The 144179-nt window shown below is 39.3% G+C and overlaps 2 pseudogenes; one reads left to right on the plus strand and one right to left on the minus strand.

Annotated features, from left to right (window-relative positions):
* Nucleotides 1-29823: 29823 nt before the first annotated feature.
* On the plus strand, nucleotides 29824-94690 carry LOC139706373 (chondroitin sulfate synthase 1-like; annotated as a pseudogene).
* Nucleotides 94691-123623: 28933 nt separating this feature from the next.
* LOC114092811 (uncharacterized protein KIAA2013 pseudogene) lies at nucleotides 123624-125627 on the minus strand (annotated as a pseudogene).
* Nucleotides 125628-144179: the final 18552 nt, after the last annotated feature.

The following is a 144179-nucleotide window of genomic DNA, read 5'->3' on the forward strand; positions in this document are numbered from 1 at the left end:
GTGAGGTGAATAGGGAGCCTACATCATGGGAGCAAATTTTTACCCCTCACACATCAGATAGAGCTCTAATCTCTAGGCAATATAAAGAGCTGAACAAGATAAGCAACAAAAAATACCCCCAACTAATCCAATCAACATATGGGCCAAGAACCTGAACAGACACTTCTCAGAAGAGGATATACATTCAATCAACAAATATACAAAAAAAAAAATGCTCATCATCTCTAGCAATCAGAGAAATAGAAATTAAAACTACTTTAAGATACCATCTCACTCCAGTAAGAGTGGCAGCCATTATGAAGACAAACAACAACAAGTGCTGGCAAGGATGCGGAGAAAAAGGTATACTCATACCCTGCTGGTGGGACTGCAAATTGGTGCAGCAAATTTGGAAAGCAATATGGAGATTCCTTGGAAAAATTGGAATGAAACCACCAATTGACCCAGCTATTTCTCTTCTCAGACTATACCCAAAGGACCTAAAAAAAAGCTATTACAGGGACACAGCCACATCAATGTTTATAGCAGCACAATTCATAACAGCTAAACTGTGGAGCCAACCTAGATGTCCTTCAGTGGATGAACGAATAAAAAAATGTGGCATTTATACACAATTGAATACTACTCAGCAATAAAAAAGAATAAGATCATGGCATCTGCAGGGAAATGGATGGCATTATAGCAGTTTAAGCTAAGTGACCTTGGGACTGAGAACCACGAATTGGGGAGAGGACAGGGTCCTATCCTGGGGTCTGGCCTGTCCTAGCTAGTGTCACAGAGGTAAGTGACCATCTTAACTTGGGCCTCCAAGCCTAGTGCAGCAGACCCTGCTGCATAGCACCAATTGGTTAGACAACAATCCCACCCCCAGAAAAAAAAAAAAAAAACAAATGCCAAATGTCTTCTCTGATATAAGGGAGGTGACTCAAAATGGGGTACGGAGGGAGAGCAAGGTAGGAAGATTACCTCTAGAAAGGGAATAGGGGTGGGAGGGAAAGGGAGGGAGACGGGGAATAGCATGGATGGTGAAAGGAGACCCTCAACATACAAAATACATGTATTAAGATGTGAATTTGGTGTCAACATACCTTATATAGAATCAGAGATATGATAAATTATTGTATAATGGTGTATTAAGAATTGTAATGCAAAATCAATAAATAAAAACTCAATAGAAAGCATAACCAACAGAGTAGATCACTTGGAAGAAAGAATGTCAGATAATGAATACAAAGTATACAACCTGGAAAATAAAGTTGATCACACAGTGAAGAAAGTTAGAAACCATAAACAGAACATCCAAAAATTATGGGACAGCATCAAAAGACCAAATCTAATGTTGTTGGGATAGAGAAAGGCACAGAGTTTCAATCCAAAGGAATGCACAATATCTTCAATGAGATAACATCAGAAAATTTCCCAAGCATGAAGAAGAAATTGCAAAACCAAATGCAAGGGGCTTATAGGACACCAAATGTACAAATGCACAAAATTAAAACAGATCTATACCAAGGCACATTATAATGAAAATGCTTAGCCTACAGAATAAGGATAAAATCTTAAAAGCTGCAAGAGAGAGGAATCAGATAATATTTCAGGGGAGACCATTTCATATCTCAGCAGATTTTCAACCTAGACCCTCAAAGCCAGGAGGTTGTGACTTCTATTTAACATAGTTCTTGGGACACTGGTCATAGCAATTAGACAGATTAAAGAAATTAAAGGGATTCATATAGGAAAAGAAGAACTTAAATTAGCACTATTTGCTGATGATATAATTCTATACCTAGAAGACCGAAAAAGCTCCACCAGAGAACTTGTACAACTAGTAAATTAATTCAGCAATGTAGCACGGTATAAAATCAACACCCATAAATCAAAGGAATTTCTGTATATCAGTGACAAATCCTCTGAAAGGGAAATGAGAAAAAAACTGCACAATTTACAATAGTCTCAAAGAAAATAAAATATGTGGGAATTAACTTAATGAAAGAAGTAAAAAATCTGTACAATGAAAACTAAAGAAAGAAATCAAAGAAGACCTTAGAAGATGGAAAGATCTACCTTGCTCTTAGATAGGACGAATAATATTATCAAAATGACCATACTACCAAAAGCACTATACAGATTTAATGCAATTTGATCAAAATCCCAATGACATTCCTCACAGAAATAGAAAAAGCAATCATGAAAATTCATCTTGAAAAATAAGAGACCCAGAATAGCTAAAACAACCCTTAGTAGGAAGAGTGAAGCAGGTGGCATCACTATACCAGAACTATACAACAGAGCAATAGTAACCAAAAATTGGCACCAAAACAGACTGGCAGACCAATGGTACAGAATAGAGGACACAGAGACTAATCCACAAAACTACAAGCATCTTAGATAAAGTTGTGAAAAACATATAAGGGAGAAAAGGTAGCCTCTCCAATAAATGGTGCTGGGAAAACTGAAAATCCATATGCAACAAAATGAAATTAAAACCCTATCTCTCACCATGCACAAACTCAATTGAAAATGGATCAAGGATCTAGGAATGAAACCGGAGACCCTATGACTAACAGAAGAAAAAGTAGTCCTTAATCTCCATCATGAGGGATTAGGCCCCAAATTCCTTAATAAGACTCCTATAATGTAAGAATTAAAACCAAGAATCAATAAATGGTATGGAATCAAAATTCTTTTTCTTCTCAGCAAAAGAAACAATCTGGGAAGTAAATAGAGAGCCTACATATTGGGAGCAAATATTTATGCCCCACACATCAGATAGAGCACAAATCTCTGGGGTATATAAAGAACTCAAAAAAACTGAACATCAAAAAACCCAATAACCCAAACAATAAAGGAGACAACGACCTGAAAAGAAACTTCTCAGAAGATAATACACAATCAATCAACAAATATATTGAAAAATGTTCATCATCACTACCAATTAGAGAAATGCAAATCAAAACCACTATAAAATTTCAAGTCACTCAAGTCAGAATGGCAGCTATTAAACATACAAACAATAATAAATGTTGGCAAGGATGTAGGGGAAAAGGTACACTCATACACTGCTGGTGGGACTGCAAATTGATGCAGCCAATATGGAAAGCATTATGGAGATTTCTTGGAAAATTGGGAATGGAATAACCATTTGACCCAGCAATCTCTCTCCTTGGTCTATACCCAAAGAACTTAAAAAAAAGCAAACTATAGCCACATCAATGTTTATAGCAGCACAATTCACAATTACTAAACTATGGAACCAACCTAGATGCCCTTCAATAGATGAATGGATAAAAAAATGTGGCATATATACACAATGGAATATTATTCAGCAATACAAGAGAAGAAAATCATGGCATTTGCAGGTAAATGGATTGCATTGGGGAAGATAATGCTAAGTGAAGTTAGCCAATCCCAAAAAAGCAAATGCCAAATGTTTTGTAAGCTATAAGGAGGCTGATTCATAGTGGGATAAGGAGAGGGAGCATGGGAGGAATAGATGAAGCCTAGATAGGGCAGAGGGTTTGGAGGGGAAGGGGGTGGCACAGGGTTAGAAATCATGGTGGAATGGGATAGCCATTATTATCCAAATTACATGTATCAACACAAAAATTATTGTGAATATACCTTGTATACAACAAGAGATATGAAAAATTGTGTTCTATATATGTAATAAGAATTGTAATGCATTCGCTGTCATATATAAATGAAATAAATAAATAAATAAATAAATAATGTCATTCTTAAATATTTGAGGAAAGAGGTATGTTTAGTCTCATGCAAAAATTGCAAAATGTTTTCAATTATTGAAACATGATACAGTACACCATTAATATATATAAATTAATATCTATGCATTTTGTATTTATTAGTAAAAAATAAATTTAAAGAATTACAGAATTTCATCAATTAGCACATAAAGGAGTATCATTTTTTGAGGTTCATATTTATAAGTAGATATTTTTTAAAATAGTTGAAACTTATTTTCTAATAGTATACTTTAATGTTCTTTATATCCATATAGAATTATCCTCATATTTCTAAATTTTACTTTTAATAACCAGATAAATAATTGAGCTTTGATTCATTTCATGTTTCACTTTAATAAAAAGACTGAACAGTCTCTGAAGATAAATATTCACTTTGTTTTGAAAAACTCATACTTTAGTTGACAAATGTTATTCATGGACAGACATATCTGTTAGTGGGCATAATAATAATAATAATAATAATAATAATATTGGCAACTCATAAATTTTATATTTTCCTGTTAACTGGTTCATAGTCCACTGTTTCTTTATCCATCTCTCAGCTTAGATCCTCTCAATTCAACAAATGGTGCTGGGAAAACTGAAAATCCATATGCAACAAAATGAAATTAAAACCCTATCTCTCACCATGCACCATGCACTGTTTCTTTACCCATCTCTGAGCTTAGATCCTCTCAATTTGTACAGGAATAAATTCTAACAATAACACTTTTGTTGCAAGCATTATATTGGTTGCTTATATTTTATCCTGTTCCAAGTTATTATTATTTTTTGGAGGAGGTACCAGAAATTGAGGGACACTCAACCACTGAGCCACATCCCCAGCCCTATTTTGTATTTATTTAGAGACAGGGTTTTACTGAGTTGCTTATCACCTTCTTTTGCCTCAGCCTCCTGAGCTGCTGGGATTACAGGCATATGGAACCTCACCCTGCTCTAAATTACTCTTAAATAGTAAGTTATTTTGTTTTCCATAATGTACTTTTAAGAGTGCTCTTATTACAGTATACTTTTTTGAGAAGGGAAGATAAACACTGTATTTTCAAAACTAGAAATACTTTTGCTTTCATTGGGCAGCTGGCTGGAAAGTTGTACTTATGGAGCTGATAGGTTTTTTTTTTTTTTTTTCCTTCCATAAATGGTTTCTGAAACATTTTGCTGTGGCTTAGTATACTATTTGACTCTAATAAAATTTCCTCAGGGGGCTGGGGTTGTGGTCAGAGGTAGCATGATCGCATTGCATGTACGAGACCTGGGTTCGATCCTCAGCACCACATAAAAATAAATGAGTAAAAGAAAGGTATTGTGTCCAACTACAACTAAAAAAATAAATATTTTAAAAATGTCTTCAATATTTGTAAGAAAACTTGCAGTCTCTGAGGGACATGAAACATCTTGGTTTTTGAGAAGAGACCTTTGGAGTTTAATTATAGTATATTGGAAGAACAGTCATTTTTAATAATCATTTTAACTGGAAACTGCTATTTTAATTTTGCTATCAAAATATTTTTCTCAAATTTAAGCTTCAATTTTGAAAAATTGCAAGTGATCACTTTAGGTTACAAAGCTACTTATTGGCCTTAGACAAAGTGTAAACCTGATCCTTCTGTTCACAACAGTGACCCTCTTGATCCAAAAATCTATGAAAATGGACAAAATATATGTTGAGGAACTGTTTTTCAGCACTGGAAAAAGGTAGACTGAGAATGTGATCCTTAAGAAAGAGAACACAGAAGTTTGTCCTTTTCTCTCAGATCTTCTGTCAGGGTAATTTGTAAAATTCAGAACTTTGCTTTTAAGCCCAAGTGAAGCATGATTGTCTCTTATTTAAAAAACATACAATTTGAGGTTGCTAAAATGTCCAGGTAACAGAAAAGAAATAGCTTCATGAAAATGGAGAAGAAGAAGAACTAAGTTTTCACAGTTCTAAGACAAATGCTTGGCAGTGTACTCACAGTGACATTCCAAGGGGTTGAGTATACAGTAGCTTCTGAGAAATAGTGGCTCCTTAAGTAAGAGTTTGATAATAGACCTGGAACAGAGAAAATACATATGAGCCCAGAATATTTTATGATGAAGAATAATAATCAAGTGCTCAGTAGAATTTTGGGCAGTTTGAGAAACAAAATGAAAACAATATTGAATTATCCCATAGAATAAAATAAATACCAAAAACTTTTTTACTTCTCATTGTTCTGTGAGTGTATATATATATATATATCTGTGTATAGAGAAAGCAGGGGAAAGAGGAAAGAGAGGATGCACAGAAATGGAATTCCATTTCTCCTAAATGAAGAAATGATATTAAGGGAAACTGCTTAGTGAATTGTAATAATGTTTGTATTTTATTAACAATACTATATTAACTGCAATTACCTGGTTTTGACAATTGAATTATAGTGTTCCAATTCATGTCATTTAGAAAAGCTGGAGGGCTGGGGATATAGCTCAGTTGGTAGAGTGCTTCCCTGGCATGCACAAAGCCCTGGGTTTAATCCCCAAGGCACAAAAAAAAGCTAGATAAAAGGTGTATAGGAATTTTCTATAATAATTGGCAGCATGTTTATAGATATAATAACACTATTTCAATATACAAAGTTTTAAAAACAAATGGATACTACGTACACTATAAAATAATATCAAGCAGTTTAAAATTTTTGTATTTAAAGTCCCTGAAGAAGAGAGGATAGAGAATAGATCATAAAATCATGCCCCCCACCCCCTAAAAAAAAGTCACTAAGTTGATGGAAAACATTCCGTACTAATCTAAAACATCTGGCAAGTATTATCAAAAAAAGCTATGCATAGACTAGTCACCCCATGGAGGTACACCACAGTTAATCTTTTGTATCCAAAATTCCGTAGTACAGGATTAATTTATGTTAATCTTCCCAGATATTTTCTTGTCACTAATATTAATTATATGTTAGAAAATTGAAAATAGCCTACTCTTGAAAGAAATTCAGAAAGACTCTCTGATGATTCCCTGTGATGGTTTATGGCACAGATTGCCAACCTCCTGTCACTTAGGGTTCCCTTTTAAAATCTCATTAATGGCTTAAATTTCACTGAAGCTACATGACAGACAACATAAAAGATTCTTCTCTGTGTACTCTACACTGTGCTTCATCAATGCTTCCTGTAGAAATTCTTGTTTTCATTCCCTTTCTTAGCGTTACTGGGTATAATCAGAATTTTTCACGACATATAAAACAAAACTGTGTCCAAATCACAGTTCCTGTTTTTCTGTATGAGTGCTTTTTAAAATCATCTTCTTGCTGTCCATGTCTCTCATTTCATGTAATTCCTTGGACCACTTTGTGATATTTACTTTCATCCTACATTACTTTATTAAACATCTTTTATTTCTCTATTTCCAAGAAATTTTAAAAATATTTCTGACAATTAAAATGAAAAGAGCAATACTAGAACCCTAAGAAATCAATTGTTCACTGATAGGAGATTAATTATCTCTGTTCCAAGGAAGAGATGTGAACCATATCCCTATTGGTGTTAAACTTCCTGAACATTAGTACTCATATATTGCCTCCCCAAAGTCTATAGATATGCCTTATAAACCTAAAATAGTTTTAATTTATGACCTTTTTTCAAAGACACATTTGAGAATTTGCCTCTCAGTATTTTATAATCTATGTGATCCATTTGTCTCCTTGAGTTGACTCCTGCTTGTACACAAGTTGTTCTGCCCCATTTTTGCTCTATGATTAAGTTTCTTAAGAGGGGACAGTATTCATCACTTTCTTTCTGAGATTATGTCAAAAATTTCTTAAGTCTGAATCCCTTTCCATAATACAAGAAGTTGGTGAAGAGATTCCCTATCTTTAAACAGGCAAATTTCATATTATAGTACAAAATGCACAGTACATATATGAAAAATTTTAAGGAGAACATTGTGTGACTCAGCATTATGGCAAGTGCTATCAACCAAAGTACTACTAACAGGTAAATGAGATCCCTGAGTTCCTCATACTACATCATTTCATTTTTTAACTAGGTTTGCTTGCTAACAGATGATAATCTAGACCATGGTAGTCAGTTGGCCACTTGCATAGTACATACTATTCTGAACAAAATTATATAATTATGCAACTGCTCTCTTTTAATTTCAGCACTGGTTCCCAGAAACATCTTTTTTCTTTCCAAACTTATAATTTTGTTTTTTTTTTATGACTGTATGATTTTTGCCCACATGTTGTATATTATGGATCATCATATTCCTAAAGGTTTTCCTTTAATTATGACATTATTCTTGACATCATTTTCTCACCTCAGATTAATCTACTTGTGATAAAACAATTTACTTCCAAAGTTAGTCCAAGTAGAAGACTCCCACATTGTGAATAATTTACCACTTCTCATTCTAAATATGAGGTTGATGATTTTTTACTCAACGGTTTTTACTCTTCTATGATTCATTTCAAGATGTGTCTTGAAATGAAAATTTCTGAGGACAAAGGATATATTTCTCAATGTACTTTGGTCAAAACTGGTGTACATGTACTTTTGATAAATAAATATATTTTGGTTCATGATATACTTTATCCATCTTGTTCCAATCCCAGTGTATTCTAGAAATATCATAATAAGCTTCTTTTCCTTTTTCAGTTGCTTAATATATCAATATTTTAACAAATTCCATTATATATCTAGGCACTACTTTTTTTATCATTGAAATTGGCTTACAAATGGACTCTGCATTGTTTTTCTACAATCTTAAAACTAAGCTTATTCTTTAGAAACATGCTCAATATTTTAATTATCCAGGATAAGAAATTATATGCATAAGACATGCAGCAACTGTAGGTTGGGTAAATGTACTTCAAAGCAAATAAAGGTGCTAGTTTTTTGGAAACCACTAATATTTCATCCAGAAAACATTAATTTGTGAAGGACTGCAATGAGAACATTTTATATCCAATATACCTGTTGAATTATGTCAGTTTTGTTTATTTCTCAGAAGTGTTTCAGTTGTGCACATCTTTTATGCATGTTATGTATTCCACTGAACGTTAAAAGTAGTTATTTTGTTCTTGGGTAGTGTAAGTTAGTTCATGTACTTGCCAGATGGATGATACACAGGCACCTCTTCAAGTGGCTATCTATAGAGAGCTCTCTGCCTATGTGTGATTTTTCACATCTTGGTTCACACTTCAAAAGGCAAATACAATATTAAGGGACATTGTGAATTTGTAACAGACTGGAAATATGTTATTTCTGTGGACAAGTATTAAGCTTCTTCATATATTCATCTTTTTAATGAGGAAATGTGGTAATTAACAAAAATTTGAATATATAACTTAATGAATTTGTATTTGTTTCAGTTTAATCTTTAATAAAATACATATTTTATTTCAATTTTTTCTCTCTACATTTGAATGGTATCTATAAATAAATTTTCTTCATCTTATGTCAACACATGAATTTCTTCTTTTGTGAGCAGGATGGTAATAACTAAAGTACTAATGGTGCTAAAGCCAATTACAGAATTACCTTCTTTTTAATATTTATTTTTAGTTGTAGTTGAACACTAACTCTACTTACTTATTCTTATGTGGTGCTGAGGATCTCACCTGGGGCCTCACACATGCTAGATGAGCGCCCTAATGCTGAGCCACAACCCCAGCCCTATAATTACCTTCTGAAAAATAGATCAATTAAAAAGCAGTGCCTCTCTTTATTCACTTTGACCCACAGTTTTGGAAGTATGGAAATCTTAGTTTGGTAATTAAATAGAATTCCATTAGGTTAAGTAGAAAAAAATGGAAATGGAGCAAATTTTTCTAATTCAATTAAGTACAAGGAAAAAGTTTCATTTATAGACATAGCATTCTTTTATTAAATAAAACATTTTTCCAGTGTGTGGCAAAACAGTATCTTCTTGTATGTTTTGTGATTTGCACCATAACTATGGTCTGAGTGATTGTGTTCTATTTAAATGTTAAAATCCTAACCCCCAAAATGATGGTATATGAGCTAAGACCTTTGGGATGATTACATCAGGAAGGCAGAGCCTTTGTGAAGAGAGAGGGAGACCTCTCACCACTTCCACTATGTGAAGTTGAGGTGAGAAGATGTCTATGTTTGAAGAAGTGGGCTCTCCCAAAATATTAAATCTGCTGATACCTTAGTCTTAGACTTCTGAGCTTCCAAAATTGAAAGAAATAGATTCCTATTGTTTATAAGCCATCCAGTATTTGTTATTTTCTTATAGGAACTCAAATGGACTAAGATAATCCTTTTCTTGAATTTAATGGGAAGGTAATTTAGAGGAAGAGTTGGTTACTTGTTTTATTATTGAGATACAGTACCTCATCCATCCAGTGACAGACAAAGCTAATATTCAAAATGAAGCTCTTTTCCTTAATCTCTGTGACTGTCAAGAGCCCCCAAATCCTACATGGGATGGGGGGCTCTGTGACCATTCTGTTTCAAGTTTCCCTATTAACCAGTCTTTCACATGAGAAATATTTCAACGTGTCTGAAAATTTACAGTTATAGAAAAAGAACTGAAATATTTTAGTAAACTTTCTTAATAGCTATTCATTGTGACAATATCAAGAACAGTTCTTTAAAATAATAGTTTATATGTGAAAGTGTTACTAAGACAGCATTACTTAAGCCAGGCATGATGGCACACTGCTGTAATCCCAGCAACTCAGAAGTCTGAGACAGAAGGATCACGAATTCAAAGCTAGCCTCAGCAACTAAGTAAGGCCTTAAGCAACCTAGTGAGAACCTTTCCTGAAATAAAAATAAATAAATAAATAAATAAATTTAAAAAGGGATGGTAATGAGGCTCAGTGGTTATGTGCCCCTGATTTCCATCTCTGGTTAAAAAAATAGTATTACTTAAAATCCATATTAAATTATAATCCTTTGTGATGTTACTATCTTCTTATTTCTCACATAAACTAATGAATCATCAGCAAGTTAACTATATAAGAAATATGACAGGGATTCTGGATCTCAGACACTCATGAGCTTGTGGATTTTATAAACTCTTACTTCATAATGCTTACAGATGTACATGATTTTTAAAATCAGTTTAACAAAACTTGTTTTGTGAGTGACTAGATGATTTTGGTGATTCAAAAATTCAACTCCCATTGCTACATGGGTTCCTCCACCTTGAAATAAAATTGGTCCTTAGATAACTTGAAGTCGTTCAGCTCTGCTTAACCTAATATAAAATGCCAATTTTTTAACTATTAAAACTCAAATTACCATGCATGATAAAGACTTACTGTGATGTCAGAGCAAACAAAAAAAGAAACATTACCCCAAATCTACAAATCAGAAATGTACTAGTATACATGTTTTGAATTCATTCCTTTTCTTAACATCCTAATGATACATGACTTTACTTTCTCTTCTAAATGTCCCTTCATTTATTTATTAATTCTGCTCTTATTTCCATTCAGTTTATTGCAGATATGTGCTTCTCAAATGATATTATACCCATAAGCAATATTTTCATAAAGATGGTTAAAAGCTCTGTAGTTTAAGCTGCTATGAATTTTGACAATTAGTAGAATTATGCACTCAGTAGGGTGAACAGTGACTAGATGTCTTTTTATTAATCACCTCTGCCTGCTTTACATATTCACAGAAGCTTAAATCATTTCAAAGAATCTATGCATCAACTATCCTTACCCAAGAAGTTTGCTAATTGCCATGGCCCACCTCTCTCAGTTTATAATTGATAGCACTGACTTGTTTTCTATTTTAATTTGTTTTCTGCTGTGACAACAAAATAATTGAGACTGGGGAATTCATAAGGGAAAGAACTTTATTTTGGCTCATGTATCTGGAAGATCAAGAGCATGGCTCCAGCATCTGTTCATCTCAGGTAAGGGCTTCATGGCAAAAAACAGAAGGGCAGTTGGGTGTGTGCAGAGAAAATGGGGGTGGTATCTTGTGGTAGCCTCTGAAGGAAAGGCATTAATGTATTCATAAGGCTCCATGCCATCACTAAACACCTCGTATTAGGCCCACACCATCACTAAACACCTCCTATTAGGCCCAACCTCTAAATAGCACTATGGTGGCAATAAAATTTCAACCAACCATTAGCATTCTCTTTTGCATGTCTTAATGCTGTCATTTTTAGTAGATAAACACTTTGCATGCAAAGTTGAGGAAATGAAAATGAGTGTCCTTGTCTTGATTCATAGGACTTGATCGAGTAGAGTACAAAGAAGCAAACAGATACAAAATACTGAATATGGAGTTATGGGTGAAAGACAATTCCCAAGATGCCAGCCAAGAACTTGAGCCAACAGAGTCTACATTAGCCTGGGTTGATCAAGGAGACAAAATCTGAATGGGATCTTGAAGAAGTCAAAATTTCCACTAAGATTTAGAAGTACATATGCAATAAGAGTGTTTGGGGCAGAAATAAGGAGGCTGTGAGAATATTTATTTTCAATGATGTGCAATAAACTATACCTTAAGATACAGATACAAGAGATGATCAGTTATTCAAGACATATATAATGAGAACAAATTCAGTTTTGCTAAATACAAAGAACTTGTAGGATGGCAAAAAATAAATAATAAATAGGTCTGAGTCTACATTGTATCTTGTGTCCAAGATAGAGTAAGTTGAATTTTATTTAGTAGGAATTGGGAGTTTTCAAATACATTTGAGCATTCAGCAGTACTGCAGGAGTATCTGTGGCAGTGCCAAAAATACATAAGGAAGAGGCCAGCCATGAGAGCACTGCAGTCATAGACACAGGAGGCAGCATCATATGAGGAAGGGAAATTGTTAGTTACAGAGAAGGCTGAAAAAATGTTAGCTGCAGGGTGGGCTGAACACTCAACCCCCATCTATTAATTAATTGCCTCTCAGCCAAGTTAATTAGTATCAACTGCTCCTTGAGGTAAGGCTCAATCTACTTCTGCTTTTTGTTTTCTTTGCTAGACCTGGGCATTTATGAACCTATGAAATTCTTAAAGACAGTGTCTGGTGTTTTAACATATTCCTATTTTTCCTAACAGGCACATTTTGAATTAAGCTGTCAATCACATTAGTGCTACAACTGAAAAAATTAAGTAAAGGAGATAAATACCCTGCGAAAAATCAACAAAAAAGTAAATAAAAATTGTTTCTTGGATTTTAAATGAGTGAAAGGAACTGCAGTTACAAACTTTGAATAATATAAGATACAGATAAAAGAGATGATCAATTATTCAAGACATATTTAATGAGAACAAATTCAATATAAAATTTGAATAATCCATAATAAGCTATTTTAACTGTCAATATATCCCATGAGAAAAATACTTCAAGTGTTGTTTAAGATCAAGTTTAGGAAGTTCATTAATGAAAAATTGGTCACAAGTACAAAGTAATGCCTCAAATCAAACAGCACTTTTATTTTACCATATTGTTTGTGCTAACTTGAAAATAAAACAAGAACCTTGTATATTAATATAAAAATTATAAACTTTCTTCTAATTGGTAATGACTATAAAAACTTAAATATATTATATATCTAAAACAAATTTAAAAAGAATTGTGGAAACAAGCTTCCTAGAGAAAAGATAACAATTACACATACACATAACACATTAACATTTATATAAACCTTAAACTGAGAGTTTTTAACTCGTAGTTGAAGATATTCAGAAATGCCTAAGCCTGTGTATAATAATATTTACAAAGGCAATTTAGAAAATTATGTTTCATTAGGATGTATTAGTAAGATCTTAGGGAAAATGACTAGAATACTTCAATTCCAAGAATGATATAATTTAATATAAAATAAATTTATCACATAAATGTATTTCTAATTTGTAATGTTACAACAACAAAAGAAAATTAAGTTTCTTTGTGGATAAGCAAAATCAAAATTCATGAATAATTCAAATAAAATAGTATTCATTTTCAGGTGTATTACATCTTCAGATACTAAAAGCAAGTAAAATATCATTATAAAACCATTATGGTGAATGTATAAAGTGAGCAAGACAATTCAGGAGATTAATATAGATAAATATGTATCATAAAAGTCATCTAAAGGAGATTATAAAGAATACAGATAGACTTCTCATTTGAAATTTTCTATGCTCATATATGAATACACAATCAGTGAAGTTGTACATCATATACAACCATAAGAATGGGATTCTAATTAGAATAAGTTATACTCCATGTATGTATAATATGTCAAAATACACTGTACTGCCATGGATATCTAAAAACAACTTAAAAAGCCCATAAACAGTCAAGCCTATATTTTAAAGAAAAATATTGATTTTTTTTATCCCTTAATAAGTACTCTTTTTAATTAACATGTGTGGTGAGCCGCTTCTGCCGTTTCTGCAGACTATGGTCGCCATTATGAGATGGCGCTGGCTCCGCTGTGGTATGTGACAAACAACTCCTTATCTGAGAGAGTTGGCACATGATTTTTCACCACCCTGTATACCACCCTGTGAGAAAGCTCCACGCGGCAGCTTTGCATTGGGGCTTGGGATGCTTTATTAAGGCTGGGAGGGGCATCCGGAAGGGGAGAAGAGGAGAAGAAGAAAGAATAAGAAATATCAAGGGACCTGAATAAACTGCTGAGAGAAGATTCCCGAGTGTTGCGTCTTCCTTGCGGGCAAGGGGTCGCGACAAACATGTGTTAGTTATACACACATTGGTATTTGAAAATAACTTATTTGCATTCCAATTTCCACATTCTAAAGCATATCTACAAAATATTATTACAATAGTATTTTATACTCATTCATGGATCAAGATGCTGATCAGTTAAAGCATTTTGAGTTACTCCAAAATGCCAACATTCAAGGAACAGAAATAAAACTAGATAGAATTCAAGTATTTCAACTCCATGATCAAGGTAATTTATACTGAGCCAGATGCTCTGTGTATGTATTCACAATTTTTTGATAACCTATGAGATGAGCCAAGTCCATATTTTATATATTCAAGGCATAGAAAACAAACACATTACATTTGTAGTGAAAATTATCAAAATATATTAATGTTAAAATTATAGAGAATAAAATACATTAACAAGTTTGGCAAGAAATAAACCAGTTTATTTTTATCTTTATTGTTATTACAGAATTTTAATTTCTATATTAATCCATTTTCAGATAATTCCATAGAAAAGACCAACTTTATAATTAATTTAAATTATATTGTGTTAATTTACTGCATATGAAACTAAACAACATAAAGTCATAACAGGACACCATGTTCTTAATATGTACATGTGGGGACTAGAATTTTAAATTTAGAAACTAGAATTTTAGAATTTAATCAAGGAGGTTATGATATATTGTTGTCTGGAATGTAGTATTTAGTTTTGTGTATTGTTAATATCTTTAAAAAATTTATAAAGTTTTATTATGATATTAATATATACTAGACCATAAGTTATTATTAGGTGAGCAAAAAAAAAAACTCAGAATCCTTGTTCTCAATTTTCCCTTAATTGCTAAATTGAAATATACATCTTTATTTGTAAAGTGATGTGAAATTTTACTTTCTATAATTTTAAGAAGTATTTAATCCATGAATATTATTAGAATGTATTTGAATACTTCCAAGCAATTATTAGAGAGTGTGAAAATAGTTAACATGATTTGTTCAAACTGGCAATTGCCTTACAATTTAAGTTTTTTTAACATGAAAACAAAGTGATACAACATAACTCTAATAGTTAGAAAATTCCACAAGTTTTTGGCATTAAGTATAGAGAGATTTAGGGTAATCTATAAGGTCTTTATAAAATAGAAGATATTTTAAAAAAAATCAAAATGTTTCCCAAATTGAATATATTACAATTCAAGAAAGTAAGCTTTCTGACTTTCAGAGTGTTGAAACAGAAGCTGAATCAACTTCTGCTAGAGAATTATACAAGACATGATTTGTATTTGGCTAGTGCTTAGCCTGAATTATACTGAAAAACCATTGTAAATTATAAATTCTATAATTATGACAGATCTGCATGAAGGAACCACTACATGATTTATTATAATAAGCCTAAAACTGAATTATTAAATGTATGTCATTAAATTTATCATATCCTATAAGGAATGACAACAATGTACTTCAGTCTTGATAAGGGGCAATTAATAGTTTGCTCTTCCCTTCATTCCCTCTTTCCTTTCTTTCCTCTTCTCTATTCTATAAGATAGGTAGAAAACAAAATGCAGCATATCTTTTGGATGTGTCTGACATCATGGAAGCTTAAAGACCTTAAGTTATGTTGCCAGTGGATTGAAGAGCTAGTTTAGAGGTCCTAGCAAGGGAGTATGTTACTCCTACACCATTGCCAGGAAAATGGTTCTTGACAGGGATGGTCCCCTCTTTAGTAACATTTCAGCTTCAGGAGGAAACACCTAGGAAGGAAATTTACATTCTACAGACATTCAGATCAGCCTAAGCAACCCTGGCAAATCTAATGAGTGAAAGCTGTCTATAGCCTGATTACCCTCACATCCCAATAGCATTAATTAATAGCATCCCCCCTTCCTTATTTCAAAGTACTTTGGAAAAGAAAATGCATGATTTACACAAAATAACATCTTGGAAAGAGTTTAATGAATCAAGAAAAACTTTTGAGAAATATATAAAGATTTTGAGATGTGCCCAAGACAAGATTGGGCCCTCTGTTTTTCTGGAGTTTGTTGACCTGCTCGGGAGTACACTTCTAGGGTTGTTATCCATTAGAACTATTTTTCTTTTATTTTGTATTATTCAATAGACTAATAATGTCCTATATGCAGCAGTGTCCCAATGAACTCCATTGAATTATTTAAAAAATTATCATTTGCCCTTAGCTAGTAAGCTCTCATTAAAAACTGCCAGTTTATTATGGACTTGACTAGACTGTTTCGACTAATTGTTTCTTGGTATTAAGTTTATAAACTATGAGATTTTTTTTTTATGTTAGAGTGCTAATATGATTCATAAAATCTTTTCGTTTGTCTTACCTTTGTTTTTTTATGTAAAACATAAGTAATATTTTTAAAAGGGTATAATTTTATTTTCTTTATAAAACTACCATGTTTTCATTGCACAAAAAATACAATTCTGAAACTATAATTTGGAAAAGAATTTAAATTTATTACAGTTCTCCTTCATTTTAGTCTTTTGTCACTGAAGATATTTAGGTAATGGCAAATTTTCTAAATGCATCAATAGGAAGGAATTATGATGACCATCTGTGTTAGATTGTTTTTGCTATGACCAAAACACCTGATAAGAACAACTTAGAGGAGGCAAATTTTATTTTGGCTCTTTGTTTCAGAGGTTTTAATTCATGGTTGGCCTACTCCATTGCTTTGAGTTGGAGGTGAGACACAACATCATGGCAGAAGGGCATGGTGGGGGAAAGCTGGTCAGCTCAGGGTTGCTGGGAATGTCGGAAGTGAAGAGAGGGAGAGAGACAGCCAAGGCAGGAGGAAAGTGGTGGAGGGGGAGGGAGGGGGAGGGGAGGGGAATGCAGGAGTATAAGATATAATCCTTAAGAACATGCCCTCAGTGACTCACCTCCTCCAGCCATGCTCCACTTGTCTACAGTTACCATCCAGTACAACTGTCTTTCTGAATTATTAATTCATCAAACAGATTAATGCACTGATTAGGATACAGCTCTCATTGTCTAATCATTTCACCTCTGATCATTTCTGCATTAATAAAGGAGCTTTGGTGAGACACTGCGTATCTCAACCACAATACCACTTTAATAAGTACATTTTTGTATTTAAAACAGCAGAGAATTAACACTTTATTATCTCTAACAGAAATATGTTAAACCAAACAGATAACAGTCATTAAAAAGCAGGTTTTGATATTTGTTGATTAGTAGCTGAGAAAGTGGTGACCAGCCCATTACCTAGGTTTGTTTTACCACTGATAATGAAATCTATAATTCCAAGTTCATAGCCACAGAGAAATGAATTTCTAGAATTGAGATGCTGTATCTATACATAAGTGTATCTGCATGAAAATTATTGCTAAGAGATGTATGACCTAAAGCAAATTTTCTGTGATAATTTTTCTCAGTTTGATTCTGGGAATGCCGTAGACCATTATATTTATTTTATTTAAATAAAATTTATTTATATTTATTTTTAAAAAGCCATTTTATTTAAAATGCCATTTTCTAAAATAGACCTAGACCAATTAAGCTTCCTTGAAAAGCAGGCATAATTATAATTTATATAGAAACATTATGAACTAAAACTTTTCAGAAGCTAAAATATTATATTCTGCACATCTGTTGGAACCCAAAAGCTTGCAGGTGCTTCTATAGACAATGACATTTCCATCATTTTCCTGACAAGCACAGCTGAAATATCAAAGTTATAAACATTCTGTTTTTGTGTGCCAGCTGCTATTTCCATGGGAAATAACCTAATTTTCAAAAGTTAGGTAAGTGTACTTACCTTAAAATCATAAGGTTTTTGAATATTTTACAAAATATTAAAATACTTTGAATATTTTAAAAAATATAGTATTTATTTTTGGTATAACCTAGCAATAGCTATAAAAAGAGGGGAATTATTTAACCAGTCTGAAAAGAAAATCTGTTGTTTATCTAGATCATTTTTATTCTTAAAAAATCTAAGAAATTGGGGCCAGAGTTGTAGCTCAGTGATAGAGGGCTTGCCTAGCATGTGTTATGCAGTGGGTTTGATCCTCAGTACCACATAAAAATAAATAAAGGCATTGTGTCCTAAGTAATTGCTGCATTTATATTAATGGAGTCTAACAATTTTATCTTCTCTTATCTTTCTCTAGCATTTACAACACACAGTGTGGTATATGCCAAGAAGTTATAGAATGATCTCTGATGCAAAAAGTCCTTAAAGATGGAGTGACCTTCATATTTTCTTGACACAGATAAATTTGTTATATACAATACAGTTTGTGAAAAAACTTTCTTCTTTCATACTTTTTATACATAAAATAATAGTAATATTTATAGCCAGATAAGATTAAAATATAATTGTTTGATGCTCTTTTAATGTGGAAGAGCCAGAAAGACTAAAATCAAACACGCTTTAGACCCTAAGAAAACATCCCTGAGTTATATTGCTAGTGGATATACTGTGCCCTGTTATAAAAAAAAATAATTTTTAGATATTGCTTTCATCTTTCAATTACTTGGGAGATATTTTTTTTAGTAGTGACCACAGTTATTTCAAGAGTTTCCTCAAGTCGATATGGACTAACTTGAATTCTAAAAAATATACAATGGAGGACAGATTGTACCTTTGGAAGTATCTACAAACTCAACTTTTACTTATACCAAATATTAAATTTACACATATTCTTAGCTTATTTTGTTATAACTGAAGACATTTCTAACTAGAAATGGCACTAAAAGTATCCATATTATATTTCTGAAAGGGAATTTCTATAATTTCATTTTACATTATAAACTAAACAGAAGATACACTGACCTTGAATTAAACCAAAGTTTCTTAAACCTATGCATACTGATATTTTTATACTATTAAAACAAAAGTTATACATAATACAAGAGAGTTATACTAGAGTTGATACACATAAGCATTTAAATTCCATTGGTTGATTTTTAGTGACTATGTTAAGAATACATTTTAATACTATGCTATTTAAAATAAGAAGTAAATATAAACTTCAGAAGTTTAGCAATGAGTTCTCTTATTATTCAGATTGGCAGTCATTCCATCTAATTGTGAAAGTTCCTGAAGATAATTCTTTTGTGGCAGTCTTGATTCTTTTCTTCAGAGTATTAGCAAGGTGAACTTGCTGTGACCAGTTGTCTGTCCTTTCCTACTTTGGATGTACCCCAGTAGGAGAAGGACTAGAATGTCAGCCAGATTCTATAATCTAAATGGGCTATTACTTTTAAAAATTAAGTTTTTTTATAATAAATAAATGTCATGTTGTATCTATCTTTTTTGACCTTTCCTAGATTTTATTTTTTGCTAAGATCTATTTCTTCTTTTTCCATATATATCTCCACTTCAATTCTCAGAACAGTGATTTGGTACCTTCACTTAAAAAATATATTTTTACCCATCTCCAGTTCAATTTTATTTCATATTACTGATTAGAACATTTGTAAATCATGAACTTAGTAGAAAATATAGAGGCTTTTAATTCCCATGCAATGTTACTATGAACTAACTCTCATGGATCAGTGAATATCACCTAGGTCAGTGCTATCACCTCTCTTCTGCTATCACTCTGCATCACCATAGAATAAAACTAGATGTGCTAAAGTGCAGGTCCTGAGCAGCTAACTCCTGAAACATAACTAACTAGCTGCTTAGAGTTGATACACAAACCTAGTTTTATCCATGGATATGATTATATGAGATCCTTTCATGATCAATATTTTCCAGTACTATGTTCCTGCCTTTCTTGCTCAGGACTATGTGACAACTCCTTTTCTTCTTCACAGTGCTGCCTAGATGAATATTTTGCAGTAGGAAATTCAATAGATATTAACCAAAATGACACACATAAATTGTTATGCTGAGAATTACGACTAATAAAACATAATCTCTTTGTATATGGTTTTGTATTAAAAATTTGTATGTCATCCTATTTACTGATCAAAATAACCTGTTGAGATTTCGTGACAGAGGTCAAAATGAGGGTTCCAGAATTTTAATAATTTTCTCTAAAATAGACAAAAAGTGGGGAAATAATTTCTATGAAGTCACATCTAATAGTTTTTCATTGCTAAAAATATTTAATTTGCTTTCTATTAGTATGAAGTCGAATAAAAATGTAAATGTTGTTAGCAATCGTAAGTAACAGAATGATCTATATTTTAGTAATCATCTAAATTCACTTTAGACTTAATGTTTACCTTAATTCTAAGTTAATGATTTATTCTATCATCTACATAGTTCACAAAATTGGAAATAGCTAAAAGGTTTGTATTTTAATATTAACAGCTAGAGAAAACCCAAGGAGTTTACCATAATAGTGCTTGAATATGAACTCAGGATTGTTTTGCGAATTGTGTATTACATTAGGAATTTTAATAAGTTAATTACTCTTACAAAAAGAAAGAAAATACTAAAAAAAAATCTCAATAAGTATTTGTTGAATGGAATAGAAAAGTCTGCAGTTTTCAAATTATTATGTGAATTATACTTTGATGTTTGAAAGAATATGATGTGCAATGAAAATACTGTATATATATATATATATATATATATATATATATATATATATATATATTCTTGTTCTATGTATACCTTGCACATGTACACTATCTTCTCTACCTTTGGGAAATGAAACAACAAATTATAGGATTAAAGGTATGATCTAGGAAACTAAACTCCAAAAATCATATTTTATTGACCAGAAAAGTATTAGTGGGCAGTCTCTTTCTAAACCAATTTAAAGTCCTATGAAGTAATTCACTAATGTGATTGAAAAAGTGTCTTAAATTGTCATTCTGTACTTAGTGGTAGCAATACTAGCATCTAACTGAACGACCCAATTCTGTAGCATGCAGTTCAATTTTCATAATCAATTATGTTTTAATCATTAGAACATAAAAAATTAATTTGGAAAACATAGGCAAAATGAATTAATTTGTAAATATATAGGAAAGAATAATATTTCCACGTATATTATATGCCTAACTTTTTACAAATAGTTGTACCAACTACCATGGATATCTAATCTCTGACAGAATTTGAGTGTCTTATTTGATACACAGAGTCTCACAGATATCAATTAAGACTACCAATTAACTTGGGGAATAAAAATATACAATGTAGAAAAAGTGACAGCAGGTATGAAAGTATTCAAGTCCATGGACTCTTTATCCAGTAAAACTAATCAAAATCATTTTAAAAAGAAAGCAAATATAAAGCTATGGCAATAGTCTTAAGGATAAATAGAAAATGCAGAAATATTCAGGAAAAGCTGAGAATGTTTAGTACCCAGACCCCTCAATTGCCTAAATTCATGGTGGGCTAGATACCATCCCCAGATCCAGGGAAGTTGAAATGAGCCCAGAGTTAATACTGCTCAACTCAAAAACACATGTTTCCAGTCTGCCAATGATAGGGGTTTTTTCCCTTATGTAAATTTGAGCTAGAAGAAACTCAATGACCTAAGTCCTAGCTACTTAAGGGCAAGGAGTAACACATTGGGCCTAAAGGGTCACTATTCTAATTTCATGAATGTCTGGAATATCTTGTGATGCAATGGATAGTCTCCACCCAATTTGTTTTTGGTGTACTATTACATTTGGACAGAGAAAAAAATATGATTAGTAATTTGAAGCTGTGAGGAGGATCTCAATGAGTGCCTCACTCAGGTGTGGCAAGTGCTTTAACACTGAATAACAGATGCAGCCCATTCAAGCAAATTTCTAAAGTTCTTCTCCTGAGGCTTCACCAAAGAGAGCCCTGAGGCAAAGAACTTCTTCACCTGAGGAGAGCAGAACAATAGCAGATAAAAAAAGCTCTGGACAGAGTTTTATTACAGGACCAACACTAGGACAGTGAATTTCTTCTATTGCTCAACCTGCTTGGATATCTATGTATCCAGCTAGGGTTCTCCTCTGAAAATCTTACCTTCCACAGTGATTTCTGAGTCACACAGTGACGTTCATGAGTCTCTTCATGAAGCCCATCGATGGCCATTTCAGAGGGCTTGGAGCTGGTAAACCTCTTTGATGCAAATCCACCATCATCTACTCTGTGGTGGCTGAATTTCAGGAGGAATACTTGAACAAATAAAAGTAGTGAGTCTTCCACATCCACAAGGCAATCAGCTGTCCATTCACTAATTTGCAGGGATAAACACTGGGAAGATTTTCACTGGACATACACCTCCACTGTTGCATGCTTTTTTCTTCTTCCTAGGGCATGTTCTTTATCCTAGACAGATAGATCAACACCAAAATTGTAGCCTCCAGGAAAAGGAAACATTATTATACAGGAAAATAACAATGGAACAAATGCTTTCCCCTCCATATTCTCAGGCAATGAAAGATAATGTCAGAAATCAAAAACACGCACATCACACACACACACACACACACACACACACACACACACACCTGAAAAGGGCCTGTGTCCATGCACAGTGTCATCTGACTTGTATGTTAAACCACGTTCACATGTAATAGCCTCTATATGCTCAGCTCTACTGTCCTTGGGCAAATTCATCAGAGTTTTCAGGACTCTGTCATGATCCTGTACCTTCATTGTCAGCAAAGCCCCCTCCTCAGTGCTTTAATTACATTTGGCCATCCATGGAGCAATAGATACCAAGAAAGTAGGATTCTGTACTTGGTGAGGCCAAACAAGTGAGCAGACTGGGACTCTGTCTGCCTCTGAGTTCCTAGCTACCTTTATTCTCAGTTCAGAGAGTTCCATCACTAAGGAAGTGAGGTGAGGTCACTCAACTGAAGAAAGTGAGATGAGGTCACTTCCTTGGCAACCACTTTCTCCTACCAAGTGTTTTCAAGTGCCTTATGAGGAGGAGGCTGCACCCACCTTCCCATGACTTTTTTAAAAGTTGAAAGAGTCAGAAAAACATACCCAAGTTCAGGTATCCATACAGGCCTGGTTCTGTCCATCTTTCCTGGGTTGAGAAGACAGAGCTTGATTCAGAGTCATCCTCTCATTCTGGCCATGTTCTTTATCCTAGAAGATGTCCTCTTGGGGCCTACAGAGCTGCCTTCATATACCCTAGGGATCAGTCTGGCATCTACCTTGGAGCCTCTCAACAGGACCATAATCCCCTATACACCTCTACCACAACATCAACTCTATATATGCTCTTCTGTGAAATTCAACTGAGGTAATTGAATAATCTTAGGGTTACCATGACATTTTTATTTGAGTCAGGAGTCATTGTAGAGGAAGAATATCAGAATGGGGAAACATGAATATTCAGAAGATACAATCATTCAAACAGTGGAACCAACATAAAACTATGTATCATCTAAATCATAGAAGGACAATAAACCAAAAGAGTAAAGCTTACCTAATTATTAAAATCAAAGTTAGATCTTTATTATGATCTAGATGTCTGGCTACACATAGATTTCAACATTCTAAGAATTACATGTGTATATTATACTTGTATATGAAACTTACAATATGTAACTTATTAAAAGTCAGATTGTCCTTATCACATAAGGTCTTTTTTTACTTGAGAAGTAAAATGAAAAATGATGAGTATTGGGGAATGAACTTAATATTTGGCACATTAAAAGCTAAATAAGTATAGATTAATATGACCTTAAAATGCCATCTTTTCTCTTTCTTATTTTACTTCTCATGTAAAATAAATAAGTAAATGAGTTTGGAAGACAGATAGCCACCTAGGAAAACATCACTCTTGAATGCCCAAATGTAGCATAAAGAAATAGGATGTTAGTTGGAGCTTACAGAAATCTCAGAAAATCTTTCTATGTATTGGCTTAGTCATAAGTTGGAGAAGAATCTTGTTTGTCCTCAGCTTTCAAAAATCATAAAAGATATTTAAAATATTTTTAAAAATTTTAATGGATGACAATTTTTTTAAACTCCAACTGTGGTTCACTTTTTGTATTGTTTCCTTTTTGTGGTAACATTACAAAAATAAGTGTAAGCTTTATAACTGTAAGTTTTCATAGCAATTTAATATTCCTTCCATAATTGCATTCATTATATCTATTAAATTGCATTTGAGAGTTATCAGAAGAGTTATATTTTATGGGGCTAGGTTTGTGACTCAGCAGTAGAGTGCTCGCCTAGCATGTGCAAGGTGCTGCATTCGAGCCTCAGCACCACATAAAAATATATCAAATAAAGGTATTGTGTCCAACTAAATTGAAAAAATATATTTTAACAAAGAAGTGCTATATTTTAGATATTTTAGTTAAGCTTTAGATACCTTATCAAAATTATTTCACATTTCGATGGTGGTAGTCTGTGTGAAATTAAAGCTGTTGTTATTTTAAGAATTTTCAAAATTAACTCTACTTTATAAATATCAAGACTACTCTGCATAATGTGCTATACAATTGTATTTTGTTGAGATGCATTGAATTAGGGTGTATGCAAAAACTAGTTTACTAAAAATTAAATCTACACTTAGAATGTTTTCATGTTGTCTTAGAATTTGTAATCTTGATCAATGTTCTTATCAGATCTTAATATGAAATATTTTCTTAATGTTTACAATATCCAGGAATTATATTAATGTGTTGGCTTTCAATTATTTTTTATATTCAATTTAAATTCCATGTGACCTGTAAAAATTTAACTCCTCTTAACATGCTTTATTGACTAATCAAATTATCTAAATAGCCATTAATACAATTTAGTTTTCTACCCTTGTTATCTCTATTAGCTTTACACATAAATGGTACTTTTCCATTGTATATACACGAAGTATAAATAAAACTCATATGAATCGATATTATTAATTTTTAAACAAAATTGGGACTTCCTATGTGTTCTGGGATTCTGTTTGCACATTAATGTAAAAATCCTAAAATCCTGTTGGGGTGAATCTCTTTAAATAACAGCTCTGTTAGACTTCACCTGTTAACTAATCAAACAAGTTTACTAGAATTACTTCTATAAGGAAAAATACCAGCTTCCAATGTTGTTGTGTATTTCTTTAACTGGAGAAATCAGGTTACAATATTTATAAGATTGATTTTAGGTCCTGGCATTTCCACACTAATACAGCAAGGCTGGCAATTATATGGCATTAGCTTGAATTATCACATAATATCCTTGGACTTTTGGGCAAGTATTCAGGTTAATTTTTGAACTACATATTGTAGAATAATTTTTTAGTCGGGTAATCTCTTCAATTGATTCATGCCTTAAATTAAAAGAACCACTGGTTTTTTTAAGTAAAGCAGCTAGGATATTTTTAAAATTAGTCACAGAATTATTTAACATAGGGACAAGGAATTATGTTACTGTCAGTTATTAGGTCACTTCCCTTTTACCTTTCCCTTGCCTAAGCTGGAAGGTACAGCAGTGTTGTGATGAAACATGACTTTTGATTACTTTCACCACTGTACAGTGTTCACAGCAGACACGTGATAATTTTCTGAAGGTAGTTTCTAAAAATCTGTGCTGGTTTTCCATTACTATTTTTCTGCAGCATCAATAGTTGAATCCTGTAATAGGACTGAAATATTGAAATACTCTATTGAACAGAAATATTGAATTCTCCTGAAATCCTTGTTTGGCCACTTCATCATAATCTCACATTTCTCTTGCAAGGCAGAAGCAAAGAGAGCTTAAATAAAATAAGAACATATTCTATTCACCAACCAAAAACCCAGAAGAGTAAGTTGAGAATTCTTAAAAAAATATTTAATTTTATAATTTTTGTATTCTAAAATTTTATTAATATCCTATATAAAACTAAATCTACAGGGAAGTAAATAAAGTTGCCTTCTCCTAAGACATCATATACTTTACCTCAAGTGACACTATTATTTCTTCAATAGCTCTGTTTTTACTGCTTACCCAATTTCAAGAACTTATATGATGATGAGTTTGACACTTTTACTGATTTTCTCTAGTTCATATATTCTCTGAATTGTGGCAGGATATATTTGCTTACTTTCATGCCTGTTATAATACATTTAAAAAGTAATTGGGGAGCAGAAGTAGATGTTGCAAAAATTCTCTTTGGTAATTTTTTTTTTCTTTTTAACTCAGAAAGATGCTACTTTAGTCCTTTTAAAAATTAAATTATCTAAGGAAATCCTAACCTCTCTCTCTCCACTCTCCCTGTTTCTCTCTCTCTCTCTCTCTCTCTCTCTCTCTCTCTCTCTCTCTCTCTCTCTCTCTCTCCTGAAACAGAGGTCAAAAATGATTATCACGTTACAGTTACAACTAAGTCCTGCTGAATTATTAAACATCAACCAACAGACTTGTTCCACGAAGTCAGTGCCAGTCATTAGGGGCACCCAGTAATATGGTTTTAATCAAGACCACTACAGCAAACACAAAGATAGATAGATCTTAATAACAGGACTTTAGTAAAACAAAATCAAGGGGTTTCAGAGAAAGAAGCCATAAAAACAAAGGGAAAATAGTTACAGACAATGTATTTAAAACAAGTATTAGTAATATATATATATTTTTTTTTTTGGTAAGTAACTTTTTAAAGGTACTTTGCTCAAAATAACCTAGTAATGTGTCAAAAGTTCAAGTAGTTAACAGTTAGGTAATAAAATAGACTCTCATACTTAGGTACAGGGTAACTTAAGACAGTTTACAGAAAAACACCTAAATTCAACTTTCCAAAAAAATCCAAGTGAGTTTTTAGTTGACTTAATCATATAACTTTATGAAGAGAATCATTCTATTTTTCAATACAATTTAATGATTCATTATTTAAAGTAATGTGTGTATGATGAATTTAAGCAAGAAAGAATCACATTTCCTGAGCTTCAAAAAAATTACACTATGTCTCAAATTTTCTATTTATTGTCATTTTTAGCAATTATAAACTTTTGAATTAAAATTCAAGTATGTCTGTATTTAAATATGTGAAATGTGCAAATATGTATATAGTATAACCTTATCACTGCATTAAACAATATAGGCATTTTATTATTTCATCTTTATGAATAGTAGAAAAAAGATATTCACTATTATATATATTCTAATTTCTTTATGATGAAATATGTGAATTATTATATTTAATCAAGGTAATAGTGTGTTATTTTTCCAGACATCACAGATCTAGATGAAAGAAAACCAAAACAATTTAAATATTTTTTTTCTTATGAGCATTTACTTCATATTGCTCTGGCTATTTTTAAGGTATTAAAATAAAATTATCCTGAATGGAATTAAATAGGCAGGGAGACACTAACAGATTGAACATAACTGCCCTAAGATATGCTGAAGTGCACTAAGGTGGTACAAGAGGAAAAAAGTACAAGATACAAGAGGAAAAAATGAAAAAAAAAAAAGAGAAAAAAATGTTCAGAGCACATAGGCTGATGTGATAAAGTCATCTCATCTGTGTGTGCCACTTGGTGTTTATGGATGTGAGGTTTCTACTCTCATATGCCAAGTTCACAGTTAAACATTTCCTTCTGACCTACTGTTTTAAATGTATAAAACTTTTTTCTGTCTTTTGGAAATTCTTCAGTATTGATTAGGTTGAATATCCCTTCAGTGCACATAACACAACAAGGTTTCCTAAGGAAAGGACAAAAAGGAATAAAAATTTCTAAAAATTGAGAAAGAGGTCTTTGAACGGATTTGGAATACTTTCTGTAAACGTACTATTTTATTTATTCTTGAAGTTGGGAAGAAAGTTTAAGTTCAGGGAAATTCCATTTATGAACAAAACAGTGTTTGTATGTCTGATTTAAGCAATAATTCAAATCCATGGCAACCCCATCAAATTATATGTTAAAATACTACAGTTTATTCCTATAACAAGAAAACAAAATAGAAGGGTTATACCTATTAATGAGATTCTTACAAAGTTAGAAGAATGCAGATGGAAAAGGGATGGAAAGAATAAAGGGTAGTTGGAACAATGTCTACATATGTGAATAATTTATCATTTGTTTATTACTAGTGTTTTATTAGTGTCTTAGATGAATAATCATATTCATAGGAATTTGTTTTTCTTATGAATAGGAATTTTGCTTTCTTATCAATAGGAATTCATAGGAAAAGTTCCCCAATGTAGTCACTAGAATTTCAGATATTCCTTGGTGGATTTATGCTAAATAGGGTCATATCCATGTGAATTGAGAAACCATTTTTTTTACCTGAGAAAATATAATGAGGATAACAATACCCAGCAGGAAAAGAGCCCTTACCTGCATTTCTTCCAGCTACAACTCCTAACCTTCACATGTATTCAATACTTTAGCCCCATGAACCAATTTAGAGACCTCAAACACATACACTGTCATCCCATGCTTTAATCATGTTCTTGCCAGGTGACATTCTCATGCATAACCTTTTCCATAATTAACCATTAATAACAGTAAATGTACTAACATTTACAAATTCACATTGATTAACACTTTCTCCCTAAAATCCCTTTTGAGATTTTTCAAAATATATACCTTACTATATGCAAACCTTAGGGTTTGTATTGGCACATTTTTAGTAGTACTTCCTTATCTCCTCTTTACATTCTAATCACTTTATAATAGTTATATATATATAACTATATATATATATATATATATATAGTTATATATATAGTTATAATACTAATGCTGGTCTTTGGGAGTAGAATCTCTTATTCATTTTCATAATCATCAATAGGGATTACACAATTTTGTAATTTTATGTATTTGATTACAAATTTTTAATACTGAATTTAGCCCAAGATTTCTCCAGTATCCTGACTTGGAAATGATACATCTCCTTTTTAAGTACAACATTAACAATAAATTTTATTTCACACTTTTAAAATTAAAGGATGCTTCAGGTAAAGGATGGTAATTTTTTAAACAGACACCAGTCCTCGGTGCTTCCAATAAAATCACTGATATAATGTTTGTAGCTTTATAAATGAACTAGCAAGAATTTAAGAGAAGAAATACCATTAGAGAAATTTTGAAGATTGTTCAGATGCACCAAGTATCGAAAGGACCTGAAAAATCTTAAAATCTAAATCTAGGACTAGCTAAATATATATGTGTGTGTATGTGTATGTATGTGTGTATGTGTGTGTGTTTAAATCCATTATATTTTATAATTCTCAACTCCATGCTCTCTTCCTGGTCAAGAATGAGGACTAAAGCTTTATGCTTTGTACATGATCCTTTAGATACTGTGAATTATAGAAAACCAGATAGATTTGAGGATAACTGTGCAAAATTAAGCAAGGAAAAAAGAATAAAAATGTACACACAACAACAGTCCATTTAAAGTTCATTACATAGCCCAAACAAAGAGGTATGAAAGTATAAGAGTATCCATAAACAGAGTTTTCAATTACAATTTGGACCAATTCTTACACAGAAAGAAATGGAAAACTGACATGACAGTCAATATCTGAATACTAAGACAATAAATAATGGAATATAGGAGGATGCCCAGCAAGAGGAGAGGGGTAAGGCGGCCAAGGCCTTGCGCGAAGAGGCAGGAGCCTGAGGAGCTGTGGCCTAGTGAGCTTGGGGCCACCTTCCCAGGGTGGCCAGGAGCCCAGCCACCATGCATTCTCCTCTCCCTACCGCTCCCCACACCTGTCCTCCTGTTGTCTTCCTTCCCTTTGGCCTGCCTCCCACACCCTCTACAGGGCCACAGAGATCTGGCTGAGATCCTGGAGCTCCATAAAGATAAAGGTGGAGACCATGGAAACTACCGTGTTGAAGAGAACGAGGATGAAGGTGGCTACAGCAGCAGCCTTGACCACAGTGGCGGGGCTGCCAGGGGCAAGCCACCACCATCACCAACAACAAGCCAGCCCGTGATCACGCTGCAGTCCCTGGTCACCGAGGACTTGACCCTGGTGCAGCAACACCAGATGGTAATTCTGGTGCAGATGCATGAGGTTGGCAGCATAAGGACTACGTAGAGGAGAGACACCGGTCACCTTGGCAGCATGAGCAGCCGCTAGAAGAGTCACCTAGGTGGCGGGAACAGTGCACCTGCTGGCAGCCTGTACACCTGGCAACCAAAAGTAGAAGTAGAAGCAGGTGAAGATCAAGACCCTGGAGGGCCAGTGCAGGGGTCACTGTGTGGACCTCAGCGCACATTTGATGGCTGGGGAAAATGCTTTTCACTGGACTTCAACTTGCTGACACATGTATGAATCCATACAAAGATGGGCCCTATGGTTGCCCCTTCCATGGTTTTCATAAGAAGTTTGCTCAGTCACCTAACCCTAAATCTCACGTTTTAGCATATGAGAAGGACAATCACAACCAGTGAAAGAAGAGAGAAGACCTTCTCAACTGCGGGCAGCATCTTCCAGGAGTGTAATTGGAATGAATATGCCTCTCCTTTGTATATTATTTCTAGTAAGAATTTTAATAATGAATCCTACACACATAACAGAATGGTTTTGATAATGTAAAAAAAAATTAAAAGGAAAAATAAACTTTAAACAGTGTTTTTGTACAGTGTGGTTCCAGCAGGACAATTCATGAACTCTGCATCAGAAGACAGTTCTTTAAACAACAGTGCTAAAATGGGACTTCTTTTCACATTCTTCTAAACATGAAGCTCGGGTTTATAGCTCAGTTGGTAGAGCTCTTTCCTAGCACATGTGAGGCATTGGTTCGAACCTCAGCACCACATTAAAAAATAAAGGTATTGTGTTCCTCTACTATAAAAATATTTTTTAAATAAAATAAATATGAATTTCACCTGTTGCTTACAATTTTTAAAAATTTGCACTTTACAAGTGTGCATATTATACACTTTTGGAGGATATGCTTAGTAATGCTATATGTGATTTTTCTGGAGGTTGATAACTGCTCATTCTTTTTAAAGAAAATCTACCTCAAACAAAGTTATGTGCATACTTCAAAGTATTCTCCTGTACCTAAATAGATAGATAGATATATAGATTAGATAGATAGATAGATAGATAGATAGATAGATAGATAGAAAAAGTTGTGTAGGTTTTAATTGCTATCTTAATTTCGGTTGTATTCTTTGATTTTAACACATTTTGTATGATTGTGTTTTATAGATGTATTGAATCATGTAGTATCAAATATTAGATGCAATTTAATAGTTTTAATCTATTTAAACCCATCTTAGTCATTTTTCCCAACAGAGTACTGCCAGATTCTGATGCTTAGTGTAATTTCTTTGCCTGTTCAGTTACAGAAAGTGGTGCTCACTTGTACAATGTATTGTTACCTTTTAACACCTGATTTATACATCCTATGTAACAGAAAAGGCAAAAATAAAATATCAATCCTGAAAAAGAGAATATGGCAGGAAAAAATAATGGAAAGTAGAGAAACTGTACAGAAATAAAACATTAATGAAAAAAACAGACATAAATAAAATGTGCCAAGACAATGTGAATTTCCATGTTAGAAAAGGTCACTAAATGTACCAAAGGATGAAAATAGAATAAAACAAAAGATAAATTTGTGCTCTTTTCATTAACATTCTATCATTGGGATTTAAAATTATTTTCTAAAATATAGTAATATTCAAATTTTGATATATCCAAAGTAAAATGTTCACAGATCAAAAGTATGACTTGTAATTGACTATAGCTTGGTATTTAGAGATATACTTAATATTTTCAATACTCTGAGTGATGAGCATAAAAAGTACATTTTTATTCCAATTAAATTTTAATGAGCATATATAAGAATGACACTTCCCCAAAGAGAAAGGAAGAATAGATTTGAATTATGACCAATTACATAAATTTTTATTCTCTTGTATTAATATCAATTGCCTTTATTTCTATTCAAATGAACATTATCATAATTTGTCTTTTTTATTATCATAGAGAAAAAAAGAGAAATTCAGTATAATATCCTCCAACATTTCTTACATAATGCCTTCTTGAATCTCATTTACATGCTATGTTTTCAAAGGTGTTCAAAGCAGTAAGCTAAAATTTTTCTGTAAGCATATTCATTTTAAGAGTTAAGAGAATTTTTGATTACTAATTACTCTGTTTACATAAAAATGAGCATTTGCTCATTTATATATACTTATTACAAACATTTTCAAAATTACAGAGCAATTGCATGAATTACTAAAACAGTAAGAAATTGCAAATTTAGTTTAAAATGACACAACTATGTCATTATACAGATTCCACAAAAATAGACATTATTGTTTGAAATATAATTAACTCCTAGTTGTAAAAATGCATGTAGTTCTAAAATATAAGCTAACACACTATCTATTCAACTAAGCCGAATCACGTTTAAATTCCTGTTTACCTGCAACTCCAAATGTCTTAAATGATATATTTTTTCTTCATGCATGTCAAACATTCTGACCTAAACTGGAATCTTTGATGAACCTGTAACTCTATTAGTCTTTCCTTTTAACTAATTCTAAATTTATCCTATAATTTGCTCTCCAAACCATATCTATACTCTATATTGAAAATACAAATGTCATTTTGTCTTGTCATAACTTAAAATGCATTAATTTTTTTTCAAGTTTCCAAAGATAATGTACAAAAGCCTTATAATCTTCATAAGATTCCTTAATACACTCCTGTCAACATACTCAAATTCACTTTTTATACTCTTTCCCCATGTTCTTTGTTTTAATCAAAACCTTCCTTTTAATAGAAAATATTTGAAGGTACCTTGATTTTCTAGTAATAAGTACTTTCTATTTAACATTTTGTCTTTTATATGTGCAATTGCTTCTGAAAACCAGCTAATTTGCATAATGAAGAGAACACAGATATGCCATTTAAAAAGATTAATATTCACACAGATTAACTAATATACTAACAAAAGCCATGTTCAAAATATTAACAAGGTAAAGATACTTAATTTTGTTTGGTTAATTTTTTTTAAAAAAGATGAAGAATTAGACAGGAACATATGCAAGAACCAGGGAAAACTTACTAGCCTGTTTGAAAAATAGCATTTTGAATTATATTACTCACCTATCTGAGCAGTAAAAGTTTTCTTGTTTTATATTTCAGAAATAGAATTATGTATTACTTACTTTAATTATTTTATGTGTGACTGACTATATTATTTACAAAAAAATATACTAAAATCAATATAATATTGCTTTATTAACTTTTGATATTTATTTGTACAACCACAGGAAGCATGTGTGTACATTTGAAAATTTGTCTACTGTATTAAAGAACTATTTTCATTACATATCTGAGTTCAACAGTTCATCAAATATTTCAATTCTGTTCCCGAATTGTCACCTAGGGGAAATAAAAGTACACTTATTAAGTTATCTGGCAATTAATATAAAGCTTTTAGAGAAAATTTCATCCTGCAAAAAAATTGCTTTCTTATTGTTAACTGTACTCTGACCTGTATTGTTATGCTTTACTTCCAATCATTTGCCTATTCATAATTCTATCCTATTCCTTTTATACATCTCCTTTCCAAATGCTTTCCTACACCTTACAAACAGAAGTGTATCCTATTTGTGTATCTATGTTGTGCTTAATTTTGCACTCCTAATCTTTTTCCAGTTATTTTCTTTTCAGATTATTTTCTGTTGATGACAGAGCAAGGCAGGTTGTCTAGCACCTGGTCAAATTCTTCCTTTACACATAGTCCACTAGTTTATGGTTATCATACTTAGTTTTTAATCTAATTCTTCATGCATCAAAGTTTCCTATTGAACTTATTTTTAAATTATCTCTCTGGCATCTTCTTCTTCCTATCCCAAATTGCTGAAAGAAAGGGCTTAGTCAGAATTATATCAATTAGAACACTAGGTGCCCAGAGCAAAGGTGATGGAGAAAGGTGAAGGAAAAGCAAATGGAAAGATAAAATATGATTTCAAGTGTATAAAAATGAAAAGCAAAATAAAATGAACCTATGAGCAACAAACAGCTTGATAGTTCCTTTTTAATTGTTCTGTAGAAGTAGTTTATTTTAAACAACTTCTGAAAAACACAAAACTAAACCAAAACAAAGCAAAAGAAGCAAACTCACACAAGCTACACAACTGGCATTATTCTGTGCAGTTTATGAAATACCAAACTCAGGTTTAGAATTGTGTTTGTGTTAGCACCTTGCACTAAGTGACCCAAACAGTATACAGCATAATTGAAGTTAGGATCAAGGTCTTAGTAGAGGGCTACCTAATATTCATTAAATAGCACAGAAAAAATTTTCACACTAATTGCTTTTGAATTCATATTCTCTATTTAAACTATGACACTGATGGTAGTGTGGAGATAAGATTACCTTCCTGATGCATTTGTCTTATCCATTCATTTATCTATTCTCTCACCTATGCATCTCACAATCAGGTAATAAAATCCACTGGTTGCCTGCAAACAAACAAATAACTGTGGACAAAAATATAAGTTAATTCATGTGCTGGAATCTCAAAATGAGAGATTTCATTACTGGTCAAATTATAGAAGAATAAACTTTACTCAATTTTCAATCCAGAAGATTCTTATGAATATGGCAGACATCAGGGAAAGAGGGTATCTATCTATCTATCCATCTATCCCTTATCTTCTGTCTAATATTTGTCTATCAAAGTATATATGAATATTTTCTCAATAAGTAGAATTAGCATTATGAACTAAAAATAGACACTGGATATTTGTTCAATTAATCTAAAATTGTAATGCCCACTTCTTTTATTCATCTTCTTTTAACTAATACAATGATTTCTACTAATATTTTCTGTTTTTATTGTTTTGTTTGTTTTCCATTTGGCGCTGACAAATTAAAATTAAATAGCAAGATAATAATGTTGAAGTAGTTTCCTTGTCAAGGAAAATGTTCAAAGATAATAAATACAAGGAAGCTATGAAATGTTTGTAGATCAATTAATTTTGAAATCAAAGCTATGTTAGATTTAAATAAAAACAAAACTTTGCTCTATGGATATTTGATTTATCTGGCTAGTTAAACTTTTCTACTTTAAGATCCATAGACCTTTAATCAATTTTACTCCTGTTGTAATTTTAATTAATATCCATTTCTCATATACTTACTTTTTAATTTAAATCATTTGCTTAAAAACTATAATCTCTTTAAAAGTTGACAACAATATTTAATTTATCTTTTGTAAGCCAGGAGCTGAGCATGTGGAATTCATTTAATAATACCACTTAATGAATGCCTTTCACTGTCAAAATTGATTTCTAATTATTGGAAAAACTAGAGATTAATCCATTGATAGCTTAATGGACTAGTGTGTGGTACCTGGAGGTATGTGGGATTTGGCTGGAGGAAGAAGATCACTGGGGGTATGGTCTTAGACTATAACCGTCCCTGGCCTCTTCCTTTCTCCCCACCCCTTCTCTCTTACTTTCATGAGCTATGCAACTTTTATCCATTATATTCCTTCACCATGATGTTCTGCCTCAATTCAGACCCACAGCAATACAATTCACTGATCAGGAAATGAGGGCTCCAAAGCCATCAACCAAAATAAACTTTTCCTTCTCTAATTGTTCTTGTCAGGTACTTTGGTCATAGGTACAAAAAGTAGACCAACAAATTTTGAATCTGAAGTTCTTGTTTCACTGAAGGATTATTCAAATACTACATATAAGTTTAATCAAGAGTTTCTGTTATTGTAAAATCCCTCTGCTTATGAAGGACATGTACCCTTGAGGAAAAGAAGAAGCTTATTATTTGAAGATAGTTTTAGTGAAAGAGAATAGCCATGTGAAAGCATTTTTAAAATATTTTTTTTAGTTATACATCGACACAGTATCTTTGTTTTTATTTTTACATGGTGCTGAGGATTGAACCCAGTGCCTCGCATGTGCAAAGCAAGCACTCTGCCACTGAGCCAAAATCCTAGCCCATGAAAGCATTTTTTAAAGGAACAAAAATTTATTCCTCATCATTTTTACCATATGAATTATAGTATTTCCATATAATAAGTCAATTGGCATATAATTTAATGGTTGTTTGTATTCCATAAGTTCAAGAGACTAACTGCCATTTAAAGACCAAAGCATTTGAAAAGAATATATACACATTTGTAAAACCATATGCTGATAATGAACATCTGCATTTCTCCATTTAATTCACATTGTTAAACCTTACAAAGTTGCAAAGATATCATCATAATTAATTTATGAACTTGGTTAAGGGTTACATCTTGTTTATTTTACTTTGATTTTCAATTATGTCCTCACAGTCTCTAAAATTTTCCCTTTGAAGTCATGTTAAATTTCTACATTATGATTAATAAGTTATTTAAATATATTTAGGGCAAAAACATAAATATATTGAAATTTTTGTGAATGATATTTTTATATAAATTAGCAGCTGTTTTATGATTGTAATTTTGTAAACCATCCTCTGTATACCTATGATTTATCAAATCAATATACATGGACAATGATAAATTTATTTTTTGGTTTTGGGAAGTACTATATAATAATCTTCCCCAACAATAAAAAAAAAATGTGTAAGAAAATCACATATTTAGTGAAGTTCTATATACACCTTTTCTATAATACTTTTGTTCCCTTTAAAAATTTCAGATGGATTCAGTAGTTCTATACCCATAAGTCCTGGACAAAATGATACAACATTTGAATCGGAACATCATAGAGTGTTCTGTTTATTAACTTATGTGTGGACTCATTTAATTTATACACTGTTGTTGAAATATACATATGCATAACAACCAGACAGTTCATAAAAAGTTAAACATGGAGCCAAAAGAAAAATACCAAGATTCAAAGTGCTAATTTTTCCATTAGCATTTTCTAAAATAAACTAACTATATACCCACTGATGTGGAGATTAAGAAAACAATTTGTGTACCATTGCACAGAATTATTAATATTGTTTAGATTTTCAATGCATCTTATCGGTAAAGGAAGATATATATTTAACAATATTGATCATATATTCAAAGCTAATATTTAGTGAAATGTTAAATACCAAATGGAAATGCTTCTGAATTTTCATAAGGTAAGAAATTTTTGAGAGAAAATATAAATTTTTAAATATTAACTTTCATTATGACAAAGTTGCTCTTATAAGTCAACCTTGTCTTCTACACATTCTACCATACTATTTTATCTTTGCCATATGTCACATGTTGAAATACAAAGAATATGAGTTTTTGTATTTGTTTCATACCTGAAGAAATCCATGTATTGACTTTCACCTATTAATAATAAACATAATTTTAAATGCTTACTAATTTATATATACCTATTGGGAATGGAACATATTCTTATATAAATCAAATTATTTTACTTGAGCTAATATGAAAATAGTCTTTTTTTATTATAAAACCCTGATGTTTATACTGATGGTTATAAAATAATGATTTTTCAGAGTTCCCATCCTGCATTTAGTGGAGGACACTTTTGTCTGAAGTCGTGTTTCTTTCTTTTTTTTATCCCCATGTGGAAAGACATGATTTTATTAATCTTTTTCACTCCATATCACATTCTTACATGCACAGTGCTTGGCACATAATTATGTATATAAAAAATCTGATAGATTCACATATATTTCACCCCCAAAGAGTTGATTGATATTACCTTTGTATCAGAATATATGTATTAAGTGTTGTTTGTTAGAAAAATACTAAGAAATTTTAAGAAACAAACATAATAGAGAAAAAGTAACTAGTACATTAAGGATAACAGCAGGCTAGCAATGCAGTATTTAGCCTTGGGTAAGAGAAAAGATACAGAGGTATTATGAAGGGAAAAGTAATTTTTGAATCTGAGATAAAATTGAAAATTTGTATTATGAATATATTAGACCAACAATATCTCTATAACATATAAAATTTGTTATGCATGGAATAAAATATAAAACCACAAGTGATGACTTTGATGAGATTGTAAGACTCTGAGAAAATCTCTCATTGATTTCTGTTGTTATTTAAACTTTACTAGTAATCCATCACTTTTAAATTCAGCCTCACACAAAGATTTAGAACATGGGGAAATATAATCAAGTTTTTTTTTTGTTTGTTTGTTTTTTCCAGAATATAACTTGAGTGTCTTATAGTCCAATTCCCAACAAAGGCCTTATTTCCTTCTGAAAAGTCATAAGCACAGTCCTCATCTCCATCATCATTCTGGTTTTTTGAGCTCCCACTAACTAGAATTACCCACTCAGCTCCACTTTTGAGTTTTCTAAAGCTTTTCCAGCTTGCATCTCTAAACTATTAATTTTTCCCCACAAACAAGCTCCAAAGATTTCTGAATCACATGGTCATGTTAATTATAGCAATGACCCCACTTCTCAATACCAATTTCTGTTAGTCAACTTTTGTGTCACTGTGACTCAATTTCCCCAAAGGAACACATTTAAGGAGGAAAACTTTATTTGGGGATCATGCTTTCAGAGGTCTCAGATGGCCAACTTCATTGCTTTTAGCTCAAGGTGAAGCAGTACATTATGGGTAAAAGGCCCAGAAGAGAGAAGCTGCTCAGCTCATGGTGGAGTCAGGAAACAGACAAGGAGGAGAGGAGAGGAGAGGAGGGGAGGGGAGGGGAGGGGAGGGGAGGGGAGGGGAGGGGGAGAAAGAGGTCAAGATAGAGAAATTTTCAGAAAGAATCAGTGGACGTTTGATGAGTTCCTTTCTTTTAACAAATCACAATGCTAATATTTTATAGAATAATTTTCATGTATTTAAAATACTAATATTTGGGAAAGAAATTATATAAGGAGAACAACTTTTAGACTATGTAATTTTTTAATATGTTAGTTTCAAACTAGTTGTCAACTGCCTACCTAAATGGAACATAAGCAAAAACTAGAAATCAGAAATAATTGGCAGTAGCTATAAGAAGAAATGATTGTGCCTCTCATGGGAATACCCAGATTGATGAATTTTCTAATTCTGCTGATTTTTCCTATTTCTTCCATGCTCACTTTTGGCTTGTGAGTAATAAATATTTTATTAGTTTTTCTTTTTGAAGGGAGAAATAACACAATATCTCTACCTACTTATTTACACAATGAAATATTATTTAGAGAGAATCTGTTTTTCAGGTACAAAAATGCAATTAGGTAGGTGGAATAAGGTCTAGTGTTCTACAGTGTAGTAGGGTCAATGTGGTTACCATTATTTTTCAGCTCTGGAGATTGAACTCTGGACGTTGCTCATACTAGTTAAGCATTCTAACACTGAGCAACATCCCCAGCCCTGGTTGACAACAATTCATTATATTTCAAAATAGTTGGGAAAAAAGAAGTTTTAATGTTCCAAATACATGAAATATTAAATATTTGAGGTTATGGGTATGTAATTATCCTAATTTGATTATTGCATATTATATACATGTATTGAAATATCACAGTATTGCACTCCATAAATACGTATGATTATTACATATCAATTACAAAAAAACTAATATATTTTCATATTAAAAGATACTGAAAGACACTATAAAGAATATTTTTAAGTAACAGCATAGGTTGATAACATGACATAATGTAGAGTTTTATTAAAAAAATCAATGGTTTACTTTTTAATTGCTTTCAAGGCTATTCCTAGGTGACACTTTTTGTTCACTAAAGGCAAGCTATGTTCTTATTTCCAATGCTGTGAAAGTACATTAATATAAGAACCTTATTACTGTATAATGACATCCCCTTTGAACAATAAATTACCCACACAAAGGAGGATATATAACTAATCTTATTTCTACTTAGAAATGCAATTTTTTTTAAAATAATGACACTCATTAAGATGTCCAAGTGAGGCAGTCATTGAAAACCATTTACCACAATGAAATTAATCATAGTAAAAGTGAATGTCCCAATATAAAACATAATTATTTTATAGATTTATATGGCCATGAAATCAGCATGGTACATGAATTAATTATGGACATTTAGACTGAGACAGCTATAGTGTGTGTACCAGTTCTTGAGACTCATATGGTTTCAGTGAATTCAGTTAAGTTTTCAGTGCTTCAGCCTCCCCTTTTATATAATGGTGATGCTATTCACCATGGTGACAAGACTAAAGGAAATACTGCAAGTGACCATGGTTTGGAAATAATTAACTATTACATAAATGACATTTGTTGATTTTGCTTAAGAATTTAGACTATAGTGGACAGGGTAAAAACTTTGAAATACCTTCCATTTCCATTAAGCATCTATAAGCATCTACATTTCATTTTATATTTTAAAATATTTTCCCCAGTGCAATTTATTTCAAATGGCTGCCTTAGAACTGACTCTCATCTGTACCATGGAATATGTTATAGTACTCCTCCAGCATTTTGATAGCCTTCCTTCCTGGCCTATCTTCTCATATGGTCTACAAATCCCTTTCCCACTCTAATGTTCACATCTAGGCTCCTCAAGCAGCAGCTTTGCTTAGTTCCAGATCCAATGCAAGACAATCCTGTCCTGATTTTGAGTATTTTTTACCTTATGTGTGACTTGCAAAGTAGTCTGCTATCTTCTATTTAGGTTTTTAAATATCAATGGGATAAGTGTTAACTTCTAGAAACTACTGGCTATAAATTTTCCTTCCAACCATTGGTTGTGATGATGGTGTACTTAGAGGGGATGTGGGTGGATGGAGGTGGCAAGATGCAACTGATGCCATTTCAGCACACATCCCTTCAGTCCTTTGAACAACAAGAGCTGCTTCTTAATCTCTACTTTGTGTTGATTATAAGCCATGGGATAAGGTTTTAGTATTTGCAAATTTTCCACTATTCACATTCGGATTTATTGGTTCTGTCTCCTTTCAATAAATTCTGTATGTTATATGGGTTTTTCCATGGTTTTAATTTCACACAATCTATATTATCATACATGAAGTGAAATTACTAAGGACAACAATATAATTATATTATATTTTAAGTTCATTCTGTCTCTCTCTATCTTCAATTTAGTTGACATACTAAGTATATTTTTATATCATTGATTTATTTATTCGGGCTGCCATTTTATCTTTTTCTGGTGTGCAATCATTGGTTTTGATTCTGTTTCTTGCTTTATGATGTATTACATGAATATTGGTTCGAATTCCATTTTGGTATTTTTGTACCATCTTTAAGTGTTTCTCTAGATGTAACTTTAATATTTCTTGTCCTTAACTTTATATTATATATGCATAATATTAAATTCAACTGGTATGACATTTTTTTTAATTGTATTTTTTTTTAATTAATTTATTTTAGTTTTTCGGTGGACACAACATCTTTTGTTTGTATGTGGTGCTGAGGATCGAACCTGGGCCGCACGCATGCCAGGCGAGCACGCTACCGCTTGAGCCACATCCCCAGCCCTGGTATGACATTTTATCTCTTCAAATGAAGTGCACAAATCTTACCTTCTTTAATGTACATTTACTTCCACTGTTAATAACATATTTTAATTAATATCTATATATTAATATGTCAGATAATATTGTTATTTTTGTTTCAATCATCAAATATAATTTAGAATGCTAATTAAGAGAAGGTGATGTAATGTGTTTACACATACATGTTTTCTATTGTTTGTTCTTAATGTTCTGAGATTGTTTCTGTCATTTCTTTTCTCATTTGAAATCTGCTTTGAACCATTCATTTAGAATAGCTCTGTTGCTGACAATTTTATTACTGTTATAATTATTAGTTTTCATTCAAGTAGATTGACTTGACATTTCTTTAGTTTCTGAGATATATTTTATTTTAAATAGAATTCTGGGATGGTAATTCTTTTCTCTTACTCTTTAAAAAATATACTTAAACTTTCTTTTGACTTTTATGGTTTCTGATGGGAAACCTACTTGGCATTCTTAATGGTTTTCCCACATGCATGTGGTATCATTTTTCTATTGCTACATTGAAATCTTTTCTTTGTCTTTATTTTTTAGAAACTTGACTATGGTATGTTTTCTTGTGGATTTATTTAAATTGATCCCTCTTGGAGTTCAACCAGCTTAGTGGGTTTGTGTCCTTTATCAATTTTGGAAGTTTTTACCTGCTATTCTTCTGAGTGCTTTCTTCTTTCTGAGTATCTGCTGACATGTTTTTGAGATCTTTTGTTACAGACCTACAGGATCCTGAGGCTCTGTTCATTATTTTTAAAATCTACATTCTCTTTATTTCTCAGATTTTTAAATTGTTATTATGTATTCCAATTTAGTGTTCTGTACACTCTGCTAGCTATATTTGATTTTACTTTATATTTTTTATCTTTTTCCAAGGACAGTTTCTTTGTTGAATATCATATTTTCATGTCTTTTATATGTATACATAATTGCTTGCTGGAAATTTTTATAATGGCTAAATTTAAATCTTTTTCAGATAATTCTATCATCTTTTTATAGTGTGGGTATGTGCATGTATTTTTTTATTTTTTTAATTCAAGTGGAGATTTTTCTGTTTGGGGGTGTTGCATATAATTTTAGCTTATTTTCTTTGGCCATTGTATAATGCGAGATGCCAGAGTTACCCCCACTGACACAATGGAAGAACTGTCTTTATTATTCGCAGACACACTTGTGAGTTCCAGTTTGCCAACAGAGTTCTCCTGATCTCTCTCCTTGGTCAGGAGATGGAGAATACTTCATCCCTGACCACTATGTGTTTTTCAGGAATGGGATGGTGATTGTGTTGGACATGACCTTTCATGGCAGTGGTAACAGTCCTGACTGTTTCTTAGGCCTCCTCTGACATCACTCAACAGAAAATTATGACTGTTATCTCATTGTTCTTAATGAAGTAGAAGCCATGACACTGTGAGTAGGATGGACCTGGATTTAGGACAATGAACTGCTGGCTCTTTCGATGGCTATTCCTGCCATAACCCTGTCAGGATTGTAGGACATCTTGTCAAGTCTGGTAAGTATAGAAGTCCAGAGCCCCACTCACCCTTTCCTGACATTGGGGGGATGAGACAACAGCTTGGTTTTACTCTCTTTGTTTTGCTGGAGAATTATCTGGAAAATTTTGATCTGCTAGACTGAGCTTTTCCTGCTCTTTTGCATAAAGATTATGTAATTTAATCAGGGCTATTTTTTGTACCAACTGGTTTTTCCAGGACACTAACTTTTTCAGCTCCATGTACAGCACACAAAGCAAAAATAAAACTTACTGAACATACCATTGAGTGTTTTATTGGTTTCTGAAAAGGCTTATCTGCCTCATTTTTCCTCCATCTTTCAGAGTCTTCTAACATTATCTTATATATAAAGCCCAGGAAGATATAAGAAGAATAAGGAAATTCACATTTACTTCATTATTTTTGGAATCAGACATCTGCTTGAGTCATTTAAATATATAAAAATTAATATAAAATGTAATAAATGTGACAACATATTTTATCAAACCCAAAGCAGTGAAATTGATTGCCTTCTCTACATCTCAGGAGCAAGTAATAACAGAGAGCTTCAAAAAATAGTAAAGATTATTTTTCCCTGTAACTATCCCAATTTAACATTTAAGATTAAGAGGATTACAGATGACTGTGGACTTCTGGTAAAGCCAGTTATCATTACACAGATTCCAATACAACACAGGAAATTCCTTTTTCTATTTTGTCTTTTTGTTCTTCTCACATTCTTTTTTATATAATATGAATACCTGATTAATCAACACTTTAAGAAAGCTATTTATCTTGCAATCCTGGGTCCAGATAAGAAGGCATATAAAACTAACCTCTGCTGTCTCTTACTCTATAGATATGGGCATTCCCAGACAGAGGGATTTATGTTCCGTTGGTAAACTCCAGCCAAGCTGGTTTGTTTGGTCAGACTCTGGAAGCACAACACACAGGGTAATGCTGTTAGAGCAATGTTAGTTCTAGACAGCTGTTAGCTCTCCTTCTGTGGTTTAATCAGTGTTGTTATGCAAACTAGCCTAATTTGCAAGTTGCCTAAAGTGAGCATATTTAAGATTATTATAATAATAAATAAAAGTATGTCTGTTTGGACCACATAGCAAGTTACATGCTCAGTAAATTGTAGATATTACATATTAAAAACATTTTCAAAGATTTTTAAGTTGGGACTTGATTGTGTGTGTGGGTGTGTGTGGCTGTGGTAAATGAAGGACATGATACTCTTTGGCACTCTTTAAAAATAGAAAATATAACAGATTAGAAAGTAACATCTCTCCATACTGAAAGTTTATTTAGATACATGGGTTAAATATTTTCCAATGTTAATCTTAAAGATTTAAGAGTAAAATAGTGTTACCAGAGACTGGAGAGAATAGGGGTGGGGTGGGGGAAACTTAATTAAAGGGTTCTTAGTTAGAAGCAAGAGGTTCTGATGTGTCATGGTACAATAGGGTGACTGTAGATAAAATAACATACTGCATATTTCAAGAAACCCGGAAAAAGTAATTTTCAATGTTTCTACCAAAAAACTCACTTAAAGAGTGCACAATGTGGGGCTGGGGTTGTGGCTCAGTGGTAGAGCGCTCACCTAGCACATTCAAGACCCTGGGTTTGATCCTCAGCACCACATAAAAATAAATAAATAGAGATATTTTATTTTGTCCAACTAAAAAATAAATGTATATTTTTTTTATAAAACAGTGCACAATGTATTGTATTGAAATATCACATAATATCCAATCAATATGCAGCAATTTTTTGTGTAAATTATATTTTTAAATGAAAGCCTAATTCATTTTGATGTAATATTTTTATGATTATATATAACACTTATTTATTTAATTATCACCTAAGTGTTCAACAAAGAGATAATCTGCTTTACTTTTAATTCTCATAATACTGTGAAGCAATTATTTACTTTACACTTTCAGATAAAAAGTGAGGCTCAATATAGTCTTTACAAAACCATGTTGAATAAATCAATTACTTACAAGAATCATGTAATTAAACTATTGAGAAAATATACATCTAGATTTCTAATAATGCATACACATACACACTTATATACATGAAATACTGAGGTTGAGCAGAAACAAAGGACAAACCTACTCAGTTTACAAAGCTTTAATTTTTATGTTTTGAAGAAGTATATCAATCTTCTAACTATGAACTAGTGTTTTTTGAAAAACAACTGCTTTTCAAAAATTTAAATTGTACATGTGATAAGCATAAAATATACCAAATTTTCTTTATTAAATAATCAAGTAGAGAAAGTCTTATCCAATAAAAAATAATAGTCCTTGTTTCCTCTACCATTTTGAGTGAAGATGAATTCATGTTTTAATGGCATTATTCCATGGCCTTATAATATAACCTCTTTTCAATGCATGCTCTTTCAACCTCCATTATAAACTTGAAAATTTAATAATTTGGTTTTGTTTCACTTAACCTTTAAATATGCTTTCTACCATTCATTTTATTTTTTCTCTCTCTTTCCCTACATTTTCCTCCTTTGTCTTTATTCTTTTCATCTAATCTTCTCAATCTGCCCCTCTTGTTCTGCTTTTCCAAGCCCTCTTATTTTTTCAACAAATCCTACCCCAGGCACACACACCCTGGTTGGACCCTTCTCCTGTGAGGAGGGCTTAGTAAAAAGACTTGTAGACAATCACCAATAGTATCCATCAGACACTGTTGAATGTAGTTCATAACCAGGTCACATAAGTTTCTCACTTAAATTTGCATGCAGACTATCACCTATTTGGTTTGAGTACTTTGATGAAGCAAACTACCTTGTTATTTATTATTGGTCTATTCAAGTTTTTTATTTCTTTATAATTAATCTTGGTAGGGAGTAAGCACCCACTAATTTGTCCATTTATACTAATTATCAAATTTGGGGACATATGGTTGTTCATGATAATCTCTAGTATATCCTTTCTATTCCTGTCATGTCAATAGTAATTATTTCTTCTAAAACGTCTCAACAGCAATCCCCCAAAATAACTTAAAGATAGATAAAAGTTCTTTAAGAGTCTTTACCCAAAAGCAGACATGAAAATGGCCAACAGATATATGAAAAAATGCTCAGTACCATTAACCATCAGATATATGCAATTTAATAGCACAGTGGGAGATCAAATCATACTTGTTAAAATGGCTATTACAAAAGATAGATGACAAGTATTATCAAGGATGTGGAAAAAGGGAGCCACTTTATTCTGTTTGTTGGGATATAAATTAGTACAATCACTATGAAAAATTTTTGTTCCATTTTCCGTGCTGCATTATCAATTCTATGGCTGAGGACAGACACATTTTTTTGAGTTTTATTTTTACCAATGTCTTTATTAATACAAAGAAATTGAGTGGTTATTTTTCATTATGTTTAATTTATTGATGTCAGATGACTTGTTGTCTTAAAATGTAATCAAACAAAAATGAGTGAAGATTTACATTATATAATAAATGACAAAACCCTATAGAAAGCATATGATATATTTTTTTAAATTCTTCTGTTTAATTTATACTGGTTTTCACATGGTATCTACATTGATATTGAACCATTTTTCTACACTTATCTTGATTAATCAATGATTTAATCTATTTCCACTGAACACTACCAACAGTCAGCCTAGCTACTTGATATATGTAGAAATTTCTGCTTGGATTGCAAGATAACTATCTATAGGTGTGTCATATATCTGCCTATCAATTTTGTAGACCAAAGGGAGTATATACCTAAGGGTACTTTAATTTGTTGTGTTCTTTTTGGTGTCTTTTAAGCAGATTTGGGTGACTTGTGTCTTGTCATTTGTGTAATTCAGAATTTCCGAAGGTGGGAGAATTAGATACTCATTTTAACCCTGTATACATTGTCTCATTTTTTTGCTTCATTTTTCTATTCTTCTGGCTCACACAAGTTCCTACTTAGGCCAGGTCGTAGAGCCAACAAATCTTCAATAGAATGTAAAGTGTTGGCAAAATTTAAAAAAATAAATAAAAACCCTCAAATTTTAAATGCTACATGAACATTTTCATGGGCCTTTTTTACTCTGCTTTATTGAATTAAAGGAGAAGTTACTTGGGTATGCATTACTGACTTTATGATTATCTATTTGTTTTTAGCTACAACATATTTAATGTTTACTTCTTTTAGTGAGAAATATAATGTTTCCATCATTTTTGTTTCACAAAGAAATCAGTAAGTAGTCTTTATTTTCATTCATTTATAAATAAGTGGAAGTTCCCTCTTCCCAGAATATGGTATTCCATTTCCCACAAGCTAATCACTGAAAGAAAGATTTGTACTTCTGAAAAGTGAAGGGTGGACTACCCACTGATCCTGGTGTACTACTTACTATGTCCAAGATGGGGAGCCATTTTCAAATTGCATCATCCTTAATTGAGTATTTGATTACAATATATGTCTTTGATAAATGGCATTGGCCTAGGCAGAGTAACACCAGGGATCTTGGGTAAAGAAAGGAAAAAAAAATCTCTGGGAAGAGTGATGTGTCTCAATTCCTCCATCTTCCCAGTATATGTTCAGTGATGTAAGATTTCTCCAAAAAAGCCAGAAATCTCAGAGTCCAGACTATTTTAGGAGCTCCTGTTGGTAAAGGTTCTTGAATCTGGTACCTGAATGGTAGGTGACAGAAGAATACTAGCTAAGGTGAAGATAATTTGCCTGTCATTGAGAGTATTCTAGGCAAAACTATACTAGTTATTACATGGAAGCAGAGCAGCTTTGGTAGAGCTATCTGGCAAGGCCTGTTGGTGATGATCAGGAAGCAGGTTTCAAAATTAATTGCCCAATTTGTTGTTATTGGTGCAGTCTAAGTAAAAATGCTTAAGACTGAAGAAACACAGAATCTTCAGTAAGATTTACAAACACCATCTGACTTTTTGAGTTCAAATTCTGCCTGCAGAACTTAGTTTCTGAAACTCAGGTAAGTGACTTAATCTTTTGTTTGCTTCTATTTTCCCATCTGTAAAATGGTCTAAATGTTTTTAACCTATCTAACAGGATTGTTGGAATAGTTAAATAATTTGTTGAAATAAAATGCTTAAAATAGAAATTTATACATCATAATTATTAAGTATTTATACTTATTAATATTTTGACTGAGATATAAGACTTCTTGGTTATAATCGATGGTGGAATGTGATTATCATTATTATCCAAAGTACATGTTGAAAACATGAATTGGTGTGAATATACTTTGTATACAACCAGAGATATGAAAAATTGTGCTGTATATGTGTAATAAGAATTATAATGCATTCCATTGTCATACATAAATAAAAATAAAAATAAAGACTACTGTTAAGTTTCATTGGTGAAGTGAATGATTCTCTCTACTTACTATGAGTGATAAATTCTTTCAATTAATATCATACACAAAGTGCATTTGAAATTATAAATCTTAGTTAAGAGGATGGGTTGTTAAATGTGGCCTCTCTTGACACTGACATTCATTTATAGTAGGTTAGCTATGTCACTACATTCAATGTATTAGTGGGCACACATTGAGTTTGAAAAGCACATCTTATGACTGCTTTATTTTGACTAATTTATCTTTAATCTTACACAATACTAACTTTTTTCATATTCAGATTTAAGTTTGCTTTAGAGATTTCTTTTATTCATCTCCTCAGAATACTTTCTTTGAATAAATGGAACTGTTCAAATATCAGCCAGGAAGTAAAATGAATTCTCTGAAATTACTCAACTTTAGAACACTCAATTGTGGGGCTAGGGATATAGCAGTTAGTAGAGTGCTTGCCTCACTTGCACAAGGCCCTGGGTTCAATCCCAACCACTACAAAGGAAAAAAAAAAAGAAGAAAGAGAAGAACTCATTGTAAATACACTTATTATTTTATTGCTAATGTAATTGTTTTGTACTGTTTTCATAGCATGCCAGAGCTTGCTAACAAAGTGGTTTCTTAGGTTAAAACAAACTGCAAGTGGAAATTTAGCTGTGGTGTGTTTAAATTGCAGACTTTACTCAAGGGAGGTGTTATTGTAAACCTCTACAGGACATTAGAATTCAGAAGTTGGTGCATATTTCATAATCTCAAATTTTATTTTTATGCTGAATTTAAAAAGATACTTAATGGATTTTTTACTTGGTATATCATACAGTGAACTATAAAATAAAAATTTAGCTATTTGTTTTATATCAAAACTTATTTTCAAAAGGCATCTGAAATTTTGCCAACAATTGAAAATCATACATGCTTAAAACTTTTTAAATGTTCCTTGGAATTTTACTGCAATTTATCAGGCAATTTATTTTTGAGTAGTAAGAAGATGAAATCTGCCTCTATTTTCCCTATGGTCAAAAAAGGTACACTCATACATTGCTGGTAGGACTACAAATTGGTGCAGCAAATATGGAAACATTGCGGAGATTCCTTGGAAATCTGGGAATGGAATCACCATTTGACCCAGTTATCCCTATCTTCGGTCTATACCCAAAGGTCTTAAAATCAGCATACTACAGGAACACAGCCACATCAATGTTTATAGCAATACAATTCATGATAGCTAAACTGTGAAGCCAACCTAGATGCCCTTCTGTGGATGAATGGATTAAAAATGTGGCATATATACACAATGGAATTTTACTCACCAATAAAAGAGAATAAAATCATGGCATTTGCAGGTAAATGGATGGTACTGAAGAAGATAATGCTTAGTGAAGTTAGCCAATCCCCCCCAAAACAAATGTCAAATGTTTTCTCTGATATAAGGAGGCTGATTTATAGTGGGGTAGGGACGGGAGCATGTGAGGAATAGAGGAACTCTAGATAGGGCAGAGGCGTAGGAGAGAAAGGGAGGAGTATGGGGTTAGCAAGGATGGTGGAATGTGATAGACATCATTATCCAAAGTACATATATGAAGACACAAATTGGTGTCAACATACTTTATATACAACCAGAGATATGAAAAAATGTGCTATATATGTTTAATAAGAATTTTAATGCATTCCGGTGTCATGTACTTTTAAAAAAATAATTGAAAAAGACTCTAACTAGAGTGTCCAATATAATTCACTGTACAGATACATATAGTTTCTGTGTACCTTATGCACTTACTTTGATATATAACATGTAGCATGAATGTGTAGATAATAAAGATGTGTGCCACAGAGTTACTAAAAATAACCCTGAAACATAAAAATTAACATAAACTCATGTGTATATATTAATATATTTGCTTGCCTATAATATGAACTTTTCAAAATTTGATTTTCTGAATCTAAGGTTTAAAATAGTATTATGTAAAATTTCAGTCAGGATTTATTCTCCAAAAAGTCTTACAAATAATTTTAGTAATTGTTCTAAACAATGGAAAGAAAAAAAAAGTCATATGTAACAAATCTTTATTAGACAAAAATTTCAGTGAAATTGAATTATTCAAACTGCTATATTTGAGTTACAGTTTGTATTCTGAAAATTACCTTCAAATGTTAAATTGGATTTTTTAACTGTTTTCATGAAAAACCTCATATCTAAATTCCAAATTATTTATTTTAGAATACATATGACATATATTTAGCACATACTCAGAACATTAAAATTACTTAATAATTTCTCTATATTATTGTTTAATCCCTATTATAACTAGGAATAACTAAAATAATGCATATGATATGATGTATATAAAACAGTATCTGGTATTATAAAATGATCACCTTACAGCACTATAGTGCTATAAACCTATTAATTTTAATGAAGAAAGTATGTTTCTTCTCAATATAATTGTATTTGCTCATATTTTAGGATACTATTTCAGAGGGAAAATTGTGCGCTTAAGTACATTAAAAAAGAGGAAACAAGTCATTTTCTTCATAAAAAACTACAGCAATGTGATTCATTTTGGTCATGTTACTGTCATCATCTGAGAAATGGGAGAAAAAAGATTCATTACCTATATGCCTCTATCTTCTTTCTTGGGTAGTAAATGTAGACATGAGATGTTAAAGAATCCCTAGCAATCATTATTAAAAAATCCAAGTGATTAAAGTTGTGGGAAGAATAAATTAATGGTATTTTACACAAAATTCCATAGCTATAAGTGGTGTTATCTGCTGAATAACCCTATATAAATCGTCAGAATAACTATTGTTTTGTTTTACTTCCTGATGTTGTCTTATGATGTGAGACGTATGAAAATACTTTGCAGTCTATAAAAACCCTGTTAAGCTCACAAAACTTTCTCATGTTCCTGTATGAATACACAACTAGTGAAACTTCACATCAAGTACAACCACAGGAATGGGATCCCAATTAGAATGTTATACTCCATGTGTATATATATATATATATATATATATATATATATATATATATATATATATATATATAATATGCCAAACTATACTTTAGCATATGGGCATCTAAAAAGAATAAATAAAAATTATATATAATATAAAATAATCCTGGTAATATGAACTTAAACTAGGAAGTCAATAGTAAGAAAATATGTGCGTATGTGTGTGCATGTGTGTATGTACATATATATGTATTTAGAAGGCATGCATACACATGATATTTGTAAGTGGGCATATATATGTGTGTAACATATATATGTGTATGTATATATTTGTGTCTATACAAATAAGTACATACATATGTAAATTTTTTCTTAGTCAAATTCATATTCAAGCTTCTTATTAAAGATTTTCAGTTAAGACAAAAGTTTTCTCAAAGCCAAAAACACATTAATTCACATAGAGTATATATTGTTCTGTGTGTAATTTTGGAATTGGTAAGAATTCTTTGAAAGATAGCCAGAAAAAAAAAAATAAAAAAAAAAAAACATAAACCCTACCTACAATGAAAAAAAAGATATATTTGGATTTGTTTCAATATAAAAGTAAAATATTCAACAAAATTAAAAATCCAAAATGCAAGAAAACAGTATAAGTACATTTAGAAGTCAGATAGTAACTTCTTTTAATGAGGGAATGCATAAATTTCTGTCCAAGACAGTAATATCTAATTGTTGCAAAAATAAAGATATATTTTATTTTTGATCTTAAGGTCAAATATTTTTAATAATCAAATATTGAAAAGTTGGAGAATAGTGTACAGACAATCTAAAACACTGTCTCATTTTCAGAAAGTTAAATTCAACTGAAAATTTCAATTCCAGTTCTATAATATTACCCAGTTCAATGGGTGTACTTCAAATTTTCCTACTTTTAGCATGGATGTTTTAGAACTAAATATCCAGTAACTGTACAAATATAGGCTGTGTATGTGTATTATTTATTTCTTTAAAAAAATATTCATTTTTTAGTTGTAGTTGGACACAATATATTTTATTTTTATGTGGTGCTAAGGATCGAACCCAAGGCCTTGCATGTGCTAGGTGAGCACTCTACCACTGAGCCACAATCTCAGCCAACATTTCTGTTTCTTTCTACTACCGAGGTACAATTATGTCTTTTAAAAATTGGTATGTATTTAAATTTCCATGTTGTATTTTATTTAACATATTCTGTGCTTTTAGAACCAACCATTCCTACAGAGGTCTTTAATTTAGAAGACACATTTATTTAAATACCACATTGTCCAGAATTCAAAAGCTACTTTAAAACATATAAATATATTTGCAATTACTCATACCAAAATAAGTAGAACCAATCAAAATTGTATGATATGAAGCATCCTTCCAGGAAATATCTATATTCAAATGATGCAGATTTGTTTTCCAAATGAAAATTGGAATTGATCTGATGCTTGTGGTTCAAGACATTCATATGGCACAAATCTTTTTTATTTTAAATTGCTTCTATTAAAAATTTTTGGTATATTTTTACTTTTGACTTCACACAAAAATATAATCCTGTCATATGAAGATGTATAATTAATCTCATAATATTTTCTTAAGTAGAATGCCATTTTAGATGATGATAAGGCACTGTTTCCTGGCTGCCTGGCTCCAATCTAAGAATAAGGCCTTCTAAGATTCCATTCTGCTCTTCATGACTAGTTTTATATTACTTTGAACATGTTATAATTTGCTCACATAGTACTAACATGAGAATAATATTTAGAAAGTTGATCAATATATCTACATGGAGTGGATTCCATATGGTCATGGAGAAACCTTAGAGTACAAGCAACCAAGTTAAGTAGACCTAGTAATATGTGAGTAAAATTACTTTAATATAAGGACAAATAGTATATCATATGGTAGAGGTGATATAGCTACTGTCATCAGCAATATATTTTGAACTAGATATTTGAGGAGTGGAAAATACAGAATTACACAAAGGGAACAGATGCATGTAGGAATTTTGTGTTTTGGTTTTATAATATACTGGTTTTAAAATATACAGAATTATTTAACCAAGTTACAACACCAGTGAAATAAAAAGTAAATTAATAGTACTACTGAACACTGTTTTTGTTTTTCCAACATGTGTCTAAGCACATGTATTAATATTTTAATCCTATCATACTTATGGCAAGCCAGCATGGGAGATGTTATTTCCATTCTTATTTCTCAGGTGAGGATGCTAAAACACAATGTGGTTACCACATTTTCCTGAGATCTTAAAGCATCTGGAGAGCTCCAGGATTGAGCTCACTCAGGATGCTCCAGCACTGATGGTTTTACCCATGTTCTACCCAATCTTTCTAGTACATATGTCTACACACATTTACCCCTGATAAGACATCTATAAGGGGATCATACCTGGTATAATATTAAATATGATTCATAAGAGATGTCCAAGGTTAAAAACCCTTGGGATATTACATAGGAGGTGCTCAATATTTAAAAGCTATTATTTTTATTTTAAAAAGCTTCTAGTTAAATTTGTGAAATTGGTGAATCTAATTACCAAATATTATTACTTGGATTACCTTATAAACAATAAAATTTAAATTACACAAATAAGAGCAATGTGCAATGTATAGTGTGAATAATTAAAATTGGTGAAATTCAGACATTGGATATATTTTAATATTTCATGAAAAAGAGTAGATTTTTTGTTCAAATATAAAAACCAGAAATTTACTATAAGTTTTGTCCTCCTCAATTTATATTATATTCCTTTATTTTAGTCATTTATTTTATTTTTTTAAATTTTTTATTGCTGGTTGTTCAAAACATTACATAGTTCTTGATATATCATATTTCACACTTTGATTCAAGTGGGTTATGAGCTCCCATTTTTACCCCATATACAGATTGCAGAATCACATCAGTTACACATCCATTGATTTACATATTGCCATACTAGTGTCTGTTGTGTTCTGCTGCCTTTCCTATCCTCTACTATCACCCCTCCCCTCCCCTCCCCTCCCCCCTTCTCTCTCTGCCCCCTCTACTGACATTCATTTGTCCCCCTTGTATTATTTTTCCCTTTCCCCTCACTTCCTCTTGTATGTACTTTTGTATAACTCTGAGGGTCTCCTTCCATTTCCATGCAATTTCCCTTCTCTCTCCCTTTCCCTCCCACCTCTCATCCCTGTTTAATGTTAATATTCTTCTCATGTTCTTCGACCCTACTCAGTTCTTAGTTACTCTCCTTATATCAAAGAAGACATTTGGCATTTGTTTTTTAGGGATTGGCTAGCTTCACTTAGCATAATCTGCTCTAATGCCATCCATTTCCCTGCAAATTCTATGATTTTGTCATTTTTTAATGCAGAGTAATACTCCATTGTGTATAAATGCCACATTTTTTAATCCATTCATCTATTGAAGGGCATCTAGGTTGGTTCCACAGTCTAGCTATTGTGAATTGTGCTGCTATGAACATCGAGGTAGCAGTGTCCCTGTAGCATGCTCTTTTTAGGTCTTTAGGGAATAGACCGAGAAGGGGAATAGCTGGGTCAAATGGTTGCTCCATTCCCAGCTTTACAAGAAATCTCCATACTGCTTTCCAAATTGGCTGCACCAATTTGCAGTCCCACCAGCAATGTACAAGTGTACCCTTTTCCCCACATCCTCGCCAGCACTTGTTGTTGTTTGACTTCATAATGGCTGCCAACCTTACTGGAGTGAGATGGTATCTTAGGGTGGTTTTGATTTGCATTTCTCTGACTGCTAGAGATGGTGAGCATTTTTTCATGTACTTGTTGATTGATTGTATGTCCTCCTCTGAGAAGTGTCTGTTCAGGTCCTTGGCCCATTTGTTGATTGGGTTGTTTGTTCTCTTATTGTGTAATTTTTTGAGTTCTTTGTATACTCTGGATATTAGGGCTCTATCTGAAGTGTGAGGAGTAAAGATTTGTTCCCAGGATGTAGGTTCTCTATTTACCTCTCTTATTGTTTCTTTTGCTGAGAAAAAACTTTTTAGTTTGAGTAAGTCCCATTTGTTGATTCTAGTTATTAACTTTTTTGCTATGGGTGTCCTTTTGAGGAATTTGGAGCCCGACCCCACAATATGTAGATCGTAACAAACTTTTTCTTCTATCAGACGACGTGTCTCTGATTTGATATCAAGCTCCTTGATCCATTTTGAATTAACTTTTGTGCATGGCGAGAGAAAGGGATTCAGTTTCATTTTGTTGCATATGGATTTCCAGTTTTCCCAGCACCATTTGTTGAAGATGCTATCCTTCCTCCATTGCATGCTTTTAGCCCCTTTATCAAACATAAGATAGTTGTAGTTTTGTGGATTGGTTTCTGTGTCCTCTATTCTGTACCATTGGTCCACCCGCCTGTTTTGGTACCAGTACCATGCTGTTTTTGTTACTATTGCTCTGTAGTATAGTTTGAAGTCTGGTATCGCTATACCGCCTGATTCACACTTCCTCCTTAGCATTGTTTTTGCTATTCTGGGTCGTTTATTTTTCCATCTGAATTTCATGATTGCTTTCTCTATTTCTACAAGAAATGCCATTGGGATTTTGATTGGCATTGCATTAAACCTATAGAGAACTTTTGGTAATATCGCCATTTTGATGATGTTAGTTCTGCCTATCCATGAACAGGGTATATTTTTCCATCTTCTAATATCTTCTTCTATTTCTCTCTTTAGGGTTCTGTAGTTTTCATTGTATAAGTCTTTCACCTCTTTTGTTAGGTTGTTTCCCAAGTATTTTATTTTTTTTGAAGATACTGTGAATGGAGTGGTTGTCCTCATTTCCATTTCAGAGGATTTGTCGCTGATATACAGGAATGCCTTTGATTTATGCGTGTTGATTTTATATCCTGCCACTTTGCTGAATTCATTTATTAGCTCTAATAGTTTCTTTGTAGACCCTTTTGGGTCTCCTAGGTATCGAATCATGTCATCTGCAAATAGTGATAATTTAAGTTCTTCTTTTCCTATTTTTATGCCTTTAATTTCTTTCGTCTGTCTAATTGCTCTGGCCAGTGTTTTGAGAACTATGTTGAACAGAAGTGGTGAGAGAGGGCATCCCTGTCTTGTTCCAGATTTTAGAGGGAATGCCTTCAATTTTTCTCCATTCAGAATGATGCTAGCCTGAGGCTTAGCATAGATTGCTTTTACAATATTGAGGTATGTTCCTGTTATCCCTAGTTTTTCTAGAGTTTTGAACGTAAAGGGATGCTGTACTTTGTCGAATGCTTTTTCCGCATCTATCGAGATGATCATATGGTTCTTATTTTTAAGTCTATTGATGTGGTGAATAACATTTATTGATTTCCGAATATTGAACCAGCCTTGCATCCCAGGGATGAATCCTACTTGATCATGGTGCACAATTTTTTTGATATGTTTTTGTATCCGATTTGCCAGAATTTTATTGAGGATTTTTGCATCTAGGTTCATTAGAGATATTGGTCTGTAGTTTTCTTTCTTTGAAGTGTCTTTGTCTGGTTTAGGTATCAGGGTGATGTTGGCCTCGTAGAATGAATTTGGAAGTTCTCCCTCTTTTTCTATTTCCTGAAGTAGCTTGAAAAGTATTGGTATTAGTTCCTCTTTAAAGGTTTTGTAAAACTCTGCTGTATACCCATCCGGTCCTGGGCTTTTCTTAGTTGGTAGTCTTTTGATGGTTTCTTCTATTTCCTCAATTGATATTGGTCTGTTTACGTTGTCTATATCCTCCTGACTCAATCTGGGCAGATCATATGACTTAAGAAATTTATCTATGCCTTCACTATCTTCTAATGTATTGGAGTATAAGGATTCAAAATAATTTTTGATTATCTTCTGTATTTCTGAAATGTCTGTTGTGATATTGCCTTTTTCATCCCGTATGTTAGTAATTTGAGTTCTCTCTCTTCTTCTCTTTGCTAGCATGGCTAAGGGTCTGTCGATTTTGTTTATTTTTTCAAAGAACCAACTTTTATTTTTGTCATTTTTTTCAGTTGTTTCTTTTGTTTCGATTTCATTAATTTCAGCTCTGATTTTCATTATTTCTTGCCTTCTACTTCTTTTGCTGTTGTTTTGCTCTTCTTTTTCTAGGATTTTGAGATGAAGTATGAGGTCATTTATTTGTTGTTTTTTTCTTTTTTTAAGGAATGAACTCCACACAATTAATTTTCCTCTTAGAACTGCTTTCAGTGTGTCCCATAGATTCCGATATGTTGTGTCTGTGTTTTCATTTATCTCTAAGATTTTTTTAATTTCCTCCTTGATGTCTTCTATAACCATTGATCATTCAGTAACCTATTGTTCATTCTCCAAGTGATGTATGCTTTTTCCTTCCTTTTTTTATCGTTGATTTTCAGTTTCATTCCATTATGATCAGATAGGATGCATGGTGTTATCTCCACTCCTTTATATTGTCTAAGAGTTGCCCTGTGACATAATATGTGATCTATTTTTGAGAAGGATCCATGTGCTGCTGAGAAAAAAGTGTAACTGCTTGATGTTGGGTAGTATATTCTATATATGTCAATTAAGTCTAGGTTATTAATTGTGTTATTGAGTTCTATAGATTCCTTATTCAACTTTTGTTTGGAAGATCTGTCCATTGGTGAGAGAGGTGTGTTGAAGTCTCCCATGATTATTGTATGGTGGTCTATTACACTCTTGAACTTGAGAAGAGTTTGTTTGATGAACATAGCTGCACCATTGTTAGGGGCATATATATTTATGATTGTTATGTCTTGTTGGTGTATGATTCCCTTGAGCAGTATGTAGTGTCCCTCTCTATCCCTTTTTATTAACTTGGGCTTGAAATCTATTTTATTTGATATGAGTATGGACACACCTGCTTGTTTCCGAAGTCCATATGAGTGATATGATTTTTCCCAACCTTTCACCTTCAGCCTATGTATGTCTTCTCCTATCAAATGTGTCTCCTGTAGGCAGCATATTGTTGGGTCTTGTTTTGTGATCCATTCTACTAGCCTGTGTCTCTTAATTGGTGAGTTTAAGCCATTAACATTTAGGGTTATTATTGAGATATGGGTTGTTCTTCCAGCCATATTTGTTTATTTCTGTTACTAAACATGGTTTGTTTTCCTCTTTGATTATTCCCCCCCCCTTTACTGTCCTACCTCCCACTGTTGGTTTTCATTGTTATTTTCCATTTCCTCTTCCTGTAATGTTTTGCCAAGGATGTTTTGAAGAGATGGTTTTCTAGCTGCAAATTCTTTTAACTTTTGTTTATCGTGGAAGGTTTTAATTTCATCTTCCATCCTGAAGCTTAATTTCGCTGGAAACACAATTCTTGGTTGGAACCCATTTTCTTTCAGTGTTTGAAATATGTTATTCCAGGATCTTCTAGCTTTCAGAGTCTGTGTTGAAAGATCAGCTGTTATCCTGATTGGCTTACCCCTGAATATAATCTTCTTCCTTTCTCTTGTAGCTTTTAAAATTCTCTCCTTATTCTGTATGTTCATTTATTTTTAAGTGGTGTTGAAGATTGAACCCAGTGCCTCATATATGCTAGGCACACTCTCTTCGACTGAGCTAAAACCCCACCTCCATTCTCCTCAATTTAAACACAATATGTCACTTTTAAATTTTAAATATTTTTTTAAGTTTTCCAATTAAACAGGTAAAATATCTGTTCTTATCAGAGTTGGGTATCCTTTGCTCTTTGGTTTACTATTAAAACTGCTATTGTACACATTTTCATGTATTCCATGCTGGCCCTCAGAAGGATGTGTTTACTCTCTAAAATATAATGAAATATATCTTTTTTGTCCTTGTGGGTATATATACATTTACATGTATGTATATATTTCTGTGAAAGTGGGAAATCAATAGCATAAAAACAATGGAAAGGGATAAGAAAGGAGAAAGAGAATTTTTTAAAATTTCTGATCAAAGCCTAATTGACTTCATTCTGAATGAGGGTTAGTGAAGATAATGCATTGTTTGTTATTCTAATGGACTTTCATTTGTGTGCCCCCTAATATCCCTTCCACATTCCCATTGCCCATCTAATACCCATTTTGGCGGGGAGTGGTGTAGGTACTGAAAATTGAAACCAAGGTACTTAACACCAGTACCATATCCCAGCCCTGTTTATATTTTATTTTTAGACAAGTTGTCTCTAATTTACTGAGGGCCTTCCTAAGTTTCTGAAGCTGACATTAAACTCTCAATCCTCCTGCCTTAACCTCAGAGCCATTGGGATTACAGGTGTACTCAACCATGCCCAGTCTAATACCCATATTTTAATCACTCACAGGGATAACTGAGTAAAACTCAACATCTTTAGATGGTACCTTAAAGAGCTAAATTTATACTATTTATAGATAAATTTTGTGCTTTAGGGCTGGGAGGTTTAAAACTGGCAGAAATAAAACATGTATCTTGAAAGTGAAGAAAAAAATTGTTTTCTTTTCACATGTAAATGACTGCATGTATGTTAATCTCTAGAGTGTTACTAGGTTTTCTGTATTTCTCTTTGTTTTGCCCTTTTCTGTATTTTTATGCAATTCTGAAGTTGGATCTGGAAAACTCTCAGAGAAGAAAAAAAGTCTTTTTTTTTTTTGCTGCTTTCTAAAAAGAAACGAAAACATGAAAAGTCTCCAGCCATTTATCTGTCATATTCACTGACTAAAACTCCAAAGAGGAACAACTAAGGTTGATTACAAACAATCAGAATTTTTTTGTGAAACACGATTCAAATATATTCTATTCTGACTCGCTACTATTCAGAGTAGCAATTTTTGGTTTTTTTTTTTTTTAGTTGTAGATGGACACAATATCTTTATTTTATGTATCTATGTGGTGCTGAGGATCAAACCCAGTGCCTCATGCATGCGAGGCAAGAGCTTAACCACTAAGCTATAATCCCAACCCCAGAGTAGCAAATTTAACTATGTAAATACGTAGCACATTTCTTAAGTATGTGTTAAGAAAGCACATAGTTGTGAATATAACAAATCTCTCAGTAGGTGGTAGAGAGAAAAAGGTTATTTGGTCATTTGGTAATCAGGTAAAGCATCTTCAATGAGATATTATTTAATGGTACTTAATTGTACTAAGGGATCTGAAACAACCAATACACTAATTTTTTCAATTCATATCCAAGTCATGATGTATTCCAGAAGACACAGTCTACTGATCAACACTGAATTTAGAGTTTGGAACATTGGGGAATTAGAACAGTTGACTTATAACCAGTCAATAAATACAATAAAATTATTTAATTAGTTTCTTCCAGAATAATGGATTTTTTCTCTTTTATTGCTTTTAAAATCCCTTCCTCATTTTCTCTACCAACACACAAATCATAATCACAAATAAATAGCCATAAGACATACCAAAAAACAAAGAAGCTTTGGATGAACTTGTTGTAGTGATGAGAATCAAATTAAACTGTCTAAAATTTTTTAACTACTATTGTCTCCTTATTTGTTGAGAAACTGCAGAAATGCACATAATTAATGAGGTTTCTTTAATTGTGAAGCTTAGAAAGGAAAATGCATAACAATGTTAGAGATAGTTTACTCTGCATGCATCACAGGCAATATGATTCACAGATATCTAAATCATGCTCAAAAAAAGGAAAAGTGTAGTGGCTCTTTCAAATAATGCAATCCTTTCCAGTTTTCTCCTCCTCATAGTAAATGAAAATGTAGTGAATTAAAACAATTCAGTAAGTAAAAGAAGCTTTTGCTTCTATGCTGCATCTAGTGCTTTTCTATACTATTCAGAGCATCTGTTGACCAGGGGGAATATATAAAATACTCTATATACAGATTAAACCATACTCTTAATCCAAATATTTGCTAATTTCTAAAATAAAACAGAGGTAGGTATACCTTAAATGCTCACAGAAAAGCTGAGTCATCTGGACTTTTGGATATTTCTTACACTATAAAGAACAGGATTGTACAGCAGTTATGTGCATGGAAAGTTAGCAGGTATATGCATATTAAAGTGAATTTAACTATATAAGTAAAGTGACACTATTACCAATATAGTGTCATACACAGTTGAGTCCATGAAACCTTCTCAGAACAATATCTTCTCCTAAGCAATAACAATAACAACAAAACCAATCCTACCTATCTTCTGCTTTCATAGGTCACTACTTACAAAACATTATTTTGAGATATTGTAATCTTTTTTTCTCCACTATTATATGAGGTCTTTGACAGCACACTGTGTAATGTGCTCTCACATCACCCTTTGCCCAATCGGAAAAAGTGGAAAAGAAGCAAGAGCTGGATTTGATTAAGAATGACTTATTTTTAAAACTAACATCACTATCATGTGACACTAAGTGGAAAGTAATTTTATAAAGTGACAATTCAATGTTAATGTTTTCTTCAATGATTTTAATGTGTAAAATTAATTTTAATTTGTAACAAAAGCAAGATTGGATTCATGTCTCAGAAATACTAATTCTTCAAATGTATTAAGTTTAGAAACTGAGAATTCTTCACAAGTAATACCTGTAACAATTGTAGTCAAATGAAAAAAAAAAATATTAAGTTATTCTGAAAATGAGAAAATAACCCAATTTTTACATATTAACAAATTTCTGGGGCGGGGGTACCAGGATTGAACACAGCGGCACTTGACCACTGAGCCAAATACCAGCCCTATTTTGTATTTTATTTAGAGAGAAAGTCTCATTCATGATCTCCTCCCTCAGCCTCCTGAGCCACCAGGATTACATGCATGCACAACCACACCTGTCTTACATATTAACTATGCTTGCTTTGAGATGTTCAACAAAGTTCCAAATGCCTGTAGACTCTACAGGTTTATAAATATTAGGTTGTGGCCAAAGTATTTTCCCCCATCAACACAATAAGCAATTCAAGATGTTTTGGTTCTGCTCTTTCCCTCTCCTGTAGTATACTTGTACATACTGGAAACTCCATGGGATCCCTAAAATCTCAAAGTCTGGTTTTTAATTCATTGTATGACCAGGTCACTCTGCCTTCTGAGAACATTCAGTAGACACTACAGTTACTGGGCTAGTTAGGGATGCCAAGGAAAACATAAATATTTTTATGTTGGAAGAAAAGCAGAGTAAAATTCCAAAATTGAAATTAATATTCAAAAGTCAACGAGGCATAAGTTATGGTAATAGGTTTTACTCAGCCTTTTTAATGTGATATGTAATAATATGTTAACATTTCATGTATCATTGGCATTTCGAAACTCAGTCAGTCCAAAAAAGTGGCCTTTTTTTATTTTAGGCCTCTTCTATTCTTTAGTTGTGTATACTTGGATGTATCTGTTTTTCTTTATACATTGTAGTATAGAATTATGTATGTTTTTATCTTCCCTTCTATACCATCTTAGAAATTTTTGAGGATAGAAAACACTGGTTTTGAATGAAGGCTATTGCCCACAATAAAGTAATACTGCTTGAGTTAATTTCTATGTCACTACATTTTTTGTCCCAAATTTATTGCATATTATGAAATCTTTTCCTGGAATTGGATGCGGTGGCCCACAACTGTAATGCCTCGGGAGGTTGAGGCAGGAGAATCTTGAGTTCAAAGTCAGCCTCAGCATTTTCTTTATTTATATACTATTTCTTTAATTTATTTTTATTTTTTCCTATTATTTTACCAAAAACTTTGTAAAAAAAAAAAAAAAAAACAGTTGATAATAGTTGCCTACAGCCTCTGTAAATATTAAAAATAAGGGGTATCTTGAGAGTAAATGCCCATGAGTTTTCTTTTCCAAATCCCTAATTCATGGATCCAACCATCAATAAATTCATTTCTATTTTATTTTGTCATCAGGGAGAACTATCTGTAGAATTATAATACATATTTTTCTTTCATTAATATGAAGTCTTGCAGGGCTTGTGGAGAGAACCATAGGGCCCCCACCAGGTCTCATGAAGGTACTGCACCTGCTGGCCAAAGGGAAGTGTTCCCTGGCTGCCAGAATTTTCAGAGCAGAAGGCTAAAAGATGCTGAACAGCCCCCCTCTCTGAAGGAGTGAGTGGGGTACTGCATGAGGATATGGAGGGTGGATTATCCTGGCCTTAGGTGGGGGCGTTGGGGGAGAGGAACAGATGAAGAACTTACCTTCCCACCACTATTCCAGTGGGAGGCCTGCCAGTGATTCTTTGAGCTCCACCGCCTGACACTTGGCCCCTCACACTGGGACATGTCTAGTCTGTCTTTCATCTCCTTGCCTTGAATCCAATTAATGTCAGGCAGAGGGTGACACTTGGACAGGTGTGACAAGTGTCTGGCTTCCTGTTTGACAATTAGCAAGAGAAAAACTCTCCCTGTAAAGATATTCCATCTACATACCTCCTGGATGTCACCATGAGGACCTGTCATGGCCAGAACAGATGGTGGCCCTAATGGACTCCATTCTTCACCTGCTGCCAGAGCTGCAATCCAGCCCCAATGCAATGAAGCCCTCCCTGACACTGTAGCTTGCCCATTCCATCCCTGCCCACAGAGCCTCTGTCACAGTCAGACCCCCAGAGTCCCAGCATCTCTACACCCTGCTCTTGGGACAGAGCACATTTGAGTCTCAGCTTTGGCACAAGGCAGGAAAACCTTTGTTCCTTTTTAACTCCCTTCCAGTTAGTCATCGTGATCACCCCACCTGGGAGTACCATCACTGTCCCAGGATGTACAGGGAACTCTGGAAGTTGGGATCCCAAGCACAGAGGTCACATGACAATCTTCATCTCAGCTGTAATAAGGGTCCTTGGGGGTAGCAGGATGTTGATCTGCAGTGGAAACTATAGGGCTCCTATCTTAGTGGCTTATTTCCTGCTAGATACCAGACATCATGTTCCTTGTCCCCACCTTGTGAGGGGCTACCAGGTCCAGTGTGTATTGGAGATCTCACTCAGCCAGGTTGATACTCTTTCCCCACAAAGTACTCCACAGATGGATATGGGTAATGGCCTCAGCCAGGCTTCCCACGTCTTTGGGACAAGAATGTGGTAAGACGAAAAGGGAGTTGGGAAGAGTCCAGCCTCCTGAGGGGTTCAGGATAAGAGCATCCTGGGAGACTATGCCTGAGACTGTGGCAGGCACTAGAGGAGGGGAGTTGCCTGAGCAAAACAGGCATGAGAAAGCCAGAGTGTCACAGAGCAGTTAGTGTGCCAAAGGTAGGGTTAGACCAGATGCCAGAAATGCCCCTTCTAGCTCCAACTTGACCTTGGAATCTGGGTTTGGCTTTCTTCTCTATAGAGTGGGGACATTGGTGAAGACTGGGCTGATGAGCCAAGCATTTCCTCTTTGCATTTGCCCTGTATATATGTGACCCTGTAGTACCTTGTGAGGTGAATCTTGTGATCTCCATTTTTCATGTGATGGAATTAGCACAGAGAGACTGCAGGGCCTGCCTGAGACAGAGTTCAGGACCTCCCTGCAGGGTTATAGGTAGGGACCTTTTGCCATAGGGACTCATGAATCACCCATGCTTTCACCTGTTCTAGCATTAGTATGAGACCAGATAGAATAAGCCAAAAGCACCTTTGTGACATTTTATTGCATGCCATACAACCATGATACTATACTCATGGTGACCATAGACCAGGGACAGTCAACAGAAACAAGCCATGCAGAGGCCTGCTAGGTTGAGCAGCAGGTAGAATAGGCAGCCTGGCAGTGGAAAGGAAGTAGAGGGTGGATGTCAGGATGACCCTGGGATTGTGTCCATTGATGTGCCCCACTTCTACCCCTAGTCCTCTCATTTCACAGATAAGAAACCCAGGCTCCAGATGGGCCTGAGCTGGGCCACACAGGTGGGCTTGGAGGTGTCTGAGTCTCACTGGTCTGCTGCAGCCACAATGAGGGAATGAAGGAATGTTCATAGGAGCAAGTTGGCAGGGCTTGGCTTCCTGAGGGGCTGGCCTGGCAGGGAGATATCACTGCTTGTGGGTGGAATGTAGGTTTTAAATGTGCACGCACAGGAATAGGTACTGAGGCCTGGTCTAGGGTACAGGGCACTCCTCCTACCAGGCTGAGGCTTTGGGAATCTCTGGAAGTTGGAGACCTGCTAGGGACACAGGGTTTAGGGAGGACAGGTATATCTGGCCCAGACCTAAGCTTTCCAGGGACCCTTTTATATTTGGCTAGAGGAGAATGGGAAGGGATAGGGTGGCTGTGTTCTGAAATTGTTAGGACAATTACTAAGGAAAAGATAAAAGCTCTTTCAGGTTTCATAATTGAGAGCCTGTGGGTAACCTGAGCAAGGGATCCAGGGAGGGTAACTAGGAGGTAGGTGTGTCCTCTGAGGTGAAAGATTAGACAGTATAGATCCTCAGGAGTCACTTGTGGAGAATGAGTACAGTAAGATCTGGGGATAGCCACTGATTCCTGGTGGCTCAGTAATGGCTACTGGTGTCTGTGATGGTTCCTTGGGCCTAGAGTCTCATCTCTGAGGCTGGTTCTTCCTCAGCCCTAGGAGCATCTGTGTCCTGGGCCAGTATACTGGATCAGGCTTTTTTTAAGAACTGCAAGTGGATAAGATATGTAGGAGAGGTAGTGCTGGGAGTCTGAACTGACCCCCTCCTGAGTCCTGGACCAAGGTGCTAAGGAAATGAAGCTGGAAGTTCCCTGCCTCCACCTACTCCACAGTCCTAGGGCATCCCACCCTCTTTCCCTCCTTCCTGCAGGAGCACCCAGTAAGCATGTCAGCCTCAGGATGTAGGGATGTAGCCAAAATACACTAACCTCTTTTTCTAGGAAGCAGTAGCTCCTGGGGCTCCCACCTCCACAGGTGAGAGGCTGCCAACAATTTCCATCTCAAATTGATTTCAAATAAGCAACATTTATCACACACAATCATATAGGAATAATTTGTCACTCATTAACAAAAGAGCAATTACTTATTCACATTTTCCTTGCCTGAGCACATAGCAAGCTCTGTTGCAGGAATGCATTGGGGTCTTTCACAGAAGTGGAAGATGCTTCTTCATTTCCAGCCAAGGTCAGGTCTAAGGCCCAGTGGCTGCAGAACCTATTCCAGTGGAAGGTGACCCCTGATGGGTGACCCACTAGCCTGGTGGGGGTGGTGACTTGTGACACAAGACAGGAGCAGGCAAAGATAAGGAGGGATCCAGGAGTGAGCATTTGTTAGGATGTTAGGGGCTGGGCTAAGTGGTCTTGGAGGAACATCAGGCAGAACAAGGAAGAGTGACAAAGAAAGCTTGAGCACAGAGAATTTTAGGGCAGAAGCTGACCCTTCAAGTATCTGCATTGCAGAAGCCTCTGTAATCAAGAAACCAGAGTGTACTTGGAAACACGATGTGTCTTCAACCACACATGGCTGGGTTGGGGGTCACAGAGCAGTGTGCAGGGCTCAGACTCTGCCCCAGAAGCCAGATACTCAAGGCTGTGAGTGCAGGTGCTTTTTCCTCCTGCACCTCAGAGACTACCCTTTTTAATCCATATTTTTTTCCACCTCCTAGAGGATGCAATTTCCTTTCTTTTTTTTTATTATCTCTAATATTTCAGTGCCAAATATGCAGGCTTTTGTTTTTAAACTAACATTTTGGTCAACAATATCTTGCACAAAATTAAAATCTCTAACCAGCTATTGATCTGGAAAATTGGTTTGTTCAACTCCTGCCTGCAGTCCTCACTGGAGGCAGCCACTGTTACCCCCATTTCCTGTGTTAATGATTACCTTTGCATTTCTGAGGCTCCCAACTAGCCCCTCTCTTGTGTGGTCTTTGGTTTTTCCTGTGGTTTATAGTTGACTTTGGTTTTTGGTGTTTTGTTTTGTTTTGTTTTCCCTCTTGTCCCATGTCATGAGATTATTCTTTCCTATGTCAGAGTTTGTAATGGGTTTCTTATTTTCTCCCTGGAAAGATTTCAAGCCCTTTTCCTGCTACCCCATGAATTCCCTTAACCACTATTAAGGTTGCATTCGACATTAACTGTGTGCACTTTTTTTTCCTCTGGGTTTACATTCTTGTTTAGGCTGAAACACAACCCCAACTAAACAGTCTAAGGAAGGCATAGTGAAGAAAATTCTCTGAATCCTCCCAAAGCTGCAAGTTTGTTTAGCTGGATTGGTCAGCTTCAGAATGCCATTTTGAAAATGGTGTCCCCTCAGAGTACTGAAGCTATTAGAGTTTTATTGTCCTTTGGCATCCAATTTGGTGTGGGGAAGTCTAATCCCAAATTGTATATTTTGTGATTGACTTTTTCTTCCTGGATCTTTAGGCCTGTCTTGATCCCTGTGTTATGAATGCACACAGTTTCTCAACTTTGGGAAATTTTCTGGTATTATTTCTTTGATTTTTTTATTCTCTATTTTCTCAGTTTCTTCTCTATGGAACGACCCTAAGACAGATATTTGACCTATGTTTGTCTTTTGAATCTCATTCATTTTTTCTTCCTCTTTTTATTTTTTTGTTTCTGAGAGATTTTCTTGACCTTGTTTTCCAACCCTTCTATTGATTTTTTTTTTGAATTTTAACAATTCTATTTTAATTTATAGACATTCTTTCTTGTTCTGATGGTTTCTTGGTCATAGCACTCTGTTCTTGTTTTAAATCCTCTTCTATCTGTAGGAGGATACTAATTAGATTTTTCTTCTAGTTTGGGAAGAGATAAAGCTTATCCTATGATAAGTTTCAAGCAACAGGGGGGAGCTATCCAGGGTACCCCCAGATGCTAGTGATGAAGACCCTTTCTCTGAATATTTCCATAGTAATATTTCATCATCCTGTTCCCTACATTTCCAAGGGTGGGTGTGCTCTGTGTCACCATCATCTCAGGAAGGGGATAAACACATCTCTCTAAAATAGTTCACAGTGTCTAATTTGCTGGTGGGAAGAGGAGGGGGACCACCAGTGTTGTATGAAAAACAGCAGCAACTTAATGCTGAGTGAGGGTGGGCATCTCTCAAGATGAGGCAGGCTACGCTGGGCTCTAGATTAATCTGCCAGCTTCCTTTCTCTGCTGAGACTGAAATTGGGAAGTGACTGTAGGTATGTTTGCCATGCAGCCTGGCCAGCATTACCTCCTCCAACTTAGACACAGCTGAGCTCCTTCTTACATATAACAAGGCCACTGTCACACCAGAAGGCTACCTATACTGGTCTTAGGTACCAGGACCCAGATTGGCCTCTAGATAGGCAGGACACTCTTGACTGAGGCCAGACCTCGGTGAGAATATGTCTGAGATCCTGGGGAGGTGGATGCTAGCCCATCATCATCCTCATATTACTGGTGTGATAACAGTTTGGGCTGACAACTTCTCCAACTAGTCTTAGAGTGGGTACAAAAGCTGCATCTGAGTCCAGGGCTAAAAATACCATCCCAGGGTATACCTTCAGCCAGTCCAGGAAAGGAGGACTGGGTTAAGGATGAGGTGCTTTAGGGCATTAGGATGCCCAGAGTGGCTGCCATTCCCTGCTGTGTGGTCTCTGGGGCCCATAGTTGGCTCTGATCATAATGGAGGGGTACTCTAGGGCCTCAGTTATGTGCCCTATCCCTTGGCCTCTCTGATGCCCTGCTGGTGATCTTGTCATGCCTCAAGACTGTTGTTTGAGGAGTGGTGATGATAGTCACCTCTTCTCTGTGCTATGGGAGTATACACTGTGGGGATGTCATGAAACTTCCAGAAATAAGAAATATCCACACATTGGATTGTCCCAAAGAAACCAGAGACCCCATCTCCCTCTTCCCTTCCTCTGCCTTTCCCCTGCCCTGCCCTGCTCCTGGGCCCTGTGTGAGTCTAGGGGTATGACAGTGTACTGAAAGTGCTTCCTTAGGAGACAGAAGTTCGTCAATAAAGCCTCAAGGCTCTGATGCTGGAATGGGATGTCCTTGGCCCAAGGCGTCTACACAGGGATGTCTGATGTCTATATAGCACTTGCCTTTTGGACTCTCTGCCCTTGTGTGAGACTGACTGTGTTCCATGTGGGTGTCAGGTCTGCTACAGGCTGCTCTCCATGCAAAAGCTTTGCATAAGGTGGTGGTGGTGATGATGGTGGTAATAGTGGTGGTGATGGTGATGGTGATTGCTATAGTTTGGATATTAAATGTCCACCAAAGACCCATGCACTGAAAGCTTGGTTACTTGCCTATGGCTGTATTGGAAAATATAAAATTGTTTTAGAAGATGGAATCTTTCTAGTGGAAGGAAATTTGGTTACTGCATGCATGGGCCACTGGCCCCTCTTTTCTCTCTCTCTCTCTCTCTCTCTCTCTCTCTCTCTCTCTCTCTCTCTCTCCCCCTCTCTCTCTTTGCTTTCAGCAGCTTCTTCTGCTATATCTTCCCGCCATGACGTGGATGTGGTGCCTCACCACAGGCCCAAAGGCAACAGGGCTAAAAGACCATGAACTGAAACCATAAGCCAAAATAAACCTTTCCTCCTTGGAAGTTTATTATCTCACATAATCTTGTCATAGTGATAGAAAGATGACTAATGCAGTGACAGTGATGATGGCGATGATGAAGATAATGATGGTGGTAGTTGGAGTGGTGACAACAATTAAAAGAATAGAAGACACCCCAACAGCCCATATTCCCTTCCTTTTGTTGGACATGGGACTCCATAGTTGGCTGGGCCCATGGCCACCAAAGGTGGTCCAGAACTGCCTGTTTGTAAAGAGGCACAGACCTGTGCATGTACACTCCTTCCAAGACATGCCCACCCAAGGACTTAGCTTGGTGTCAGTATGTCAGCAAGCATTCTTTATGTGACTAGCCAGAGCCCCAGGTTAGATGGGCATGCAGAAGCCATGGCCCCAGAGGTCTCCCAGCTCAGATAAACCACTGCCTGATAAGAAATAATATCCCCTAGATTTGTCTCCCATGATGTGCCATCATCCTTTCCTCCCACATGAGGAGTGTGTCGTTTTGCACCACTTCTCAGTGCCTAGGGATGGCTGTCTGGTCCATACAACTAGTTTTATTCTCTTTCTTGTTTTTTTTGTTTGTTTTGGTAGCAGGGATTTAACCCAGAGGTGTTTAGCCACTGAGCCCATCTGTAGCCCTATTTATTTATTTATTTATTTTTAATTGTGACACAGTCTCACTAAGTTACTGATGGCCTTGCTAAATTGCTGAGGCTGGAGTTAAACTGGCAATCCTCCTGCCTCAGCTTCCCAAGTTGCTGGGATGAGAGATGTGTGCCACCTTCCCAGCTCTTTATAGTTTGAAATTGTCCTTTTATGCTTGTTTGGTTACAAGCCTCCTGACAGTCTCTTTAGCAAAATAATTGTTTTTCCATGGGCCTGCCCAGTATTTCAGAATTTGGTGTGTCTCTTCTGATATCCTTCACCCACAATCCAGTGAGATACTAACCTTGCCCTGGTCTCCTGGGGAGTTTACTCCACACCAAGTGAGATGCCGCTTGGCTTTCCACATTCAGTCACATGGCCTCAGCAAGACAGTGGTCCTCTCCAACCCTTGCTTTCCTTTTCATTAGGTGAGAAGTTGAGTGGCTTCTACTCAGCCATTTTGAGAGTAAAGGTGGCAACACTCACATGTAGCAGGGGGTCAGTCACAAACCAGGTCAGAAAACTGTTTCTGTAAAGGGTATAACATTATATCACCCCAGTGTTATGGGCCACATGGTATTGTGTCTTAACAACTCAATCCTGCTAATGAGTTGTCTCAGAAAATACTTGAAAAAAATAGGTGTGGCTGTATGCCCAAAACACATTATTTACAAAAGCAGCAGCCAATTCTTGAGCCAGTTTGCTGAGTGCTTGTAGAAAAGGAGGTAAGAAGACCCCTTGTTTATGATGAGGGATTCCCTCTGGCACCCTCCACTGGGTTTCTGGTCTCACCATTCTGGCCTCCTTGGGAATTATTCCAGTGGGAGTTCTAACTGACCTGGCCAGGCACACTCACTAGCCCTCACAGGGTTTCTATGTGTGCTGCCATTGTGCCATGTGCTGCTATTTACCTCAACTCTTTCAAAGTCCTCTGGGAAGACTGAGCAGCCCCTGTTCAGGAGAATGTGCCAGGCCAGGGCTATATTTAGATGGCTCCAGTGCCAGCCTAGCTGGCTGTTCTCCTAACAAGAGGCTGAGAGGCAGGATGGGCTGATTCCAGAGGGTGGTCTCAAGATCTGCATGTGACTTTTCATAGCAGAATGAATTCTGCCTGGGCAGAGACCATCCACCTGCCTGGCTGGTCATGTTTTACAAGTGCTGAGGGCTCAAGAACACATGGAGAGTCCTAATCATTTCCTCTCACTACAGTGAGAGTAGATCCTCTACCAGCTCCCCAGATTTTTGTGGCCCCAACATAGCAACCACAGCAGCCCAAGGCCTAAGTATACTTACTCCTGTGCTGTGTCCCTAGTATGTTCTCTTATTTTGCATACTAATCATACTAACAGTGCATTCGTATTGTGTGAACCCTCAGCATTCACTCCCATTGTTTGCTTCCTCCATGTACTCTAATTGTCTGATTTTGTGCCTTTGAATATGTGTTCCTGTTGCACATACCCCTTGTACACAGCTGGGTGCTCCAAGCATCCCTGTCAGAGGCTGACACTCTGAGCCTCACAGGCAATGGTCAGCTTGGTGTCAGCAGAAGATCCTGGGTTAGCAGCTCAGGTCAGGTGCTAGACCTGGGAGTGGGTGTGGGGCACAATGGAGGGCAAGACCAAGTACTGTGGACCCTTCCAAGCTGAGTATCCTGGGAAGGGGCAGGTTGGGCAGACGGATGTGAGGACAAGTGTGCAGCAGTACTGGAGCTCAGGCCATGGCACAGGAGTTCCCATTCTTAAAACCCTACTCCCAAGGGCAGGGGCATATGGGCTACTGGATAGTTCCTTATTAGTTCTCCTGAGAACTCAGGACTGGATTCCATGCTAGTTGCTGGACTTAATTAGACAGAGGACAATAGTGAGATATCTTGGAGACAGAATCCTTCAGGTAATTAGACAGTGGGTGTTTGCTGCCACCTAAAGAAAGAGGAACAGGTGTGGCTACCAGCCACCATTCTGAGTCCATGGAATTTGGACAGCCTGAACTATCTGTTTCCTAGAGCAGAATGAGCTTCAGAGAGAGCCTCCAGGTAATTGTGGACTCCCAGTGTAAGGCTCACAGGTTGGGACCAGCATGGTGGGCATCAGATGGGAGCATGTGATGACCAGGTGAGGTTCTGGAGCCCTTGGATTGGCAGCCCAGCCTTAACCAAGAATGAATTCCTGAGGTCTGGATCCTGAGTTGTGAACTCTACACACAAGAGGGTCTGCTGACAGTGGACTATGGGGTTTCTCCCCAACATCATCATATTCCCTGGGGCTAACTCAGGACTCTGTGGCCCCTGAAACCCCCCACTCCACCCCCACACCCCACTGTATGGCACCTGCTATTATACATGTTCTTCCATCTGCAGCATGCAGGACAGAGTCTGGGGCAGGGACCTCCTGACTTATGTTTGAGGGAAAACAAGGAGGAGTGAGTGAGTGGATGGCCCCTGTTGCAGTACTGCCCCTTTGTGAAGGGGCCCTCAAGCCAGGGCCATACCCTGCCAGCCTCTATGTCCTTAGCTTGAAAAGGCCAAAGGTAGACATTAAGGGTGTTTTGTTGGCTGAAAATTTTTCTTTGGTGGGGAAAGAGTGGATCTTGGGTTAGGGGTGTGGAGGGAAATAGTCTTTCAGTGCCCCTGTTGTCATGGGGTTGGGATAGGAATTCTAGCTTCCCCCTAACCAGCAAACTTCATTTTCTTCATCTATAATATGGGTCAACAAAATTTGATCCTTAGGAGTCATCATCAGACTTAGGAGCTCAGCCCCAGGCCTAGGTCTAAAGTTGCCCTATTATCTCAGGTAATGCCAACATCACAAAGCAGACAGGCTGGATAGAAGCAAGGCCTATGGCCAGAGGGGCAGAGGGAACATCTTGCAGAATCAAGTTGGTCCCAGCAGCTCTGTCCTAGTCATAGTAGGATTGCAGGTAGGTTTCTGCCAAAACTAGTCCTGTTTCCCCACTGCACATGGCTGGACCTGAAGCTCCTCAACTTGTGTCAAGTGCTCTCCTGCCATGGTTGGCGGCTTTGCTCATTATTTACCTGAACTGCATGCCCATTCTTGCAGCCAATGTCAATTATTATGGGGCCTCTGGGACCCCTGGACAGTGTAGCAGGGGCTGGGAGCCACACCCCTAGGAGAGACAGGGTGATCTGACCCCCTCTAGAGCTGCTGCTACCCTCTGTCTCTAGCACTTATGGTGTGGGAAGGGCACAGGAAGTGCCATGGGAATTTGAATTGCCCCTTCACTTGTCTACAGGCCTGAGAATGGATGGGTATTGCATGGTATTGTATGGATGGGTATTGTATGTAAGAAGTGAGAATGAGGGGAACAGATGGCTGGTAAAGGGTGGTGAATCAGTGATGGGGGGCTCACAGGAGTTGGGGTCAGGCACAGTAAGGGGTGCCCTGATCCTTTCCAGTGTGGGGATGACACTGGCCCCTGCACCTCTGCCCGAATCTATTTCTGGTCTCAGTGTGCTGAGCTTTTCTGCCTTATAACTGTGGTCTATGATGTGACCAATTCACAGGAAGATTGTTGGTATCTGTTGCCTATATGAATCCTGAGCTGACCAATGTCCCAACCCCTCTACAGCCTTTTGACACCAGCTTCTAGGATAGGGGACCCAGCTCAGGACCTCCATGAAAATGTCCCCTTCCAGCCACAAGAGAAAATCATGTACTCCCAGTACCTATGCAACAGGCTTGCATCCCAGGCCCCAGAATCCTCACAGCCACTGTTTATGCCCAAGCCACACAGAAGCCAAGCTTAGTGTATGGGTTGGACTTTCTTAGAGGTCACCTTCAGGCTTCATGGTGGCTTCTGTCCTTCCCTTCCCTTCCTACTGGATGGTCTTGCAATAAGAGCAGGACAGGACTTAACCATTGACTACCTCAGTTGCCTAATCAGAAAACAGACTGGCAATATCGATCAGAAAACTGATTCTTATGTAGTACTATCTCAACCCTTTTTATACCAGCTAGTCAGATCTCCCAATGATTTTGTAGGGTGTTGGGGCAGGTATGAAGACATTATGGTACTGAGCTGGTGGTTGAGGCTCTGGACTTGTAATACTGTCAGCCCTAAACTCTTTCTTGGTCTTGTCAGGTGGGGACAGAAGTGTCCCCATGGGATCTCATCCCAGGCTAGGGAGAGGCCAGAGTAGGGGGTTCTGGGAACAGAAGGGCCCTGGGGAAGACACCAAAGATGGTAATCCCACCTCAGCTCTGTGGGCTGCTGAAGTGAGCTGCTGACCTCAGCAGCAGTCTTCCCACTGGCTCCTGTGCTCCTGCAGTTGCTGGATGAGTTCTGAAACCTCCCTCTGTTCTCCTTCCTTCCCTCAGTGCATCTTTCTCTCCCCCCTTGAATCCTCCCTTCTGTGCCTGCCCTCCTCTTCCTGGCTCCTCACATCTCTTTCCCCTCTTCTCTTTCCCCTCCTATTTCTCCTACACTCTTTCCATCCTTCTTCCCCTTCCACACTCTCTTCCCTCTTTTCCCTCTTCTCTCTCCTCCTCCCTTCCTCTATCCTCCCACATGGAAGAGTGAGTTCCCTCTATCCTGGCTGCCATACAACACTAGGAACCTGGTCTGGGGCTCAGACAAGCAGCCAGGCCCAAATACCAGAGCATGAAACATCAGGGTTAGGGAGGGCTGGGTTGGGGTAGGGGCAGTATGCAAGGCTAAATGGTAGGGGAGGGAAGGGAGATGATGGTGCAGTGCAAGGTCAGCAGAAGGCCCAAGTCCACTGCCAGGTGTCAAGGTTTGTAAGGTGAAGGGGGCCCAGGAAAGGGGCTTGGCTAGGTTTCCCATAGGTATCCTTCAGGGCCCAGAGGGCCAGCCAATTCCACTCCTCTGCCACAGGTGAGTAGAACCACATAGAGACCAGGACCAAAGGAGGGCACTGTGAGGGGATACATTGCACCTGGAATTGGGGGGTGGGGTCGCTGGGGAGAAAGGACCCCTTCGAGGAGACCAGGCTAGGTAGAAACAGGGGAAGGGGAGGGTCCAGGCAGGGACTGGAGCACAAAGGGTCAGGGTTCTGGAGGGCTGGATTGGGGCAACATGCAAGGCAAGAGGGCAGGGGAGGGAAGGGAGGGAATCCAGCAGATCAGGGTCCAAACAAGGCCCCATATCCATTGTCAGGTGTCAGGTTTCAGGCAGCCAAAGGGGCCCAGGTGAGGGGCAGGGCTCTGTTTCCCATAGGAGGCTTCAGGGCACAGAGGCAAGCCAATTCCACTCCTCTGCTCCAGGTAAGTAGATCCTCAGGGAGGCACCTGGACCAGAGCAGGGCTGGGGAGGGTAGGGAGAGGAGAGAGGGTAGATGGTGGCGCACAGGGAGGAAGCCTCAAGGCCCAGGTCCACGGATAGGTTTGGGGAGTAGGACCTGGGCTGATGGAGGCCAAAGGGCTCAGGCAAGGGGCAGGGCTACTATTTCCCTTAGGGAGCCAGGAGGACTAACAGGCCAGGTCCACTCCCTTGGCATGGGTGTGAATCCTGGAAAAGGGATCAGGAAAGGGGGCTTGGCAGGGACAGGAACAAAAGGAGGGCCAAAGGAGGACACAGTGGGCAGGGGGCTCAGGACAGTGGACAAGACTTGGGAAGGAAGGCAGGGGATCCAGCAGGGCACAGGCAGGCTCCAGGCCCAGGGTCACTGCCAGGTGTCAGGGTTCCAGGTGAAGGACCAAGCATCCAGGGAGAGCAAGGGGTCTAGTTGAGGAACATGGCTCTGTTTCCCATAAGGTGCCCTTGTCCAGATGAGAACCAGGGCTAAGGACCTGGCAAAAGGAGGTCTGGCAAAGGAAGGGGGCCAGGAGGAGGGCAAAGGGAGGGCACGGTGGGGGTTCATGGTGGGTGTGCAGAGGGGCAAGAACAAGGACCCAAACCAGTAGCGGTGGCAAGGGATTCACCAGACTGACCCAGGATGAGGGACCCAAGGATCAGGAGACACATGATCGCCAGAGGAAAGCACAAGGTGAAAGTTAGGAAGGGCTGCAGGAGGTCCAGGATACAGAGGGAAGTTTAAGGGGCACCTAGGGGACCATGCTGGTGGGCCCAAGCAAGGGGCCCTTAGGTCAGACCCAATGTAAAGAGATTCCACACTAAACCAAGGGACATGAGGAACATGATAAGGGGATCAGGTGAGTGGCCAGGCCCTTGGACTGGAGTGCAAATGTCAGGGATAGGAAAGGCTGGATTGGGGTATGGGCAGAATGCAAGGCAAGAGGGCAGTGGAGGGAAGGGAGGGGATCTCTCAGGGCTGGGTTGGAGCAAGTCACCTGTTAATTGCCAGGCATCAAGGTTCAGGCCGCAAAGGGGATACAGGCAAGTGGCAGGGCTGTTTCCCATAAGGAGCATACAGCGAGCAGAAGCCAGCCAATTCCGCTCCTCTGCCCCAGGTGAATAGATCCTCAGTGAGGGATCTGGACCAAAGGAGGGGCAAAATTGGGCACTGTGAGGGGATACCTGTGGTGTGGAGGTTGGGATGGTGTGGTGAGCAACCAGGATCCATTTGAAGAACCCAGGCCAGAATGAAGCAGGATACCACACCATAAGGGGAACAGAAGTTAGTCACAGGAGGGAGCCGGTAAAAGGGTCCTTAGCCAGGATAGAGAGGACTCGGCCCTCAAGGCGGGAGACCCCTCCCACCTATGTGTGTTTGTGTGTGGGAGGCTCATATACAGTTGTAGCCAGGGTAGCAGGATCTCGCCCCTCCAGGGTGAGACCCTTTTCACCTGGTTGTCAGGGGGAGCTTCTATCCTGGTGCAGCCAGAGTAGAGGGGACTCGCCCCTCAAAGCAAGAGACCCCCTCCTACCTGGGTGTTGCCAGGAGCTCCTATATCTCTGCAGCCAGGGTGGAGGGGACTTGCCAATCCAGGCGGCAAACGCCTCCCATCTGGGTGTCAGGGGGAGTTCCTAAACCTTCGCAGGCAGGATCCAGGAGACTGTACCCTTCAAGAGGGAGACTTCTCCCACCTGGGTGTCAGGAAAGATCCTATACAGCAGCAGCCAGGGTAGAGAGGACTTGACCCTCCAGGAGGGAGACCCCTTCCACCTGGGTGTTCCAAGAAGCTTATATACCCCCTTATTCAAGGTAGAGGGGACTCGCCCTCCAGACGGGAAACCCCTCCCACCTGGGTGTCTGGTGGAGCTTATATATCACCAAAGCTAGATAAAGGTTACTTGCTGCACAAGGCGGGAGACCCCTCCCACCAGGGTGTCAGGGGGACGTTGTATACCGCCACAGCTATGGTAGAGGGGAACTCGCCCCTCTATATAGGAGACCCCTCCCACCTGGATGTTCAGGGGGAGCTCCTATACTGGCCGGGTAGAGGGGACTCAGCACTCCACGTGTCAGGTCCCTTCCACCTGGGTGTCTGCGGGAGCTCTTATACTGCCACAGGCAGGATAGAGGGGACTCTACCCTCCAGGCAGCAGACTCCTCACAATTGGTTGTTATGGGAGCTCCTATACTGCAAGAGCCAGGGTAGGGGGGACTTGTACCTTCAGGCGGGAAACCTCTCTTTACTGGGTGTGGGGGGTGGAGCTTTTATACCTCTGCAGCCAAGGTAGAGGGGACTCGCCCCTCCAGATAGGAGACCCCTCCCACCTGGGTGTGTGTTGGGGGGAGCTCCTATACCACTATAGCCAGGGTAGAGGGAACTTGCCCCTTCAGGCGGGAGACCCCTCCCACCAGGGTGTCAGGAGGAGCTCCTATACCACAGCAGCCAGGGCAGAGTGGACTCACCCCTCCATTCGGGAGACCACTCCCACGTCAGTGTCTGGGGAAGCTCTTATAGCGCTGCAGCCATGGTAGAGAGGACTTGCTTCTCTAGGCAGAAGACCCCTTAAACCTGGGTGTCAGGGAAAGCTCCTACGTCTCTGCAGCCAGGTAGAGGGGACTGGCTCCTCCAGGCGAGAGACCCCTCCCGCCTGGGTATCCAGTGGGGGGGCTCCTATACAGCTGCAGCCAGGGTAGCAGGGACTCGCCCCTCCAGACTAGAGACCCCTTTCACCTGGGTGTCTGGGGGAACTCCTATACTCTGTAGGCAGGGTAGAGGGGACTTACCCCTGCAGGCCATAGACCCCTCCCACCTGGATGGGGGGGGGGGCTAGAAACTGCCCCAACCAGGGTAGAGGGGACTTTTGCCTCCAGGCTGGAGACCCCTGCCCATGGGTGTCGGGGGGAACTCCTATACTGCTGAAGCCAGGCTAGAGGGGACTCGACCTTCCAGGCTAGAGACCTCTCCCACCTGGGTGTCCTGTGGGGGGGGGGGGGGCGGCTCATATACTACCACAGCCAGGGTAGCAGGGACTCGCCTCTCTAGGCTAGAGACCCCGCCCACCTGTATGTCAGGGAGCTAGTATACCGCCCCAACCAGGGTAGAAGGGACTCTAGCGCTTCCAGGCGGGAGACCCCTCCCTCCTGGGTGTCGGAGGGGGCTCTTATATCCCTGCAGCAAGGGTAGAGGGGACTCACCCCTCCAGCCGGGAGGTCCCTCCCATCTGGGTGTGTGTGTTGGAGATCCTATACCTCTGCATTTAGGCTAGAGGGGACTCTCCTATCCAGGCCGAAGACCCCTCCCACCTGGGTGTCATGTGGGGGCTCCTATACTGCTGCAGTCAGAGTAGCAGGGACTCATCTCTCCAGTCGGGAGATCCCTCTTATCTGGGTGTCAGATAGAGCTTAATTACCACAACAGCCAGGGTAGAGGGGACTCGTTCCTCCAGGCGGAAGACCCCCTCTCATCTGGGTGTTGTGGGGTGGGGGGGCCTCGTATTCCACTGCAGCCAGGGTAGCAGGGATTCGCCCCTCCAGTCGGGAGACTACTCGTACCTGGGTTTCAGGGAGAGCTCAATTACCACCGCAGCCAGGGTACAGGGGAGTCGCCCCTACAGGAGGGAGACCCCTCCCACCTGGGTGTCTGGTGGGAGGGCTCCTATTCTGCCCTAGCCAGGGTAGAGGGTACTCTCCCTTCCAGGTGGGAAACCAATTTCACCTGGGTGTCTGCAGAAGCTTGTATACAGTCAGAGCCAGGGTATAGGGGACTCGCCCCTCCAGTTGGTAGGCCCTCCAACCTGGGTGTCAAGGGGAGCTTATATACTGCCACAGACAGGATACAGGAGACTAGCCCCTCCCTGCGAGGGACCCCTCCCACCTGGGTGTCTTGGGGAGCTGATATACCGCCTCAGCCAGGGTAGAGGGGACTCGCCTGTCAAGGCGGGAGGCCCCTCCCACCTGGGTGTTTTGGGGGGAGCTTGTATCCTGCTGCAGCCAGGGTAGAGGGGACTGGCCCCTCCAGGCCGGAGACACCTCCCATCTGGGTGACTCCAGGAGCTCTTATACCTCTGCAGCCAGGGTAGAATGAACTCGCCCTTCCAGTCCGGACACCCCTCCCACCTCTATGCCTCTATGTGTGTGTGTGTGTGGGGGGGAGCTCCTATACCTCTGCGACCAGGGTAGAGCAGACTCGCCCCTCCAAGCGGAAGACTCCTCCCACCTGTGTGTCCCTGTGAGCTCCTATAGCTCAGCAGACAGGGTAGAGGAGACTCTCTCCTCCAGGCGAGAGACCACCCAACTTGGTGTCTAGGTGAGCTTGTATTCAGCCTTAGCCAGGATACAGCGGACTCACCCCTCAAGGCAGGAGATACCTCCCAACTGAGTGTGTGTGTGTGTGTGTGGGGGGGGGGGCTCCTATACCACTGTAGCCAGGGTAACAGGGTCTCGACCCTCCAGGTGGGAGACACCTTTCACCTGTGTGTCAGGGGAAGCTCATATCCCGCTGCAGCCAGGGTAGAGGGGACTCACCCCTCCAGGCAAGAGACCTCTCCCACCTGGGTGTTGAGGGCCGCCAGGGGCTCCGATACTGCCACAGTCAGGGTAGAGTGGACTTATCCCTTCAGGCGGAGACCCCTTTCACCTGGGGGTCAGGGGGAGCTCATATCCCACTGAAGCCAGGGTAGAAAGGACTCACCCCTCTAACCGGGAGACCTCTCCCACCTGGGAATCAGGGGAGCTCAGATACTGCCACAGCCAGGCTACAGGGAACTTGCTTATCCAGGCCAAAGACCCCTCCCACTTTGGAGTCTTTGGAGTTGGGGAAAGCTCTTATACCACTGCAGTCAGGCTAGAGGGGAGACCCCTCTTTTACCACTGCAGCCAGGGTGTCCGGGGGAGGTAGTATACCGCTTCAGTCATAGTAGAGGTGACTCGCCCCTCCAGCGGTGGGATCTTGTATATCACATTAGCTAGAATAGTGGGAACTTGCTTCTCCAGGCAGGAGACCATTCCAACATGGGTGTCTGCAAGCTCTTATGCCCCCGCAGCCAGGGTAGAGGGGACTCGCCCCTCCAGTCAGGAGACCCCTCTAACCTGGGTGATGGCGGGAGAGCTCCTATACTGCAGCAGCCAGGGTAGAGGAGACTCGCCACTCAAGGCGGGGAAACCCCTCACACCTTGGTGTGTGTGTGTGGGGGAGCTAGTATACCGCTCCAGCCAGGGAAGAGAAGACACACCCCTCCAGGCGGGAGATCCCTCCAAATTGGTTTTCATGGGTAGCTCCTATACCACAGCAGCCAGGGTAGAGAAGACTCGCGCTCCAGGCCGGAAACCCTTCCTACCTGGGTGTGGTGGTGGTGGTGGTGGGGAGTTTGTATACTGCTGCAGCCAGAGCAGTGGGGATTCGCATATCCAGGCAGGAGACTCCTCTCGACTGGGTGTTGCATGGAGCGTGTATACCACCTTAGCCAGGATAGAGGAGATTCACCCCTCTAGGCAGGACACCCCTCCACCTCGGGATCATGGGGAGCTTGTATACTGGAGCAGCCTGGGTACAGGGGACTCGCCCCTCCATGTGGGACACCCCTCCCCCCTGGGTGTGTCGGGGGGAGCTCTTATACCTCTGCCGTCAGGGCAGGGTGCACTCGCCTCACAAGGTAGGAGACCCCTCCCACCTGGGTGTCAGGGAAAGCTAGTATACCACCACAGCCAGGGTAGAGGAGACTAGCCCCTTCAGGTGGGAACCCTTCCACCTGGGTGCATGGGGGAGCTTATACACCACTGCAGTCAGGGTAAAGGGGACTCGCCCATCTAGGCAGGAGACCCCTCCCACCTGGGTGTTGGCAGAAGCTCCTATAGCACTGCAGCCAGGTTAGAGGGGACTCGCCCCCCAGCGGAAGACCACTCCCACCTGGGTTTCTGGGGGAGCTCATATATGGCTGCAGCCAGGGTAGAAGGGACTCGCCCCTCCAAGTGGGAGACCCGTCCCACCTGGGTTTCGAGAGGAACTCATATACCACCACAGGCAGGGTAGAGGATACTGACACCTCCATAGGAGACCCCTTTCACCTGAGTGTCAGGGGGAGCTCTTATACTGCCACAGCCAGGGTAGAGGGGACTCGCGCCTCCAGTCGGGAGACCCCTGTAACCTGAGTGAAGCGGGAGTTCCTATACTGCCACAGCCAGGGGAGAGGGGACTTGCCCTTCCAGGTAGGAGATCCCTCCCACCTGGATGTCTGGGGAGAGCTCCTATACTGCAGCAGCTAAGGTCTCCCTAAAGGCAGGAGACCCCTCCTATCTTGGTGTTGATGTGAGCTAGTATACCACCCCAGGGAGAGTAGAGAAGAGACCCGTCCCACCGGAATGTCAGGGTAGGGGAGCTAATCTAATGCTGCAGCCAGGGTAGTTGGGACTTGCTCCTCCAAGAAGAAGACTACTTCCACCTAGGTGTGTGTGTGTGGGGGGGGGGGGACGCCCAAACAGCTGCATCCAGGGTAGAAGGGAATCGCCCCTCCAGAAGGGAGACCCCTTTCACCTGGGTGTCAGGGGGAACTTGTAACCAGCCCCAGCCAGGGTAGAGGGGACTCGCCTCTCCAGGCAAGAGACCTCTCCCTCCTTGGTATGGGGGGAGTTCATATACCTCTGAAACCAGGGTAGAGGGGATTCTCTCCTCCCAGGCGAAAGACCCCTCCAACCTGGGTGTCTGGGGGAACACTTATGTCTCCGTAGCCAGGGTAGAGGGGACTCGCCTCTCCAGGCTGGAGACCTCTCCCACCTCAGTGTCTGGGGAGAGCTCCTATACTGTAGCTGGGGTAGAGGGGACTCACCCCTAAAAGCAGGAGACCCCTCCATCCTTGGTATGGGGGGGCTAGTATACCGCCCCAGCCAAGGTAGAGAAGACTCACCCCTCCAGGAGGGAGACCCCTCCCACAAGTATGTCAGGGTAGGGGAGCTCATGTAATGCTGCAGGCAGGGTAGAGGGGACTCGCCTCTCCAGGCAGGACATGCCTCCCAACTGTGTTTGGGGGGAGCTTATATACCGCCTTAGCCAGGGAATAGGGAACTTGCCCCTCCAGGCGGGAGGCACCTCCCACCTGGGTCCTGGTGGAGCTTGTATATCTCCCCAGCTATGATAGAGGAGACTTGCTGCTTCAGGCTGGAGACCCTTCCCCTCTGTGTGTCGGGGGAGCTCTTATACCGCCACAGCCAGGGTAGAGGGGACTCGCCCTTCCAGGCTGGAGACCCCTCCCACTACCTGGTTGTTGAGGGACGAGCTCCTATTCCGCTGCAACCAGGGTGGAGGGAACTCGCCCCTTCAGGAGGGAGACCCCTCCCTCCTGGTATCAGGGGACGCTCTTATATTGTCACAGTCTGGGTAGAAGTGATTCGCCCCTCCAGGTGTGAGACCCCTTATACCTGGGTATCCAGGAGAGCTCCAATACCACCAAAGACCGGGTAGAGAGTACTTTACCCTCTAGCCGGGAGACTCCTCAAACCTGGTTGTCATGGGAGCTCCTATACCACAGCAGCCCAGGGTAGAGGGGATTCGCCCCTCCATGTGGGAGACCCCTCCCACCTGGGTATGCATGGAAGCTCCTATAACACCATAGCCATGGTAGAGGGGACTCACCCCTCCATGCAGGAGACCCCTCCCACCTGGGTGTCTGGGGGAGCTTGTATCCACCAGAGCCAGTGTAGAGCGGACTTGCCCCTCCAAGTGGAAGACCCATTTCACCTGGGTGTCAGGGGGAGCTCATATACCGCTGCAGCCAGGGTAGAGGAGAGTCGCTCCTCCAGGCCAGAGACCGCTCCCACCTGGGTGTTGGGGGTCAGGTATAAAGTTGCAGCCAGGGTAGCAGGGACTGGCCCCTCCAGGCGGGAGACCCCTTTCACCTGGTTTTCAGGTGGAGCTCTAATCCTGCCACAGCCAGGGTAGAGCGGACTCTCCCCTCTAGGCAAGAGACCCCTCCCACTTAGGTGTGGGGAGGGGCCACATATAAAGCTGCAGCAAGGGTAGCAGGGACTCGCCCCTCAAGGCAGGACACCCCTTTCACCTGGGTGTCTGGGGGAAATCATATACCTCTACAGCCAGGGTAGAGGGGACTTGCCTCTCCAGGTGGGAGGACCCTCACAACCTGGTATCTGAGGGAGCTAGTATGATGCCCCAACCAGGGTAGAGTGGCGACTCACACCTTCAGGCGGGAGACCCCTCCTACCTGGGTGTCTGGGGGAGCTCCTATACCCCCACCTTGGTGTCAGGGGGAACTCATATACCACCACAGCCAGGGTAGCAGGGACTCGCCCCTCCAGGCGAGAGACCCCTCCTACCTGGGTGTCTGGGGGAGCTCCTATACCTCCACAGCCAGGGTAGAGAAGACTCGCCCCTCCAGTGGGGAGATCCCTTTGACCTGGGTGTTCTGGGAGATGAATTACCTCCGCAGCCAGGATAGAGGGTACTTGACCCTCCATGAGGGACACCCCTCCCACTTGGGTGTCAGGAAGAGCTCTTATACTGCCACATCCAGGGTTGAGGGGACTGGCCCCTCCAGGAGGGAGTCCCTTTCCACCAGGGTATTAAGGGAAGCTCCTATACTGCTGCAGGCTGTGTAGAGGGGACTCTAGCTCCAGGCTAGAGACTCCTCACACCTGGTTGTCATGGGAGCTCCTATACTGAAGCAGCCAGGGTACAGTGGACACGCCCCTCCAGGTAGGTGACCCCTCCCATCTGTCTATGAGGGGGCTGCTCTTATACTTCTGCAGCCAAGATAGCGGGGACTTGACTCATTAGGCGGGAGATCTCTCAACCTTGTCGTCAGGGGAGCCCATATACAGCTGCGGGCAGTGAGAGGGGACTTACCACTCCAGGCGGGAGACCCCTCCCACCTGTGTTTCTAGGGGAACTTGTATAAGGCCTTAGCCAGGCACGAGGGGACTTGCCCCTCCAGGTGGGAGACACCTCCCACCTGGATGTCTGGGGGAACCTGTATATCTCTGAAGCCAGGGTAGAGGGGACTCTCTGCTCCAGGAGGAAGACACTTCCCAACTGTGTGTCAGGGGGAGGTCCTATATCACCACAGACAGGGGGTCCTATATCACCACCTCCAGGGGGGAGACCACTCCCATCAGGGTGTATGTGTGGGGGAAGCTTGTATACCACCTTAGCCAGGGTAGAGAGTATTTGCCCCTCCAGGCGGGACACCTCTCTCACCTGTATGTTGGGGCGAGCTCATATACCACCGCAGCCAGTGTAGAGGGTATTTGCCCCTCCTGGCAGTAGACCCCTCCCACCAGGGTGCCAGGGGGAGCTTGCATACAGCCACAGCCAGGGTAGAGGGGACTCCCTCTTCCATGCAGGAGACCACTCCCGCCTGGGTGTCTGTGGGAGCTCATACACTGCCATATCCAGAGTAAAGGGGACTAGCTCCTCCAGGCAACATAGCTCTCCCACCTAAGTTTCCCAGATTGTATTCCGCCTTAGCCTGGGTAGAGGGGACTTGCCTCTCAGACATCAGACCACTCCCACCTGGGTGTGGGGGGTCAAATATGGCTGCAGTCAGGGTAGCAGGGAATTGCCCCTCCAGTAGGGGAACCCTCCCACCTGTGTGTATTGTGGAGCTCCTATACCTCTGCAGCCAGGGTAGAGGGGACTCGCCCCTCCTGTTGGGAGACCCCTCTAACCTGGGATTTGGAGGAGAACTTGAATACTGCTGCAGCCAGTGACACCTGGGTGTCCTAAGAACTCTCATATGGCACCAGACAAAATAGAGGGGATTCGCCACTCCAAGTGAGAGACTGCTCCAACCTGAGTGTAGGGGTGAGCTACTATACCTCCGAAGCCAAGGTAGAGGAGAGTAGCCCCTCCAGGCAGAAGACCACTCTGACCTGGATGTTGGGGGAAAATTGTATACCAACTTAGCCAGGGTAGAGAAAACTCACCCCTCCAGGCAGGAGACCCTTCTCACCTGGGTGTCAGGGAGAGCACATATACCACCGCAACTCAGTTGAGGGTACTTGCCCCTCCAGGTGGGAGACCCCTCCCACCAGGGTGCCAGGGGAAGCTACTATAACCCAGCAGCCAAGGTAGAGGAGACTCGCCCCTCCTGGCAAAAGACCCCTCCCACCTGGGAATGGGGGGGGGGGCTCATATACTGCCACAGCCAGGGTAGAGGGAACTTGCCCCTCTAGGCAGGAGATCCCTCTCATCTGAGTGTCTGAGGGAGCTCATATACCTTCTGCAGCCAGGGTAGAGGGGCCTCATCCCTCCAGGCGGAAGACCTCTCCCACGTGGGTGTCCTGGACGGGCTCCTATGCAGCTGCAGCCAGGGTAGAAGGGAGTAGCCCCTCTTGGCGAGAGACCCCTTTCACCTGCATGTCCAGGGGAGCTCCTAAACCACCGCATGCAGGGTAGAGGGGATGCTACCCTCCAGGTGGCAGACTCCTCATACCTGGTTGTCTTGGTAGCTGCTATACAGCAGAGCCAGGGTAGTGGGGGTTAGCGCCTCCAGGCAGAAGACCCCTCCCACCTAAGGTATTCTGCCTTAGCCAGTGTAGAGGGGACTAGCCCCTCCAGGAAGGAGTCCCCTCCCACATGGGTGTCTGGGAGGGGGGCTCATATATAGCTGCAGCTGGGGTAGAGGCAACTCGCCCCTCCAGGCGGAAGATTCCTCCCACCTGGGTTTCAGGGGGAGTTCTTATATGGACACAACCAGGGTAGAGGGGACTCACCCCTCCAGGCAGGAGACCCCGCCCAACAGGGTTTCAGTAAAAGCTAATATACCACTGCAGCCAGGGTAGAGGGGACTGCCCCTCCAGTCGAGAGACCCGCCTCACCTAGGTGTCAGAGAGACCTCCTATACAGTCAAAGCCAGGGTAGAGGGTACTCGCACCTTGAGGCAGAAGCCCCCTCCCACCTGGGTGTTGGGAGGAGGTCATATACTGCTGCAGCAAGGGTATAGGGGACTGGCCCCTCCAGGCGGGAGAACCTCCCCCCACTGGGTGTTGTCGGGGGGGGGGGGGGGTTTCCTATACTGTGGCAGCCAGGGTAAAGGGGACTTGCCCCTCCAGGCCAGAGACCCCTTCACCTGGGTGTCGGGGGTGCATAAAACAGACTCAGTGAGGGTAGAGGGGATTCGCCCCTCCACTGGAGAGACCCCTCCCACCTGGGTGTCCAGGAGAGCTCCTATAAAGCTGCAGCCAGGCTAGAGGGGACTTGCCCCTCCAGGCAGGAGACCCCTCCCATATGGGTGTCTGAGGGGCACCTATATCCCTGCCACCAGGTTAGAGGGGACTCTTTCCTAAAGGCAGGAGGCCACTCCCAATTTGGTGTCAGAGTGGGGGATCCCATATACCACTGAAGCCAGGTTAGTGAGGACCCGCCTCTCAAGGCAGGAGACCCCTCCCACCTGGGTGTCTTGGGGAGCTGGTATACAATCTTAGCCAGGGTAGAGGGGACTCTCCCCCTCTAGGCGGGAGAACCCTCCTACTTGGGTGTCTGAGGGGCTCCTATATCCCTGCCGCCAGGGTAGAGGGGATTTTTCCCTCCAGGTGGGAGATCCCTCCCACCTGGGTGTATGAGTGGGGGGGGGATCCCATATACCGCTGAAGCCAGGGTAGAGGGTTCTTGCCCCTCCAGGCAGGAGATCCCTCCCATCAGGGTTTCATGGGGATCTCTTATACCTAGCAGGGTAGACAGGACTCTCCCCTCCAAATGAAAGACCCCTCCCATCTGGGTGTGTGTGTGTGTGGGGGGATTGAATACTGCCTCAGCCAGGGTCGAGGGTGGACCAGCTTCCCCAGGAAGGAGACCCTTCCCACCTGGGTGTCAGTGAAAGCTAGTATACCACCACACCCAGGGTAGAGAGGACTAGCCCTTTCAAGTGGGAGACCCCTCCCATTTGGGTATGGGGGAAGAGCTTGTATACCACCGCAGCCAGGGTAGAGGGGACGCCACTCCAGGGAAGAGGCCCCTCCCACCTTGGTGACTGAGAAGCTCATATACCTCTGCAGCCAGGATAGAGTGGACTTGCTCCTCAAAGCAGGAGACCCCTCCCACCTGGGTGTCTGGGGGAACTCTTATACCTCTGTAGCCAGGGTAGAGAGGATTCGCCCCTCCAGGTGGAATACCCCTCTCACCTGGGTGTCAGGGGACCTCATATACCCCTGTCGCCAGGGTAGAGGGACTCATCCCTCCAACCTTGGTGTCACTGGGAGCTTGTATACTACCTTAACTAGGGTAGAGGGGACTCGCCCCTCCAGGAGGGAGACCCTTCCTTTCTGGGTGTCGGAGGGGGCTCTTATACCCCTGCAGTCAGGGTAGAGGAAACTTGCCCTTCCAGGCGGGAGACCCCTCTCACCTGGGTGTCTTCAGGAGCTTGTATACCACTGCAGTCAAGGTAGAGCGGTCTTGCCCCTCCTGGTAGAAGATCCCTCCCCACTGTGTGTTGAGGTGAGGTCTTATACCGCTGCAGCCCCAACAGAGGAGACTAGCTCCTCCTGGTGTGAGACCTCTCCCATGTTGGTGTCAAGGTGATCTTGTATTCAGCCTTAGCCAGGGTAGAGGGGACTCTAACCTCAAGGAGGGAGACCTCTCCCACCTGTGTGTGGCAGGTGGGCTTGTATACAGCTGTAGCCAGGGTAGCAGGGACTCGCTCCTCCAGGCAGGAGACCCCTTCCAACTGGGTGTTGGGGAGCTAGTATACTGCCCCAACCATGGTAGAGAAGACTCACATCTCCAGGCAAGAGACCCCTCCCACAAGGGCTTTGCGCGGAGCTCATATATCCCTGCAGCCAGGTAGAGGGTACTTGCCCCTTCAGGCAGGAGACCCCTTCCACCTGGGTGTCTGTGTAAGCTCTTATATCCTTTTCAGAGAGGGTAGAGGGGCCTCGCCCCTCCAGGGAGGAGAACCCTCCCACCTGGGTGTCACTGGAAGTTTGTATACCACCTTAGCCAGGGTAGAGGTGATTGGCGCCTCCAGGCGGGAGACTCCTCCCCCTAGGTGTCCGGCGAACTAAGATACCACCACAGCCAGGATAGAGGGTACTTGCTCCTTCATGCGAGAGACCTCTACACCTAGCTATCTGGGGGATTCCCTACACTACTGCAGCAAAAGTAGAGGGGATTCGACCCTCTAGGCAGGAGACACCTCCACCCTGATTTGGGGGTAGCTCATATACCACCGCAGCTAGAGTAGCAGGGACTCGCCCCTCCAGGTAAGAGAACGTTCCCACCTGGGTGTCATGGGGAGCTCATATACCGCTGCAGCCATGGTAGAGGGGACTCGCCCCTCCAGGTGGGAGACCCCTCCCACCTGAGTGTCTAGGGGAGCCCCTACTCCACCGCAGCCAGGGTAGAGGCAACTCACCCGTCTAGGCAGGAGACCCCTTCCATCTGGGGTCAGGGGGAGCTCATATACTCCTGCAGCTAGGATAGAGAGTACTTGCCCCTCTAGATGTGAGACACCACCCACCAGGGTGCCTGGGAGCTCTTATGTGGCACCAGCCAAAGTAGAGGGGACTGGCCCCTCCAGGCAGGAGAGCCCTCTCACTGGGTGTTGGGGTGCTCATATAGAGGTAGAGGTTACTTGTCCTCCAGGTGGGAGACCTCTCCCACCTGGGTGTATGGGGGAGCTTGTATACTGCCGCAGCCAGGTTAGAGGGGACTCACCCCTCCATGTGGGAGATGCCTCCCATCTGGGTGTCTGGGGAGCTCATACACAGCTGCAGTCAGGGTAGAGGGGGCTCACCACTCTAGGCGGGAGATCCTTCCCACCTGGATGTCAGGGCGAGCTCCTATACTGCTGCTGCCAGGGTACAGCAGACTTGCCCCTCTAGGGGGAAGACCCCTGCCACGTGGGTGTCATTTGGAGCTCCTATACAGCCTGAGCCATGGTAGAGGGGACTCTCCCCTCCAGGCAAGGAACTCCTCCCACCTGGGTGTCGTGCGAGCTTGTATACCCCAGCAGCCATGGTAGAGGTGAGTCACCCCTCTAGGCGGGAGACCCCTCCCATCTGGGAATCGAGGAGAACTCTTGTAACACCACAGCCAGGGTACAGGGGACTCGCCTGTCCAAGCGGAAGACCACTCCCACCTTTGTGGGTGGGGGGACTCATATACCCCACTAGACAGGGTAGAGGGTTTCCTCCCACCAGGTGGGAAACCATTCCCACCTGGGTGTCGAGGGGGACCTTGTACACTGCTGCAGTCAGGGTAGAGCAGACTGGACCCTCCTGTCGGGAGACCCTTCCCACCTGAGTGTCGGGGTGAGCTCCTTTACCACTGCAGCCAGGGTAGAGAGGACTCGCCCCTCCAGTCGGGATATCCACTGGGAGATCCTTTCCACCTGAGTGTCCAGGGTAGCTCATATACTGTGGCAGCCAGGATAGAGGGGACTCGCCCCTCCAGGCAAGACACCCCTCCCACCTGGGTATGGGAGTGGAGATCTTAAACAACTGCAGCAGTGTAGAGGGGACTAGCCCCTGATGGCGGGAGACCCTTTTCTTCTGGGTTTCCGTGGGAGTTGTATACTGCCTTAGCCAGGGTGGAGTGAGAAGTGACCATGTGCCCCACTCCCTCATGCAAGACTACATAGGAAATTCTTTCTAAGGAAAGGTATGTATGGCTGGAAGTGGGAGGAAATGCCAGAGAAAACTGTGTAGGCATCTTTGGAGGACCCTAAGATAGAGAAGCCTTCCCAGGGATGACTTCTGGACAGTGATAGATAGTTCCCTGAGATTAGCAGGAGGCACATGCAGTCATGCTGGGAGAAGGAAATAGTCCCTAGGAGCCCCATCTTCTCACACTGTGCTCTCTCCTATAGCATCTGGACCTTAGCGTGTTCTCCCTAAGGAAATTCAACCAGCATGGTCTGCCATGCTTATACATACAATCAGCCTCCTTCAGTGCATTTTACAGGTGAGGTCCTCTTGTGCTTTGGCTCTTGCCAGTGTCCTGGGGGTGACCCTGTGTTAGTCTGACCCTCAAAATGTGGTCACTACAACCTCAGACAAAGATTAAACTCTCCTTATTCCCATTCCTCCTGTTCACCCCCAGGGCTGGCCTCACTCCTGAACTCTGTGCAACCCCAGGTTCTCTCCTGGATTCCTCTGAATGCCCCTCGACTGTTCCTTTCTTGTTTAGGATTCACAGAGTAGCAGCCCCCCTCCTGAGGACCCCAAATCTTTGGTCACTGGAGAGCCTATTGTCAGGGTGTCCAGCCTCATTCTGTGCCTGTTGTACCAAAAGGTATCCTGTCCTGTGTCTCTGATTGGTGGCATTGACAGAGTATGGGAAGTCATGGCAGGTCAAGTTTGTGTTACCAGGTGAATTGTTTCTGTTAGAAGAGAATCCATCGAACCCAAGCTTATCTCCCTAATGCAATATTGTAGAGAAATTGTGTGAAACTTTGTGTGGATGCAGGCTTCTTAGGTATTTAGAAACCAAGACTCATCTGTTCCATCTAATGTCATCACAGATAATGACAGACTTCTGCCAATGCACTGTTTTCTACATGTGTTTTTTCCTTTGCTTTAGGTTCCTCACTGCTCCACTAGCAGATTCCATTTTGATTGGTTTATTTATTCCCCATCATACCACTTTTGTTACCTTTTATATCATTTTATCTATATTTGAAATTTATTTTTATAGTGGTTTCTATGTGTTTTACATCAATACCAACATATGCCTGAGTTCTATTACCATGTTCCCTCTCCTCCTACCCTCATCTCTTCCTTATTGTTTATGATGCTGTTGTCACAATTATAATGTGCACACTGGAATTTTTGTGTTCATTTCCAATATTGATTCAAACTATGAATTTTTTCTCCTGTTTTTAATTTATAATATAATATGTTAGAAACTAAAATACAAGGGTATGTTATTGTTAGGATTTATGTTCAGCTATGTAAGTACCTTTAGCAGAGATGTTAATTTCCCAGGTTCTCAAGTTCCCATCTCTTACCATTCTTAAGTCTTAGGACTCCCCTCAGTATTTCATGCTGGTCAGGACTACCAGAAATACTAATGTGCTCTGCAACTGTCCGATTTGTGGTGGTCAGCTCTTCTTCACTGTGACCATTATACCTGACAGGAACAATTTAGAGGAGGGCAGATTAATTTTTGGCTCATGGCTTCACAGGTCCCCATGAGCTTCTGACTCTATCACAGAAACAGCATGATAGAAGGTCATAGTGGAATATGTAGAAGAATAAAACTAGACCCTATTTTTCACATTGCACAAAAATTAACTCAAAATATATCAAAGGGCAATGGTGAGCCATGTGCAGCAGTAGCAGCAGCAGTCTAGGCCACATGGAGAACAGGGGTGGAGCCTGCCGGGGCACCATAAGGGCAGGACCAAGATCTCTGAGCAGGTGCCATTGCCAATGAATTTTCACTTGCCCCATACTTCTTTGCCAAAGCTAGGATAGTCATGGCGGCCTTGCTCAGGAGATGCAGCTTGCATGAGCAGGGCATGTTCCCCTCTTAAAGGAGCAGGTCACTGTTGTGCAGGCAGGTGTGCATAATGAAGCCTCAGCACCAGGCCTGCTGTCAGCTCCAGGGTTGCCATGGGCAAAGATGGCCCTAGGCACCCGCTGAGAAGCTAGGACCAGGCTTCCTAGCATGAGGGCAACCAGTCTCTGCTTCTGGGAGCTGTGGTGGGAAGGCTTCTGAACATAGGCGGTGAAAGTGTCCCTACAGGCAGATTGGTATGGGCATGGCTCCAGGCAAGTTGGCAAGCCTAGCTCTGCTTGTTGCCTCATATCTGACTCCTGCTGGGCTTTGGGCTGGCTTCATAGGCTTGTCTTACCCAGTGCTTCAGAACTGAAACCAGTGGGTTAGTGGTGCCATACCAGCCTGAAGGATTGCTGGTGGGCAAAAGGATCTCAGGCCTGCAGGGCACAAGAAGATGTCTGTAGGGCACAGCTATGGCCACAAGGCTTGGCCCAGTGGCGGCCTCGCATGACAGGAAACTTCTCTTTGTGGGAGTCATGACCACCCAGAAATACTTCAGACTCCTGCTGTGGCTGCCGTCAGAACATGATCTAAAACAATTTCTGGGAAAGTGGAGTTTTTCTCTAGTAAGTGTTAAGACACACCTGTACCATTTGCAATTGTGCCACTATGGGGTGTGGATGGCACTTACCCACCCCAGAAGACTTTCATGATACTCGAGTATATGCATGAGCACTGCTTGGACAGTGATCTGGAAGCAGATGATGATCTTTACATCAACAGAGATCATCTGAAGAGTTCCCTGAGGAGTTTAAATATCATTGAGTCCCTGTTCTTCAGGCAGACAGGACTCAGTACTACAGAAATATTTTGGGTCTTGTGAGATACATCAGCTTTTTTTTAAAAAATGAGCATTCTGAACAGAAGAAGAAGGGGTACATCTGAGATCTCCAGAACAGTAAGATTCACTAAGCTATCATGCTCACCCTGAACAAAAACCCAAGCTACCAGTACAAACTGCACAGCTACATTCTCAGTTGCCAAATTACAGAGGAGAGTCATCACACAATACACTGAGAAATCATCCTAATGAGCAAATACAGCAACACAGAGATGCATAGAGGACCAACGTCTGGGAATCCCTGCTTCCTTCATGAGGTTTCAGTCTTGCCCTCAAGAGGAAGTTCTGCAATGAGAATTTCTGACTGGGAAGAATTTGTGTTTGGCTGTGGACCATTAGCCACCCTGTACCCCTCCCTCCCAAGAAGAATAGACTCAGCCTAAATGCAAGCCTTGAATGACATCATCATGTAGGTAGTGGAAATGATTAAGGCCACCACCAAGACCCGGGTATGCATCATGGACTTCAAGGAGATCTGTTGTGGCTATCGTCCTGTGGTGAATCCCATGTATGGGGCAGAGTACATTCTGAACCTACTGCTTTTACACAGGAAGTATAAAGGAAAGATGTTAATTGGTGTGAGGAGGCATGCACACCTACAGAATATTTTCAGCAATATCCAGTTAGTGGAGCATGAGGAACTAGACACTCAGGAGCTGGCCGACAGAATCAACCAGAAGTATGGATACCTATTCTTCCTCTCCAATTCCCTGAAGTAGCTTGTTGCCTTCCAGTTCCCTGGATCCAAGAACAAACACAAAGAGCCCAAAGATGAAAATGTCATATACTGATGCCATTATCTGGACATTTTGACATGTTTGTGAGGTTTTTGTGAGGTTTTTGAGTAGTACAACAAAGTGGTTATACTACTTTTTAATTCTAACTCCAACCCTGATAAGGCCAAACTAGTGGAACTGATGAGAAATTATAGCAGTAAGTACCCTAAAGGTGATATGAAGGTTTTGCCTTCGTCTTTAGAATTTTTAATTATTCTGGCCCTCAGGGTAAGATCTTCCCATTCCATAACAAATCTTTGCACTTCTTCTGTGAAGTTGACCTGGTGTTTACCATGGAACTCCTGCAACAGTGTTGAGCAAATAGAGTTTGGGGCCAATAAACACATTCCACAATCATCTTTAGACAATATGAGAGAAAGATTATTTATGATGGGAAAGTTCCCAGGGACAACCGTTTTTTCCTTTTACTAAAAAAAAAAAACTGGCTTCTGGAGAAACTATGGGTTTGGCATTACTTGTACTTATAAGGGAAATCTTGTCCAAGAGGGTGGCAATTTTCATCCATGGTTGGGGCTGAAGGATGCGGACATTTTCAATAATGTTCTCCAAGCATGTTTGAAAATGTTCAGAATCCATGAGGTAGGAGTAGTGCATGTCCAACACCCTGTCTTCCATGACCCCAATCTGGATCCCAAGCAATACAAAGTATGCTTGGGGTCAAAAGCATCATCACATGGTTCCATGCAGCAATTAGCTGAAATGTGACTGGAGATAAATGGTCCAAGTTACAGTAGCAGCCAGCCTGATGTCCAGCTCTGCTGGATAAAATATTTTTAATTATCTATTTAAAAAAAAATTGTAAGATCAACTTTTGAAGTCCATGCAATGATGTAATTTCTAAGTGTTTTTCTTACATAGGACTCCTTTAAATTGAGATTTGTGAACAAAATTGTGATTAGTCTTTGCCTTTGAACACATCTTCCTTTGAACATGATGTAGCAAAGCAGCTTAATTCTGATTTGAAAGTCTTGGATGAAAAATGTTTTTTTTTTTTTCTTCATTTCCTTCCAGGCCCCATGTCTACAGGCCTATGGCAAAAAACATGAAAATTCTCATGAAATATTATTGTAACAAAAAAACCAAAACACTGTAAGATTCTGTTTTTCTAACATTGCACATTTTCTAACTTTTGTCTCTTTTTTCAATTTTTTTTAAAGCCATCTCAAGTTCTAGAGCAGGAAGTGGAGCAGCGAGTGCAGGTAGAAGGGTCTTTGTTGTTGCAGTCTGGCTTTATGGCAGTGTTGAGATGGCAAAACCTTTAAGATATGGGGCTTGTGGAAGGTCTCCAGTCATAGACAGTGTGCCCTTCAAGGTGTTAATGGAGTCCCCATTCCTCTCTCTTTTCCTCTTACCCTTACCTATCATGAGGTGGGCAGATCCTCTCTACCAAGTGCTTCCCAACATGATAGACTCCCTTACTTCAGGGTCAAAGTGATGTAGTCAACTGCTCATGGACCAAAATGTAGACACCTGAAAGGAAGAAGAGACCTTTTATTCATATTAGTTCATTTTTTCTGGTGTTTGTTAGGATGATGGAAAACTAACACTGCAGAAATGCAGAACCTGAGTTGTATCCCTGCATCCCTCCTCCTGTAACAACCCCTGCAGCCTGCCACTGAATGTCTAGCCTCCCCCGTGAAGAGCTTCAAATCTTTCCAGCTCTCAGCTCCCCATGTCTGGTCTCTGCTGCCCCATATTGGACTGTCCATGTCAGGCATTCTAAGAACTTGGATGGAGAGATTGAAGTTAAAGAATTAAAATTGCCTAAAAAACCACCATCCAGTTTCAGGCTCACATCATGCCAGGTGTTTTAAAATGTCTGGTCCTCCCAGGTCTTGGCTGATATTGTTAAAGTCCCAGGACACAGAGTTTATACAAAGTTGCTGTGTGCTTTATGCAAGAAAAACTCCCTCTCTGTATCTCTACTAAGTGATCAACAGAAGGAACTAGAATATCCTTTCCAGTTCAGTGAGTCTGTGATAGCATATATTCTACTAGGGGAAAAGAGTCTCTCCCAATTCCTGGGGAGATCTGAGGTAGGGAATACTCTTCTCCCCAAATATTGCCAGAGGAGGCAGGGTTCTTAAGATCTTGGAAGCCTCTCCAAAGGGGCTTGGTTCTACAGAGCTAGCCCCTAACTGAGAATTCTGAGACTCAGAACCATTCTTATGTCCCCAGAACAATACTGTCATCCTCTGTCTCAGAATCCCCAATTCCCCACCCTGCAGTGGGACAATCACATGAGTTGAGAAGAGCCATTGGGGATGGCAGGAGCAGGAAGCTGAGGACAACTGGGCCTAGGAAGAATGAGCACCTTATACCCACAGGGAGAGTCTCTGAGGACTGTGAGTAGAAATGAGGCAGCAGGAGGCTAGGGCAAGTCCTTCTGACGGGGGAGCACTAGAATAGCATACCTACCCCTTTTCAAAAGGAGAGACAAGCCAGACTCCAGGGACATTGAGAAAAGGGCCATCTGAACCCAGACTCCTCTCTCACTGCCAGAATTTAGCTCTCAGTGTATATCAGTATGGATCAGGGGAGGGCATGGGCATCTAGAGCTGCAGCTGCAACAGCTGGGGATATCCCCTGCCCAGCCCTGTGAGGATCTCCAGGATCCCGCCAGATCTGAATTTCCAAATTTCTGAGTGTGGTCACCTTGTGAGGATGTGGTCTGTGGTGAGACATCTGCTGCAGGTGCAGGAGCTGGTGGGGGGAGAGGAGCTGAGGCTGGGCATTGGTATATCTGGGGATACTATGTTTAGGGACAGTCCCTTTTTTTCTCCCTGAGACCTGGGACAGCCCCTAGGGGAAACCACAGCTTCTGGGTCCTGAGTAGTCAGAGAGTTATGCCCATATGGGGGTTCTGTGGAAAAAGTTCCTAGGATGGAACCTGGCACCAGTCCCCAGGATGTGAGGAGTCCAAGGCCAGAGGCAGGAGTTAGACATGCACCCTAACAGAAGAGAAGCAGAAGTGGCTCAGGGAACTCCCAGGGGATCCCCCCTGAACACTGCATGATATCTTTTATGCCATCATGTTCATCTACTAGGTCAGTGACATGTAGGGTTTGTTAGCCTTCAGCATCAGGCCTGGCCATCAGAAAATGAGAAAACAATATCGTGGAATGGAGAGATTCAGCCTGTAGATAAAGACATCTGATCTCATGAGTTGAGGAAAATCATTCAGTCATGACCACCATTCTTGTCTTTATCTCGTTCTTCCTTCTAATCATAATCATCCCTGAGTTGTTTGACAATTATTTGAGATTGAGTGATCAAAATTCATCATCTATACTGGGACTTTACTGGGAGTGGAGAACACAGTAGTAATAATCATGTGAGGACAACAGGCACAAATTAGGAATGTCTGGAGACCCCAGGAAATAGGCCTAGATCCCTTCTGCATAGAGCCCCTCTGGTCTAGAGTAATTCTGTGTAATTATTGCCCTAACAGATTAGGTTTGAGATTCCAATTAACTAGGCAGTTATTCAGGAAGACTGACCCTGACCCTAGCACTCTCTGCCATGTCTCTGTGTTTATGTTCCCATGGCCTCTCTACAATTATTCAAGAAGGCCAAATAAGTGAACATTTTCTTCAGGTCACCCCAGATGGAGGGAGTTCTCATGCAAGGTTCTTTTAAATAATCTCTTGACTCTTTGGGACTTTGCACAACAAAATGTTTTTGAGAAAGAAGCAACCTTCCTAGACTGTGTCAATGCTACTTTGAGAGTCATCCAATCTCATGTGTGTGAGGATTCCAGGTTGATTTAGAACTGTTCTTCATGCATATTTCATTGAGGAGCCTCAGGGGGAGCTTTGATTCAAGGTCATGACATGTGGTTTCTTCAGAACCATAGAAACCCATCCTGAAGAGGGGATGAAGATTGGGCATTCTGTGAGATTCTCAAGGATTCAGACAACAGCAGGAAAATTCCCTGGAGATGAGGTTGGAGACAGGGAAAATGGCCCAGGAATGACAGAGACCCTGGTGAAGAAGCTGATGTGTCAGGAAGAAAAGACAAAGTTCACTAACATTAAATGTCAGTGGGCACTACAGTGGACAGTGACTATGTCATCTATACTCCTAGAAGTTCAAATTTCTAGTTGGCTTGAAAACTTTGGTTTGGACCTGTGAGATGGAAAGTACAGGCTGGGGGTCATGAGTACTATGGTATTAAGGATATTGGTGTTCTTCTGTCCAGACCTGGTGGAGGATACTCTCTTGGTGCCTTTGTAGGTCTTGCAGTTGGGGGGATGGACCAGATGGGAGAGTCAACCTGCTCAACTCAGGAGAAGCTACTGGCTCTGCTTCTCCCTTCCACCAGAGCCCCAAATAGCCACTTGATTCCCCTCCCCCAGACCTGAGCAGCCACTTCACTCTCCCTCCTCTAGAGCCCCAGAGTCCCATCCCTAGGGATTCCCCACACCCACCTGTGCTATTCTGGGCTATGGCTTTTGCTATAGAGAAAGCCAGTCTCTCTCCCCCTTCTGACTCTGAGAACCTTGTCTCATCCCAGGGCCTGTCAGCTACTGGACCCTGACATTCTTCCTTGTACATTGAGGGGCTTACCCAGCTTAGACCTGCTGTGTGGTGAAGGCTGTTACTCCCTAGGGTCAATATAGGTCTGAGCTGGGTATAGAGATGGGAGCGGATGGGTGAGTTTAGGTCTGGGTCTGCTGCCTTTGGCCTATGTGGAGTCTGGGCGGACTGTGTATGTCTCTCAGAATCACCGTGAGATGGGCAACCATAGCCCTCAGGTCTCAGAGTCACTGAGGGTCAATGAGATACTGTGACATGGCCAAAGTGGCCAAGCACAGGCAGCTGAAGCATCACATGAATGCTTCTGTTGGTTAAATTTATCCCAAGCTTAGGGAGAGATTCCTGTGCTGCATCTGACATTATTGGTCTGCGTGGGTGGCGCTGACCTCCAGGAACTTGAGGCAGGGAGCAGTAGTATAAATTCCAAATTGTCCCCCACCAGTTTGTGAATTCCTCCAGGTTAGGTGGTCCTCATGTCCCTCCACTCAGCAGTTGGCCCATACCACAGCTACATTCACTAAGGGATTGTTGAAAGAATGTGTGATTGAATTAATGATTCAATGATATGGGCCACAGGGATGAGGATCTGTGGAAAGAGCCTGGGGATGGGTCACCCAACAACTAACTGTGACCATGATTGTCCATCCATTCATTGTTGGAGCCTAAGTTCTCTCATCTGGAAAATGGGCACACAAATACCTGGTTTGCTTTGCTTTGTGGACCCACTGAGACAGAGTAGACAGAGTAATCCAGGTCCTCCAACTCCACAGACCCACAAGAGTGTTCACATGTTCAGAATCTTCTTTTGGCATTGTATAGGCACAGCCTGCCTAGGAGGGAGAGTGACCTAAGGCCAGGCAGTTGGGTACCCACTATCCATGTGGCCTTTAATACCTATGGCACCTAAGCTGGCTTTTCCCTTACAGTCAGGCATGGGGGAAGATGTAGTCATCTTAGGTTGACCTTGGGCCAGTGGACCTAGGTATTCACCGTCTGTATAGCTGTGGGACTCAGACAAGCTGCCTCAGTTCTTGGAACCTCTGTCACCTCATCCACAAGGTGTGGTAGTATTGACATCTGCCTCCAAGGTGGTCTGGATCACATGATATAAAACATGTCAGATACCAGCTCAGAGTTTCCCTGAAAGCAACCATCAGACAAGGTCACTATGTTGATAGGTCATGGCTGGTGAGATCATACCTGCAGCAGAATGGGGAGCAACTTTACAGTGAAACAGCAAACATGGAGGGCTCAGTAAGGTCCAGTCCAGAACCCAACTGAACCTCTGAGGACAGGCTGCTGGAGACACAGCCCTTGTCACTGGGTGCCTGCCTCCAGTGCGCATTCATAAAGGTAAGCCCATCCTGGCACAGGGCTGCCACAAGGAGAGCCAAATTACCAGTTTCCAGCAGCCATCAATCCCCAGCAAGGCTAAGAGATTGAGCAGGCAAAGAAGCAACAGGCCCAGAGTACACAAGGAGCCAGTCCCCAATAGTTCTGACAGGGCAGCACCAGCATAGAGGACCAGAGAGAAGGGCCCAGAAGTGTGAAGAGTTTCAAGATGGTGAGAGTGGCATGGAGTGTTCAGGGCCAAGATCAACAGAGGAGGAAAGTGAGAGGATCCTTGGATGAAGCCACTTGAAGGCCATCAGTGCCATGGGAAGTGTAGAGAGAGGACGTGACCAGAGATTCTGGGCTTGAGGTGGGAAGGGAGGGAATGGAGTCCAGGAGTCCTTGGAGATGTGCTGATAGTGGTACAAGTAGGGAGATGACATCCCAGTGATCTACTTCTGACAGACAAATCACCCAGAGACTCTGGGCCATGGTGTCTCCATCATAGACTGAAGATCCTCATAAGATCTTCCTCCAAGGGCAGTTTGGTGACAGAGAAGTAGACCCAGGGAGAATTGGGAAGAAAATGTCTCAGAGATATGACTAAAATCATAGTTCCTTACCTGTCATCCTAGACCAAGTAGGGACTGTGGAAGACCAGGGATGTGGGCAGGGATGAGCCTGGGCTAGCCCCAGAAATACCCAGATTGGGGATGGACAGAAATAGAAAGGGAGAGGAATTGAGGAGAATTCTGCCCTAATCCCTAGGGAATTAGGATCAAAGCTGAGCTCAACTGAATGAGAGCCCCTAAGAATAGTACTTCCTAATTCTGGAACCTGTGAATGTATTATGGTCTGTAATCACAGGGACTTTGCCCAGGGGATGATGTTAAGGGCCTGAGATGGAGGATTATCCCAAATTATCTGGGTGGTCCAAGGTAGGGGAAAGAGGGAGGTGGGAGGTCAGTATAAGAGAAGGAATGTGAGAATGGAAGGAGATGAGGGAGAGAGAGAAAGAGAGAGAGAGAGAGAGAGAGAGAGAGAGAGAGAGAGAGAGAGAGAGAGAGAGAAGGGGAAGAGAAAGAAGAGAAGATGGGAGAGGGAGAGAGAAGAGAAGAGAGGGGGGAGGGGCAGAGAAAGCCAGAAAAATAGATTTGTAGATGCTGCACAGCTGGCTTTTAAATTAGAGGAATGGATCAGGAGTCCAGGAATGTGGTAACCTCTGGGAGCTGGAAAAGGTCAGGCAATGGTCTCTTCCTGAGTCCCTAAAAGGAGCCTGGCCTCCCAACACCTTGGTTCTAGATCCCCAGGATGCATTCTGGACTTCTGACCTCCAGGCCTGTGACAGAATAAATGCATGTTTTTTTTTTTTTTTTTTTTTTTTTTTTTTTGAGCCACTGTAGTGCAGTGATCTATTTCAGCAGCCACAGAAAACTACCACAGGAGCAGGGAACTCATTGTGACCCCTCCACAGCCCCTGACCATGGTGACACAGGCATGACCATAGGCCCTGAGCCCCAACCCTGCTAACTTCCATGGTAGATTAAAGAGACTGGAGCTCAGGGACTGCATGAGCTGGTAGGGTGGGGCTGGGCCACAGACTCACCATTCATTCATGGTCACAGAGTGGCTGGATCTCTAACCCTGCTAGTCACTGCCTCACAGAGAAAGTCTCAATACAGGACCTAGTTTTCCTGCTAATATCCACAATTGAATGAAATATTCCCCCAAAATAATGACTTCCCTGTCACCAAAGGAAGATGGCAGGTGACCTTCTGTACCACACACTTTAAAGAATCACTATGTTCTCAGGCCACAAATTGGTCACCTGTGTGTACATCAGAACCCAACTCCCCTCAGTGCTGAAGCCTCAGATAAAACATGTTTCCACCTCTAACTGTGGTACAAGATGCTCTGTCTCATTTCCCTCCAGCAATGTCTTAGAAATTATGAGCACCTATTTCCTTGGACACACTGGTTCCCTGGGAGTTAGGAGCTCATTGTTGGCAAGTGTCTGAAGTTCTTGGCAGGCCTTTTGTGTGGCAGTTTTCTTTTTATCTTCCTCCTATTTCTCTTTTGTACCCACACCTACCATTGGATATGGAATTGAGGTGGGCTCTGAATTGAAGAGTTTGGGAAGCCAATGGTATTGGTGTGCCCTGAATTCTGTGGACAGTCTTGTTCTCAAGAGTAATGGGGGTGGTGAATATGTGTGGGTAGGAGCTGAGTTGGGCAAAGAGGATGAGGGGATTCCAGGAGTCCACCCAGAAGAGAGGGGCACAGTTTATTGCCCTTGTTTGATGCAAGTGATAAGCTGTCTGTGAGGGTCAGGACTTGTGGAACCAAGCCTTCCCAAACTGTTCAGGCCCTGGGCTCACCCTCCTTCTGCTGCCCAATCCTGAGCACCTCCCTCACCCCTTGCTCCTGCTCTGGCTTAAAATTCTGACTTTGTGGCATGGATGCCTATGGCAGCCACTACAGCACCAAGAGGGGTCCAGCTGGCAAAGCCAGGATGGTAGAGAGGCAGAATGAGCCCTGTGCAGTCCTGGGCTTGTGGCCTAGAATTTCTCCTCAGGAGTTCTCAGTCTGTGCATCCGGAAGAAGTGTCAAGAGGAGGAAGGCAGAGAGAGAGAGAGAGAGAGAGAGAGAGAGAGAGAGAGAGAGAATATGAATGAGTGTGTGTGTGTGTGTGTATGTGTGTGTGCAGTGGAGGGAGTATATGAGCAAGTGACACCTACCCCAACCCTGTCATAGGGTTAATGAGGGCCCTAGGTATTTGGTTGTGCCTGGTCAATGAAGTTCATACTTCTAGGTACCTAGCCTGGTGAGCTCTGACCTCTGACCCTCAAGCAAGTCTGCCCAACCTTTTGTAGCCACCCATGGTATAAGTCCTAAGAACTGTGCACCCTATCTCCTCTCCAGCCCCATGAGTATTCTCTCAGGGGCCAGTCTATGCACCTTTTAGTGTTTTTGCCCTGTAGCTAGCTGCACCCACACCCTGATCAAGGTCACTAGCATCCTCCTTGTGACCAAATTCTAGATGTTTGCATTTACTCACCACCATCTACTCATTTGTCCATTCATTTCTGGCCTGCAGACCAACTCTGAACCAGACAATTGAAGGAAAGTGATCCTCACCTTGGTTTAAGTGCTTTAAAGGACAGGCAGTCACAGAGCCAGCACTGGAAGCCCAGCTAGCAGGGTGGGCACACAGTCCCACACCTCTGTGTATCTCTACACCATCTCTGGAGTATGTGGGTCTGGCTGGGTCCCACCACACTGTGTGTTTTGTGCTGAAGTTTCTTCTTTTGTCACTGTACTTTAAACATTTTTCACATTTGAAACTATTCTTGTTCATCATGCTTTACTAGTGTGTGTGGAATCCCTTCCAGAAAATGTACTATAATTTATTTATTCAAACCTGCATTGGCCTCTTATACTGGCCACAGCCAGGTAGCTGGACTCTAGAGATGCAGCTCCCCTCTCATACACATACCCCAGCAAGTTCTCAGCTCTAAGGATGGCCATCTCTGCAGAGGTTGTTTCAGGGCCCCTTCTTGCCTACCCTCTTCACATAGCTTCCAGCCTTACCAGCTAAGTCTAATAGTCTTCCATATCTCTGGGTGGAGTCCATATCCTTGCCCTGGTGTGGGAGGATAGAGACTGAAATGATGGTGGCACTGACCTTCCTTGTTTGATGGCAGTCTGATGCCTTGTTCTGATGGAGGCTGCCCATGGTCCCTGATGACCCTCCTTAGGGTAGCCAGACCCAGGTAGTGGGGCCAGGAGGCAGGCACTATTGGTAGACCTTCCTAAGCAGCCTTGGGGAACTGCTGAGTGGACAGAAACCAGAGTTCCCAGGTCAGCCCAGTTGGGCCTGACACACAGTGAGCTCCATTCAGCACTCTGATACACGGACCTGGGCTGATCTGGGATACAGGGGTGTTAAGAGCTGATTTGGTCTCATTCATATAGCCTACCTCATTCCCAGGGGTGTTCTCTGGCCCTTCAGTCAATACCTCAGCATTCTTAACTGGCCCTCATGAATATCAGTCCATAGAATTGAAGCTCCACAGTTGGTAGATGTCAAACAAGGGTTTTATGGTCAAATTTAGGGTCAGTTGGGTTAAATGGTACTGAAATTCTTTCTTTTCTTCTTGACTGCAAGTCATCTCAGGGCCTTGGTTTTAGAGTGGGGTAGGTAATATTCTCTCTGATAGAATCCCTATGTGCCAAACTTCAGGGCCTGGTGTGCCCAGGGACCCATTTGGGTACCCGGTGACTGGGGTGCTTTAGAGAAGTGGAGAGGGGAAACCTTCGGGCCCTCAGCAAGCAGAGGCCCTGAGATAAGTGGGCAATCCCACACAAATCTATATCCATGGGATTCCTGATGGTGGAGGGACTATGATGTTGCCCAGCAGTGAAAGGCAATGTACAAATTTAACCTTTGGACTATGATGTTGCCCAGCAGTGAAAGGCAATGTACAAATTTAACCTTTGGATTTATGACTCCATTTCTTTGCAGCAAATGTCACAGGAAATGTCAGGCCAAGGCTGAAGCTGGGTGAGGGGCCCATCCAGAAAGAGGGTGGGATTGAGGAGGCTGGAGGACAAAGGGATTTAAGCCAGCGTGAGACTTCAGGCACCTCAACACCTCCTGGAAGCCCTCTCAGATTGCTCCTTGCTTGATTAGGTCCCCAGCACTGTGTCCTCAATTTATCCCAGCCATTGTGACCTTGTTAATATGTTGCTTTTATTTGCCCTCCTGCCAGGGCCCAGATGGGGCTGGCTCAGGGACCTTCCTGAAGCTCCCCACTCCACAAAGATTGGGAAGCCATAGGATCAGCTTGTGAAGTATTGGCTGGCTGTGTGACCTTGGGTAGCACCGGCCTTCCCTGGTAACTGGAGGCCTCATCTATAAACCATGGCTGTTGACCAGAGGTGGTGTTCCTAGTTCAGTGCCTTTATGAGTAGGAAACACTCCAAATCCTGGGATTATCAGGTGTGGGGCTCTGGAAGAGATGGGTGGGGCTGGTTGCAGGGCCAGGATGAAGATTGGCTTGTAGCATCCCACAGCAGCCCCAGCACCTGGAGCAGAACTCACACTGTAGGTGCTCAGTAAAAATAGTGAGTGAACATCGAAGGCAGAAAAGGTCTTAAGCTGACTGGGAATCCATGCCACCAGAGTTACTTGCCCCCTATTCCTCCCCCATGCCACATCCAGCTCCAGCTCAGCCTGTCTTGTCACTGGGCTCTGCACTGGTTCTCAGATCTGGAAGGTTGGTCAGTGAATGCTGACCAACTCCCTGCCATATGTGGGACCTATACAGCCAAGAAGAGGATCTTCAACTCCCTGGGCTACTTCCTCTTAGCAGCTCCACATCACTCCTGTACACAGCTGCACTCCACTGGGCATCCAGGACCCCCAAATTCAGTCTATGTGATATCATATCCTTTGTATTGAACATCCAACCCCACAATCCTGGCCTGCCCACTCTTCTTATCCCCAAAGACAGATTCATTGTACAAAGTCTGACCTTCTCCCTGTCCATTCTCTTTTATTCCTCATGGCAGGCCTGCCTTATTAGGTCACCCCCTCTACATCCTGGCTCAAGACCACACCCTGCTTACTATCTTATTTTCCAATAAGATGGTATTTTCCACCCCTCCTGCCTAAACCCTCCCAAGACTACCTCTATGTGAAGCTTTTTCTCCTTACTTTCAGGGCCTGGGCCTGAAGGTCTCACGTAAGAAGCTTTTCTTCCACCTTTGCTGGGGGAAGCTCCAGGTGCTATTTTCTGTCACCCCATCTCCGTGTCTCCCAAACAGTCTAACCCTGGCAAGAGAGAGAAGAGAGCTATTTGTGGGTAAAACAAAATATAATTCAAATTAAATGAACATTATGATGGATGATGAGATATTTCATGTGTGTAATGTATCATGATAGAAATATTAAAATGAGGTCACAATTCTATAGTAATGTCTCACACTTTGCAATGGTTAGGGTAAAATGTACTTCTGACAATCAATAGTTGAATTTAATTTAAAATTGCAACACTGCTTCAATTTTTATTTGTATATCTTAACATGAGAGTCTTGAAAATTATTTTGTAAATTTGACAATTTCCTCAGATGTAAATTGATACAGTAATAGTAATATAAGGTTATTTGAAGATTAATTGATACAATGAATTTCTAACTATAATCTCTTACAAAGTGCTTGATATATAGTAAAGTGAAATAGAGATTAAATTCTTTCTGCTGAATAAAATGCAATGAGTAATCCAGTTCCCATTATTTCCTTTTCCTTAAAGATAAATGTAAATTTTAACATCTAATCTTGTCAATGTCAAATCAGTATCTTTCAATATGCCCATTTAAAGAAAAATATCTTGATTTTCCACTTAGATTTTCTAAATCAGTAAATTTTTCTTTGCACTTATTTTTCTTTTTATTACATGTATTTTCAATATATAGAGCATAAATACTATATATTACACTAAATATATCATGCATTTCTTATTAATTTAATTTTTAAAAATATTTTAATGGAAAAAAAATATGTGGCAACTTTAAATGTTGACCTTGAAAGTGAAATATTTTCCTATTAATATAAAGTGTTATTTGGTCATTTTTTAATTTTATGTTTTGTATTATTTTAAACTGTGTGTAATTTTTATTTCCAATATGATAATTAAATCATTGATTAAATATTGTGTTATGGGTTATCTTTCTTTTTTATTATAGCCTTGAGTTTAGAAATTATGATTCAAGTTAAATAATTCAACACAATCACAAATTTGTAGGATCAAAATTATGGCAACTCTATCAGGATTTCAAGATGCTTTTAAAAAGAAAAACAAAATTGCAATAATAAAAGTTACTTAACACTTAACTGTAATTCTTGTGAGTGTCCTGGTAAAAGAAAGAAAATCATTCATCACTGTAGTTAAGCAGGACTTAGAGGTTAGAGTGCTTGTCCTCAATGGTGACAAAGCAGCTTCACACTCTCCCTCCGGCCTGGCTAAGGCATCAGGTTTTCTTGAAGATGCAGCCAGGGTTACAATGCTCTGTGTGCTGACACCATCTGAGTTCACCACAGAAGCAAAAGCATGTGATGTGAAGCCTCCTGGAGTTCCTGATAGTTTTCTCTGTCTTATACTAATGAATTTATTATGAGTAAATGGAGGTTTTTGAGAAACAATAATAGGGATGTGTTGATTCTTGGATCCAGAGCTGTAATAGTGTTTGAAAGCTATCCCTTTGGATGCCCTTACTGAATGACCAAAGTTCGAAAAAGAATTAAATTAATTTCCAACTGAGCTTTCCTTTAACTCAATCTCTAGAATCATGGCAGTTTTCCTTATTTTTAATAAGGAATTCAATCTAATTAGAATTACATCTAAATCTAATCATTCAAGCATACTACCTAGAAGTTTTAAAACAATCATTTTATATTAAATAACAAGAGATGGGAATAAAGCTAGAGTATGGCTACAGCCAATTTGTTATTCAGCAAAGACAAGCTTCTTCTTCATTCATGTTTCTGCTCAAATTCCTTTCAAAGACAGTACTAATCTTCAATATCTGATTTCTGGTTGTGATCCTAACTCATGAATATTTGTGAAAGACTACAATATGTGTAAATGCATAAAATATGTATTCAGAGATACTACCACCATTCAATGTTCTTGAAATGATTTACAAAATCTTTAGTCACATTTTTAAAGCCTCATCTTTTACTAAGTACTTATCTTCACCAAGAGAGTACAGCACAATAATTTCTAAAAAATGAAGAGGAGTAGGAGGGGTAGGAGAGGCAGGAGAGTGGACTTCTAAAATTTTGGAACTAGATTCAAAGAGAAAATTGAAAAAGAGAAGACATTTTTGTTGAAATTTTGGATACTAATGTAAATAAAGTTTACTAGTAGGGATTATAAAAAATAAGCTTTTAAGCAAAAATGTAAAGAGGTACAAAAAGACATGTAAATTATGAAAATCAGGGTATTGAACAGATTATACATACTAATAGATTTATGATACATTTTTTTCAATTAAGTTTTTGCTGGGTCAAATCATGACCTTAATATTGAGGATCATGGCTGAAAAGGCCCTCTTTTAGCATAAGCACCCTAAAAACTAAATGATATACAGTTCTGTTTATTCTATTATCAAGTAATGCAAACAATGGTATTTCTGATGGAAAAACAGCCACCTTTCCTTGTGTTGTAGTGTACAGTTGTCCCTCTGTATTCATGGGATAGTGATTCTAAGCCCCACCCCAAACACACCCACACTAAAATCTGCTGGGTTTCAAATCTATTATATACAGTAGTGTTATATGTTTATATTATTTATTGCATATCTTCCTGTATACTTTCAATCATTTTTATATATAATATCTCAACAAAATATATTTTTCAATATTGTTTAGGAACAAGTGTCAAGAGTAAATGTGTGTACATGTATAGTTAAAATTCCATTTATTTCCAGATGTCTTCAAAATCATAATTGATTGAATCTACGCCTACATATCCCACAGGTATTCAGGACTGACTGTACTTCAAACATCATATAGTATTCTAATTATGACATTAAATGTTATAAGTTTCTTCATAAATATAGTATTTAAATAACCCCAAATTGCTATATCACACTTTATATTTTATTATTCTAAATCATATAAAAATTCATTTAATTGGCCATATGACTATAAAGAATGTTATTAGTACATGACTGACACTGCCAGCTGCTTTGGATATGATGCCACATTTTAAAGTTGATGTTAATGTCTGACACCCACAGTTAAAGCCTAGACAAAGAGTCCCTTAGTGAAGTTTTATTCTACTGTAGGAAACAGATATTAATTGTTAATGACACAAATAACGGTCAAGTTATACTTATAATAAGACTCTTAAAAATGCTCAGTGTCAATTACAGAATAGAATAAATAATGTCAAGAGAATCAAAAAAAAACTTATCAGAAAAATCACAATCAAATTAAGATTTCATAGATGAGGAAGAACTTTTGGAAAAGAGGGGCAGGAAAGACATTCCACTGAGAGGGAAAAGCAACCATAAAAGCCTCTGGAGAGGATGAATAAGGATAGGTGTCAGGGATTAAAGTCAGCATACCTGCAATCAAGAGCTGCTGGAAAAGTGTGGCATTGAGGAGGCTGAAGAAAACAGTAGGCATCCCAGTCAGGATGCATTGATCGACTCCTTGAAGCAGGGTGATTATATGATGAGAATGGAGTGTTCCTACAGGATAAGGGAAAATATTTGTATTTGTGGTTTACATGGAATTCACATGAAATTGAAATTATACAATGTCAGGATTTACAGGATTGCTTGGACCTATGTAAAAAGCCACAAAACATGGTTCCTATTGGTGACATTAGGTTCATTGGTACTAGTTTCTACATAGACTCTGTTATTCTCTGAGGGCACAACTCATATATTGTGCAATGTACATAGAGCTGGGAATTGGTTTCTATACTGGCATATAACACAAAGCTAATGAAATATATAAGAACTTGTGTTATATTCATATTAGAACTCTCAGTGTTGCTGGGCTATTGGTAGAGAGCCACAGAAAATGAGATATATCAATATCAAGATAAGCAGGGTAGTGTGACCCTATGTGGAGAGCCATATAACTGGCATTTTATGTTGGCAAGACTGTTAATGTTTCTGAATTGATTCAAAAGTTTTGTCATTCCATAAAATTTTTAATACTGACCATAACTTTCTTAAGTTTAATAAGTTTACAAATTTATAATACCATAAACTCTTCCACATCTATGATTATACCATACATTTATTTCTTGCATTTCTCTTCCTGTGCGTATGCGTGTGTGCATGTGCCTGCACACCTCTCACTTTCTCAGGGCTGGGAATTGAACCCAAGGTCTCACACATGCTGGGCAAGCCTTCTACCACTGAGTTACGCATCCAACCTGGGGTTGTGACTCAGCTAGGTAAAGAGCTTGCTTCGCACATGTGAGCCACTGGCTCAGCACCACATAAAAAATAAATAACAAAATAAAGGTATAAAAATTTTATTTGAAGTAGGGTATACCTAAAATTCCCTGACCTTGAACTTGAACTTGTAATACTCCTTCCTCAGCCTCCTGATAACTGGGATTATAGAAATGCATCCCCATATATTGCCTGTGTCTATATTTTTTTAAAATAAATTTGTTTTAATTAGTTAAATTTGTCTAATTTTAAAACCAATTCTTTTACTTTGAAAAATTAACGTGTGAAATTATATGAAAATAAACTACATACTCATTTATATTGATTTATATAGATAAGCACCCATACCTCTCTAAGAGCTCCCTGTAGTGAAAGTTGAGTTTTCTGCTTGTCTTGGGGGTGGGTTCCTAGTAAGTGGCAGGCCTCTGAGCCAAGCTGCTTGATGGGAGACTCTGCCCACCGGTGTTGCAGCCAACCACAGACACTATTGCAGGGTTCCAGGCTTCGAATTCAGACAATGCAACCTACTCCCAGCAGCCCACAATAATTCTCCAAGGGAGGGCTCTCTGGCTAGGGGTTTATATACCTCTTGGGTCAACCTTATTGGTTCACATTTATGCTAATAAGGATTTGGAAAAAAGTAGCAACCCTATTGGTCCAACTTTAGGAATTGCTCCTGCCACCAGCCCCCTGAGTGAGGGCAGAGCACTTGGGCTTGTCCATTAGCAAGTCCACCAGTCCACGCGACCTCCAGAATATGGGAGGAGGAGGAGGAGCTGCCACCGCTTGGACTCCGCCAGGAAGCTGCAGGAGCGCAAGAACTAATGGCGCCCCAGAACCGCAGAAGACAAAGCCGCTGCTGCAGCTAGAGCTTTGAAGCCAGCTAGAGGTGTAGGAACCACTGCAGTGCGGGAGCCAATACTGCCGCCAGAGCATGGAAGCCGCTGCCCCTGCCGGACCACCGGAGTGGCTGGAGTGCAGGAGCCCTTGACTTAGCTAAAGCGCAGGAGCCAAAGCCGCCCCCAAATCATGGGAGGAGGAGCCACTGCTTCTGCCGCCGCCGCTGCTGCTGCTGCTGCCACACCAGAGCATGAAAGCATCCCGTTCACAGGAGCCTCTGGAGTGCAGGAGCCAACGCTGCTGCCGCCCAGGGAGAGCGGGAGCCGCTGGAGTACAGGAGCCAGTGATACTGCCATGAGAGCGTGGAATCTAACGCTACAGAGGCGATGGCGTCCAGAACTCAGGAGCCACCAACACTGCTGATAGAGCACTGGAGCTACTGGAGTGTAGGAGCCAATGCTGTTGCAGCTGGGATGCAGGACCTGCTGCCACCAGAGCTCAGAGCCGCCAACTATGGGACCCAAGCCAAAAGAGGTAGGTGCTGGGAGCCACACGGGGAGGGTGCAGGCGCCTTGGGTAGGAGGATAGCGGCTTCTGGAGAGGTACTCTTTGGCCACAGGAGTTGCCACATTAGAGGTGGGCTCACCTAGGATGGGCATCTTCATCTGCAATGCAGGAAGTGTGGCCTGTTATTTTGGGGGTCTTGGGCTGGAGGTAAGGGTACCTCTGGTGTCTTCAAGCTGTGTGCAGGGGCGGATGCAGCATGAGGATCCTTCAGAGGGGGACATTACCTTGAGGTGTCTGAGACCCCTATTTTGTGGAGGTACAGGTATCGGTGAAGAGATCTTAAAGGAAAGACAAGATCCTGTGGATAGGCCTAGTGTGGGGTGTTGTTGATGTGGAAAGGGGATGCCTAAGGTGGCCCAGGCTTCAACAAGGGGAGAGGTTCCGTTTGGGACCATAAAGACTTCCTTCCATACCCCAACATTCTTACTCCTGGGGGACAACTCTAGGAGCCACGAGGCCCCTCACTGAGGGTTCCAGGTCAGAGTGTGTGGACTGCTTCTTTGGCATGTAGGTTCTCCTCACACCTTGCTTCCTATGACAGGAAGATAACAGGTGTCTGTTGTCCCACTGCCTTTTCACTCTCCCTTGGGCCAGACTGGAGCTTAGCCTGCCTCTGGATTCATAGCTAGCCACCTTCCAGGTCCCTGTAGAGGTTGGGAATGTTTATAGTTGTGGAGACTGAGGAGAGACTTTGCATGTCTGGACTGTTAGTGTGGGTTAACAAATATGGCTGTGTGTGCATGAGGACATGTGCCTGGAGTATGCATATATGAGAATGAATGTGCGTCTGTTTGGAGATGTCCAACTGTATACCTAGGTATTGTGTGTATGTGTATCTGTGTGCATGAACTGTTTTTGTGAGTCTGTATTTTTTTGATGCATAAGTTTGTGGGAATGAGTAAGGCTATGATTGTGTGCTTGTGTGGTGTGTGTGTATTACTCTTCCCTTGTTGCACCCCGTCACTCAGCCTGGCACCTTGTTGCAGCTATGTTTGCATCTTGGGAGTTGGCAGCCCAAGAAAATGGGAATACAAAATAAAGGACACAAAATAGAGAAATGGAAAAAAAGGCAGAGGGCAGAGTGTGGGGTAAGGGTGTGAACAGAAAGGGCCAGAGCATGCAGGGAAATCAGGGGCATAGGAAGTGGCTCTTTCCAGCCCTGAGTGCTTCCATTTGGGCAGGTGCTGCAGCCACTGCCCAGAGGCAGCATATGACATGGGGCCACAGGTGCCTGTTGTCAGATAACTCTGGGAGCTGGGAGTGTGCACCTAGGGGCAAGTTGGTACCATCCTGGATCCTGAGTTCTTCATTAGTTTGCAAAGGTGGTAGCAGCGTTCCTGGGAAGATGGGCCATGAAAAGAGGTGTGACTTGGAGCAGGGACTGGAGAACCTAAGGACAGTGTCTACCTGAACACAACCAAGAAATGATGGACCACATGATCTCAGGATTTTGGAGCAGCATGGAGGACCAGTGTGCAAAGGCCACCTGGAGCTCAGGTGCCAGGTAAAGACTGCACTCACCATCTGAAACTCAGTCAACCTAGTGGCAGTAGTGGATGACATAGTTCCTTGGTTTAGCTCCTTGCTAAAGGAGGAAAATATGTTTGTGTTAGTAGGAAATGTTTTTGCTAGAGGCATTAAAAGAAGGAACTCTGGAAAGAACAAAAGAGGTTGTTCTCTCAGTTTGGGGCTGGGGTCTGGCAGAAGAGGAACTTCTGTAAAATCCTAAAATATAATTCTCTGAACTAAGCCTCATGATTATTGAACTTTAGAGGTTTTACCTTATGTCTTCTAGAATCAAGATCTTAGAGGCCACACAAACACTATCTTTCTCAATTTCTTTTGCTAGATTAAATTTAAAAAATTTACTGAAATGTATATGGATTAATCTTAGACATATACTTTAACTGAAAGATTGACACATTATGTAAAACTAACCCCCATTAGGAAATTTTTACTAATTTTCAGAAAGCATATGACATGTAGACAGTAACTTCCATCTATTAAATTGTTCGTGAATATGTTTAACCACTCACTCACAGGGCACATGCTGATTAAGGATCTGCACTCTAGTATTGCTTCTCCCAGGAATTTATTGAACATATACTTATTGGGTTCCAAAATAACCAGAGTTTATGGTAGGTGGTAAATAGCAATACAACAGAAGAAACATTTAACTAATGTAATCTTTACATTGTATGTTTACTTACATGGGCAGGGAGCACAGGACCATACTTCCCACTCATGTTCAAAGCTCTACAACTAGTGCACATAAAACTCTGAATCTTTAAAAAATAAGTCCAGCTATTTCAGAAATTTATATTAGTGATTAACATGGGATGCTAATTACATGTTGTCGGAATAGATGATCTACAATTTTTTTCTTCAAGGGAAACTGGAGATCTCTCACTAAAGAACCAATTTTGCTAGTCCCAAATTCAAAATATAACCAAATAATAGAAACTTTTCACTTATATAAAGAAGTATAACATTCATCAAGATAACAAGTGGATATTTTACATATGGGATTTATAATGACTTTTAAATTTGGAAGAAATATGAAACTAAGTAACATTTTTTTCTGGTAATTTTATCCATTTATTCCACAAATACTTATTTAATACCTATTACGTGCCAAGCTTCACACCAAGTAACAAAGATAATAATCATGAACATACTAATGTCTTGTCCTCTAAGAGACTAGATATAGTGAGAAAGCAAGCCTGAAATATAGTCACAGCATAGTGTAATTCTCATAAAGGATATTTAACCTAGTTTCTTGAGGAGAGGAGATAAGAAAGTCTCAGAAACCAAAAAAGTATTTGAGGCAGGGGGTACAGTTAATACAAAGTCTGGAGACAGAGTTCATGTATAATAAACACAACTAACAGCCTAAATTATATATGATAGATATTTGGATATGCTTGAAACTTCAAACACTATGTGATCTGTAAACAGAGTTTTGTAAAATAGTTAAAAATAACATTTGATTTTAAATATGCTGAATCCTCATTAAAGCCGGAAATGCCATATGCTACTAAAACTCCATCAAAAAAGGAAACTAATAGAAAAAATGCTTAGTTTAGAAAATTATTACTTTCTATGCCATCTGCAAAGATGGCTGTAATTTTTTGGGAGAAATAATAAATATTTAGTACATAATTTTAAAAGTTACAACCAGGAATGTTGTCATATCTAGATTATACATCCTGCATTTTGATTAATTTATTTTATATTGCAACAGTTACAAATAATAGTTCAACATTGGAATGTGGGCAAACTTTCACAATGTCAGTGGCAGGATGGTACCTAGATATCTTTGTATTGCATGGGCACACACAGCCCCAAACACAGGAGAATGGGACCATGGTACTGAAGTAGCATTGCTAGAGGTATTTCATGAATTTTGAAATACAGTCCCAACCTAAAATTGCTACAGTCACTAAGTTATTAAGTTCGATTCTGACATCCCACTTTGTGCATGTTCCATGTAATGATTTTATGAAGAAATGCCAATTTATTAGACTACGGCATTTCCTTTAAAAATAGCATGCTTTCAGTGTTAAGATTTGGACTGAAGGGTTTCTAATGGGCTCACTCAATGCCTGTACCTAGGAGAACAGAGTCCTTCAGTCCTTCAGGTCTAAGTACTGGGACAGGCAGGTTACTTATACATATGTTGGTGCACACAATGACACCAATGACATAATTACATTTTAAATCTAAGCATTAAAATAGTTGCAGAATTAAAATATTTATTATCCTAATATAAAAGGTTAATATTGAATAATCAAACTTAGGCTATAATAGTACTGGGGATAAATGTGTATTTTTAAACTTTTGGAAATATATAATATTGGCAGTTTCTCACAACTCACTCATTGTAGATATTTGCCTGAATATTAGACCATTTTAAAGTAATGATGTGTTAACATAATACTCAATATGATTTGTATTTATTTCCAAGTATTATGGCTAAGGAAGGAAGAAAGAAGAGATTAATCCCAGTTGTAAAAATTGATTGTCTCTATAAATTGGCCCCTAAGGGGAATTTTCCAGATTGTTTTCCTTGTTACTTGACAAGATCCAGTCAAAATTACATTTGTCTCTTTGTCATGTTACTTTAGCAGGGCAAGTTGAATGAAGGGAACAGGTGCCAATGTGTATGAAACAGTGATCATGGAAAAACACTTATTAGCTGTGGCAGGGCACAGGAAGGCATGAGGGATTAGCGGGAGCAGGAGCACCATGTTATTGATGAAGGTAATAACAAGGCTCTTGGGGCTGCGTGCATCGAGGCCATAAAGTTTACCAGACAAGCACATCAGGATGTGTAGATACATTGAGGGGGAGCGACAACATGAATAAATATGAAGCATAGCTTCTAACCTGGCAGAGTTATTAAAAGTCCACTGCAGGAAGATGAACCATTTCAATATATTAAACACTCCAGGCTACTAAGGGAGGGTCGTTGTCACCACCAAGGCCATTGTTTGAGGAGTTTTTGTTGTCTCTGTTTTTAATTCTCTTTCTCCTTTTGTAAATTTGAATTTGTTTTCACTCCAGCCACACCTGAATCTCAGCTCTGTGCACAGGCTTGGTAAAGCAAAGAAGCACAGCCTTTCTGCATGAGCTCAGTTAGCCTCTAATTTCTGGGACGTGCTGATCAACATGTAAGTCAACAGGGAGCCTGAAGTTAGATGTGCTGGCTGTATTTTAAATATTAATTTGCTTGTCCATTTGTTCTAGTCCTCTGTAGCTAACTTCACTGAGCTCAAAGCCTTGCCATAGAATTGTATTGGGGGTACTGAGCCTTGAATGGATCTGTGTGAGAGGAAGACAGAGAAGCAGAAATCCAGGCTTAACCAATATAATATGAAGGCAGAATGTGCAATTTTAAATTACCCTCATGTCATTAATTTGGGAGCCACATAATCTGAGAAAAATAATACTACATTTGCTGGAGTAAAAAAGCTCTAAATTGATATAGGCAACTCTCAATAATTTTGCTTCAAGGTTAAACCTCTTCCTTCTAAGGAAGGGTCACTGCATGATTCAATATTTTAAATTCTACTACAACATAATGACATTTTAGGGAGTGTTTGCAAATGCACACTAAACTGCCATACTTAGAAGAGTATTTTATTTTAGTATCTAAATCAGCCTTCTGCAGAGGGCTAAGTAATTATTTTATGTTAAATAACACCTAGACGCAGGCAAGCAGCCACATAGAGGTAATCAGGAATCATTACCAAGGTGAAGAGAAAGGATGCCCACTGACCTCTCCAGGGACCACCTCTGCTGTCCTCAGATACTAGCACCCCCTTGCAAAGGAAAACAACCCAACATACCTGCATACCATAGCAGCTTGTCCAATTACATGGCTGCTTGTAAGAGCTTATTCCTTCACGGTTTTCATTACTTTTTAAGCTGTTGTTTCTAAAATTGCCTGTCCCATGTTCTAGCACAAAATCTGACACTTCATGCATGGCTCCATCTTTGACCCTGGCTGCCAGGCTTGCCTGAATCTCTTAATGAGCATGCGCACATGGATTCTCACATTAAGGGTCTCCAACTTTTGACAAGTTAGACAAAAGATCACTGTAATCTGCGATAGCATTTGGTATTGCTCTTTTTCTTTTCTTAAAAGAATTATCTGAAATTTGTGAAAATTATGGAGCCATTGTGCAGGACATGCTGCCCGATTTAGACTAGAGATCCCTAAATTCTGTTCTGTCACAAAGGTAGAACTAGTCCAAGGACTCTGTTCAGAGCTGGCTACAACCCAAATAAAACAAAAATAAATAAATAAATTGTTAAATAAAACAGTTTAACACCATTTTCTATCCCGACAAAAAGAAAACAAGTTCCTGCTCAGTGAACCTGAGAGAAGCAACTCTATTTAGACATGTTTATCCTTAGCATCACTTAATGGCAGTGTAGATGGGGCCTAGGAAGGGACCCCACACTGCAGCATGGAATTATCTAATTAAGGCTCCAGCCATGGGAGCCAGGTGGATGGATCACAACCATCAAACAGCAGCAATTGCCAGGTGGTTAGAGAGCAAGGCGCAGTCTGGGTAAGGCAGGCCACAGTTCTATGGGCTGTGATACGAATACCACTGTGGGTCCTCACAGAAGTGGTCCCTCCAGCAGCAGGCATGTGAACAGTAGCATGGCAATTCTGTAGTGAAGCAGGAGAGCTGCTCTTTGGTTGAACACAGTACCTCACAAAGGGTCTTCCCCCATATGGAGTATGGTGATGGGGAACTCACTGCAAAGTGTCCTTTCTCACGTGGACTATGGTGGTGAGGGGAACTCCCTACAAAGCGTCCTTTCCCATGTGGACTAAAGTGGTGAGGAACTCACTGCAAATTGTCCTTTCCCATGTGGACTAAAGTGGTGAGGGGAACTCGCTGCAAATTATCCTTTCCCACATGGACTATGGTGGTGGGGAGATCACTGGTCTGCTGTAACATTTGCTAGTCCAACCTCCCATGTAACTGGGATGGCTTCCACTTTTGAGGTTTTCAGAGATCTGCAGGGTGGTGCCAGGCCTCCCTGCCTAGCCTCTTGCTCCTCTCCTCTGGAATGGTGGCTGCCTGGGTGGAGGAGCCATGTCTCCTGGGGGAATGATTGCCTCTCCACCTGAGGGTGAGCCCCACCTGCAAATTACCAGAGTTTTCACAACTCCATTCTGGGCTCTGAGGATGTGGTAAACACAGCAGGAGATGGAGAGATCTGAGCTGAGTCATCTAACCTGTAGGACAAACTTTTACAGTAACACCATTGTCCCCTTTTACAAGTGAGAAAACTGAGGCCACCTTCTCTTTTACCTCTGTCTTAAGTATTAACCTTGCTGAACTAATCCAGCCCCAGAAAGCATTCAACTCCAACTGAACCCTTTCCTGTGAGCACAGCTTGTCTATCAGTTTGTTTTTGGCTGTGTCCTGTAAATATTGCAGTATTATTGCTTGAACATATGCTCAGGTTGAGCAATTTCATGAAGTGTGTGATCAAACTGTTTTTCCCCACACTGAGCACACCCTTCCACAGAGAGACGGATGGTGAAGGCCAGTGTGTCTCCCCTCAGCTGGGATGCCTCATCCATCCTGCAGGTATCCTTTAGGCCTAACACTGATATTTTTTAGAACTTGACTCCAAAATCTGTAAGAGGGAAGTTTTTAAATTAAGGAAAGTCTCACAAGTATTCTACCTCAGGGTCATTAATCTTTCTATCTGAACTTGGCCACTTTCCTTAGGAAGAAAGCAGGGAGACGGCTTTTCTTTTCTTTTTTTAGTTGTTGATGGACTTTTATTTTATATATTTGTATGTGGTGCTGAGAATTGAACCCAGGGCCTCACACATGCCAGGCAAGTACTTTGCCACTGAGCTACAACCCCAACCCTATAATGTTTTTTTCTTAATATCATATTTTAGTATAAAAATGCTAATGATTCTGGCATAGCCACTTTTGGCTTGGTTTGGAGAACATCCTGACAGTCTTTGCTCATGCTCTCTGGGAACTTGCAGGAACAACACATACACACAATGTGTATTATGCACCTTTTCCACCTATTTTATCCAAAGGATGTACTGCTCATTTCTCAGGAATTTAACAACTTTTTCTGTGGACTTGATTCATAAGCATCTAGTTTTATTCCAAAATCAGTTATCATTCTCCCTACATTGGAATAGCACTTGTCATCCTGCGACTGCTCCTGTGGGCTCCATGAAGGGCTGCTTGTTCTTACCACTGCCAAGATGACAGAAACCCATTATAGCTTGTATCCATGGTATTGAGAACAGGTCTTGGAGCCTGATGTATGGAGGTGCTTCTGGTGCCTGGACTTCTCAGCCTGAATTCCTATCGTGGCTCACAGGTGGGGCTGCACCACTGAGGACTGCCCCTCTCCAGAAAGCTTGCCTTCAGAGGCCAATACCTACTCTGCCTGCACCCTGCTGGTCTGGAGGCAAATCCTTTTGCCTCCACACCCACACTGTTCTGTCCTGCACAAACTGAAACTTGTTTTTTTTTTAATATTTATTTTTTAGTTGTAATTGGATACAGTACCTTTATTTATTTATTTTTATGTGGTGTTGAGGATCGGACCCAGGGCCTTACATGTGCTAAGGAAGCTCTGTACCACTGAGCCACAATCCCAGCCCCTGAAACTTAGCTTTTTATCTCTATTCTTTCTCTCCTTCTCCCCCTCTTTAAAATTCCAAATTATTAATTTAGCATTGCATTAAAAAAATAAACCATTGTTCACACTTTTCTTCATATTGCAGGCAAGATTTGCACTTGCAAACTTCACAACTACAGCCAAGTAAGGTAATTTGGGAGAGTTATTGCAAGCCAGGAGTTTTGGTGACTTAATGCATTGTGATGCAGCATGATATTAGTAATGACATATAACTACCCAAAATGTACTTACATAAGTAGGAACATTTTTTTTTGCTTCAATAAAAACTAGTTTCAAAGAACTGTTTTTGTGATTAATAATAGTGCTGTGATCATTACTCTAATAAGAGAGATGAAATTAGACAGGAATTATAAAATTGACACATGAAATTTTGATTAACAATAGTGCTAACATTATTTCTTATAATGAGAGATATGGAATTAGCTAGGAATTGTGAATGCAACTACAACAAACACAAGGAATGGGTTTCTGGGCCCAGGATCAGGAAGAATTGGTATTGTGGCACTTTAACTGATCAGACTAAAACAATTATGTCTTCTGTACCTATTATTCTAAATCTTCATTAAGAAATCATGTCCCTCACAGAATTCCATAAATTCTCATATTTTATTGAAATTGCTTATATCAACTGAGGAGCCATGAAAAATTCTTTGCCAAAGGTGATGCATGCCTTACTGGAAGCTTTGTCCCAGGGTCTTTATTAGTTCTATAGCCTCCTCTGTCTTGTGGCTCACATATTTGCTCCTCCATGAATACTACTCCTAACTGTAGTTATTTACTCTTTTGTACACAAATCAGTGTTACTTAAGTGGCAAAATTGTTGCAAAGTTCATTTATGTTATACTTTAGTCTATGGGTTGAAAAACCACTCAGACATCTTTTTCATCACTAATATTCTGAAGATGATTTAATGTATAAGCTTCCCTTTAAGAATCCTACCTACCCTCCCAAGGACTCTGTTTTATGCCTGTTACCTTGTACCTTGGCCAGAAAAACAAACTAACTAACTAACTAAGCAGCACATATATTGTTTTGCAATTGCCTGGGATATATTATAAAATGAAAGTTTCAAGTTTTAAAGTCACACTATTCTCCACCTATGTTCTGAATCAATAAAGAGATAAAATAAGACAGATGAAAATAAACATTTCATAGGCCTTACTGGCATAAACCATTGTTCCTAGTTTAAAAGTTACTAACTTTTACCTCAGAATTAGAAAAAAAATATTGATCCAGTCTCTGGTAAATAACTGTGGACAATCTTCCAAAATGGCAGAATGCCTTGCATGACATTACACGGAATGTCTGTGTCCTGAAGGCAAGCTGTCTCCCAAGCATAAAAAGCATAAGGCTGAATTGCACATATTTAGCACCATAACACACTTCATCCCTCAGGCACCTCATGCTTTCCCTTGAGGAAGACCAGTGAGTGTAAGGAGGGGTTGGTAGTATAACTATGTGATATACCTTTGAGGGATTTCACAATTTCCATTCACAGAATATCATATATTTTATTAGAAACACTAATAACTAAGTTCATATATACTCAAAAGTGATAAAAGCATACACATCTTTCTTTTTCCACAGCAAAGGGTAAAGTACCTCAATAATTATTTGAAGTTTCCCTTTAGGGCAACTTCCATCTGGGATAGCTCCACCATATACATAAGTGAAGGTGTAAAATGAGAGAATATATGTTGAAAAACTTTCTAAACTAATGGGCAAATAATTTTATTGTGATAAAAGAAGGTCTTAATCAGAAAATTTTGAGGAATAAGAAAATGTGAAATATTACTTTAAATTTCACATTAAAAATAAAGATGTGTTCATAAAATATGCAGAAACATATGCCAGGAAAGAAAAAAAAATAAATGTGATTGTGGAATGGAGAAGAAGAAGAAGAAAAGTTAAATTATAGGTACTGTTATTCAAAAAATACTTGTATTGACTGATTCATCTACCATAAACCTATAAATATTACATCAAAGTTAGTGTTTACATCTTGTAGAGCTATGTGAAAAACTAATTAATAGACTATAGGAAGTCTTAAAACAGAAAACTTGCAAATATACCAGCAGCCAGTTCTGTACAAATAAATCTCCCAGCAACCCTAAAATGCAGGTAAAATTTTGTCAACTATGATCAAATCTGCAAAGAGGAAAAAAGGACTTAGTCAAAATAATGCATTTTTCTGAATGCCTGTGTACTTTCTATCAAAACTTGCTAGTGAAAAAAATCATCAACACTGCAATTGTGACTCAACAAAGAATAATTACCTAGAAAATACATTAAATAGTTTTGTTCTCCTGAAAATTCTTTTCTGATCCAGGCAAGTTATTTTTTTCATCATGGATTGAGAATTTTACTGAATATCTTTGCAAGCTTTGCAATCCTAACAGTATTATTGAAATAAATCACTGTACATTGGAGTATGATCTCTTGATTACTTTACAATAATCCTAAGTCTCATATTCTTATGGTTGCATTACAGGATATAATTCTACAAGAATACACAGTGCAATGCTCTCATCAAATGAAACACAAAATGATTGATCATGAATCATTGGTATTGGTTAAGAAGTCATAATTCATTTTTTACTTTTCTATATAGAATTTTAAAAAGACAATATCATACATCAGAGAAAACACAACAGCTGAGAAATCCTACACTGGAAAATTACATCATCAAATGAAAATATGTGATATCTGTATGATTATAACATTACCAAAATGAAGATGTTGCCCAGGTAAATTTTTAAAGGTATTTGCAAGCATATTGTGATTATGACTTTTTTTCCTAAAGAAGCCATATAAAGAAAGGAAGACTAATACAGTTCCATTTGGTATAATTTGCTTATATTTCTCATTCCTGGTCACTTAATTGATATTTTGAACATATCCTGATTGCAGAACATCATGTAATTATTTTAATTAAATATAAATTAACACTGGTTGATATTGTCACAGCAAGATATTCCATGTGTAAACTCAAACTGCATTTAAAAAATTCTTCTAGCATATTCATCTTAGTGAGATTTCTTTGAGAGGATAAACATGAAATAAAATATTGTGGTTTGTTAAATACAGACAAATTAGATATAAGATACAATAACAAGTGTTCTTCCTTGCACAATAAATTTAGAAAATTCTCAGGAGACCTAGCCAATCTTTTTACTTTTTATAGTACTAATTGTAAGAAATATTAATAATTTTAGAACACAAGTAAAACCTATTTTAGACATGCAGTTATACTCTTTTATAAAATTCTTTCAGTACATTGAAAAATATACATTGATGATTTTTCCTAGTTCTTGTTATTTTGTTATTCTTAGTCTTAAATAATAATTTCTATTTTATTACAAAGAACAATTGTTATTTGACTTGTAAAAATAACTGTACCACTACTCCCTCTTTGGTGGCATGAAGTTACCTATGGAGATCTGTCCTAACATGAAACTCTTTTGACTTATCACCTTTCACTTTATGTTTTCAAATGTCTACTCCTACTTCTGAGCAAGATGGGTGGAGGAGAAAAGATCATAAGATACCTCATCTACTCTCTCAACCATTCTTATCCATATGAAAAAAAGACAATTTTTTAGAACTTTTACAAGTCATCTACATCCCCTTCAAGTTTAATAGGGAAGGCAGATCATAAGAAGGCTGGACCACCTACCTCCAACCCTATCACTATGACTTATATCCTCCTATATCCATCCCTTGCTCTTCTGCCACTTTATAGAAACCACTTTACCAAAACTTCCTGCCAAAAATGCTATATGGGTTTTTGTTTTGTTTTTGTTTCTTTCATTGACATACAACAAAATATTCAAATTGTTTTTTTTCTCTAAGTCTTTACCATTCATGGAATCTATTTTATTTCCTTTCATTAGACTAGTTAAAAATTTAAAGAAGACTTTATCGAAGACTATTTTAATAGGGAAGAGAGTCTGAACTCAACTCTATTGAACCAAAAGAAGGGAGAGTTTTAAGTGTCAAGGTAACCCAGCACCTAAAGTACTAGAAAGCACTCAGGATAAGGGAGATTAGTCAATGGGATTAGACCATTTTTACTTGCTAGTTGATGTTTTTCTGAGTTAAGACTCCTCTACCATAGTCACTAGAAACTATATATATATATATATCGCTCTGCACAGGTTCACTTTATTGAGAGGAAGGCTTACAAGTCCACTGGCCCCTCCCTCCCCACTGGACACTTGTTCCTTCCAATGCAAGCTGGCATCTATAAGCACTTCTGCGTCACTGTCCCCCACAAGGCACAAAGGGTAGGTGCTTCCAAAGGATCCCTTGTCTGTAGCAGCAGATGGTGTCTTATGCAACAGTGGCAGAAAGCAGGACTTGCAGTTTCTCTGACACTGGGGTCTTCCTTGCTCCTGAGGAGGGGCAGTACTCGTTGTAGATGAGCTTGAAGAGGAAGAGATGGAAGACGGTGATGAGGGAGGCCACGCTCAACCAGAAGAGGAAGGGCAGCCCTGGGTCCTGCTGGGCCATGTGCTCATTGAGGGCCAGGATGGCTTTGAGGTGCAGTGTGGGCCGCAGGTCCTGCAGGTGTGTGAGGTCGGTGGAGATGAGGAGCAGCGGCCTTATGGGCTGCATCACCGTGACTGAGAAGGTGTGGCTCCCATAGGCCGAGGTCAGCTCCACTGGGTTGTCCAGGCAGCCCGCCTCATAGGCGAAGATCTTGACGGGCTGGCTTCGGGACTTCACGGACACGTGCAGGTAGGGCTTGCCCTTGGCGTGGGCCAGGTCGATGTGGTCGTTCTTGTAGCGGATGCCATGCAGCGCATAGCTGTTGTGCAGCACGTCTGGGTCGGCCTGGAACTGCAGGTTGTTCTCCGTGAACTGCAGCCCCCCAAAGCTGAGCATCATGCCCTGCAGGATGCCCGGAGCGCCCACCTTCACCAGCCCCTTGCAGCCACGCTTCTGGGGGGTCAGCCTCCACAGGTCAGAGTGCTGCAGGATCTGCTGCACCAAGGACAGCTGGGCGGGCCCACAGGTTCTTGGTGTGCATGGTGGCGTGGTTGCTGAAGCAGTGGTCTTCGTAGTTGAGTTTCGCCTCCAGCTGGTCTCGCTTCCGTGGCTCAAGGAGGGACTGAGCAGAGGGGCTGGCGAGCAGGAGAGCATGTAGTAGAGTGTCAGGTTCAGGGTCAGGCCTGATGGCCTGTGGGCGTCGGGTGATCTTCATTTCCACCACTGGGCAAAACAGCTGCACCCAGAGGCACTGGTGGTCCGGAAGCAGCTCAACCGCGGGCACCTCCAAGAGCTCCAGCATCTCCTTCCGGGCCAAGTCCTGGAGTGCTTTCAGCTCCTTAGCGGCTTTGCTTTTGAGAACTTAGGGGTTGATAGGGCCTGAGACATACACCACCCAGAGGACCATCTCACCAAATTGTGTCTTGGGAGCCACCTGGAGCTGGTTTACTAGCTTTTTTGCAGCCACCACTACCAGGTGCCCCTGCCGAGAGGGCATTGGTGTGGATCGGCCTGAGTAGAGGAGGAACTGATGATCTCCGACCTTCTCCAGGAAGCTGGTGAAGGCTTTCAGGACCGGCCTGCAGTGAGCCCCACAGTCTGCAGCGGCCACGTGCTGCGTTGGGTTGTTGAGCTGAAGGCACTGCAAATAGACATGGAGTCTGCCCCGTGAGACAGAAAGTCCTCCTGCAGCAACACACAGTCACAGCCAGACCCTGCGGCGAGACAGGAGGCTGAGGCTGGCTCGGGGGCGGCGGCTGAAGGGCCAGAGCCTAGGCTTCCGAGCTGCAGGCAGCGCACCCTGCGCAGCAGCCCCTCCCGCAGCAGCAGCACAGCCTCTACAGCTTTGGCCAGCACGTTCAGTGGGTGCAGATGCAGAAGGGCACGAAGTCTGGCGCCACGGGGGTGGGGGTGGGGCTCCCGCTCTCCAGGAGTCACCCACAGCCGGTCGGAGCTCATGTTCAGGGCTAGGAAGCCAATGGCCACCAAGGCCTGCACTCCTGGGCCCAGCGCAACGGCCTCGCAGGGATCCTGCAGGCCGTGCCAGGCGCGGGTGGCCGCCCCCAGGCAGGAAGAGGGCTGGGGGCCCCCAGCTCGCAGCGGGCCCAGGGCTGCAGGCGCAGGCCGCCCGCCACCTGGAGCCCGCGGCACCCTGGAGCATGGAGCAGAAGCAGGAGGCCAAGCAGCAGAGGAGGCTGCGGGCCCAGCTGCTTGACAGGAGTCCCAGCAGCCCCTTGAGCCGCTGCTGCAGCCACATAGGGCAGCCAGGAGCCGGCTAAGGCGTGGGGCGGCCCGGGGCCGCCACCAGCGCACCAGCCAGGCCAGCCCTGCCTCACTCCCTGGCCCGGACCAAGGCGCCCACCCTGACGCCCGCCGCAGCCTCCCGGAGAGCCACCTCTGCCGCTTCCTCCTCCTTCTTGGTTACCTCCCTGACAAGAGCTTCTTTTTTTTTTTTTTTTTTTTTTTTGTTGGTTGTTCAAAACATTACAAATTTCTTGACATATCATATTCCACACTTTGATTCAAGTGGGTTATGAACTCCCACCTTCACCCCATACACAGATTGCAGAATCACATCAGTTACACATCCATTGATTTACATATTGCCATACTAGTGTCTGTTGTGCTCCACTGCCTTTCCCATCCTCCACCATCCCCCCTCCCCACCTCTCCCCTCCCCTCCCCTCCTCTCTCTCTACCCCCTCCACTGTATAACCCTGAGCTTCTTAATGGTTACATTTCAAAGGAATTGCTACTAGGTCTTTGAGAAAGATATAGATTGCTGAATTAGAAAAAGGGCAAGAATCTGGTAGAATATTGTATCTGAAAAGGGCAAAAAATATTCAATTGCAAATCTTACAAAGTAAATGTTCTAAGTAAAGCAATATCAGGGCCCTAACATTTGGGGAAAATACCTAATTTTTAGTTAAGCTGCAAGGGGAAGTAAGATTAGAAGTTATTTCAGCCATCTTGGACCATGAAATAAAGAAGGAATCTAAGGAGAGGTGAAGATGGAAGAGAGAAACTGGATCCTCAAACCTTTTTTTTTTTTCTTTTTGAATCTATCAGTGTCTTAAGACATTCTCCAGAATTCTCAATAACGTGAAGCTTCACATTGCTTTTGAATATTAACTTTTTTGTGTCACATGAAAACAGAGGATACCTAAATAATAGCCACTGTACACAGGCACAGACTCATGTGTGATACTGTCTTATGCCTCTATCAAACTGCAACCCAATTGCCTCTGAGAAAATAAAAAAAGACAATTGAAAAATGTTTGCCTGATTTTCTGTCTCCCAAGCATATCTGAAATCAACAATGATATGTAAAAATCATGCATGGTGGTACAAGCCTGTAATTGCAGCAACTCCGGAAGATGAGGCAAGATAATCACAAGTCCAAGACCAGCCTCAGCAAATTAGTGAGGCCCTGAGCAATTTAGTGAGACTCTGTCTCAAAAATTAAAAATGAAAACGGATGGGGATGTGGCTAGCTGGTTAAGGGCCCCTTGTTTAATCTCAATCCCTGCTATAATAACAACAACAAAACCCAATCTAGGTTAGATTAAAAGATATGAAGAGAAACATTGCTTCTCCCTTTGTATGGCTGATGCAATCTTAACATATGAATCCTAGATGTAATAAAAGTGGTGTTGTGCATGTTTTACCCTGTCTTTTAGTTCCCTTTCTGGATTTAGTATCACCCTGTAAGGTTTGCTGAAGGATAAGAAAACAGCACATTAAAATGCATTTCTAAACTATAGGACTACCTACCCCTCAAACACAGAAAAAATATAAAAAGAAAAAAAAAACGATTGTATTAAACAAGATTTTTTACTATATTGACACCTTTTATAAGTGAAACCACTATTAGATTTATTAACCTTTGTCCAAAGTTAATTTCTGCATCTGGATTGGGAAGGGAAATTTTTTTGCTAGTTAAAATGTAAAACATTTAAGTAATCCATCACATATTTAGTGAACAGAACACCATACTCAAATGTATGATTTAGGGGCTGGGGATGTGGCTCAAGCGGTAGCGCGCTCACCTGGCATGTGTTCGGTCTGGGTTCAATCCTCAGCACCACATACAAAACAAAGATGTGTGTCCCCCGAAAACTAAAAAATAAATATTAAAAAATTCTCTCTCTCTCTCTAACAAAAAAAAAAGAAAAACAATCAAATGTATGATTTAAATTACTCTGTGATCAGGAGAAATATGATTTCATTGATAATGCAAAATAAATGCTGGAAAGGACAGCAAAACTACCAATGGCACTTAGTGGAGACGATTCTTACATTACAGATGAATGGCAGAGGCAGAAGAAACAGTTTTAATTTGGGAAATATGAAAAGGATTCTGATTTTCCTCCACTGAGTATTTCCTATTGTGACTCAGTGGAGGAAAATCAGAATCCTTTTGGGAGAAAGAGGAGTGATTGTTAATCACATAAATCTACGTTTACAGGGAAGAGGCGATTTTAGTTATTGCATTTAAGTGCTGAGTAGCTATTATCATTTCTTTCCAATACTTGGCATTGGATTCAGGAACACTTTATTACTGATCTATATCCTTAGTCCTTTTTAATTTTATTTTTTCTTTAATTTTGAGACAGTGTCTTGCCAAGTTGCTGAAGATCTTGCTGACATAATAAGACTTGCCATGAATTTGCAACCCTCCTGGCTCAGCCTCTTAAATTACTAAGCATCATTGAACTCAGCAGCTATTATCATTGTTATTATTGCATGAACAAATGTATCCATTTGGTTATGTATTAGTGCTTGCTGTATGTTTCTTTTTTTCCTCACCATGAGACACTAACAAACAGAATATATTGAAGTCTCTCTGTGTCCTCACATAACTCTATCCTAGCTGAAGTACACAGAAAATAAATAAATGTGTCAGGTAATGATAAGTGATGTTTCAAAAAATAAAACGAGAGAAAAGGATAGAGAATAAGATAGAGTAATGCTTTATTTTTTATTAGATACTCAGCAATGATATCATGGAAACTCAATGTGAATAGAAATCTAAACGTATAAGTGAGTGGAATATATAAATACCCCTATAAAATCCTAGCTGGGGGAGAAGCAAGTGCTGAAAATGTGAGAGGCATTTGCATAACAAAAAGATTGATATGACCAGGGCAGATTGATCAAAGGAAAACATGATAGAAAATCAAGTTGCAGTGGAAGGGTATCACTTTTGCTAGCAAATGAAAACAGAAAGAAAAAAAAATGTCAAAATCAGTTTAAAACATGTAACAGTTGCAGAGCAACAATGGTTATGTTGAAAGCATGAAATGAAATGTTACGGATACAAATTCTACAAAGTGACTGACAGGAAATGTAAAGACTACTTTCAGTTAATAGTCCCATCTGATAGTAGAAAGGAAAACTAGATTCCAACTTGTCTTCCCCATAATCCCAAATGCTGGTGTTGAAGGGTGATTTTCTTGTGGTTTTTCAGTCTTGCTCTGTGCATTCCTTTTTCCTCAACATTTTCAGCCTGTAGATTCTTTAAGTTAGTCTTGAGGTAAGAAATTTCAATATAAAAATAGCCATTGGGTTTCTAACTCTGGTAGATAAGACTGTATTATTGCCTTACTATTCTTCCTGCAAAACAGTGAAGATCTGTGTCAATATATGTAAACTGAGCAAAGCTATAATACAGAAAGAACTCTGATATGTGCAGAAACTCAGGCAGGCAGGAAACTGAAAAGCAGGACACCCATTAGCACCATAATATCATTCTTAACAAGAATTTACATAGAATTTCTGAAAGAATACAATTGAAATGCTTAATGAAAATTATCCCTAGTTAGTCTTTCAGAGGCAAACACATATACCTTTATGTCCATTTACTTCAGTTATAAAATCATTTTTATATATTAATTTTATAACAATAGCAAAAGCAGTTCAAAATTTTTAAATGCAAATTAAATATAATACAGACTATCCCAATGCAATAAAATTTATCTAAAGAGATGGTAGTAAGAGTAACAGATGTGTGTATTTTAGCCTTAAAATGGATTAATAAATTTATAAATTTAAGGAGAGATAGGTTAAGGTGTTAGTTCTCAGTAGTTGAAATATAAAATGTTAACAGAAAGAACAGATGTTGCTAATATTTCATAGATAATATTGTAGACAAGTTTGCAATGCACATAAAATAAATCAACAGACAACACACCTCAAAACATTTTAAAATTTTAATAATTTTCGTAAGAACAGAAGAACTCGGGGCTAGGATTATGGCTCAGTGGTAGCACACTTGCCTAGCACATGCAAGGCCCTGGGTTTGATTCTCAGCACCACATAAAAATAAGTAAGCAAAATAAAGGTATTGTCCAATCACAATTAAAAAATAAATTATAAATTAAAAAGAACAGAACATCTCTAACTTTCTGCTTTTCTTTATAAATTTTATATATCAAAATCTCTTTTATATCCTGAGTTTTGTAATATTTGATGTATTACTAGCACTAAGAATTTCCTATAAAAACAACAATAACAAAAACAAACCACCCAAGGAGGTAAAGTTAGAAAGAGCTCTCAAAGTGCCCTGTAATCTTATAATGTCCTCCATGATATAGCCATGAATCCAAGATGTAGACATCCTGACCATTTCAGCATATCTTTTTTCTGTTTGAAATTCTATCTGCTCTCACCTCTTACAGGCATCTCTTCTCATATGTCCCTCTTTTTAAATTGAGCACTGAGGAGTTCATCTCTTTTCTTTTGAGCCCCCCCTGCCTTAGCATCAGGCATACCCCATATTATTTAATTTAATATGTAAAATATCTTTCCTTCAATATTTAAAACACAATGCTTTATATCTATAAAGATAGACACCTGACATAGGATGAGGATACTCCTTGGACAGGGATGTGTAGAATTGTTTTAATGGAACCTCAGGCAGTCATTTTATTAGTGTCACCTCTAGTTTATAAATGATTGAACTGAGGCTTAATGAGTTAAAGACACATGGCCAAGATCAGATAACTAGGTAATGGTAACTCTCAAGTTTGTGTATCTCACTATGAAGTTAAGCTACCTTTTATATCACTTGAAAAATATATGTGCACTACTTGGGAGAGATAATTACAAATATCCCCACTTAACAAAATATTTGTAGTTACATAGAAATGATGCTAACATCTAAAAGCCTTCCTGAATAAATTACTCTCAAATGAGTATATTAATGATTCAAATATAAAACCTGCTGTAAAAGAAAGACCAATTTATAAACATTTTTTTCAAAGGTAAAATCATCATTCTTAATATAGAGTATTAAATTTTAAAATTCTCATTAAACATTTAAAAGTTATAAAGTGAAAATAATTCTCTCTTAGAAAATTCAAAATATATGTCAGAGATAAGTTGCAGAATCAAATAAAATGAGAAATTATAAAGAGTTAACTAATTCATTAACAGATAAACATTTTTAAAATTTCACATTTAATAATGCTTACCTTAAATGAAGCATGTGTACTTTTAAAGCATGTGAAATTCATATAATAAAAATATAAAAAATTATACAACCTCATGATAAAAACTTACTTGAAATGCACATATATCATGTAAATCACTTAATTTCCTCATTTTTTGAAATGGATTATATTGGAATAAGATTATTTCACAAATCTCAAAATCTATACTTGTATTTTGCCATAGGCAGCAAACAATATCCCCAAAAGGGAAAGATGATGTAATCACCATGAGATGCTTTTTTTTGTTGTTATCTGCTAATGATTTTTATTGATTACATTTCACAATTGAAGGATTACTTTCAATTTGTTTTTTCTTTCTTTTTGTTTATTTCTTACATACATGACAATACTGGAGTGCATTATATTCATAATTATCCATTCACAGAACAATTTTTGTAACTCTGTATATAAAGTATGTTCACACCAAATTATGTTATTATACATGAGCTCTCTTATTTTTTGCATTCAATACTTAATATATCTTTATACCAACATTTATCATATCTCTGTTTGTATATAAGGTATGCTGACACCAAATTTACATCATTATACATGTATTTCGTATAATGATGAGGGTCTCCTTCCACCATCCTAGCTATTCCCCTTCTTCCTCCTAATTGTGTAATGAATGAACTGTTGTTAATTTTGTAAAAATAGAAAACTATTGGAAAATCCAGTGAACATTTTCAGTTTACAATTTATACCAGGTATCAAGATATGAATATTAATTTCTTAGGGATGCAATTGGCAAATAATATTTAATTTAAAAACTGTTCCATGATGTCAAATCACTGTTATTCTTTTTCACAGAAAGCAAAACCAAATTGCATTTATATGAAAAAGTGCTGAAGTCATGTCTAATAAATGATATAGCAAGCCTGCATAAATCAGCAGATTCTTATCTGAAAATTTTCTCCACCACTTTTTATGAAGACTACCTTGAGCAGGTTGCCTCCCATCTCTGTGCCTCGGTTTGCTCATTAATTGAATAGATTTCAGTAATTATTAAGAGGATACCATGAAGATGTAATGATATAAGAAGTAGAAATCTTCTGGTGCAGGCTCCAAAACATTGTTTTGGTTCAATAAATATCAGCTATGATACTCATAAAATATAATATTTATAAAATCTTCTAATAGACAGGTAATTAAAATGAATAAATAAATAATAGTAAATATATTCAAACTTCTTTAAACACTTAAAATTATATCTGTTTCCAACATAGAAAATAATTCCTGGTGACTTTTTTATCTTAGGACAATGAATTTCCATTTCTGAGGTGGTCCCTGTAGACTTAACTCAGAACAGTGATTTCTGGTTCTAGAGTTAACTGTGTAGTCCCTACCTTCATATTATTTAAACATTTTAGTCATTATAGACAGAGTACCGAGATAACAACTCTACTATATTTCTTAAACATGCTTGATGCTCATAAAAATCATAACCTGAACACTTGGACAAGCAAAACAAGCCATGGTAGTTTTTCTTTTTTACTTTAATTTTTATTTTTTAAAACAAATATAATATCAGTAGGTGATTATACTGTAATAAATATGCTATTTCACAAGGTAGAAAATGTATTTAATTCCATCCTGTTAGCCACAGTCATACATTTAGTTGGGCCAGTCTAATGGGAGATTGATGTCTTCCATTACCATGAAAAATGTAAAGCTTAAGCATTGGGGACACTCAATTGCCTGGACCTTCAGTTCACAGCCTTGAGATCTACTTCTGTAAACTTTCAAATCAGGTAAGATAATGAAATTTATTAAGACCATTAAATTTCCTTTTTCATTTGGACTTTATTCCACATGGAAGAAAACAATTTTGAGGATTTCTCTTAAAGGAGAATTTCACTGAGTTAAATTTAGTTGTGGTTTGGAGGAAAGTAGCCATATGGTTTGCAGTCAATGACACTGTGATTCCTTTATTGCTAGCCTTGTCACTATAGACATTCTCCTCTCTTTGCCTTCACTCTCTCAAACTCTGTCGACTCACATAGCATCATAGTAAAACTCTGCCAACTCACAATTTTATTGCTAAAATAGTTTGAATACTGATACTTCTGCATCATATAACTCATGTAGAAAAAATGACAGAAACTTTCCAATTTGAGAAAAAACAGATTTATGACAAAAACAAAATTGTAAATTATTGAAAATTGGAATAAAAATATTTCATTTATCTCTATAGAAAGCATGCAAAGAAATAATTTGAACAATTAATCAATGAATCTGTTCACTTTTATGATCAAATGAAAACAATACACTAAGCAATTCAATCTGTATCACCAATCAGTCTTATAAATTGAAGAACACACACAGCAAAACTTTTTATTTGAGGACACAAACATTATATGCACTTCATGAAAAATTATTTTAATGAGAAAGGTAATGCAGTACTGGAAATGCTACATAGAATTTCTAATGCCTGAACTCATCTATCATAACATCATTTTCTTCTCCATTTTTATTCCAATTTCTTTCTTATCCCTTTTGTGGGGGGTAGTATAGTGTAATCTTACTGGTTTAGTGCTGCTATAACAAACCACCTAAGACTGTGTAATTAATTTTCAAAAGAAATTTATTTCTTCACAGTTCTAAAGGATTGAAACCCCAAGATCAAGGTGCAAACAGGTTCAGTGTCTGCTGAAGGCCCTGTTCTCTGGTTCCAGGATGGTTCTTGAACACTGTCTTTACAAGTCAGAAGAGCAGAAGAGCAATGAAGGTCTGAGGTCATTGTTTAGAGCATTTTCATAAGTTGTTAACCTTTCCATAAACTGTAAATCTGTCATGGCATAATCACTTCCCCCAAAGTTGTAACTTCTCAATACACCACACAGGGGATTGTGTTGCAACTGATTTAAGAGGCACACAATCAAATCATAGCAATAAGTGAGCTCAGTGGTTTTCAAAATAAACCTGCCACTGTCGTCTGATAATACATGTCTAAAATGCCAGGGCTGAATTTCAGAACTAGTGAGCTAGTATATTTTCTAATAGAGCCAAGAAAAAAAGTCTTTGAAAGAGAAATTGGGGGGATTATTAGGTAAAAATGTTTTGAAAACCAGTGACTTAAACAATGGTACATGTGAAGTGTAAGAGTCACAGGTATCCAATAGACACAAATTCTCCATAAAAGTTGTCATTTTTGACATTGAGTAAAACTTTGAAAATCACTCAATAAATAGTTGGTCTAGAGAATGATTGGATTAATGTCTTCAGTCATAGACAAATCAGCAAAAACTCTACCAAAGTAAAAAGAAAAAAAAAAAAAAAACACATTTAAAAATCAAGTATATCTAAACTATAGATACAGATAACCTTAATATACCCAAAATAGAAATCTAAATTATATATACACACAAACACACACATGCACATGAATATATATATATATATATATATATATATATATATATATATAGAGAGAGAGAGAGAGAGAGAGAGAGAAACATTTCTAATTTCTAATAAAGTAAATCAACATCATGCATGCCAGAATTGATAAGCATAATCTGTCCCTGTATTTGACTATACAGTTCAAAATTTATTTCCCAACTTAAGGAAATGAATATACAATATGTTTTAAGCAAATTGACCATTAGGTTTGAAATTATATTTTAAAATACACATGGAATATTATATTTATAAATATGCATTTATGTCAAACTAGTGGTAGGAATAGTGGTAATATTGGTGTTAGTATTATATATTGAGTTGGTTAGAGTTAGGCTTACTAAAAAAAATATGTGTATCAAATATGTATATTTATAAGAATGTACATGTGAAAACATGTATGAAAACACATGGATATATGTGTTCTAAAACAGAAAATTAAATAAAGTGAATCATATGAATATATTTTTTTTCACTTGGGGAGAGTGGATATATCATAAAGTGAATATATACTAATTTAAATGCTAATAAACTATTCCTAATTGAAAATATAAGTCAAAGAACACATCACATCTCATATGAATATACGTGCACTTATGTTAAATTAGGTACAGGTACAATAGTCACATTAGGGTTAATAATAACTACTGAAGGGTTTAGGGTTAATGTGAGGGAATGAATATATACATCAAGAAATATAAATATTTCTAAGATGTTCTTGTGGTCTCTCATACTTCCAGCACACATTTCTGTCTCCCCTCATGGTAGTCCAGTTAGGATATAAAACAAGTTAGCAACCAGAACACATAGAGATGATAAAACTCACTAAAACCAGATTTTATAGTAGACCTTAAATCAATCAAATGTAAACAGTTTTGAATTGAACAAGTGTTTGTATTTTTAAGATGTCCTTCTATAAACTTTTACACAAGAATTCTGCCAGTATCCTCACCTCACCTACTCTTCAGCTTTTCTCCCCTCACCTTCTCCATCCTTCTCTTGTGTCCTCCCTTTTTGGGAGTGAAATATAAAATTTCTATAATTTTATTATTATAGGAATAACCTCCTATTTTTATAGACTACAGAAGCAAGCAGGGGTTTCCATCTTCATATCAAATAAAATAGGCTTCAAGCTAAAGTTAATTAAAAGGGATAAAGAAGGACATTACATACTGCTCAAGGAAACCACACACCAACAAGACATAGCAGTCATAAATATATATGCCCCAAACAATGGTTCAGCTATGTTCATTAAACAAACTCTTCTCAAGTTTCAGAGTCAAATTGGCCACAACATAATAATTTTATGTGATTTAACACACCTCTTTCACCACTGGATAGATCTTTCAAACAAACCTGAACAAAAAACTATAGAAATCAATAACACAATTAATAACTTAGACTTAACTGAAATACATAGAATATTTCATCCTTCAATAAGAAAATATACTTTCTTCTCAGTAACACATGGATCCTTCTCTAAAAGAGACCATATATTGTTCCACAAAGCAACTCTTAGCAAATACAAAAAAGTAGAGACACTACCTTGCATTCTATCAGATAATAATGGAATGAAACTAGAAATCAATGATAAAATAAATAAAAGTGACTCCAACACCTGGAGACTAAACAATAAGCTACTGAATGAACAATGAGTTGCAAAAAAATTCAAGGAGAGAAATAAAAATTCTTTGAGATAAATAAGAACACTGATACAACATATTGAAATCTCTGGGACACTATGGCAGTATGAAGAAGAAGGTTCAACATTAAATTTTGATTTAATGATTAAGAGTAAGTTTAGTCAGTAAATATTGGTACTGGGAAACATGAATAATCATAAGAATGCGAGAAAATATATATTAAAACATTTATAAGTATGTAAATTCTAAAACATATGTAAATATATAAATTCTGAAATATATAAGTTCTGAGCATAGGGTTCATAATTTGAATACATACTTTTTACCTCCAGAGTGCATGGATGTTTCATATAAATGAATATATGATCACACTTGCAAGTATACTATTGGTAATTGAATGTATAAGTCAAATTACTCTTAAATATGCATAGTATGTAGCCTTTCATGTTACTTTAGATTTAGGAATAAGACTGAGTTTAGGATTAGTATTAATTTTTTTTGGCAATAGGGTTTGTGTTAAATAGTGAATGTGAGTGTCAGCAAACATAAATATTCATAGGAATGTACTTATGTAAATATGCATAAAAATTAAATAAATATTTATGTTCTGAGATAGAAATAATATAATATGAGTCATATGATTCCAAATACTTTTAATTTGAGGATGAATACATAACTTTGTGGACTCATAAAATATGTATGCAGGGCCTGGGGTGTTGCTCAGTGGCAGAATGCTTGCCTAGCATGTGTGAGGCACTGGGTTTGATTCACAGCACCACACATAAATAAACAAAATAAAGGTCCATTGATAACTAAAAACTATTTAAAAAAAAAACAACAAAAATATGTATGCAAAAATACTATTGAAAATGTAATGTAATAGTCAATGTATAGACAAATGTTCATAATAATACATGCTTTTTTAAAAAAATAGGCTTAGGTATAAATGTAAGGTCAAGGTTAGTATTAAATTTTGTATTCAGTAATGTTAGTGTTAGGAAATAAATATGTATGCTAAGTAATATGAATATTTATTGCATAGTACTGTGAAAATGTTTATGAAAACTTATAAAGTAATGTTTATGAATAGGAGATTTTATACTGTGAGTTTTATGAATACAAATTTTTATCATGATGATGCATAAATATAGTATATAATGAAAATATAACAACTTTATGCCAAGTTAACATTGAGGTTTGAAATTATATTTTAAAATACACATGGAATCTAACATTCATATACATACAGTTGTGTCAAACTTGGTATAGGTATAGCAGTAACATTAGAGTTAGTATTATATATTGAGATGGTTAGGGTCAGGCTTAGGGAATGGATATGTACATTGAAAAGTATGTATGTTTATTAGAATGGTCATTTGAAAATGTGTATGAAAACAGATATGAATAAATATATTCTGAAATGGAAATGATATAATGTGAATCATATGAATAAAAGTTTTTTAACTAGAGGATGAATGGATATGACATGTAATGAATATGAACTAAGTTATACCTCAATACACCATTGATTATTAAAAATATAAATAAATATACACATGACATCTCATAGGAATATACAGGCATTCATCTTACATTAGGTATAGTTAAGTGGTAATTTTAGGGTTAGTATTCTATATTGAATGGAGTACAATAATGTAGGTTGAGGTAAACAATACATACATCTGAAAATATGAATTCCTGAAAATATACTTGTGAACATTGTATGAAAATCCATATAAATTTAAATGTACAGAATCAAGTAAGAGTATAATGTGACTCATGTATTAAATATTTTGTAATTTGGGGATGTAAGAATATACCATATACATGATATTTAGTAATATATGTGCAAATATGAAATTGATAATAAAATATATAATTCACAATACACACAAATATTCATTTAAATGTACATACTTTATGTAAAATTTTGTTTATCTATAGAGGTCACTTTAAGTTGAATTTTCAGTTCAGATATCATTTAGGGTTAGTGTTCTGTTTAGGGAATTAATTTTTATATTCTAAAATCCAAGTATTCATAAGAATGTACATGTAACAGTCTATACGACATTATATATGCATTTAAAAATACATGTTCTGAAACAGGGTTGATTGCAATGTGATTCATGTAATTATACCTTTCTAAAAGTTGGGGATTCGTAGATATGTATGATAATGTATATATGACAAGTCATATAGCATATAGCATTGATAATTGAAAATACAAGTCAAAATACACATAAAACCACAGACTATTCTAATTGCATTTACTTTATATTAAATTTAGATTTAGCATTAATATTAGGGATAGTAGTAAATATTGAGTAAGGTTTGATTTACAGTTAGATTAAATATGTAGATCACGAAATATGAAAATTCACAGAATGTACCTGCAAATACGTTTCCCAAAAATACTTACAAATACCATCGTAACTAATATGATATAATTCCCATCACAAAAAATAAAATAGGCAGCAGAAGAGGAGCAGCGGCCTGCTGAGGGGCAGAGCCGCCCCCCACCCCCCGCACCTGCCAGGTAGGCAGAACTGTGACCACCGACAGAAAAGGCCCAGTGGCCCGCGGAGGGACAGAGATTCCAATCACTCCTGCAAGGTAGGCGGGCCTGCGACCCACCAGCAGAAGAGGAGAAGCAGCCTGCTGAGAGGCAGAGCCGCCCCCTCTCCCTGCGCCGGCAAGGTAGACAGAACTGTGACCACGCACAGAGTAGGCCCAGCGGCCTGCTGAGGGGCAGAGCCGCCCCCCACCCCCCGCGCCTGCCAGGTAGGCAGAACTGTGACCACCGACAGAAAAGGCCCAGTGGCCCGCGGAGGGGCAGAGCTTCTAATCACTCCTGCAAGGTAGGTGGGCCTGCGACCCACCAGCAGAAGAGGAGCAGCGGCCTGCTGAGAGGCAGAGCCACCCCCTCCCCCCGCGCCTGCAAGGTAGACGGAACTGTGACCACCATCAGAACAGGCCAGACCTGCAACCGACAGACAGAACAGGCCCAGTGGCCTGAGGAAGGGTAGAGCCGCCCCCGCCCTGCACCTGCAAGGTAGGCGGACCTGCGACCCACTGGCAGAACAGCCCCAGAGGCCTGCAGAGGGGAAGTGCCGCTGCCTGCACCTGCAAAGTAGGCAGAACTGCGACCACCGACAGAACAAGCCTAGCGGCCCGCAGAGGGACAGAGCCGCCGCCCACGCCTGCAAGGTAGGCGGACCTGCTACCGACCGGCAGAGCAGGCCCAGCGGCCTGCCGGCGTGGTAGGCACATTGCCCCAATTGGAGGAGGGGCAGAGCCGCCGCCCGCGACTGCGAGGGAGACTTTGCAAATATACAAGACCAATATAAATATATAGAGGGAAAATTCAATAGCACAACAGTTTCACCAAGTAGAAAGGAACGCGAACAATGCAGGTCAACTCAACGTTAGAAGAGGTAATAGCTGCAGCAGATGGAATGACAGATAAAGAATTCAGGATATACATGCTTCAGATGATCTGGAGTCTCAAGGAAGACATCAGACAGCAAAATCAGACAATGAAAGATCACTTCAACAATGAATTACATAAACAAATCCAAGAAGCAAAAGACCAACTATACAGGGAGATAGAGGTTATAAAAATAAAACAGACAGAAATCCTAGAAATGCAGGGAGCAATAAAACAACTTAAAAACTCAATTGAGAATACTACCAGCAGAGTAGAACACTTAGAAGATAGAACATCAGACAATGAAGATAAAGTATTTCAACTTGAAAAGAACATAGACAGCTCAGCAAGACTGTTAAGAAACCATGAGCAGAACATCCAAGAAATATGGGATAACATCAAGAGACCAAATTTAAGAGTCATTGGGATACAGGAAGGGACAGAGTTTCAAACCAAAGGAATGAGCAATCTATTCAATGAAATAATACGAGAAAACTTCCCAGACTTGAAGAATGAGACAGAATCCCAAATCCTAGAAGCCTACAGGACGCCGAATGTGCAAAATCATAAGAGACCCACACCTAGACACATTATAATGAAGATGCTCAACATACAGAATAAGGAAAGAATTTTAAAAGCTACAAGAGAAAGGAAGCAGATCACATTTAGGGGTAAGCCAATCAGGAAAACAGCTGATCTTTCAATACAGACTCTGAAAGCTAGAAGATCCTGGAATAACATATTTCAAACACTGAAAGAAAATGGGTTCCAACCAAGAATTGTGTTTCCAGCGAAATTAAGCTTCAGGATGGAAGATGAAATTAAAACCTTCCACGATAAACAAAAGTTAAAAGAATTTGCAGCTAGAAAACCATCTCTTCAAAACATCCTTGGCAAAACATTACAGGAAGAGGAAATGGAAAATAACAATGAAAACCAACAGTGGGAGGTAGGACAGTAAAGGGGGGAAAATAATCAAAGAGGAAAACAAACCATGTTTAGTAACATAAATAAACAAATATGGCTGGAAGAACAACCCATATCTCAATAATAACCCTAAATGTTAATGGCTTAAACTCACCAATCAAGAGACACAGGCTAGTAGAATGGATCACAAAACAAGACCCAACAGTATGCTGCCTACAGGAGACACATTTGATAGGAAAAGACATACATAGGCTGAAGATGAAAGGTTGGGAAAAATCATATCACTCATATGGACTTCGGAAACAAGCAGGAGTGTCCATACTCATATCAAATAAAATAGATTTCAAGCCAAAGTTAATCAAAAGGGATAATGAGGGACACTACATACTGCTTAAGGGAACCATACACCAACAAGACATAACAATCATAAATATATATGCCCCAAACAATGGTGCAGCTATGTTCATCAAACAAACTCTTCTCAAGTTCAAGAGTCTAATAGACCACCATACAATAATCATGGGAGACTTCAACACACCTCTCTCGCCACTGGACAGATCTTCCAAACAAAAGTTGAATAAGGAAACTATAGAACTCAATAACACAATTAATAACCTAGACTTAATTGACATATATAGAATATACCACCCAACATCAAGCAGTTACCCTTTTTTCTCAGCAGCACATGGATCCTTCTCAAAAATAGATCACATATTATGTCACAGGGCAACTCTTAGACAATATAAAGGAGTAGAGATAATACCATGCATCCTATCTGATCATAATGGAATGGAACTGAAAATCAACGATAAAAGAAGGAAGGAAAAAGAATACATCACTTGGAGAATGAACAATAGGTTACTGAATGATCAATGGGTTATAGAAGACATCAAGGAGGAAATTAAAAAATTCTTAGAGATTAATGAAAACACAGACACAACATATCAGAATCTATGGGACACATTGAAAGCAGTTCTAAGAGGAAAATTCATTGCTTAGAGTTCATTCCTTAAAAAAAGAAAAAACCAACAAATAAATGATCTCATACTTCATCTCAAAATCCTAGAAAAAGAAGAGCAAAACAACAGCAAAAGAAGTAGAAGGCAAGAAATAATTAAAATCAGAGCTGAAATTAATGAAATCGAAACAAAAGAAACAATTGAAAAAATTGAGAAAACTAAAAGTTGATTCTTCGAAAAAATAAACAAAATTGACAGACCCTTAGCCATGCTAGTGAAGAGAAGAAGAGAGAGAACTCAAATAACTAGCATACGGGATGAAAAAGGCAATATCACAACAGACACTTCAGATATACAGAAGATAATCAAAAATTATTTTGAATCCTTATACTCCAATAAATTAGAAGATAGTGAAGGCATCGATAAATTTCTTAAGTCATATGATCTGCCCAGATTGAGTCAGGAGGATATAGACAACCTAAACAGACCAATATCAATTGAGGAAATAGAAGAAACCATCAAAAGACTACCAACTAAGAAAAGCCCAGGACCGGATGGGTATACAGCAGAGTTTTACAAAACCTTTAAAGAGGAACTAATACCAATACTTTTCAAGCTACTTCAGGAAATAGAAAAAGAGGGAGAACTTCCAAATTCATTCTACGAGGCCAACATCACCCTGATACCTAAACCAGACAAAGACACTTCAAAGAAAGAAAATTACAGACCAATATCTCTAATGAACCTAGATGCAAAAATCCTCAATAAAATTCTGGCGAATCGGATACAAAAACATATAAAAAAAAATTGTGCACCATGATCAAGTAGGATTCATCCCTGGGATGCAAGGCTGGTTCAATATACGGAAATCAATAAATGTTATTCACCACATCAATAGACTTAAAATAAGAACCATATGATCATCTCGATAGATGCGGAAAAAGCATTCGACAAAGTACAGCATCCATTTATGTTCAAAACTCTAGAAAAACTAGGGATAACAGGAACATACCTCAATATTGTAAAAGCAATCTATGCTAAGCCTCAGGCTAGCATCATTCTGAATGGAGAAAAATTGAAGGCATTCCCTCTAAAATCTGGAACAAGACAGGGATGCCCTCTCTCACCACTTCTATTCAACATAGTTCTCGAAACACTGGCCAGAGCAATTAGACAGACGAAAGAAATTAAAGGCATAAAAATAGGAAAAGAAGAACTTAAATTATCACTATTTGCAGATGACATGATTCTATACCTAGCAGACCCAAAAGTGTCTACAAAGAAATTATTAGAGCTAATAAATTAATTCAGCAAAGTGGCAGGATATAAAATCAACACGCATAAATCAAAGGCATTCCTGTATATCAGCGACAAATCCTCTGAAATGGAAATGAGGACAACCACCCCATTCACAATATCTTCAAAAAGAATAAAATACTTGGGAATCAACCTAACAAAAGAGGTGAAAGACTTATACAATGAAAACTACAGAACCCTAAAGAGAGAAATAGAAGAAGATATTAGAAGATGGAAAAATATACCCTGTTCATGGATAGGCAGAACTAACATCATCAAAATGGCGATATTACCAAAAGTTCTCTATAGGTTTAATGCAATGCCAATCAAAATCCCAACGGCATGTCTTGTAGAAATAGAGAAAGCAATCATGAAATTCAGATGGAAAAATAAACGACCCAGAATAGCAAAAACAATGCTAAGCAGGAAGTGTGAATCAGTCGGTATAGCTATACCAGACTTCAAACTATACTATAGAGCAATAGTAACAAAAACAGCATGGTACTGGTACCAAAACAGGCGGGTGGACCATTGGTACAGAATAGAGGACACAGAAACCAATCCACAAAACTACAACTATCTTATGTTTGATAAAGGGGCTAAAAGCATGCAATGGAGGAAGGATAGCATCTTCAACAAATGGTGCTGGGAAAACTGGAAATCCATATGCAACAAAATGAAACTGAATCCCTTTCTCTCGCCATGCACAAAAGTTAATTCAAAATGGATCAAGGAGCTTGATATCAAATCAGAGACACGCCGTCTGATAGAAGAAAAAGTTGGCTACGATCTACATATTGTGGGGTCGGGCTCCAAATTCCTCAATAGGACACCCATAGCACAAAAGTAAATAACTAGAATCAACAAATGGGACTTACTCAAACTAAAAAGTTTTTTTCTCAGCAAAAGAAACAATAAGAGAGGTAAATAGAGAACCTACATCCTGGGAACAAATCTTTACTCCTCACACTTCAGATAGAGCCCTAATATCCAGAGTATACAAAGAACTCAAAAAATTACACAATAAGAGAACAAACAACCCAATCAACAAATGGGCCAAGGACCTGAACAGACACTTCTCAGAGGAGGACATACAATCAATCAACAAGTACATGAAAAAATGCTCACCATCTCTAGCAGTCAGAGAAATGCAAATCAAAACCACCCTAAGATACCATCTCACTCCAGTTAGATTGGCAGCCATTATGAAGTCAAATAACAACAAGTGCTGGCGAGGATGTGGGGAAAAGGGTACACTTGTACATTGCTGGTGGGACTGCAAATTGGTGCAGCCAATTTGGAAAGCAGTATGGAGATTTCTTGGAAAGCTGGGAATGGAGCCACCATTTGACCCAGCTATTCCCCTTCTTGGTCTATTCCCTAAAGACCTAAAAAGAGCATGCTACAGGGACACTGCTACATCGATGTTCATAGCAGCACAATTCACAATAGCAAGACTGTGGAACCAACCTAGATGCCCTTCAATAGATGAATGGATAAAAAAAAATGTGGCATTTATACACAATGGAGTATTACTCTGCATTAAAAAATGACAAAATCATAGAATTTACAGGGAAATGGATGGCATTAGAGCAGATTATGCTAAGTGAAGCTAGCCAATCCCTAAAAAACAAATGCCAAATGTCTTCTGTGATATAAGGAGAGTAA

The sequence above is a fragment of the Marmota flaviventris genome, chromosome 7 (genome assembly GCF_047511675.1).
Source record: "Marmota flaviventris isolate mMarFla1 chromosome 7, mMarFla1.hap1, whole genome shotgun sequence".
Classification (NCBI taxonomy): domain Eukaryota; kingdom Metazoa; phylum Chordata; class Mammalia; order Rodentia; family Sciuridae; genus Marmota; species Marmota flaviventris.